The 144,179-nt window shown below is 41.7% G+C and overlaps 3 protein-coding genes across 6 annotated transcripts in view; 1 reads left to right on the top strand and 2 right to left on the bottom strand.

The window, feature by feature from the left end:
- Window positions 1-39,476: 39,476 nt before the first annotated feature.
- On the bottom strand, window positions 39,477-130,637 carry LOC122912848 (intraflagellar transport associated protein). 4 transcript variants are annotated; one of them, XR_006385679.1, is made up of 8 exons: window positions 130,487-130,637; window positions 112,680-112,835; window positions 89,234-89,391; window positions 87,304-87,375; window positions 85,856-85,922; window positions 73,823-73,962; window positions 64,757-64,981; window positions 39,477-39,544 (listed from the first exon to the last, which is right to left on the bottom strand). XR_006385679.1 is itself a non-coding variant. In XM_044259101.1 (8 exons), the coding sequence occupies exons 3-8, from the start codon at window positions 112,810-112,812 to the stop codon at window positions 64,838-64,840; spliced, it is 714 nt and encodes a 237-aa protein (XP_044115036.1). In that variant the 5' UTR covers window positions 112,813-112,835; window positions 126,779-126,855; window positions 130,487-130,637; the 3' UTR covers window positions 64,747-64,837. The 4 variants fall into 4 exon arrangements, 3 of the variants coding, with proteins under 3 accessions (XP_044115036.1, XP_044115035.1, XP_044115037.1); XM_044259101.1 differs by lacking the exon at window positions 39,477-39,544 and adding an exon at window positions 126,779-126,855 and having other exon boundaries at window positions 64,747-64,981; XM_044259100.1 differs by lacking the exon at window positions 39,477-39,544 and having other exon boundaries at window positions 64,747-64,981.
- Window positions 130,638-130,954: 317 nt separating this feature from the next.
- On the top strand, window positions 130,955-132,538 carry RAG2 (recombination activating 2). Its single transcript, XM_044260942.1, has one exon. It carries the CDS (start codon window positions 130,955-130,957, stop codon window positions 132,536-132,538), a length of 1,584 nt encoding a protein of 527 aa, XP_044116877.1.
- A 10,879-nt stretch (window positions 132,539-143,417) lies between these two features.
- RAG1 (recombination activating 1) overlaps window positions 143,418-144,179 on the bottom strand; it is a 3,132-nt gene continuing 2,370 nt past the window's right edge. Inside the window, exon 1 of the mRNA XM_044260941.1 lies at window positions 143,418-144,179. This exon is cut by the window's right edge and continues 2,370 nt beyond it. Coding sequence (XP_044116876.1) covers window positions 143,418-144,179 — 762 coding nt within the window.

The following is a 144,179-nucleotide window of genomic DNA, read 5'->3' as shown; positions in this document are numbered from 1 at the left end:
CCCAATTTCATTCATTATATTCATGATCTCTGATTTTATAGCTCCAATCCCAGCCTTCATTCCACTACTTCACATTCTCCCCAAACACACACACACACACACACACACACACGTGCTTCATCAAGGAGAAGGACAAAATGGGTGTACGCATGCACAGCTAGTGGTCACATGATGTCACGGGAAATCATCCATGATACAGAGGAGTCGGCAGGCCCAACTTGTAGACTCAGCTCTTCCACTGACTCACTGTGTGGCTTTTAGATATGTTCTCCTCTGAAAAATGGGAATAATAAAATTCATATCATCGTAACTTTGCAGCTTATCTCACATAGTTCTTTCCAGACTCTGATATGATAATATGTTACACATCCAGACTTCCCACTGCCCTGCTGACACTCAGGTTCTAAGAGGGAGTAAGTCACCTCCTGCCTCCTCACTGAGCCAGAGGGTCCAGGGGCACGTCAATGGTCACCATACAGGTGGACACATAGCATTCCCCCAGAGACAGCCCACTGAGGATGTGCTTGTCTTATGGCATCAGAGGGAAAGGAATGGGCCAGACAAAGAACACTTTAACATCCCTCTCCATCTATAAAGAGGTAGGTCCACGATTAAACCACAGAAAAGTAAAAGAGGAACATGGTTCCTGTACAGTGAGTCACAGGAAGTAGATTCACGACCCCATGGTTCCACTTTCTTGTGAAACCAGCTCTCGAGCTGAGCCCCCCAACAGCACAATACATGCCCCAACCTCCATGTGAGGATGCAGCCCTGTTGCAGAGAGGAGGGGTGAGGAAGGTGAGGAAGCTGGCCTGGGACCAGGGCTTCCTGACACTCACTCCAGGTCCACACAAGCGGACCTGCCATTTGACTTTGCTCCTCTGTCTTATCTTTCCCTTCTTAGGCTTAATAAGAAACTGTTTCTCTGTTAAGCCAGAAGGCAAATAGAATAATATAAAAATACAGTGGCCACTAGCCACGAGTGGCTATTTAAATTAATTTAAATTGAATAAAATTAGATATTTTCTCAGCTGTACAGCTCAGTAGCCATATGTGGTTAATCATTGGACAGCATTGGTCTAGACCCCCTAGAAGTGGTGAATGTACCACATATATATTTCAATTGCTTTACAATGAGCTACGTTTTTATTAGAAAAATCTGTGGAAAACAAGGAAGACACTCCCCGGGCACAACAAGAAATATTGTTTAAAGGGAAGTGCAATTTCAGGAGACAATATCTACAAAACAGATTAGGAGAAAATTGTTAATATGCTTCATAAATTAACCTAAGTGCTGGAAAAAGCTTAATGATAGATCATTCAAGGTAAAGAAATTAAAATGACAACAGAATATAGGAGATGATCATCAGCATATCAATAATTTTAAAAATGAAAATAAAAGCAATGAGGTAAATTACATGAAACCAGCAGGTTACGGAAGTGGTTTTACCAGGTGAAGACACTTTTACAAAGTAGTATCTATTGATATCATGCACATAAAATGTAAGACAGATTTAGAAATTGACATTTTTTCCAAAAACAAAGGTTTAAAGTGTTCTACAAATTTTGTTATGCTTTCAAAGGATGACCTTGCTTTATTTTCCTTTATCATCAGTATTATTTCTGTATTAAACCTCTTCCCCACAGCCAACAAAATCAAAAGGAACAAGTCTGCTAAGCTTCTCAAAGAGCTTCTTAAAGCTACTTAAAAAGAATGTGTGATAGTTAATACGTACGAATGTTCTGCTGGGCTTTAATTTTTTTTCTTTGGATTTTCACATCCCATCCAAGTTGCTCATATCCACTTGTCTATGAGAACACAGTTGAACTTGATTGGGAAAAAGTACATTTTTTGATTCATAGAATTGATGAGTCTAAAAATGGGTCTCACTTCAGGTTCAGTTGGATATAGAGGCTCAAAGTATGTCATCGAGGTTCCTTCTTTCCAGTCCTAAATTGGTTTCCTGCTGGGCAATGTTGGTATCCTTTTCTCTAACAATGACCTTCCTATATACAGTCAGGAGGACGATCACCAAAGCCCCGTTTCCCAGCATCCCTGTTTAGCAATCCCAGTGGAAAGGAAGATTTTTCTCTCCTACCTTCCACAGATTAATTCTAGGTATAAAGTCTGATTGGCGCTATGATCTCAGGCCTCCACACTAGGACACTTTAATTTCCAGGGCAAGGTTGTCCTCTCACACAACACCAGGGGGCACCGATCACATTCAAGTCTAGGTCAGCGGTGGCAGTTGGAGCTGCTACGGTTGTGCTACAAGAGAACCCTGTTCCCAAGGACAGGCCGTTATGAACCTACATCATATAGGACTCCTGTGTCCAGGAGGGCAGGCTATGTCTCCAGAAGAAAGCAAACGATGGGAAAATGTTCTAGAGAGCCAAAATAAACCCATAATCCACCTCAACATATCACCCCAGAGTGAGAAGAAATGAAAAGAAAATTCTACACCGACCCTGCCCCCCATGGCTTCTTTGTGTATGTGAGCAGGGAGGGGCAGACACCGCACTCTTTCCACCCCCAGAAGGAATCGTATGTGTCTGCAAGATACTGCAGTGAGGAGCTGCCTTTCCTTTAAGGAAACAAGAACACACACACACACACACACACACACACACACACGAAAAACCTTCCACTGATTTGTGATACAAATGACAAAATGCAGTCCATCTCTTGAAATACGGCTAGTGTCTGCTTCAGAAGCCACTTTCAGACCTGAGAACATTTTTAAAGAGCTAAGACTCCAGAAATAAGGCACAAAGACTGGCTCATGTTCACAACATCTCACCTTTTCCAATTCACAACTCTGATGGACTCCTGGGTTTCGGGATGTGCCCTCACGAACCTGTGAATTAACCCACACAAACCCACTCCAGGGGCTGCCCTGGCAGGCCACCGGGGAGGCAGCTGGGCGAGTATAGGCCGAGTCCTTGCAGGCTGCTCCTCCACCCCAACAGTCAGCCCCTCCCACACCACCCCCAGCTCCCCCACAGAGCTGCTGGGAGAGGTCAGCAGGCAGGGTGGGGGCAGGCACCCTCCTGTGCTTCCTGTCTCTCCACAGTTAAATGGTATCTTGTCTTTGCTCCTCGGCATGTTGTGCAAAGACACACCTCAAGTACCTGTTTAAAAATACAGATTCCTAGGGCTTCGCTCAGGCTTTCTCATACAAATACCTAGGGGCAGAGGCCCAGGAACCTATACTCGCGCCCAGTCGTCTAAGTCGGTCTTGACACAAGGCACTGTGACCACACCTTCCTTCGGCCCTTGTTTGAGACTCGGCATTATGGACAGAAAATAAAATCTCAGAGCCACTCTATGCCAGGTGTCCCTCTGGGACCTCTTGCTGACTCACATCACGATTTTCTGCTGGGGACCGTTTCCACTCAGAGCCTACTGCTAGCAACGTCCCTGAGTCACTGAGAAACAGCTTTTGTTCATGTGGGCTGTATGTACTGATGTGTAACATATTAGCAATGGAGACGCTTCAAAATATTCAATAAACTCTTTACATGTTTACATTAATAATATATTTTCTAAAAAAAACTATACTTTTCAGAATGTAAAAAAAATGGTGAGAGTGTGGCACTGTTTGACATCTTTAGAAATCTCTTTAAGGTGTGGTTTAATAGTAGACAGCCTTCTTATATTTGCTTTTACATTTAGTCTGTTGCTACAGCACGCATCATGTTGCCTCTGGAAAACTACACTGGACACTCATGAGAGAATGAGATCAAGAAAAGCAAATGATGGTTTAGTATTATTAGAAAAGTAAGTTTGACCTTATGATGGCTTTTGAAAGGCCTTCAGGCCCCCTGGTTGTCTCCTAATCACACTGTGTGGACTCCTGTTCTGGCCCATCCCTCACACGACGTCCCCTCCGCCTTCACACACATGCTCGTTTTTCTAATTTCAGTATTTGTGTATTTTGATGCCTTTTTAATTTTTACCAATGTTTGACTTGTTTCCCTAATCATGTGTGTGTGTGAGTATGAAATCATTAGCTTTTAGAAACAGAAAGCCACTCAAGCTAGGTCAAACCAAGGGAGTTTTATGGTGAAGATACAAGGAAATTTCCCAAAACTCCACATGGGAGGTGCCACCAGGTCCCCTGTGTTTCTTCTTGTGGCTCTGTGGGTGGCCCCACTTCCATATTGGTATCCTCTGCCAGGCTCTTACTTTCTCAAAGGCAGACTTTGGGTTACCATAAGGCTATCTCTAATGAACCCGAGTTCCACGTCCAACAACTTACTAGCGAGTCTTGATTTTAAAATCCTAGATTAGAAAATCTGATTGGCTCACTGTGCAGAAGTCCCCAGGAGGAGTGGTAACAAATCTGATGTTTTTATTTGTATCCATCGAGGACCACACAAGTAACCAAATGGTTCTCAATTCAAAGGTGGTCTAATTAGAGATCATAAACCAGGGTTCTTGGCACACTGGGCTGTCCTGCTCAGGTTGTGTGGGTCACAAAGAAGAGAAGATGTGTGGCAAAGAGGTAATGGACATCCTTAGCAAGACAGCCAGCACTGTTCAGTGGAAATATCATGTGAGCCATGTATGTAATTTAGAGATATTTTCATAGTCACATTTAAAAAAGTAAAAATAAACTGGCGAAATTAATTTTAACATATCTTAACCCAACATATCCAAATCTTATTTCAACATATAATCAGTATTTTTAAAAAGCAATAGTGAGAAATTTCCCATCTTTTTCTACAATAGTCTTCAAAATCAAGTGTGCATAAGATATACCCTCAGTGGTACACTAAAATTTTCACCAGAATTACCTGATCTGTATTTAGAGCTCACAAAATTTACAACTGAAAAAGCAAACCCATGTACCTAAGTTGTTCCAGACACACTTAGAACTTCCCTTGTAGCTGCATCAAATATCAGTTTTAAATGTTTAATTAATTGTAACATAATTCAATTAAATTAAAAATTCAGTTTTTCAGCTGTATTAGCCACATTGTAAGTGCTTAATAGCCACATGTGAGTAGGGGCTACATTTCAGACATAGCACATGAAGGCTGAGAGCCAGACTGTTCTCATCCATTCTTTTGTGCCCCCAAAGCCAGCAGAGACCTGCCTGGCAGGTATACCCAACAAGCACGGGGGGGGGGGGGGGGGGGGGGTGGTGGAAACTGTCCAAGTTAGAACCACTCAAGTCTAATTGCGGAAGAACCCTTAAAAGCTGCATGTCAATGGTTTGCTTTAACAAATCACATTATTTCAAATTCATTAAGGAACCTTGTTAGTTAAAGGACTCCTATTGTGATTTAACTCATTTATCAAATAAATCACCTTTCAGTCATTTGTGTAAAAAAAAAAAACTTCTTATATCAAGTTTAAGCAACGCACAGACATACAGAAAAACCAATTGAAGGCTCTTTGACAAGTGAGTAACCTAAGAAGCCATAAGCCACATCCTACACCTTCATGAAGTTGAAGTGAGTTTTGGCAAAAGTCCTCGACAACCTGAAACAAAAAGGTGTGATTTCTGGTTCTGGTTAGCTGGTGCTGGCTCTGCAGCTTATGCAAGTCCCCCCACCCCCACCCCGCCCAACCCCGCCTGCTGTTTGTGGGGATGGAAATCATGAACAAAGATTGGTTGGTGAGCTAACAGCCTTAAGCTCTTTCCAACAGATGGCACTGTAATCAAAAGGACAGCTCCACGATGCCACAAATCAGATTTCCGCAAGGATTTCTGAAATCTGATGCCTTTACATCTGCCCATTATATTCCGAAGCTGGCCTATAGGTACATAGCCCATTTTGACTGAAGTGAATTATTTAAAGCCTCCCTTTGCTCAATCAAATAAGCATTTGAATGTTTAGTGATACCGGAACAACCTGCTCCTTTGTTCCTTCCTTCATTCATTTATTCATCAAACCCTCTTTGAGTGCTGTCAATGGCAGACGCGAAGCCAGGGGGCTAGAGACACGAGAAAAATAAGAAAAGATCCTGACTGTAGGAGCTCACAACCAGTTAGGAAAATCAGATGTACACATAAATGACTGAAAAACAATGAGATTTAGTACTGTGAATGAGACAGTTCTGTCAGGAAGATGGAGAAGAGAATAGAGGAAGGTTTGTGCATAGAAATAATCTTCAGATGGACGTAGAAATGTGGAGAGCTGTCTCATGACAGAAGGGAAGAGGGGAGTGGAGGGTGAACATCCCTTCAGTGGTTACAAGAGACAAAGTCTCCTGCATGGTCTCCCGGCTTCCACTCTAGCCCCACCAGGGTCTGGTCACCAGTCACACAGCTGAAGGCATGATCCTTGTGAAAAGTCCATCAGATTCCATCACTCCCTGATCTCAAAGTTTCAACAGCTTCCTTACACACCTGGAATAAAATTCCAAGTCCTTGCCACAGACCAAGGACCTTACATGATGGGTCCTTGCTATATTAGAGACCTCCCCCCTTCCTTCCATGCCTCCTGGGCTCACCATTTAGGCCACAGTGGCCTCCTTTATGATTTTCAAACATGCCAGGCAAGCTCTCATCTCAGAACATTCGCTAACGGCCTTCTTTGGCAATCCTACATAGAACAGAACTCTCCCATCATTCAGGCCCCTTGCCCTGCTTTATTTCTCCACACAGCACTCAGGACTATGACATTAGATCACAAATTTGGCTATTTTCCTGTGTACTATCTGCCTTCCCTCTCAGAATGTAAGCACCCATGAGCATAGGAGCTTGATCTCTTTTGTTCACAAGTTCTATCACCAGCTCCTGGAAGGTCCCTAGCACAAGGCAGGCTCCCCAGAAGAATTTGTAGAATGAATAAATAATTGAATGAGCTGAGGGAAAATATGCACATTTCAAGAGGTTGCAAGTACCCACCATGACCAGTATACAGGTGGGGAAAGTGGCAGGCAGGAGCAGCTAGAAAGGGCTAGGTGATCAGTGACCAGGTCAAGAAGGTTCCTGAACTCCTGACTAAGGGTTAGCGCTGTATTCTGAGGACAAAAGAGAGCTTGTGAAGTAAAGCTTGTGAAGGAAGAGAATGACACAATCACAGCTGCAGAGTTAGAACACAAGTCAAGCTGCCATGTGGCGGGGAGGGACTGCAGGCAAAGAGGCATCAAGTTTGCTCATCTGTAAAATGGACATAACAACATCATCCCGGTCAGCGGCTACAGTGGATAGCATTAACTGAGTATTAACTACAGCAGCTACATGAGCTGAGGACGTTAGTGCGTGCAAAAGACCGAACACAGTACCCAGCAAGAGGAAGCTATCAATAAATGGTATCCATCGCCACGCATGTTGAGGAAGCTTGGAGAATGATGTCCACACTTCTGCTCAGGTGGCTGACTGCTCAGAGCATGGTGCCTCTGATCCCGATAGGATCTACAGAAGGAAAAACTCATTCCTGGGAACAGAGAATAAATCCTGTTTGGGAAAAGTGCCGTTTGAAACAGCTGTTGGATATCCAGGTGAGACCCAGTAAGCAGTCTAATGTAAAGGTCTCCAGCTCAAAGAGGAAGTTTAAACCAAAAAGCCCCAACCAGAAATCATCTTACTGAGTTTTGAAAAGCAAACTACCGTTGCAACAATTGACTCCAATTCTGAGCCTCTCAGTAACTCCCGCAAATGTTCACATTGTCCTCCTTTGCATTTCGTCCAGACACAGAGGAAAGAGTTCCATGCCCTCAGGCTCCTCTACATCCTTTTCCAAGCCCTCTCCACTTCCCTATTTTCCAATGTGCCTCTGTAAGAAAGAGCCAAATAAGCTGCAGGAGTCTACACATTACAGCTAAGAGACTTCTTAGCTTTGAAGGCATTTTTTTTTTCTCTAAGCGGAGTGAATTTTAAAACTCACCATGTTCCACTCCTCCTCCTGCTTCAAGAATCTGAGCATGCGTGCATGAAGTAGGGTCTAAGGTGCTGGGGGATACGAGTCTGTGTCAAGTGCCCTGAGGCTACAGGTGTGCGGAGACCAGGAAGGGTAGAGATGTGGGCGGCTCTGGAGGTGATGCAGAAGAAAGAGGCGTGGCTCTGGGCCACCGAAAGAGCAGTGGAACCAGGGCCACACAAGCATGTATGCATTCACGCAGTCGTTCAACAAACAGCTATTTAGTACGTAAATTGTGCTTCCTGCAGAGGAAGTAACAGTAAACCAGACAGACCGTAGTCCCTCGTGAAGCTTTGTGTCTCTTCCCATTTCCCAGCCCTACAGAATTACTTAAAACACAGATCCTTCCTGTATGTTCTTCATTTTCATTTGTTCATTCAGCCAAGATTCACTGAGGGTGTGGTGCTGGTTTACAATGCTGCCTGGGACTGGGCAGTGAGAATTCAGCTTGACCGTCACAGTGAGGAAAATACACTATGCCAGGAAGGGTTGTAGAAAGGGCCCCGTGATAGAAGTAGTTTGTCCACACATTTCTTGAGATTGCAATCCCCGCTGGTGAAAGAAAATGTCTATGTTCCCTCCCCTTGAGTCTGGCCTGGTTCTGGGATTGTGCTGACCAGGAGAATGTGGCAGAAGGGAAGCTTCCTCTAGGCTTTAAAAAATGGTGGTATGCTCTCCTGTGATGCTTGCTCTAGGGGAAGGCAGCTGCCATGTGATGGGCCTGACGGCCTCGGACTGCTGTGCTGTGAGGAAGCCCAAACTAGCTATGTGAAGGGGCTGAGGGGAGAGAGAGGCCCAGCGAGCTCTGGTTCTTCCACCATTCCAGCCAGGTGACAACACTTAAGTGAAGAAGCCATCTTGGATATTTCACGTTGAATGGCAATTTGGCCTGAATGTTTATCTCACCTAAAATCCATAACTTAAAATCCTAATGCCCAATGTGATGGTATTAGGAGGTGGATGTTTGGAAGGTGCTTAGGTTATAAGAGTGGAGCCCTCATGCATGAAATTAGCATTCTTATAAAAAACACCTCACAAAGCTCCCTAGCCCTTTCCACCAAGTCAGAACCCAGCAAGAAGGAATCAGCCATGAACCAGGCAGAAGAGCTTCTCTGGACCTTGCTGGCACCCTGATCTTAGACTTCCAGCCTCGGGAGCAGTGAGAAAGGAATTTGTTTATAAGTTGATCAGTCTGTGGCATTTTGTTACAGCATCCCAAATGGCCTGAAACAGATGGAAAGGGCCTCTCTGAGGATGTGGCATTTCGTCTGAGATCTGCGGCATGAGAAAGATTCTGACATACAAGAACCGAGAGAAAGAGCACTCCAGGCAGTGGAAAGAGATATTTGAGATCCGGAGCTGGGGCAGTTCTTGAGGTGTTCCGGCAGCTGATATCCAACCTGTGGGGCAGAATATAGGAAGGAAAGTCAAGAGCTGAAGATTAGATTAGCGAGAGGACAGGGACAGACCGGGAAGGCCTCCTCAGCCCCGGCAAGGTGTCTGAGCTGTGTTCTAAGCAGAAAGGGAACGCCTTAAACCATTCTAAACACAAAGGCAACACAATCTACGTTACATTTTTCAGAGGGCCCCTGCTGCTGTTAGGCTGGCTCTGTGGGTACCGGCTCCGAGCCTCTGATCACTGCTCCGGCGCAGTCCCGAGAATAGTGCCTATAGAAGGTGTTCAAAAAACAAACGTGAAGTGAGTGCCTTAATAAGAATAGACTGGAGAGGATAAGAGTAGATAAAGGGAGACAGTAGGGGGGGCGCCTGGGTGGCTCAGTGGGTTAAGCCTCTGCCTTCAGCTCAGGTCATGATCTCAGGGTCCTGGGATCGAGTCCCACATCGGGCTCTCTGCTCAGCAGGGGGCCTGCTTCCCTTCCTCTCTCTCTGCCTGCCTCTCTGTCTACTGTGATCTCTCTCTGTCAAATAAATAAATAAAATCTTTTAAAAAAAAAAAAAAAGGGAGACAGTAGGGAAGCCATGCAATAATCCAGGTAAAAGACAGCGGCCACGGCTGGAGATGAAAAGAGGAGGGGAGAGTTGAGAAATAGAGGTAGAAGAGCTAAGACGCATCTTCAGGCTCTGAGATGTATCCGTTATATCACCTTGAGCAAATCAAACTCCCTGCACTTCTAATTCTTCACCTGTAAAACCTTCTCAGTATAAAAATCTCTAATTCACACTAGTGTAAGAAGCTCATGAAAAAATACAAAGAAAGCACTCAGTCAAACTCTGTGTTGCAAACTCACATGAAGAGGCAGGACTATTATTATTATTCCATTCTTCCCCTAAGAGCCTGGTGGATTCATCAGAAACACAGTCACTGGTTTTCATCAAATCTCCTAGTGTTGTAGGGTAGCAACTACAAGAGTCCAGTCCCTCTGGTCCCTGAAGCTGGCACCATGATTTCATGAGCCTCCTGAAGCTCCACGGTCACGAGAAGCCCCTTTCCATTTAGAGCAGCAGTTCTCAAATCTGAACATGCATCAGAAGCTTCTGGAAGACTTGTTAAAATGCAGACTGTTGAGCCTCACCTCTAGAGTCTGATGCAGTCCACCCAGGAAAAGAACCAAGAACTGGCATTTCTTTTTTTTTTTTTTTTAAGATTTTATTTATTTATTTGACAGACAAAGATCACAAATAGGAGAGATGCAGGCAGAGAGAGAAAGCAGTCTCCCTGCCAAAGCAGAGAGCCCGATGTGGGACCCGATCCCAGGACCCCGGGATCATGACCTGAGCTGAAAGCAGAGGCTTTAACCCACTGAGCCACCCAGGCGCCCCCAAGAACTGGCATTTCTAACTAGTGCCATGTGAGGCTAAAGCTACTAACGTGGAGTCACCTTTGAGAACCGAGTGAGCATACACTCAATTGCCTTTTCTGCTTGGAGGGTGTCCTATTCTCAGAGACTCCTGAGACTGCCAGGAAAATTCAAGAACCGAAAGAAAAATTTCATCCACGTTTCCTCCATATTTCTTTTTTTTTTTTTAAGATTTTATTTATTTATTTGAAAGAGAAAAAGAGATAGGGAGAGAGAGCATTAGTGGCGGAGGGCAGGGGTTGAGGAGAGAAGCAGACCCCCTGCTTAGCAGGGAACCCAACATGGGACTTGATCCCAGGGTCCTGGAATCATGATTTGTGCCAAAGGCAGATGCCAAACCAGATGAGTCACCCAGGCGTGCCTCCTCCATATTTCTTAATGAGATCTAGTGGTTCTTGTTTTAAACAACTGTTTTTAAGATTTTATTTATTTGACAGAGAGAGAGATCACAAGTAGGCAGAAAGGCAGGTAGAGAGAGGGGAAGCAGGCTCCCCGCTGAGCAGAGAGCCGGATGTGGGGATCATGACCTGAGCCGAAGGCAGAGGCTTAACCCACTGAGCCACCCAGGTGCTCCCAAACAAATGGTATGTTTAAAAAGCCTGAAGCCGAGGGTAGGGAGAGGGTGGCTGAGTTATGGACATCGGGGAGGGTATGTGCTATGGTGAGTGCTGTGAAGTGTATATGCCTGACAATTCACAGACCATACCCCTGGGGCAAATAAGACATTATATGTTAATTTTTTAAAAAAAAAATCTTTTTTTAAATAAATAAAAGCATGAAGCCAAATTGCCTAGCTTCAAAACTGTGTTGCATGACCTTGGCCTTGTACCTACCTCCTAGAATCAACACAAGGATTAGAAGTTAATACATGCAAAGCACTGAGAGCCGTAGCTGGCACCCAGTAAGCACTTGATAAATGCTTGCTGTTAGCATTATTATTCCAAAGTGTGACTCATGTAATTGGTTGTTTTATGGTTTTCACATAAAAACCAATAGGAAGTTCAGCTTCACCTCTGAAAAATGCATAGGACTGCACAGCAAGCATTTCAGGAACAAACCTCTCTCCCAGCTTCATCTCACTTGTTAACCTGTCTTTGACTTAGAGGACTCTGTTCCCTTGTGTCACTCTGTCTTACTCAATCGTTATATGACTCTCTGCTCCACGTTCTTAAACAAGGTGAGTCCTATGCATAAAAAATAGTTCTCCAGTCATTTATGCAGCTTCTTGACGAATAATCAAGGTGTTTCAGGTTCAGGATCCCTACACTTCAACTTCTTTGGGAATCTGGTCATTATTGCTTTACGTTCTCAAGCACCTTAAGCCCTCAGAAATAAACCAGACGTGAGAAGCACACATAAGAATCCAGATGTGTTAAAAAAAAAAAAAAAAAGTACAGGTGTGTACACTTATTCTCCCAACCATCCTCCTGTCCTTTTGATTCTTGGAATGATGGAGAGTCTGCCATCCAGTTTTCACTGCCTTTCTCTTATGAAGACATGATTGACCTTCCATGGACAGAACAGTCTTTCCGTTGTTTTTGCAGCATTCCCTCATTCAGGAAGAAGCTGAGTGTCTAGCACCTGTCACATGCTGTGCAGGGCACTGGGCAGGTGATAGCGCTTAAGACACTCTGTCCTCAAGGAATTTGGAATGTGACAAGCAGACCCATAAACAGGTAGCTATTACCATACTGCAAGACACACACTCTGAATAAAGGTCAGCGACACTTGCTGAACACTTGGCTACGTGCCAGGCATGGTGGTATGCATTTTACCTGAATGATCTCTTCTATCCTCCCGCTGACCCCACAAAGCAAGCACTGCCATTTCCCTCACTTTGTAGCTGAGGACATGCAAGCACAGAGACTACCAGGTCAGACTGTAAGAGGCAGAGGCAGACTTCAAAGTCAGGCAGTCTAACCTCAGGGTCTGCACCCAGAATCTCTCTATTATGCTGCTTTTCCGCAATGTAACAGGAACAACAATTGGGCAAATAAAGGTTTGAGAGATCTTTGGACCCAGTAATGCAAAGAAGTAGCAGTGGACAGAGAAATCTAATTAGTGAGGAGAGAGAGGGCAGGATCCCTGGCGAAGCAGGTTAGGTGGCAGAATTGGGGAGCATTCCCTGGCATGGAAGCGTGCGCTGAGGAAAGGCTGAGTAAGCGGCCTGTGGTAATGACCCGTAGAGCCTTTGGAGGCTGGCCAGTGGCGAACTGCAGTACCAGCTCCCGGGAGGCCAGTGGGCCCCACACAGGTAGCCGTTTAATGTAACGTTCAAAATCAGCACTTTCCACGGAGTTCATCAACAGAGCAAGGACTGCTAAGACCTAAGGCCTAAAGAGGAGCTCACCTCCAGCCCTCACAGGTGAAAAAAGACGATGGATTTCGCAGACAGGGACTGTCTGAGATTTTGGAGTCTACCGTGTTCTGTGCTTTAGTGTTGGATTTGTGACCTGTATTAATGACCTTCCAAGTCCAGTTTCGGGTCCTATTCCAGATGCCTATTGCTATAAAACCTACCACCCCAAAGCTAAGTAGTAAACAAAGCCACCATTTTACGAAGCTCAGAGTTTCGCAAGTTAGGACTTTGTGCACCCCAGCGCTGGAATGGCTTTGGGGTAGCTTGAATAACCGGAGACGGCCAGGACGATTCGCGTGGGGCCGCATGTCTGAGGCCAGAATTATGGACTCCAGATGAATTCCTAGGTTCTCTCCTACATCATATAAGCTGAGATTAAAACACCGAAGACAGCTTCTTCGCTCAGATATTGGCACTTGGCGGAAAGGCTGAGTAGTCGGAGCTCACTGGACAGCTCTCCCCAGAGTCTCTCAGGGCCTGGGCTTCCTCACAGCGTGGCAGTCTCCGAGCACTCAGACCTGACATGGCAGCTGGCTCCCCTCAGAGCAAACATTCCAGAAGAGACGCTGCTACTTCTTTAGAGCCTGACTGAGGCATCACGTCTGCCATATTACACGGTCAATGCATTCTCGGAACCGAGCCAGGTGTAAGGGGAGGGGACAGAAATGTTTCCTCTTAATGGAGAAGAGAGTCAGAGAATTTGTGGACACACTAACTCCATCACAAGGCCCTTCGTCCAGACTCCACGGGTACATGCACTTGCCAAACCATGACCTGTAAACTGAATTGTAACTGCCAATCTTAGCATTATAACCCCAGAGGTCAGCACAACACCCTCAAAAAAGTTCTGCTGAATGAATGGGTGGGTGACAATTAATAGGGCCTGCCTTATATTTAAATATCCCAAGGAATCTGAGGAACAAAAAACAAACTACCCAGAAATATTACTTGAATGAAATTACGAACGTTTTACTCAGGAAGGTGCCAAAGAAATGTATATTTACACTTATACTTGTATAATAGACACATTTTTCTACAGATAAATATAGTGGTTTTGTAGCTACATGAGAAAACAAAAATAACTATCCTGTAATTGTATAACTCATTATTCATACCGTGCTTGCCGTGTGCCCAACTACGCTAAGCTCTTCATAAGAATCACCTCAGCACAGGAGGCTGATCTCTGTTATGGACTGTACTGCACTCCCTGCCCCCAAATTCATATGTTGAAGTCCTACACCCCACTCCCCCAGAATGTGACCCTATGGCTTCTAAGATGGGTTCTTAGAGAAGCAACCGAGTTAAGCTGAGGTCATTACGTGAGCACCCCTCTGATATGACTGGTGAAAAGGCAAGTGTGGCACAGACACAGAGAGAAGACATGTGAAGACGCCCGTCTACAAGCCACAGGAGAGACCTTGGAAGAAACCAACGCTGCCAACACCTTGAGCTCAGGCTTCTACCTGCCAGACCTGTGAGGAAATGAACGTCCAGCGGAAAGACCACCCAGTCTGTGGCATTTCGTGATGGCAGCCCCCACCAAACTCCTCCAAGGTCGCCGAGGCAAAGGGCAGTAATACTTACATCAAGCAGGAGAAGACCTCCCTGCTTTCTCTGCCAAATGCCTAGGGAATGAAGGGAGGGTTGTGGTTCTTCCCTAAAATCAGAAGAGAAGACCGTAGCCTATAGAAGGAGATACTGGACATTAAAAAGAACCTCAGTGAGCCATCTAAGCTGTCAGAGCAGAGGGAGAAAAGAAACCACTTCCAAAGTGTCAGAGGGCACCAACGCCTATGAGCTGAGGATTGAAGGACGTGAGGACACTGGCAAAATATGGAACAAAAGGTTTTTTCCCCCCATATAGTGGGGAATCCTGCCAATAAAACTTGCTTCTACAAAAGAAATAACTTCATGGTTCCACCGTGGAGTGTAAAGTTCCAGAAAGCCAACATGGCCTTGATATGGGTTCAGGGACGCTTGAGCTCCCCTAGGCACCACCGGCCCCATGACTGACCGCAACAGACAGTGGTTCCACACCAAAGCGGGGGTGAAGAGGAAGCTGACAGTGGAAAAGGAATACTGAATCAGGTTCCTGTGGCTGCTGTAACAAATTACAACAAATCTGGTGGCTGAAATACAGAAATGTATTCTCTCACTGGGCTGGCGGCCCAAAGTCCATAGATCACTGGGATGAAATCAACGTGTAGGACCTCTGGAGCCTTTAGAGAATCTGTCCCTTGACTCTTCGGCTAGTGGTGGCTTCTGGCATTCTTTGATTTATGGCTGCATCACTCCAATCTCTGCCTCTCGGTCACACTGCCTCCTCCCCTTCTGTCTCTAGGACAAATCTCTCCCTGCCTCTCCCTTACCAGGACACTTATGATGGCATCTAGGACCCAACCAGTAATCCAAGATAATCTTCCCATCTCAAAGTTCTTAACTTTATACATTCTTAAGTTTCTCACTTTATACATCAGCAAAAACCCTCTTTCCATCTTTAATGTATTTTACTGATATAAAAAATGTGTAACCATAAGACAACATTTACAGGTTCCTGGTAGGAACCTGATATCTTTGGGAGCCATTACTCAGCCTCCTCATCCTTCACCTCTGCCTAGCAAACAGCATTCCACCAGCTCTGGAAAAGCCATTTTTGAGGCTGTTTGGGATGCTTTTCTTGACACATTCCTGTGTCTGCGTAGACATTTGGTGCAACACCAAAATGCTAATTTTCCTAATGATAGGATTCTAAACACCTTTCACTCACGTTACATCTTCCACCTTTTAATTATTTATCTCTAGCAGGCAGGATCTAGGATGCAGTTCACTGTGTATACAAAACATGCGCGGCTGCGCAACTTCTAATAAAGGTTTGCGAAGAGCTGCAGCTTCTCATGTTCAAACCCTCTTCAGGCTACTTGTGAAACACACAGAAAGTCGAGAAGAGTGAAGGTCAGTCTGGCACTCCGAGGCCTGAAGCAGCAGGATGGAGAGGATAACGTAGGTGTGACTTTTAGGACATCAAGATGTGTCAGAGGGCGCCACGTCCATTTTACCAAAGCTAGCAACTATATCCTCACATAACTTCCTCTCCTTATGGATCTGGCTGAGAGCTGTTCAAAAGAGGAACTTGCCGGAGAAAAGAAGAAGTCATTCTCAGAACACAGTGGACAGACTTGGTGATAGACAGACGCAGGCAGAGGTAACTGGCAACCTCCCAGCTTCCGGCCCCTCTTCTCGCACTGCCCCCCCCCAAACAAGGGTAGCCTCTAGCCAACATCTGGAGGCAGCAGCTGCCCCAGATTTCTCTCCTGGCCTCCTTTGCGGGTTCACTTCTGCATCCAGAACTCACAGGCTCTGTGATGTCCTGCAAGCTGTGTGTGACCTGCTCACCTGTCTCCATCAGGTTCCGTGACTGCTCCTCTGGTTCTCCGACGGCCCCCTACCCTTCCACACTTTCACTTCCTCAGCTCCTCCCATGCTGTGCACCTCCAACTACTGTGGTCAACCCCTTGTTCCCACAATACTTCTAGTGGCCCAACTGACACACAAGAGATGGCTTTTCCCAAGCACAACTCAGCTTCAGTTAATGAACCAATAGTATTTCTCTAACTTTAGTCCAAGACCCTCCTACAACCAGAAATACCTGGAGAGCTATTTTTTTTTTAAGATTTTATTCATCCACTTGACAGACAGAAAAAGAGAGAGAGAGAGCACAAGCAGGGGGAGTGGCATGCAGGCCGAGAGGGAGAAGCAGGCTCCCTACTGAGCTGGGAGCCCAACGCAGGGCTCAATCCCAAGACCTCCTGGTCATGATCCAAGCAGAAGGCAGACGCTTAACCAACTGAACCACCCAAGCCCCCCAAGAGCTATTTTTTTAACTTATTTACTTCTTTTAGAGAAAATGGTAGAAAGAAAGAGAGCACAGGGGAGAGGGGCAGAGGGAGATGAAGAGAGAAACTCAAGCAGACTCCATGCCGAGCGTGGAACTGACACAGGGCTGGATGTTACAACTCTTGACATCACAACCTGAGCCAAAACCAAAAGTCAGATGCTTAACCAACTGCACCACACAGGTGCCCCTACCTGAAGAGCTTTTTAAAAATAAAAATTCCTGTTGCACCTGGGTGGCAAAGTCGGGTAAGCATCTATCTGACTCTTGATTATGGCTCAGGCAGTGATCTCAGGGTTGTGAGACTGAATCCCAAGTCAGGCTCCACACTGAGTGTGGAGTCTGAGATTCTCTCTCCCTCTACCCCTCCCCCTGCTTACACTTCCCGCCCCCACCTCAGTCAAATAAATAAATAAATCTTAAAAAAAAAAATATTCAAATTCCTGGGCTCCCCTTTAGACCTAAGACTCAAAATCTCAGTAACAGGGCCCAGGATTCGGCACTGCAAGAGGGACACCAGGTGGCTATTGGGCACCTGCAAGTGAGAACAATAATATTACCACTCAGATTAAAATGTTTGAGATCACGGAGAACAGTAGTGCGGTGTACCCCTACCAGCAGCATCTGTGAAGAAATACTACATTGTACTACAATTTTAGGGTGCACTTTCACGGCTTGTATTTTATAAGCATATTATTGCCATTGATGGGAGGCCTCCGCATGTCCACATTTTCATAGAGAGCTAAGGGACAGGTGCGGGCAGGGGTCCAGATACGTTCAAAAGTCTATTTCCTTATTCACAGAACCTTCACTGGCCTCTTGTCATGTGCTACAGACTGTATGAAGACATGGAGATAATTAAGAGCCTCCCTTGTCCTCGTGGAGTGTGTGTTCCAGTATGGGAAATGTAAATGTGATAAAGCTCACATTTATTGGATGTTTACCGTGTGGCCATTTACAAGCACTGTTTCATTAACACTTTAGGAAGACAGACTCTTATTGAAGTCATTCTCCAGGCAAGAAAGTTGAGCTCAAGCTTAATAAGCTTAAGCCCCAATGTCAATAACCCAGGACTCCTGAACTCTGAGCCTTCCAGCATCCTACAGAATAATGTAAGCTGGTCACGATTTACAGGCATCTTGGGTGTGAGGGCTGAAGAGTAAATCAGACTGGCAGAAACCATGAAGTGAGGAGGAACAATTTAAAACCCTAACGTGATTTGGGAACAATCTTGAAATCACCCATATCTCTTCCACCACTTGGGCTTTGGTAGTTTAAACACAGAATTATTTCAATGCCCTACAAATCTGCAGATAAATGCTTGATTCCTTCTGTTAGGAGAGATCTGTTAAGACACCCTGACAATCCTCCTCTAAAAGCAGAAGAGAAGACCTCCATGTTCCCCTACAATATGTAAAAGACAATTTAGATATTCAGAAACCTGATGCGGGCCTTGACTATGGAAGGCCTGAGGCAGTAGGAATCTAGAAGAACTATTTGCCTTGGTTATCTAAGTTTCCATATCAAAACTCTTCCCTCCTATTAGGGAAAAAATATTTCTCCGGTGGAGAGATACTTCTGTGATTGCTACAAACCTGGGTCCAAAGCTTGAGACATTAGACTGCCCTCTCCCCGGGAGGCTCTTGACATTCTGATAATAAAAATTGCCAGTTATGAAATGGCTTTTTCTTTGTATTTGAGGTTACTCTGGAAACCGCAGTTGGCCATGGCTGTGAGAAGGCTCTTGGGGCTATGAGAATAATCATGAGGTTAAGTAAACTAAGGTTTCCAGTCCTGGGACCCGGGATCCAGTCATAGCTGCCACGCTCCTTCGGAGCTGCTGGAGGCTCCCACACTGCCAAGTTCCCAGGAATGTCCTCAGAACCTGTGACACACAGCACTCCCTGGGCCCTTCCCAGCTGAGCCTCTCCTATTTCCTATTATCTGACCAAGTCCCTTTGGAACAAAATACTTGGTACAAAAGACCCAGATTCCGTTTCCCTGCCAAATACCTTAGTATACAGTTGGTTATGCAGTCCTGATCTCCACCTGGTTCCACCCTCTGACAACTGGATCTTACCCTTCCTTGTAGGCCTCCAGGGCTGGTCTTGTTCATTTGTTCCCTTTTCTATGTGATGGCATCCTGGAATATTATTGATCTAGACGGGTCCTCTCAGGATCAAACACTGAAACATGTCAAAGATGGCTATAGCCGTCACATCCTCACATCCTGAGCCTTATCCTCTCTCAGGCAGACAGTCGCATGAGACTCCGGCGTTTCAGCGGGCACATATGGCCAGAATCTCCTCTTTCCCCACCAGGTTCACTCAGCTTCATCTTTCTCTCCCATTTCATTCTCTATGCCTTTGTTGGAAATACATTAGTCCCTATTCAGCCGATGTTTGACATTCTAACTAATAGAATTCAAAGTAGAGTCTTTGGTATGAACAGAATTGTGTCCACACCCAAACAGAGTGCATATGCTCAACTCCAATGTGACTCTGTTTGGAGATAAGGCTTTCAGGAGGTTTAAGGTTAAAATTCCTAAGGCTTACGGTTTAAATTCCTAAGGTTAAATAAGGTCATATGGTGGGATCCTAATCCAATAAGATTGGTGGCCTTATTAGAGGAAGTCGTGTCTCTCTCTCCCTGTCTCTCCAGGCACAGGCCCCAAGGAAAGGCCATGTAAGTGCACAGAGAAGGCAGCTAACGGCAAGCCAGAAAGACAGCTCTCACCAGAACTCAACCACATTGGCAACCTGATCTCAGGCCTCCAGCCCGCAAAACTGTGCAAAATAAATTTCTGTGGTTTAAGCCACCCAGTCATGATATTTTGTTATGGTAGCCCAAGCTAAGACAGTCTAGGTCTTAAACTATAATAAATTATGCTAACAAAATATACCATGATGGGTGCTATCATACAAATCAATACTATGCAATGTTGGACTAATCCAGCCTTGAGGGTAGGAAATCTCTCTAGAAGAAATGATATCTAAAAGCTGAATCCTAAAGGATGAGAGGGATGGAAAGTATCTTCAAAGCAGAAGTGGCCCTGCCTGTGCAAAACACAGAGGACGAGAGTGACCATGGTTTCACTAGGCACTTCAAGTACCTCAATATGGCCGAAGAGGAGAGTAGAAAGATTTGGAATGGCCAAAAGTGGGACTGAAGATATTAGCAGGGATAGGTTGAGAAAGCCTTCCTGAACATGTAAAGAAATCTGAAATTTATTTTGAAAGTACAGAGAAGCCACCTGAGGATTTTTAAACAAAGGACTAACAAAACAGGAAGTATATTTTAAGAAAGGTCATGGGAATAAGCAGCATGTCCATGTCAGGGATGCCTTCAGCAACAGCAACAGTAGTAATTCAACTAATATTTATTAAGAACTTATTATAGACCAGGAACTTTTCTAGGTACCAGGGATATAGAAGTGAACAAAACAGTCCAAAACAAAGCAAAAGAAACAAACAAACAAAAACCCCACCCTGCTCTCACAGCAACTTATTCTAGTATGGAGATATAATGCATAAACAAAGAAAAATAAAATGTGTCAGATAGTAACTGGAGTACCAGATGAGTATGTGTGAGCAGGTTATAGAGAGAATTTGCTAGTAAAATGACATTTGAACAGAGACCTAAAAGAACTGAGGAATAGACTGGTAGAATCTGGGGTCAGATCACCTCGGGAAAAAGAACAGCAAAGGCAATGGTCCTGAGGTAGGAGCAGCCTGTCCCAGAAACAGGAGACGGTGAGAGAGGGGGGAGAAGGTGCAGAGCTGTCGACAAAGAGGCCAACCCATGTGGCTTCTTGGGATATACTCAAAACCCTCAATTCTTGGGCTGTCAGAGCATTGCTACAACCCATGAAAAAGCGCACAGGATATAAATTCTGTCCCACTTCTGTTCCACGCCTTGGACCCCAAAGCAGCTCTTCTTGGATCCAAAGTTTCGCTTGGACAGTTCTGCCATCTATTGACCACAGTCCCTCCACCAGATTCTCACACCAACAAGTCAGTTTTCATTCGTACTCCACTAACCAGAGAAATTTAAACCCAAGGAATTTAAATTCTAAGGAATCCAAAGGAAACTGGTACTAAACCATCACTTCATTTTTCATGCCACCTTTTGTTCCTGCCCCCAACCAAAATTCCCCCTTTCTTTCCCACAGCCACACCCATGAGTCTGCAAATGTTGGAGAATACCAATATTTAGAAGAAAAGATGGACTTATCTACACCAATGGTTCTCACACGCCTCCCATGAACCTGCCAAGAGCTGAATTTTCACTAAATACTTAGTGAAATTAAAGCAGCTGCCTTCAGCTCAGGTCATGATCCCAGCGTCCTGGGATCGAGTCCCACATCGGGCTCCTTGCTCCGCGGGGAACCTGCTCCTCCCTCTGACTCTGCCTGCCATTCTGTCTGCCTGTGCTTGCTCTCTCCCCCTCTTTCTCTCTGATAAATAAATAAAATCTTTAAAAAAAAAAAAGTAGAATGGGTTTTCGTGAAATTAAATTTCTTCCACTTAAATTTAGTTTGGGGATCTGTTTTGATTAGCTATTGTAACCACCACCAAATATCTTAGCTGTGTAAAACAATAAAAGTATATGTCTTACTGGGCAGACGATTAAGCTATTGTCTTTCTTTTCAAAACCCACCTTTTCATACTCAGCTATAGGGTGCTATGGCTGGAACTCAGCAAACCACATTCTCCTTTTTCTGGCTGTTTCCTGGAGGTTTTGCCAGGAGGGAGTGCGGCAAGGAGACTGAAAGACTGGAGGAGGGATAAGGGACAGGTGCTCTCTTGGGCTGTTTTTGTTTCTTCATCTGTGTTTCTGCGGGTTGCTCTGTTTTGCTACAGCTACTGATGCTACCTGAGCACCAGTTTCTTACCTGGAGGATGCAGCTGATTCTGGAAGTAGCTGGCTCCAGTTTCCAGGTTTTTTTCCCCCGCTTTCCCAGAATGAGCCTCATCAGGCTCCCAGAGATGGGGACGCCGCTTCACCGGCCAGTGTCCCCCGTCCTTACAGTCTGAGTTTCAGCTCTGCGCTGGCTCACTTGGAGTCCAACAGAGTGAAGATGTTCTGGGTCGGCAGTGGCCATTCGGGCACACAGGTTCCTGCCTCCCCCGAAACAGCCCGGACTAGAGCTTCGGGACCTCAGCCGGGCGCTGAGCATCTGCTGAACACGTGCAAAGGAAGGTGGATTTCCGGACTAGGAGAGCAAGCGCAGACCCTCACTTCCGCCTCGCCCAGCGGTCACCGGCAAGGCAGCTGGGAAATGTAGTCCAGCTTTTGTGGCCTGCGCAGCAGCCCTGCTGCAAGCCCCTTCCTTTACCTCGTGTGAAACCCTCTTTCATGCGTTAGGGTGCTTAGTAGAGGATAGGTTTTCATGCCGGCAAAATAAGAGGTTACTCGTCCCCCAAGCCCCAGCGCTCAATAAGTCAGTGAAACCCAAAAGTTCGAGAACAACCCTCCCGGGATAACACCTGCTTTCCGTTGCCTTCTTTATGCTCCCAGAGAGGATCTGTTTAGGTTTATTTCCAAGTTTGACTTTCTTTCCTCCTGAACGCAGTGATGCATAAAACTTCTCTCCCACTATCGTATGGAAAATCTATAGTCGTACCTCATCCTTGATTTCTAACATCAGGGTTGTAATTGTTCTTTAGCAAACAAGTATATTAGAGATTCCAGATGAGTGTTGAAACTGAGATAGCGTTGGCCAAATTCGCTGAGCTCTCTAGAAGAAATTTTCTATTTAAAAAAGAAGAATACCGAGTTTAGTTTAGAACAAGCTCAAAGTTAGTTTTGTACTCATTTCTACCTTTTGTTAAACTTGCTTTCCAACTGGTTAAGTTAACGTACTTACACTTGGCTCTTTCATTAATCTTTGCAAATTATGGAATGTTTTGCATAAACCTCTGCCTACCCATAAATTGCTGTTGAATCCATATTGGGTAAGATCACTGTAAAGATAAAGGTCATCTGACCTTTAGAAGGTGACACTGATTATGAGGCCCTGAGGATATCATCCTTTTGCCTGCAAAATGAAAACAAATTTCGTCTTCAGTGCCATTTCTGTTTTTTTTTTTTTTTAAATAATTGAACCAGAAGTTTTCAGGGTGAGCAGACAGAACCCTTAATTAATGCAGGAAGAATGTTTTACACCCAAGCCAGGACTGTGGGAGGTAAAGAGGCAATTAATAGTCTGTCTCTCTCTCTGTCTCACTCTCGCTCTCTCCCTCTCTCTCTCTTTATATTCATAACAAAACATTTAAAAGGAAAAGCATTATGCCAGCAGGGTTTTTTAAAGACAACTACTATTTCTTTTTCTTTTTCTGTAACTCTTGCACGTCCAGAATGAGCTAGACTGTGACTGACTATTGCTGGAAAATCTTAAGTTCTAACCACCCAGTGAACATCGAAACCGATGCATTAAAGACCTCCAGAAGCCTACTCCTCTTCCGTTTTCCCTCTCCTCTTCAAGAACACATCAACATTCACCAAGTCACTGGAGCTAAAAAAAAAAAAAAAAAAAAAAAAAACTTAGAATCGTTCTTGGCAGGTTCTTGTGTACAATTTCAGTGCACGTGGCATTGCATTGTGTGTATTTATTATTACTCGCTTCTCCTTCCAGCTACTGAAACACAGGAACCCTTACTTGTTTTTGGATCTCTAGTGCTTACGTGATGCTCACACAGAGTCCACACCACGTAAATGAATTTTAGTTCTTCCTCTTCCCTAGCTCTTTATTTTTGGTCACCAAAAATGTCTCCTGATTCTGTCCTCTCCCCCAGTATCTACACCCCTGTCACTCTCACTTGAACTATCCAGAATCTTCACTTGATTATTCTCTCCAAGTCCAGGCTCACCACCTCTTCTACCTGCCCTCCCACAGAGATGCCAAGTTACGGTTCGCCAACACAAGTCTAATCTAATTATCCTTTTGTCTAATACTTTCAGTAGTTCCCTAGCAACTGGTATAAAGTCCAAATTTCTAAGCATAATTTTCAACACAGCTTCCCTGCCCCAGTTCATTTCCAGAGACTTGCCTACCATGTATCCTAAGCTCGAGCCATTCCAAACAACTCATTATTTAATCAAGAAATACTCCTTTAGGGCTCTGAGTTTGTTCTTTCTCCTTTTCCATTCAAAATGCCTTTTCTACTCTCCTCAGAAAGCTCCTACTCACCCATCAACACCTAGAGATCCTGTTCCTCCACTAAAGTTTGTGCCTGTCAAAGGTAGGGACCGGGTCTAATTTATTATTGGGCTTCTGGTGCCTAATACGGTATCTGACACCATCGGCATCAACAAATCTTTGTGAAGAGTAATTGCCAACAAGTATCTGGGAGTCTTTAGTATTCTGAATTCCTAATTGATATCTTCACTTCTATAAAGGCTGCATTCCTGCTTTTCAGGATGGCTCCCCAAACGTATTATTTTACTACATACTGGAAACCCTTCAGGACCTCTGCTCAAAATCACAGACATGATAACGTTCCTTTTTAAGTAGCTGAAGAAAGTGGATTTACCGATTTGACAAAAAACAGCTGGTGTGATAAACCTGAGATAGCACATAGCTAGTCTTTTTTGCTAAAGATGATTATGATAATCTCATCTCACTAAATCATTTTCAAATCACTTCTATGTACATTATCTTACTTGATAACATATTGACATGGCCGGCTAATGGTCAAATTCATTAGCAAGTCATCATTTGGACTTTGACAACAAAACGACAAAATCTAGCCCCAGCTCCTCCTCCTACTAACATACTTGGCCTTGGAAACATTACTCAACCTCCTTAAGCCTCCTCAAACCTGTGTTTCTTTGCCAGCAAAAATAAAGATACTGACAGTAAAAGTAATCACTGTTTTTTCAAGGAAGTTTCTTTTGTTGTTTTTTGTTTTTTTTTTACAAAATTGCATATATTTAAGGTATACAACTTGATGTTTGGATACACATGTTCTTTGTGAAATAATCACCATAATCAAGCTAATTACCATGTCCATTACTTCACATAGTTACCGTGTGTGTGTGTGTGTGTGTGTGTGTGGTAAGAACCCTTAACATCTAACCACTTAGCAAAGTTCAAGTATATGACACAGTGTTATCACAGTCAACATGCTGCACATCAGATCTCCAGAACTTAATCATCTCACATAACTGAAACTTTGTACCCTTTGGCTGACATGTCCCCATTTCTCCCTATCCCCAACCCCTAACAATCATCATTCTACTCTCTGCTTCTAGGAGTTTAACTTTTTTGGTCAAAGGATTGTTACAGTAGTTTCAGGTTTTTGTGACTTTTAGATTAGACGTGTAAGTGAGCTCAGGCAATGTTTGTCTGTGCCTGACTTATTTCACTTTGCATGATGTCCCCCAGCTTCATCCATGTTGTCCCAAAAGTTGGCTTTCCTTCTTTTTGAAGGCTGAATAATATTCCATTGAATATATACCACATTTTCTTTGTCCATTTATCCATCAATGGACACTTAGATTGTTCCCACATCTTTGTCACTGTGAATAATGCTGCAGTGAACATGGGGGTGAAGTATCTTTTCAAGACCCTGATATTCTTTCCTTGGGATGAATACTTCCTCTGGACATGGGATTGTTGGATCATATGGTAATTCTGTTTTAAATCTTTTGAGGAGCTTCCATTCTGTTTTCCATAATGGCTGAACCAATCTACATTCCCAGCAACAGTGTTTAAGGGTTCCTTTTCTCCACACCCTCACCAACACTTCCCTTTTAATAGCAGGCATTCTAAGAAGCATGAGGTGATATCTCATTATGTTTCCTATAGGCAAACACTATTCTAAATGATTTCCACACAATTCATTTAATTGCATAAGAAGTGAAATAAATACCATGAACTGCCTTTAATTAGGGAACTGAGGCACAGCTAGTAAATGGTAAGGCCAGGATGGAGACCTGTATTCTTACCTACCATGGAAACTACCTCAGAGATTTTACCCTAAGTACTAAAAGAGATCAAGTATATGCAGCCCTCAGTAAAATACTGGCACACAGTAAATGTTTAATAAACATTGGCTGTTCCTATTCTTATTAGCTGGAGGACAATAACAATCCTTCAACGAAACTCTAATGTAATCTAATCACCTGCCTACACCAAGCACCAAAATAGAATTATCCACTTCTCTTACAGCCTCAGTAGGAAAACAAAGAGGGGAGTAGAAGTAGCAACAAAATAAGAGTATATGGATGAAGGCAACTTACAAGTCAAAGGTACTATAGAAATGAATGGAGGTGCTGTGTCAGAGGCCGGAATTTTTGGAAGGGTGCCACAACATTGGCATTTAATTGTCCTGTTGCCAGTATGGGGACTGCTCATTTTCCTCCTTGACAACCAGCCCAATCCCATGAAAAAGTGAATAGGGTCCTACACTGTATTTTCCTGTGGAAACAATTCACATGATAATCTTGTCTGTGTCTACATAGGAACCAGCATGATACAGGGAATCCCTCCCAAATCCAGCCTTCCTCACTCCATCCCCATAGAACCCCTAAAATGGGCTCCCTCTTCAAATTCAGCTATCTTCTGTGTTTTACTATTTGACCAATTTTCTCCCCTCGAGACCACATGGATTCACTTCCCTTCCTCATGGTTTTACTGAAAGCCAATTAACAACAATTATCCCTTACAATAGCAGATTAATTAGAAGGAACCTTGTTGCTATAAGCATATCATATATGTCAAGTGAAGATCTCCCTTTCTGGAAAGTTCTATGGCATGCTGTTCAATAGAACTTTCAGCAAGGTCATTATCTTCACTGTCTAATGACAGCCACTAGCCACATGTACATACTGGGCTTTTGAAATATGCTTACTGCAACTAAAGAAAGAGATTTTTTAATTTAATTTACTTTTAAAAAATTTAAATAGGCAATTTAGGGAGTACTACCATATTGGACAGAACAACTGCACACTATTATCTACTTCTAGTAATCAGTGTGGTATGGGCTGCTCAAAATTAAGGATCTGACCTCATAAGACCAAAAAAAGTCAACTTGGAGGAGGCCGGTCCTCTGAAGACATGATAACATATAGAGCTATAGCCCAAAACCAAGTATTTCTAATATTTGCTTTCAGAAGAACTAGAAGGCTTGACTCTCAAACTGGCACTGTGCCACTTTATCGTTATTCAGTACAAGCACATAAAACAATTATTCTATCAGTTTTACAGATAGATGAATAGTTCAGTGGCAGGAAAAGTCCAGAATGGACTGCTGGCAATCACAGCAAGTCCTGAAAGAAGAAATTAAAAATCAAGTATCAGCCAAAGAAAAGCCAACTAATTTGTCTCTATTCTTTTCTCCCTCACAGAAACGTATCCCCAGCCACGCGAAGCCTGGGAACTGCAGTGACTTGCCTTCCTATGAAGATCAATTTGCTAAGGAAGAGAGGAAAGGGACAAACTACACAAGGCAGGAAACGAGCAAATGCCAAGGCTTTGTGAGAAGCCAAGTGTGTGCAACGGAATATGGGGCGTGGATATTGAGAACAACAGGAAGCTGTTGGACTGCGGGGAGCAGGGAAGAGACAAGATCCACCCTGGGTTCTGTAAAGATGGCGGCAGGTGGCTGATGATAAGAGAATTTGGAGTGGGGCAGCACAGTGCGAGAGACCAGTTAGGAGGTCTTTGCCATTGTTATGGCAAAAGAGATGGAAATTAAATGAAGTAATAAACAAACAAATAAGTGATAGAGCTGAGGACAGTGGGTGGCAGAGCCTAAGAAAAAGGGGCATGGTCAACAGGGAGTTAGGAGCAAAAGTACCAGGGCTTCATGATGACTGCCATGGGGTAGAAAGGAAGCAGGTAATGAGCAAGAGGTTCTTCTCATTCACAGCTGAATGGAGGGAGAGGCTCTTCCCCAAGGCAGATGTTGGAAAGGACTGGATTTGAGGGAGGACATAAGTTTCATTTCAGACACTTGTCTTTGCAGTATCTTTAACACAATTAGGATGGCAAGTAGACAGTTGGACCTGGGACCTTAGACACCAAAGGAACAATTTAGTCCATACCTCTATTCTGTGTTTTTTTTTTTTTTTTTTTTTTTTAAAGATAAGCTTGTAGTTTGATGAGATGTCTCACTTTTCAGCTCATAAAAGATGATGCCCAGGAGCGCCTGGGTGGCTCAGTGGATTAAAGCCTTTGCCTTCGGCTCAGGTCATGATCCCAGGGTCCTGGGATCGAGCCCCACATCAGCCTCTCTGCTAGCAGGGAGCCTGCTTCTTCCTCTCTCTCTGACTACTTGTGATCTCTGTCTGTCAAATAAATAAATAAAACCTTTAAAAAAAAAAAAAAGATGATGCCCAGAAGTCACATAAGTGCTTAAATAGACCAAGGAGGACTCCACAGCTCCATCCCTGTAGAACTTCCAAATGCCAACCCCTTCAGAAAAGACTGCACTCAAATTCATTTTGGAAATGCTGCAAACACGGTCCAGTCCTCACACACTCTGTCAAATGGCCATCTTGTATGGTCCTGCATGACATACTCCAGAGTCCACAGGGGTCAGGCGAGAACTGGACCACTACCCAACTCCATCCCGCTGTTACACAGGAATAATTAGTATTGCTAAAATTGAAAGTTTTTAAGAGAAGCTGAAAATGTGAGGGTTTTATTTTTTTTTTTTTTAAGATTTTATTTCTTTGAGAGAAAACACATAAGCCGGTGGAGTGTCAGAGGGTGAGGGAGAAGCAGACTCCCCGCTAACCAGGGAGCCCAATGAGGGGCTGGGATCATGACCTGAACCGAAGGCAGACCCTTAACTGACTGAGCCACCCAGGCATCCCTTAATTTAAATCTCTAAATGTTTTGTTCATATTTCTTTTCTTTTTAGAAGACCACCTGGGTTAAACAAAATCTCTCACAGTCCACACTTACCCCATGGGCCACTAGTTGGTGACTTTATCTCAGGGGCGGCACCTGCAGAGAACTCATGTATCCCTGTGTTAATCCTCCCTAACTGATAGCCTTTCCCACTGAGTCTGAATGCACCCTCAGAATCCATCCCAACACAACGCTCCAAGGGAGATGATGTTTCAAAGTATTCGGAGCTATGGAAGTTGAAATTTATCTGCCCTGTATTTTCTGGCGGTAACCAATGTTGCTCCACAAAAACGTGAAGACAACACAAAATGCCCTCAATTCTTCCCCACCCTTCAGGAGAAATTGCCCTGGGGCATGCACACACAAATGCCAAAACTCTTTGGTGCCTGTTTCTATTAGTGCAAATCATGTTTCCTGAGCCTACAAACGATGTGTTCCCATTTCTTCTGCAGCCTGTCTCTATGCATGGCCTTTTAAATGCCACTGCAGCTCAGCTAAGTCAACATCTTTTTCTTTTTCTATTCACTCCGGGCCTTCACCTCTCCTCGAAACTCTTTTTTTTTTTTTTTTTTTTTTAAATCTCTACAGCATTTCCCTAAACACCTCATTTTGCTTGATTAAAAACAAGACCTGGACAGTTTTCTCTGATTCTCTAATGTGATGATAACTGATGGAAAAGCCTTTTCATACACTGACCTCAGAACTCAAGCGCAGTGAGAAGATTCTGCAAGGCCTTTTACTTCCTGCAAAGCCACTCGCTTTGTTTTCACCTGCGTTTCAATAAATGGAAGAAAGAGTTCCCATTCGTTCCAATTAGTTAAAAAAATAATCATTTTCTCATGCAAAATTAAAGCTTAGCAGGCACCTCTCTTTGGGAAGACATGAAGCTGAACACTTTTAATTTAAGCCAAACAAGCGCATTAAGAAAATGTATTTCTCTAGAGCTGTAGTCCTTCAGGGTCCTTGAATGCCAGTTATTGGCTTACTTTTTAGCCTGAGTAAAAGATCTTTTTGCTGCTGTCTTTAAGGATCACCATTAAGAAAAGCAGCAGCAGTTACCGCATTATTGAGTTTTCTTTGTCAGGGGAAGAGGGAGCAGGAATTAGAGTCTCAGACGTTGAATTGCACTGGCATTAGTTCACTGGGGCCACCATAACAAAGCATCCCAGAAGACTTCCACAACAGAAGTTTATTTTCTCACCTTTCTAGAGGCTGGAGGTTCAAGATCAAACTATCAGGAGATTCAGTTTCTCCTAAGGGTCTTTCTCTTTGGCTTGTAGATGGCTGCCTTCTCCCTGCGTCTTCACGCCGTCTCCCCTCTGTGTATGTCTGTCCTAATCCCTTCTACTCACAAGGACACCCAATGTAGTGGAGTGCAGCCCACCCAAACGATTTCATTTCAACCGAATTATGTCTTTAAAGACCCTGTTTCCAAATACTGTCACATTGTGATGTGCTGAGAATCAGAACTTCCACGTGTGAACTTGGCAGCCAGGGGCGGGGGGCGGGGGGGGGGGACACACAATTTAACCCATAATGGTGACCCTGAGGATAATGTTCATTAGAGCAGAGCGTGTGTTTAGTGACGAGCAATAGAAACTAATTCCTGCTGGTAAGTGCGAAGCAGCAGCAACAGCAACAGAAAGAAAGAAAAAACTCTAAGGCAGGAATGTAATCATGACCCATGAAGGGATAGGAACCAAAAACCAAAAAACTCTCAGAACTTCTCCCCCTCCACTCCTTCTGCTAATAGGTTTCTTCCCTGTCCACCTACCTCCTTTTCCTTCTCCCCATTTCACAGGATAGAATATGGTCTGTAGGCTTACAAGCCTACACAGGACAAATTTTACTATTTATCCCGATGAACCAGCTAGAAAACCCAGCCCTGATTTCCAGGGAAGAGACTCTGACTGTCCCAGCTTGGGTCAGGTGTTCACCATGGTCCCATTATAACGGGGCGCTGTGGTCATCTGTTTCCAATGTGGCTGCTCTGGGCTTCCCCATGATCTCTATAGGAAAGGAGGGAGACAGGAGAGGTAGAGATACATGATCATGGGCCTGAAAATAGGGCAGATGCTCTAACACTTGTCGCTCTATGGGTAAGAATGTTTGCATGTCCCACTCTTTTTTCAGACCCCAGGATATTGCTCCCCTGCTCACGAGCCTACTTAGATATTTCTCCTCTTGACGTGTAGACAAGAGGTAACTATAGCAACTGGATGTACAGGTAATTGCTATAAAACATTGCCCAGGGGTTGGAAAGTCATGGAGAAACTGATCCCTACATTCGACCAGGGCACTAGTTCACAGCTAAGGTGAGTTTCTTGTCTCCAGAACAATCAGTGTTTTACCTTTTAAAAATGAAGAAAAGTGTGTGTGCCACAATTCTGTCTGAAAGCTCGGGCATTGAAGTAGACCCAGGAGATGCAATTTCAAACAAGACTCACCTTTTCATCTTCCAGGTCTGTGACTTGGCTAGGTCTCCGTTGCCTCTAATCTTTTTTGTTATCTTGGCTTCAGCTGCCCACCATTTCCAGAAGCGGGCTGACGGGCAATGACCCAGGTTTAATGACACCACCCTTGGATCTAAAAAGACATCGTTCCTTCAGATGTGGCCAGTTCATCCCCTAAAGGACCATTCAGCCTGCTAGGCATCCCAGAACCTGGGATGATCTCCCTCTTCCTTAATTGCCTCTCTCCTGGAACTCACAGACACAAGAACAATACCCTTCCCTCTCTTTCTCTCTTCTAAACTAAATATAAAATTGGAATGACTCACTTTTGGAATTGTTGAGATAAAGAAGCAGACGTAATGTGGGGTTTTAGGGGCTCAGCTCTTCCTCTTACCAACAGTTTGGGAGACAGCTCCGTGAGGAGCCCTTGGAACCCGGGGCAAGGCTGCCGAGGTTCAAAGCCACGCTCCACCACTTACTAGCTCTACCTTAGATAAGTTATTAACCTCTCGGAGCTTCGCTTTCCTCACAGAGGTGTTGGGATTATTAAACAAGCTACTGTACCTGAAGTGTTTAGAGTTATGCAATTTATTGTTGTTACTACTGTTATAATACCAAATCTGGCCTGATGGGCCAAGGAGGGTTGGTCTCTGACAAGACACAGTGGCACTCCCCCTCCATTCCCCATTCAGGGCACTCTGCTCTCCTGCCTCCTTTTTTTTTTTTTTTCATCCTCTCTAGCACCTGAGCATCAGGGAGCCTCCTGCAACCTTCCCCATCAATACCCACCCGGAACTCACTCCCAAGGTAGCAGCCCTCTCCGAGAGCACTGTCTAAGAGGCAGTTCCATTTTCTCTGAGAAAAATACCTTCACTATCTTGTTTCCTTTTTTTGGATTTTTTTTCTACTTTTTCTCCCATAACGTGCATGCATCTATAGCCAACGAAGTTATGCCAGTTGTACAAAGGAGTAGTAAGATGCTGATGTCCTCAAGCTATCTCTGCCCCCACCACTCACTGCAGCTGAGTTTGGAGCCCCTCCTCTCTCACTGGACCATGACATCAGCCTTCCTACTTGGTCACACTATCAATACTTTAGCCAATCCACTGCCCATAGCATTAGGAGTAAGCTGGACAGTTAGGCAGTCAGGGCCAGGGTCTCCAACAAGAAAATATGGGGTCAGGACAGTTAAGATAAAACACCACTGACATCCTGTTTTGCAGCTTAGACAGGACCACACTAGCATTCTGCTTTGTAGCCTTTGCAGAAATGACTTCTGCAAAACATCCTAAAATAAGACCATTAACCACAAAGCATTTGTCACCATCACGGGCAAGGGGCAGTTAAGATATAAGTCTCCAGATGTCAGCAAAAAAGACCATCAGCACATAGACATTAACTTAATAGGTACACAGATGTGTGACCCAAAGCCCTGATGGGTACAACTCAGCACACCCTGGTTGCTTAAGATAGTTCTGCAAAAGAGCTCCTAAAACCACTAAACTTAGAAACTCCAATGGCAACCCTCTTGGGTCCCCTCCCTCTCTGAGAACTTTACACTCTTGCTCCATAAAGTTTGCTTTGCTGCCCACCACTCTTCGTCTGGTCTACCTCTTCATTCTTCCAAGTGGCATAACCAAGAAATCCTGCAACGATAGTCCTAGCATAGGCTCTTCCTAAACATTTAATCACAAAGTAAGTATTTCCAGATTTAAAAACGTTTAAATGTTTCAAAAATGTTCCAAAAATTCTTGGCATGGCCCAGAAGCCTGCTTCTAGCCCCAACATACATTCTCAGTCTCGTCTCCTACCATCCCACTTTCCCATCACCCTACACTCTAGCCAGTGAAAATCAGAAGCCATTTTGTGTAAATCGTATGTTTCTTCCAGCAGGAATATTCCAGCCTTCGACTCCTCCACCTAGCTAACTCTTACTTATTTTTCAAGCTGCCACTCAGCAAACATCTCCTCTAAAAACCGTCTATGTATCTCCCCAGAAATAATCAATAATGCCTTCCTCTCTATTCACTTTGTCATATATAAAGTGCCCTAATATTAGTTTTCTAGATTCTCTCCCACATTTAAAAAAAAGAAAAAAAAACCTACTCTATTGACATATGACTGACATACAAAAAGTATAAAGAATTCTTACAACTCAGTAGCAAAAAACAAAGAGCCCCACTAAAAGATGGGCAAAGGACCTGAATAGACATTTCTTCAAAGAAGACATGAGATTTGAAAAGATGCTCAACATCACTAACCATCAGGAAAATGCAGCTCAAAACCAAAATGAGCTATCACCCCACACCTATTAGGATGCCTATCATTAAAAACGACAAAAAAGGGGCGCCTGGGTGGCTCAGTGGGTTAAAGCCTCTGCCTTCGGCTCGGGTCATGATCCCAGGGTCCTGGGATCGAGTCCCACATCTGACTCTCTGCCTAGCAGGGAGCCTGCTTCCTCCTCTCTCTCTGCCTACCTCTCTGCCTACTTGTGATCTCTCTGTCTGTCAGATAAATAAATAAAATCTTAAAAAAAAAGAAAGAAAGAAAGAAAGAAAGAAAGAAAAGATAACAAGTGTTGGCGAGGATATGGAGAAAAAGGAATCCAGGTACTGTGTTGGTGGAAATGTAAGTTGGTACAGCCATTACGGAAACAGTATCAAGCTTCCTCCCCACTTTACCGTAAGTTCTTTGAAGACAGGAATCATGTTCAATCAATCTTGGTACCTCCCTCAGCACCAAGGCCCGAGGAGAGTAGGAGTGTTAGAAAGATGTGATGAATGAATGAACGAGGGAGGAGGAAGGTGCTATTCTTTACGTACAAAGATGACATCACCACAACCCTACCAACAGACTTCACTGTTGTCCCCGTTTCCCAACATTGGCATGGATCATATGGATAGGTCCCTATCCCTCATCCTTGGTAACTGTAGGCCCAATGATGACAGAATGGCTGCGTGAGAGCCTTCAACTAGGCACAAAGGACTAGGGACAAAACTAGGCTCTACCCTTGAAGAAAATTCTAATCTCGGTCTCTATCAGTGTCACCCACTCGCCGGCTGAACCCGGGCCCTTGCTCAAAGTTAGCTCACAGCATAGTCTGACAGTGGGGTTGAGAAATGGAAGGACAGATCTTCTCCAACCTGCAATAAAACTGAAAGAGCATGTGTGCTCCATCTCAGTGGATGGAAGACCTTCTTCCTCCCCGCCTGCCTACCTTTCTGCTTCCTTCTTTTCATAAAAAATAGCAAAGATGCTGGTATAAACATGAACATAACAACTCTGGTGGTTGATTAAACTCTTCATCTTCACTCCCTTGCTAATCAACTACAAAAGCCTTCGATACACACACCAACCTCAGAAAGATTTTATCACTTAATTACTATGAAACAACCCCACAGGTTAACGCATGCTTGATCTCAAAGGAGTGGCAGTAACCATTATGTTATTAATATCAGTTTCACAGCTAGAAACAAGTAGAGAGAATTCAGGCCCAGAAATATGGCACAAAGTCTGAGTTAATGGGATGTGCTCCCTGCCCCCACCCCAATACTATTCCCCAAAACTCAACTTACCATTTTGCTATGGTCTGAAATTCTGGAACCAGAAATGTATTCCTCTGGGGTTTTTGTTTGTTTGTTTTTTCTGTTAAAATGCAAAGACCATATAGGTAGATCACATATCAAACCACGGTCAATCATTTATGCCTAAGAGAAATCTAAATAAATTTAGCCACTTTTCTAGGGCATTGGTGGTTACAGAGGCTAGAGAGGGAATATGGGGAAGCAGTGACTTGAGTAACTGAGGCAGGCCTATCATCCTGTATTGAAAACAAGCATAAAGAGGACTGAGGGTCTGAGAGCAATCCTTACTCGGTTCACACGTGTACTTCCTGCTTGGCATTGATAAAAGTGTATGTAGACAATTGTATGGCAGTAAGAGGTTGAGGGGTCTGACTGCAGCTCAAATCCTATTCTGTAGGACTGAGTTACTGAGATCTGCTGCCTCTAATTTTGCATCATCACTGGCATCCAAAGAATGAGGCAGCGTGAATCCAGCTTGTGTTTCACTGTTTATGGTGTATTTGTTCCTGACAGGCTCTGGGTCAATAACTTTTCATAAGTCAAATCACAATATAGGTACTCCAGGAGAGAATTTGTGAGATCATCTTGAACAGTGAATAAATATGTCTTGACTATTTTGTATAAGTGCATGCTTTTTTACATCAGCCTTGCTTGCTAAGAGGTACACTCACAGTGTATGCTGCCTTTCCCTCTGGAAGGCAGAATATTTAGAACTCTATGGCAACTTCTGATTTAATTTACAAAATGCCTGCTCAGGTGGGCAAGGTTCTGCAGAAGAGTCCTGGTGATCTCCATATGCCTGTGTGAAATGCACAGAATAAATATGATCATCTCCAAACCGCTAAGAGATTTGCTCGCCCGACAAGTTGGTAGAGAAACAAGCAGACAGACTCTTCTCTTGGGAAACCCAGAGGATGCCAGGAACTAGGTAAGAGACTCCTTATAGCTACAGGCTCTTATCATAAGAACAACTGATAAAAAGGTATTTGAACAAAAGCCTCAGTTTCATTGAAATAGTTAATGGAAACTCAAGAATCATGATGTCTACCATTGTGTTACATAACGTTAGACACTCAAGATTCGTCCAACACAGGTCAACAAGGTAAAGATTGTTGTGAATAGAAAAGCACACCTTATATCTCAACAACATAACTTGGTTTGCACATGATGATCCTTAAGAATATTTTCACTAACAAAAATAATTGGCTTAAAGCAGTACCAGGAGTGAACAAAGAACTTGGAAACAAGGGCGCCCACTAACAGACAAACCAAAGAAAGGGATCACTGAATAGGAGAAAGGAAAAAGTCTACGAGGCCTTTCCAGAAACACAATCAATGATGTTGGCACATTGGGACCTCAGTTGGACCCCGAGCAAATACTCCTCAAAAGGAATCTGCCTCCTTTTGCTTTGAATCTGCACTCAGCCATCTACTGATTAATAATATTGCTCAACACCCAGAACAGGGGCCACCCAAGCACATGCAGGAGTTTTCTCTTGTAAACAATTATGTTGGCATCCGAGTTTATCTGCGAATCTCATGTGAATTGACAGGTGAGTATTCACTGCTTTAAATCCGAGCAATTCTAAGTATACCGATAAAGCCCAGTCCTTGCAGTTCGTGGACAGTGAAAGCGGCTGCTGCATTTTACCACGGAGAATTTCTGTGTCTCTATCCTTTCCTTTCCCACTGATCTTTTTCCATTTTCCCACTGTTGTTTGAAAGGCTAATTTCCTTCAATGGTAGGACGCATATACAGTATCTATCCCATACCGAAAGAGCTAGTTGATCCTTTTTAATAGTGCGATTAAAAACCTATTCGAAATGGTTATGTAGCAGTGCAGAGATGCAAGACCAGACTTCATGATTTTTAGAAACACCAAATCTTAAGCTTTCCTAGTGCCACTTTAAGCATCTGAGAAAAAGCTATGGGCCCTCTCTCCACTGAAATGCACAATCACAAGATTTGGAGTTTGTGGGTGGCCCACCAATTCCATCTATAGACTGCTACTTAAGAAGTCTGATCTCAAGCAAACCCTTCATTTTGCAGATGGGGAAACTGAGGCTCAGTGAAAGGAAATGACTAACTCAAGGATTACATGACTTGTTACAGGCAGACACAGAATGAGGTCTTTAATGTCTTCCCATCAACATGCGTAGGACCGAGTATTTTTTCACTTTATAATGAGGCTTGTTGACATCCAGTAGACACAGTCGTCCGCAGAAAAAGGTCAGTCCATTCTGCTCATGCACCAGCCTATCCTGGGCCCTGGAAAGATCTCCTCACCCAGCCAACCCCCATGGAGTCGTCCAATTCCTGAGTCTTCATTCATATATTTTAAAAGGGCCGCTGAAGGAGGGAAGTAGAGCTGGCCAAACCAAACTGGAGAGGGACCCAGGAATTACCAGAGCTTCCTCGAGCAGCAACCTGAGCTACACATGACGCAAACTTTTGGTGTGCACAGAGATTTCGGTCAAACAGATGTGAGATTATGGAAAGAAAATAGACAATTTTCCTGAACTAACCAGGCTGGCCATGAGAACAGACCATGTAAGAGACCCAGGGAGGCTTCCCCTCAAGCCATTCCTCTGTAAAACATGAACTAATGTGTCTTTGAGATTTTATATTTCATGAAGTGCTTTCGGGTACAGAAATCAACTGAAGAAGGAAAAATAAAAGGGAGGGAAGGAGCAGCAAATCCTTAACAGTAAATGTTTTACTTCTAAAATCAGACTCAGAGTAGTTAAGTAATGTACAAAGCCATAGAGTAATTATCAGGATTCAAATCCTGATATCTGAGTAAAACCCTATTTTACAGATGACAGATTTAGATTCTAGAAGGTGAATTTGCTGCCCTCGTTCATGCAGCTCCTGAATTTTGGAGCCTGAAAACTCGCGTGTTCATGTCCTACAGCAAGCTGCTAATTCCATGGGGTCCATGTGTCTCAACACAGAAAGCAAGGCACGAAAATGAGAATCACGCGGTTGCCCATTCTTTGAGAAACACGGGTCGTGAGTAGGGACTCTCAGAGACCAACCGCATTCCCCACACCCGGGAGTTTGTTAGAACGGCAGCTCCTGGGCCCACCCCTGACCTAGGAATCAGAAACTCCACGGTGGGGGCACCCAACGCTGTTTGACGAAATTGTCCAGGTGGTTAAGACCCACTTAGCCAGTGGCATACTCTCCTTTCTCACGCCCTGCATAAAAGAAACTCATTTACACTTGAACCCTTTCTAGAACAATTCTAACACCTGAAACCTCAGCTTAGGAATCGTGGCAAGGGATTCAGTATGTCCTCCAAGTCCCTCAGACCTGGCAGGAATCCAAACCCCACAGCAGTTGATTATGCCTCATAATTCATTTGGTCCCTTTCCCCCAGGCACAGTCAGAACTCACAGGGCTCAAGAATGGTTCAAAGAACTCAACCCCGAAATTGTCCTCAGAGATCGCTTCCTACTCAAGAGGGAAACGATGCCCAACAATATCGTTTGCTTAGAAACATTTCACAACTCCAAATTTTTTTTTTATTTTTATTTTTTTTATGGAGGAGCTTATATTAGAAAATAGAGTTTCCTCCAAGAAACCCAGCAGGGTAGGTTGTAAGACTCTGCTTCGGAGCTGAGCTTGGCAACATGATGTTGGTATGTGGGCCTTTCACAGTTTCCGTATTTCTTGGTGGGTGGTTTGTTTTATGACACTAAATGTTCTTCTCAAACAGGTGTTGGCTGGATGGAATAAAACTAATTAGTTCGATCTTGGGGAAAACTGAGCCTATATGCTGGAATTCAGACTCTTGTCTGCATTTGTTATTTGCTTGAATTACAAGAGTATTCTAACAAGGGGTGAAAATGTATTACTTTTCTTGGAGTATGCTATATTTTATCATGGAAAACACAATCAGTGGTACCAAATACAAGTATAATGTTCGCTGGTTAAACCAACACGGTCCTGTGTCTCCCAATTTATTGCTTAGCAATTGAATTTACCTGGAGCCCAGCTGCGGGTGAAGATTTTGCAAGGAACGATGCAACATTGCCACCATGTGGTCCCTGTCTAAAAATGGCAGCGGCAGAAAGAAGATCCACCCCCATTGCCATCGACGCCCTGCTTCCCAGCCCTCCCTACGTGCTTAATCCTTGTGTTTGCAGCTCAGCAATCAGCTGGATGAGGAGAGACGAGACTTATTTTCAGATGGACACAAGGCATTAATCAGACAGTGCAATAGTACCGGGTAATCAGCTTACCCTTAGGAACTCCCATTTTCACCTCTTGTTCAATATATTCTGTTCTTTCCCTCCCCTGTTCGTTTCTCCTTAGTAGCTATAATAGGACTCCTGCTGAATTGGACTCATTACCATTCCTGAATCTCAGCTGCTGTTATTTAGTGCCCTCTCCCCTATAGAACCCCCTCCCACACACACACCCAGCTCAAATCATGGGCCCCACAACCATTCTGATCCTCCAGGCTGCACAAAGTCTATGCCCAATGTTTAAGAACTAAATCTCACCCTGGTCTGTAGGAGGGAAAGGAGGAGGAGGAGGAGGAGGAGAAAGTGGAAAACTCAGAAAACTTTAACAGTGATCCCTCCAGCAGGTAACCTGCTTGTTCTTTGACATTTCTTACCTTTTTATGAATCATGTGGGAGTTTTCAGTTAGTATAAATATCAAAGAATCTCACGAGCCACCTATAACTTTAGGAGAAAAAGAATTATTTTTCCAGATGAACCAAAGACCTATATGGGTAAGCTTATTTATCTGCAAAGAAGAATTCCCAAGACTTGATTAGGGTTCCAATATCACATGATGACTTACAATCAGCCAGTGAAAACCTTGAGCATGTACCATGTGTACATGGTACCATGTGCCACGTATGTTTTACAGGTAATAACCAAAACAGACACGGTGCCAGCTCTCACGTTGTTCCCCGTTCAGAAGGGAAGACACGTATTTAATTTAATCTTTTTTAAGATTTTGTTTATTTTACAGAGAAGGGGAGAAAGGGAAGGCAAGCACAAGCAGGAGGAGTGGCAGGCAGAGGGAGAAGCGGACACCCCACTGAGCTGGGAGCCCGATGCGGACTCGATTCCAGGACCCTGGGATCATGACCTGAGCTGAAGGCAGACGCTTAACCAACTGAACCACCCAGATGCCCCTAATTTAAAAGATGGTAGAGGAGATCCCTTCGACAAAGGAGAAGTACAAAATACAATGGTTAGCTCCCCCTAGGGGATTTTCTCATCTCTCCCAAGAGGAGGCAGTACAGGATCACCAGAAGAGCATGGCTTTTAAATCAGATCTAGATTTGAGTTCAAACCTTCCCACCCATCAAGCTGGGGACCTGGGCAGGTCGCCTCAATTCTTGAAGGCCCAGTTTTCCTAGCAATAGAATCAGTTCATAAATCTCTACTTCGTGGGGGGATAGTAAGAGGATTAATGGTGATATTTCTTGAAAGCATGCACAAGTTCTTGGCACAGGAAGATGTATGGTAGCCCCCTCCCCCACTTCAACCAGCACACTTCTAATAACAAGGGTCCCTTCATAGCATCCTCTCATGCAATTTGACCTTGCAGCTGGTGTGGATGTAAAGACTGAAGGCTAACTAAATATCCAAGAAAAATCTGGTCATCCCATATTTCTACAGTTACCCCCATATTATTAGTAACCCTATTGTCTGTCAGGACCTGGCTAGGTCCTCCTTGTCCATGCTATTTCTCATTCTCAAAATTGGCTATTTCTAATTCTCAAAATACTTGCTTTCAAAGCTAAATACACACACAGACACACACTCCTAGTGTCTGAGAAAGTGCACTATTTGCAATGGGAGTTGGAGAATCTCTTTCACTCCCATACTGTGGCTGACAGCTTTAGAGTTTCTTATTTTTTTTTTTCTAAAGTTAAATTCAAAGTGGCTTTTACCCTCCTGCCTGGAGATGAGTTGGCATTGAATGTAAATTGAGACATTTGGGCTGACCAGGAGAAGGCAGTGTAGGGGACTGTTCTATGGGAATAAGCATGTTTTGTTTGTTTGCTAACAGCTCTAGCCAAACCTCCTGCCAGTTGTTTCAGGCTCCCAGACGCTCTGAAGCAGCTGGGAAGCTTTTCTCCCACATTCCCTCCACCTTGGGAGGCACTGCCTCCTGCGGACACTTTTGTAAACAGAGGTCTGAGCTGGGAGCTTACAGAGAAAGCTGGGAGATACTCATTCCTACAGAATTCTAAGAAACACAAAACACACACTGTAGCACGATCAATATTCACTTATGCTATACTCACATGTGCAAAAACAAATAGCCTTTTTATTCCTCTGTAATTGATCTGGCTTCCTTCACAGGCCCGCACCCAGTTGACAGCAGGAAGGGGGAAAAAAAAAAAAAAAGAAATGTTTGTCCAGCCTAGCAATCTCGTTTTTGTGGGTAGCACCTCTCTGCTTGGATGACTTGGATGACACGCTCAGTGTTTCAGAGGCTGATCCCCTCTTCCTCCTAGGATGGCTCCTTTGAGGATGGGAAGATCCACGGGACTTCTGTGACCTCCAGGTACAGAGGGCAGGTGGCTGGGGTCCTTAAGATGTGGGTTGACCTCTGCTGCCGCAGGCTCAGGCTGGGCTGACCCCGGAATGGAGACCACTGAGGCCTGACCCCATTCCCTGGACATTCTGCTGATGCCTCTGAAGTCTATGGCTGGCCTGACCATCTACATTCAGATCTTGCTGGCGCGGCACACATACCCCTGAGGCCTGGCCGGAGAGCCTTGACCTGCTGTCTTCAGCAACACCGGCTGCCCTGCCCACTGAAGCAACCCCTTTCTACCAAGCTCCTGAGTCAGGCTCTGTAATCCAGGGCCAACTGAGTGGCTCGCTTTGGGGACATGAGGAATTCTTAGGTCCCTTCAGGCCACTTGAAAATTACAGCTGGTTTAGAAGATCCAGGCCCTCCTCGACCTAACCGGGATGTGCTGACCGGTGCCCTCTAGTGACCATACCCACAGGATCCTGCAAACCCAGAAGAGCCCAGATAGACCCAGAATCCCAAACCCACTGCAAGTGTTATACTCTCTCTCTCTCTCTTTCCCCAGGTCTCCAGGTCTCAGGTCCAGAAAAGAGAAATTCAAAACCATGTGTTTCTACCCCATGCCTGAGGGGTAGACTGTGGATTTTCCACTTTCCCTGCAAATTATTATCTTCCTGGACATCAAGTCTGCCCTACCTGTCGAAGGCGGAGGGAAGAGCCTCTGGGTGTGGAAATCTCTGTGCTTTAATCCACTGAGGCCTCCTCTTGATGGGGGGCGGAGGGGCTCAGGAAACCTTCTCCTCGCTCGACAGAGGCCTTATCTAGCTGCAGAATCAAAAAATACTACTTTAAATACCAAATCCAGAATATTAACTTTTTCCCTTTGCAGGCCTCTGGTAACCCCTCTAAGAAGTTAAGAGGATGCGGGACGCCTGGGTGGCTCAGTTGGTAGAGCAGCTGCCTTCGGCTCGGGTCATGATCCCAGCGTCCTGGGATCGAGTCCCACATCGGGCTCCTTGCTCGGCAGGGAGCCTGCTTCTGCCTCTGCCTCTGCCTCTGCCTCTGCCTCTGCCTGCCTGTGCTCGCTCTCTCTCGCTCTCTCTCCCTCTCTCTCTCTGACAAATAAATAAAAATCAAAAAAAAAAAAAAAAAGAAGTTAAGAGGATGCTTCAGTCATCTAGGGAGAAGATGATGCATAGAGAAATGCAAAATTAAGTTAAAACAAATTTCAAAACATCATCCTGTCCTGTAATATTCCCCCAGCTCTTCGGTTAAATTCTCCAGATCTTTCCCCAGTACCTGCTACCATCCTCAAGATTAGAAGAAGTGCTACAGGAAGTACAGGAGAAACAGAAGGCACGGTGCCAACCTCAAGGAAACTTCAATCTAATAGTAAGAAACCCTCTTGAATAGTTATAAAAGGTAAGAGCTGACTTGCCTGAACGAGGGGTAAAGTCAATAAAAGCTCTAACTGGCAGTTCAAAAGGCACTCTCCCGACCCCCAATTTCCCTTCCATTTCTGCTATTGTGAAGTTCTTTATGTTTTTAATCTCTCCGCTGCTTGAAAGCAAAGCACTGAAGCAAAGAGAAAGCCAGCCACGGCTTGTGCATGTCTGCAGACAACCCTATTGCCAGGAAGAGCAATTCCCCAGAGTAGAAGCCTAGTGGCTAAGGACACCTACCCCCGCCCCGTAACACGGCTGCATATGCCATTTGTGCCTATAATTATTGTGATGACTTCACGGGTCACATAAGGCTTTACCAAGCAAACAGACACGAATTAAATATTATGCAAAATGTCTCCTTCCCGTGCAGTCTTCTATATGCGACATAGAGTCCACGGAAAGAAAAGTCTTACATCGAGGATTTTGACCTGTCTGCTTTAATTTCAGCAAGACCCCTTCAGAGAATGGTAGAGGTTGATTTTTTTTTTTAAGTCAACTTTGGTAGACCGAAGACTTAAAAGGACAGAACCAAATGTTTCCAGGAGTTACCTTGGCTCGTGTGTGTGTGTGTGTGTTTTCCTTCGTGCCTTGTTTAGGATTAGCCGCAACACGTAATACGCCAAAGAGAGCATGGAAAGTCACATTCGGAAGCCAAAATATCTTTACTGAATTTTGCACAGTGGTTTTGAGGATCACTTAGATTTCCACCAAAAGGAAAACACCACCACCAGGAGAAGAACAGGAGACATGCTGACAGGGTCCCAAGGACAGATGACAGATAGGAAGAAGGGAAGGTCACTGATCAGGGACTTCCAAAGAAGCTTTTCTATCCCCAAATTCCGGTCTTCACAGGCTCCCCTGGTTTTCTTTATCCTTTTGCTCAATGACCTCCTCCAGCAAACAGATCCTGCAATGGTCTCAATGTCCGGGTCCCTACCCCACAGTGTCATGCTATTAGGAAGTGGGACATTTGGGAGGTGATTAGAATTGGAGGAGGGCGGGGTCCTCCTGAGGGGAGTCGGTGCCGTTGGAGGAGGTCATCCTCTACACACTGTTCTAGCGACTCTGCACTCATGGGATAGCCTTTGATCACCTCCTTCTGTTTCCTTTGAAAAATCAAAGACTGATTTATCCATGGAGCTCCCATCTGCAGTAAGGGGACCTTTTCTTCCAAAGAATTTTGACTTTGTCAAGCTCCTCCTGTCCCGGTGTCTCCTCCATCACGTGGTTAGGATCCCTATAAACCCATCCACCATCTTTTCCCATCACCAGGCATCTCTCCCAACGCTGCTCATACTTGCTTTTCCATTCCAAGTTCTCCCTTTGCAAGACTTTCCCCAGAGCATCTAGGGTCTCTGGTTATTCAGAAGCACCTCCTTGCATGAGGGTCACCGGGCAGAGCTGGACCCTGGCCTCAGGGCACCCAGGGAATGGTCCGCCACATGAGCAATTTCGACTCCTATGAAATCAAGCTCCATCAGCTTCATTTCCAGTGGGAGGCTGATTTGCAACTTGATTTAGTCTCAGGGGCCACAGGAGCCCATTTATTAGGGCTGTCTTTCAGGAATGGGTCAACTTTGCGGCATAAAAACTATTTGCTCAGGAAAAACAAACAAAAATATTTGCTCAGGGCAGACTCTTTAAATGAGAAAGTTCTAAACTGCTCCAAATAGTCCTCCTGCATCCTGTGCCTAGAATATCAACAAAGTATCTGAAGGTCTTCTCTTTGAGGTCCACAGAGGCGCTGGCCCTTGCTGAGAAGGAGGGACACCGGCTCACTGCCCAGACTGCCCCCCGGAATTCAGGAGCCAAAAAAATTCACTTCCCACCTCCCTGGCTGCTCGTCTAGCCTCCGCTGCTATTTTGGCTTTAAATATATCCTCAGGAGATTCCAGTTTGCATCCGAAATTGCAAAGACCGATGAAGAATAGATTTGGTCCCCAGGAGAGAAGCAGGTGAATTGAAGAGGGGGTGTATAAAAGAACATACATAGTCCTCTCATTTCTCTTGAGCTCAGCTTTTACGGCTTCATTTAAGAATTTTGTGATTTGCCAGAAAATCAGGCAACTCTTCATATATTAAATTAGAGAATGCATGCTACAGACAAAAGAACATAAATGTTGGTTGTTGGTGTTTTTTCATAATGTTTTTGCTTTTGTTCCCCCTCTACTTTGCAAGTTGTTAATATTTGACTCTCTTGGTTCAAGTTCATCTAACATCTTTGTGTCAGATGTCTTAATTTCTTGCCAAGTAATGGAGGGTAACGTGCTAGCAGAACAGGTGACTGTCTAATGCAAAGTGCAGCTGAATTTTACTTGAAATATATTTTACTCGAATTATAATCCAAGTAAGATAAAATCCTTCACCATCCCCACGTCCTTTTCACATGACCTGCTGTCCACAGTTCTCTGCGAAGATCCTCAGGCTTCAAGGAACCTCAGGAGGTCATGAAAACAGATTGCTGGGTCCATCCCCAGAGTTGCTGGCTCGGGAGGTCTGGGTTGGGATCTGAGAATTTGCATCTCCAACTCGAGTTCCTAAGTGATGCTGATGTTCTTGTTGTAACAGTAAATATGAATTTGAAATTTTTTTTTAAAAATTAATTCTCGGGGTACCTGGGTGGTTCAGTCAGTTGAGCGTCTGCCTTTGGCTCAGGTCATGATCCCAGGGTGCTGGGATCGAGCCCCGCATTGGGTTCCCTGCTGGGTCGGAAGCCTGCCTCTCTCTCTCTCCCTCTGCGACTTGTGGTCACTTGCTCTCTGTCTCTCTCTTTCTCTGTTGAATGAACAAATATAATCTTTAAAAAAAATTAATTTGGGGTGCCCCGGTGGCTCAGTCAGTTAAGCGTCTGCCTTTGGCTCAGGTCATGATTTCAGGGTCCTGGGATCGAGCCCCGCATCAGGCTCCCTGCTCGGCGGGAAGCCTGCTTCTCCCTCTCCCACTCCCCCTACTTGTGTTCCCTCTCTCACTGTGTCTCTTTCTGTCAAATAAATAAATACAATCTTTAAAAAAAAATTAATTCTCCTTGAGGTGAGGAAAATGCAAAAAGACCTTCCCCCACTCCCTTGTTCTTCCCTTGTTCTGTCCCTGGTTCTTGCCAATTTTACAACCCAGAAATGTTTCCTCAAGGACCAAGGAGTCATTTCTTTGAAACGTAATCATCAAGAAAGATAGGGCCCCATCTCACGTTCCTGGAAGGGTAAGAGCCTAACTTCATGGATCCATATTACAAATCCACCTTCTGTCATAAAGATATTAGAAATTTACTTTTCCTTTGAATAAAGGCACCTAGCAAACACAAATCGTCATTCCAATTATCAGGTGGATTTGGGATGAACTATGTGTGGCAAAAAGTGCTGTCACATCCTCTTACTTGAGGACTAGTTATCATTTATCTTGAGAACATGTATGTAATGGGTTATATCTGCTTGGCTATATTAAAAGGGTGAGTTCTCAGGGCACCTGGGTGGCTCAGTCAGTTAAGCGGCTGCCTTCCACTCAAGTCATGATCCCGGCGTCCTGAGATCGAGTCCCACGATGCTGCTTCTCCCTCTCTCCTTGCCCCTCCCCCCACTTGTGTTTCTCTCGCACACTGCTCTCTCTCTCTCGCAAATAAAATAAAAAATTTAAAAGTGTGAGTTTTCTTTCTGTCTTTGTAATTTCTTAGCAGATTGCCTGTGATGCACATCACATTCTAGTTTAATACTTAATTTAAAAAAAAAAACTGTTTTCTCTTTTATCTTTGTGGAGATGTTACTGGATTGCCAGGAGGCTTTGTTTTTCTTTCTTTTTTTTTTTTTTAAATGTTCCAAACTCTCTGTTTTGAATACTTACCATGTTTTTGCTTTTTAAAATATTTTAATATTATACCATGGAATCAATGTAAAAATTAAACACAACTGAATGCTATTTAGTTGTTCTGGATTAGACAAATAGGGATTAAGTCAGGAAGGATGGTAATTCTGGAATATTCTGATCATCTTCAACACAACTGATTATTATAGACCTTGGTTTCTCCATCAGAACAAGGAGGATTATGCAACGTATGTTAATCAATTACAGGATTCAGAAGATGTTTAAACATCTTCTCAGTATGTTCCAAAGTACAGTAAACATCTGGCTTAATCACACACCAACTATAGATAGGACTTCCTATCTTTAAAGCTTTTTTTCTTTCAAAAATAAAATAAAATATAATAATAATATAATATAATAATAAAATATAATATAATAAATAATATATATAATATAATAATAAAATAAATAAAAAGACCATAGATTTGGAAGCAAAGAGATTTGGTTTTAAAACCGGGATAAGCCATTAACAGTGGGAGTTTGGTCAGGTTATTTAACCTCACTGCAGAGGTTCCTCAGGTGAAAGTGAGTTAAAATCAGAGAAGCTACTACTGTCAGGGAGGAGTAGCGTCTCGTACTGTTACATAATTTCCCCATCCAGCTCTGTCATTCAAAGGGATCAGAGTTCTTAGCTGCGCAGTCGCCAGTGTCTCTGTTCATGACCTTCGTAATTTGTCCTCTTCAAGCAACAAAACAGAAGTTGCCAAAGTGCCCTCACAAATGATCATACAACCAAAAAGCCAATAAAACTCATCCTGGCTTCCAGATAAGAAACAGACCTTTTGGTTTGTCCCTTTAAGAAATGAGAATTCTGGGGCGCCTGGGTGGCTCAGTGGGTTAAGCTGATGCCTTCTGCTTTGGTCATGATTCTGGGATCCTTGGATTGAGCCCCGTATGGGTCAGGGCTCCTTCTGCCTCTCGTTCTTCCACTCCTCCCTGCTTACGTTTTTTCCCTGTCTCTCTCTCAAATAAACAAATTAATCTTTAAAAAAGAAGAAGAAGAAGAAGAAAAGAGAAATCAGGATTCTGGATCCACCACACAGCCAAAAATAAAATAAAAACTCAACAGCAGCTCACTCCTATCAGAGAGGCTTACTGCTTTCACCCAATTCATCATTCTCTGGGACAAATCAGCATCATGATAGCACGTTTCAAATTAATTAAAAGACATTTCTTTCCATCCAAGGTATAATCAAGGCAATTTACTTCCAAACATAATCAAGAAATTACATAAAGGAAGATTAACCATATGAGGAATTTTTTCATGTATGAAGTTAATTGATTTTCATATTTTTTTTAATGTTTCCAATAAGGATTCTGAAAGACTGGGTTTTCTAAAATGTCTCAACTCAGCGGAGTTTTGAAATACTTCTCCAAAGGAGATCACACTTTTTGCCAAAAAGAGCTCCCAGGCTGTGGAGGACACTGGGGCACTTAATGCATTTGTCGTGGACCTGCTGCTACATTCAGGGTTCCTGGAACTCTTGGTCAGTATTCCTTCTGAACATGCTGAAAGGGGCAGGAAGAACAATGAAAACATATCCTCTCAGGAAAGCTTGGAGCAACGCATCTGAACCATCCAGGTGGAGGCGAGACCCTTAGCATCTCTTAGAATGGGAGAAGAACCAGGGATGAAAGATGCTAGCCGTGTTTGCTCATCTCTGATTTTCGGGGGCAGAAAAACAAAACTGTTCACCTGCAATTATCAGGAGGATTGGTACCCTCTGCCAAGAGCCAAATAAGAGCTTTATTTAGACAGCAGACACAACTGTCATGACAATGGGGATTTGAAAAGGTTTCCCTGGTCCCAAATCTCTAGCTAGCATTTCCATAACCCCTCAAATTTACTTCTGAGTCACTCTAGGGAAGCCCTCTCTGACCCAAATATTGTGGGAGGGCAACATTACAGGACCATGAACAGTCATCATGCATGTTTGCCCGGTATCTTGACAATTAAGGATCCCTTTTATTATAGCTTCTACACACGTCTGTGGAGTCCATGTACCGAAGGAGCTTGCCAATCAAACTAATAGCATTTATTAACAATCCTCTGTTCCCTATGTTTTTTAACTAATACAGGACAAAGAAAATGGCAGTGTAAGCTATGGTCAGCACAGAGCTACCAACATCACTACAGTGATTTGATGTAATCCCAACCAAAATCCAGGAAGAGCGGTTCAGAGACAAAATTCCTAAGCCAGAGCACCTGGACTAGAATCCCAGTTCTGTCACTTGCCAACTGTGTGACTTTGGGAAAGTTACACAACCTCCCTGTGCCTCAATTTTCTCATCTGTAAGCTGCTAGTAATAACAGTACCAACCAATAGGGTTGTTAGACTAAATGTGTTAATATGAAGAACTTATAGCACTGAAACATAGTAAATGCTAATTTATGTTAGCTCTAAGTTTTTTTTTTAAACAAGTTTATTTCTCAAAATATCTCCAGGAAATGCTCCTAGAAACTTGTGTTCCTGGATATTTGGACCTCGTGAACGACTTTACATAGAGGCCTTTTAAAAATTCACCTTGGGGTACCTGGATGGCACAGTCGGTTAGGTGTCAGACTCTTGATGTCAGCTCAGGGTTGTGACCTCCGTGTCCTGAGATTAAGGTTGTGAGATCAAGGCTGTGAGATTAAATTCTGTGACAGGCTCAGCACTTAGCATGGACTCTGCTTGAGTTTCTCTCTCCCTCTTCCTCGGCGCCCCCTGCTCGAGCATGTGGACTTGCTCTCTCTCTCTCAAATAAACAAATCTTTTAAACACTTTAAAATAATAAGTAATTCATCTTGTTTTCACATGACTCTCACCAATGTAATTAATCATATCATTAACACCATCTCTCTGCCCCAGGTGAGATGAAAACAAATACAAGTTATCTGCAGTAGACTGTCTCAGGAACACTGATCTAGATCTTTTAAAATGACTATTTCTTCATTCAATAAGTGTTACTAGGATGTACCCATTATTTCTGTCCCCCCCGTTTTATTTGGAAACTCAAGATATGACCTTTTGTCTAATAGGAGACATGCACTTGGAAGAGAGAGCAGTAATAGAAGGGCAGGAAAAGTCCATTGGTTCCATCAGATTTCTGGGGGAAATAGGTCAAAATGTCCTAACTGCTAAACTATGTTACTATGCCCAGAGAAAATGAAGTATCCAGTAATCCTGGCATAAAGAAAGATCTCTGAAAATGACAGTGGCCTGATCTTTCTAAGTGCTGATATGGATAAGTATCCAGAGGATAAGACAGCTGGGCTGTGCAATCCCCACGCCAGCCAACCTTAGGGCCACAAGCACTTGGGAACAGCCTCTGTAGACAGACACCCCCTGCTTCCGTCAGTTTCCAATACTGGCTCTGTGACCTTTTTTTTTTTTTCCCCCTGGCTCTTTATTCTTAAGAAGACACTCTGTGGCATGATTTCCTCATTTTTAAATTAGAGATAATACCTGCACCTACTTTATAGGATTTTATAAGGATTAAATGACTTAATGTATGTAAAGCTCCTAGAACAGTGCCTGACACAGACTGTGTTACCTAAGTCTAAACTATTATATTTATTTAAAAAAAAAATACAAATTCCTAGGTTTCACCCCAGTTCTAGTGAATCTGAATCTGCCATTCTCCCCTGAGTGATTCTGATGTGGAACAGCTTTGGGAACTACCGATTGGTAGTTACCGATTATTATTATTTTAAATGAAAATATCATTTGGTTATTTCACTTAAAATATCTCCAAATGGGGGATGCCTGGGTTGCTAAGTCCATTAAGTGGTTGCCTTTGGCTCACGCCATGATCTCGGGGTCCTGGAAGTGAGCCCCACATCAGGCTCCCTGCAGGGAGCCTGCTTCTTCCTCTCCCATTCCCCCTGCTTGTGCTCACTTTCTCTCTTTCTCTTTCTCTCTGTCAAATAAATAGATTTTAAAAATCTTTTAAAAAATAAAATATCTCTAAACAGGTCAAAAGTTACAAACTTCCAGTTGTTAAGATAAGTAAGTCATGGGAATGTAACGTACAGCATAGTGACTATAGCAAATAATACTGTGTTGCCTATTTGAAATTTGCTGAGACAGTAGATCTTAAAAGTTCTTGTCTCAAGAAAAACATTGTAACTCTGTATGGTGAGGGATATTAACTAGACTTACCGAGGTGGTCATTTCACAACATATACAAATATCAAATCATCCCTTTATATACCTGAAACTAATGATATATGCCCATTTTACCTCAATTAAAAAATTTTAAAGAAACAAGCCATTTAACAGGAAGAAGGAAAAAAAAAATATCTCCCAATGGCCCAGAAACAGAAATATGAGACAGTTTGATGGATCTAGACCTGCAGTTCTAAACTGAGATCAACTTTGCCCACCCCACCTCGCCCAGCCAGGGCACTCTTGTCAGTTTTCAGAGAATGGTGCCTGTTGTAATTGGAAGGGGAGCGCTCCTGGCACCTAGTGGATAAAAGCCAGAGATGCTGCTAAACATCTGACATACAATGCATCAGACAGCCCCAAAATGTCAATAGAGCTAAGATTTGGAGAAACCCTGATTTGAACCAATGCTTCTCAAACGTTTCTGTACATACAAATTACCTGGAGATCTCATTAAAGTATATATTTTGACTCCAGAGATTTAGGGCGAGGCCTGAGAGTCCGCTTTCCTAACAAGCACCACTGGAGAGCCTGTTAGGGTAATCTCAAGTCCCACCCCAGATCTGTTAGCTCAGCATCCATATTGTCACAGTTTCTCTAGAGGACTTGCATGCACAAGAGAGTTGGAGAAACATTGCTCAAAAAAATCTAATCAGATTCATACTCATCCACCAAAGAGAAAGCTATTTTTCAGACATTGACAAAGAGTAAGATTGAACCTTATTCTCGGCGATTTTTCTTTCACTTAAAAATGATGTAGAACTGTGGGCATCTCATGAGATGAGTCCCTGTGTTGGGTTATTCAGACATTCAGAGTAGGGCTTAGTCAAAGCTCCCCTCCACCCCGGATTGTAGGGGTGTCCTGGGAAACTGAAGGAGAGAGGGACAAGGAAGGAAAGAAGGGGAAAAAGGAAAGAAGGGAGGAAGGAGAAAATAAAAGAAAGAAGGAGAGGGAAGTAGGAAAAGAAAAAGAGAAAAAATTGAAAGGTAGGGATAGAGGGAGGAAGAAAGAAAGGAGGAAGGAAAAGAAAATGAGACCTCAGGGTTTGGGAGATGCCCCACACAAGATTAAACAAAAAAAAAGTTTTCTTTACTGCAGGACTTCTCAGAGCCTTTAGTGTTCTAATGTGTGATATGACATTCCAATGAATGTGTTTTAAACATTTGACCACAGAAGCTTTTCACTGTAGAGTATGTCAAGTACTTGAGGAACTCACCTTTGGACATGCTGGTCTAAGTAAACCATTCTACTTACCTGAGCATGGAAAGGACTGCCATGTCCTCTCCCTGGACCACTCAACTCCTAGGTACTTTGTACCCCTTAGAAATCAGAAGAGAGGGCGCCTGGGTGGCTCAGTGGGTTAAGCCACTGTCTTCAGCTCAGGTCATGATCTCAGGGTCCTGGGATCGAGTCCCGCATCGGGCTCTCTGCTCAGCAGGGAGCCTGCTTCCTCTTCTCTCTCTCTGCCTGCCTCTCTGCCTACTTGTGATCTCTCTCTGTCAAATAAGTAAATAAAATCTTTAAAAAAAAAAAATAGAAATCAGAAGAGACACTAATAATAAAAATAACAGCTACCATTTTTATCGAGCACCTACAAGACACCGTGATAGAGACTGATTTTTCTCGTCATCACAGCAACCCTGCACGGCAGGAATTAATCAGTTTACACCAGAGGAAAAATAAGGCATGGAGACACTGAGAAAACTGCTCAGATCCATGCATGTTAGTGAAGCGAATCCAGCTCCATTTGATGGAACATTCTGTTCCGTGGCACAGAGGTAAAAACCAAGAGCCCCGTATCAGACTCAAATCCCAGCTATAGACATCGGCTCTCCTTGAAGCCCCAAATTCTCCTCTGCTAACAAATGGCCTTGGCCTCTGTCCGGATTTTTAACCCACATCTCCCTCAACCTTTTAAAGCCTCGCCCATCTCCCTCCTTCCCACAAATGAGCCCCTGGGTACTGAGTGAGGTGAGGGGACACCCCAGATGGGAGCTGTTCATCTGCTAATACCTTCTCCTGCTGGGTGGGCATCCTCTCAGGCCGGATGTGCTCTCAGATTTCCTAGGAGGATTATGCCTCCATCTGTTGTCACAGTGGAGAAACAGGCGGTCCTCACACTGGACTTGACTGGGCAGCTTATCTTGTCACCTGGTCCTCTGCGTTCATTACCCCTCCCCCCATCAGAAGCAACATCTGTACAACATCCCACTACTGAGTAATTATTCTGTACCAGGCGCCCTGCTAAGTGCTTACAAGTATCTCTTAGAAGCCTAACAGCACCATGAAGTAGTATTACCCCCATTCGAAGAACAGTTAAGTAAGCGCAAAAAGGGTACATTATTCACACAATCCCCTAATACGTGCCGAAGTCAAACTCTGCTCCTCCTGATCCCACAACTCCTCCTCTTGCCCCACTAAGTCCTGAAGACCCTTGATCAAACAGTGAAATGCTCGGAGAACGCTACTGGAAGTGGATTAAAGAGGGGGCAAGGAAAAATCAGGCGTGTTGCTTGCTTTCCTCGTCAAAGGCACCTCATGAAGTTTTCTTGGCAAATATTTCCAACGACAGATGTGCAAACCAAGGAAGGCTGCTGTAACACACAATTGTATTTTTCCAGCCAAATTTACCACTAAGTGGGACTTTGGTTTATGTCAAAACAAGAGGCTAAAAGTGGGTGCACAAACTCCAATTTCACAGAGATGTGGATTTGTAAAGAAAGCTCATCAAATCACAACACTGGAAAATGGGGACTGTGGAAAGCCACGCACAGAGCCTCAGCCCAGTTTGGGGTGAAAAAGATCATCGAGGGTCCTTTATCCTGGGCTTTGAGACCCTACAGGCCTTTTTCTTCTCAAAAGATGTCCTTAGGATATCAGTTACTTCATCTGTAAAATGAGAGAATGGAACTAAACAGTCTCCAAATGCCTTCCAATTCCAACTTTTATGTCTCTCTGAAATGGCAAAAACAGTTTTAAATGGCCCACGGGGAGCAGCTTATAGAACATTTCTTGGAAGGAGATGTAGATAAAATCGGTCCTCTCTACCCATGGGTTTTCCATGATCTGTTCAAGCTCAGCTTCCCGCTTCCCTGTAGTGTGGACTCCTGGAATTCCCAGTCTTTTCTTGCTTCTGCTTTTTTTGGGACCCACAAGTGTTCCACACAAGACATGAGCCCTGGACTCCCCATAACCCGCTTGTGATGGGGGACAAGCCGAAAGGCGAAAGAGCAAGAACCAGCTTGATTTCCCTGCAACGCCTCCCACCTGTCACGTCATGTCATGTTGCTCCCTGTACTTCCGCACCTGGAAGCACAGACATTGTCTATTGGCCTTGACTAGTGCTTCTTAAACTATCTGGGGGGGAGGGGGACAGTTTTGTTTGTCTGTTTGATTTCCCATCCATCTCAGATAGAGAGTTTATAAAATAGAATAACAGCGAATTACTGGCGGGGGTAGGGGGGGGAATGAAGCGCTGCCTGGGTGTCACGGCAATTTCAAATTGCAATCAAAGTTTCTAAATGTTGACTCTTCATTTCCCAATTTGTCTTGCCGCAGACCTCCAGCAAACTGCTCAGAACAAACAGTTCACAGAACCACACAGGACGGCAGCCCACACAGAGCAGTACTGCCCTAAATCCCTTTTCAATTCAATTCCAGACATTTATTAGGCCATTCCGATGTCTGTGCTAGGTGCTGTGGGCACCAATGATATTTAGATGACTGGCTTAAAACCTCTTTCAGATGCTGAGATGAATCCAAATGAGGCTGGGCCCCTTCAAAGTGAGAGTGTTATTAAATAATCCATAGGTTTTTAACTCGAAAAGAAGGAAGATTGCATGTGGCTTGAGAAATATCACATCCAAGTCAGATGATGATGTTTAGGAGAGAACAAAACCTCCTATAATATCGTGCAATGCTGTGTTTGGAAGTTCTAGAAAAATCCCAAACTGCTATCAACATGTTTCTCTTTATCCTGGCTTTAACCCTGGGCGGTTAAAGAGAAACCTGTACAGTAAAAATTTAAGATTTGGCCTCAGGCCCTCTCATCCACTCACCCTGCCTATAGCTAAGCCCTCATGGAGTCCCGATCCACTCTGCCTCCAGAGCAGGTCCTGAATCCTGCCACCTGCCACCATCACCTCCCACCCGGGTTACTGCAATGCCAGCCACTCGGCTGGTTTCCGTGCTTCTTCTCCCAAACCCAGGACAACCCCATCAGGCAGAATGGATCTCTTAAGCTAGAAATCACCTCAAAGGTTTAACAAGTAACCCAGTGGCTTCCCATAGCACTGAGATGGAAATCCAAGCCTCCACCATTACCCACAGTCTCTGGATCCCCCCGACCTGTCCGATCTCACCTCCAACAACCTCTGCGTCCCCTCTTTCCACCCCAGCCACATGGGCTTTCCTCCTGCTCCGTTGACCACGGAGTCTGTTCCCCCTTGAGGGTTTTAGCCTGAAGCCTGGGTCAACCAGGAAGACACTTTCTCCAGATCCCTGCAAACTGGCTCCATCCTACTGTTCCACTCCCAGCTCCCCTGAAACCTCCTTCGTAAGGCATGCCCTTCCCACCCAAATGCTCTCCGCCACTTCACCCGAACGGATACTCCTCCTAGCATTTGTCAGTAATAGGCATTATGTCTTTTTCCCTGCTTTCGCTGCAGAATGCCAGTGCCTTGCCCATAATAAGCACTCAATAAATATTTATTATCTGAGTTGTTAGTTAGTATGAAGAACAATGAATTCACTTTTTAAAAAAGAGTGCAGTAAAAGAAACTGAGGAATTTGTTTGCTGACTTCCTTGAGATTTAATTACACGGAGGATTTTGATGAAAAAAAGGAAAAATATTGTAGTACATTATGGCACTAACGTGTGGGAGTTTCCAGTGTTTACCCCTGTCTCCATCCTGGGGCTTTATTAATGAACCACTCTCTTGTATGTGATAATGTATTACAATGAGTTCCATTTGGTTGTGGGTCAAGATAAAATAGCAGAGTGTAATTTAAACGAAACGATGTTTGCTTGGCGAATGGCAGACTCATTTAACATTTGCTTCCTTCTTTCTGCACATCAGCCGAGCACTCCCCAAGTTGAACAGACCCAGCCTCCCTCCCATCTACTTATGGGAGGAGATAGACAAGCCAGCTGCTCAGCCATCTAATCTGACCCCCGAAAAATGCAAAAATCAAGGTGGGCCCCCAAACGGCCACTCGTCAAAGACTCACCACCTTGTCTGCCAGCCTTTGAACGATCATGGGTCTCCTGACAGCCACCTGTGCTTTTCTGAAAAGTCGGGCAGGTATTCACCACCTGGTGACTTCTCAGAAGCAGCTCCATGTGCCAAAGCAGGGCACTGGTCCCAAAGGGGTGGCATTCCCCTCAACAGACAACCTTCAAAAGATGGGCAGCACCTAACGCCCACCTGTGTTAACTGCCAGCTGCCCACAAGAGAGGGTGCAGCGGTGGGAATGCCCCTGTTATCTTGGGCTTTCATCACTGTGGCATAAAGAAGCTGTTCTTGTGGGCTGAGAGGGACGGATTTCAAGGGTTTCTTTGCCTTTGAGGTCAACCCTTCAGTACCACATGATGAACATGTGCCATCTGTGATCTAGCAAAGTGTCCACTGGGGACAAAGTATCCAACAGGGAACCAGGACAGGCAAAGAAAATATAACCATAACAATAACACAGGCAGAAGGCAGAAGAAAAATGTTATTTGTCATTGATGATACATAATTGAGATGAGCCATCTTTCCCCAAAAGAACATCAAGCTCAACTTGTAGAAAGTTATAAAGCAAGTTGCTTCACTTCTGCTCTTTGCTGCAAAAAAAACAAACAAACCAGGATTCGAAGCAGTGGGTCTAGCGAGCATAGCACTTGGTCACCCCTGGATTTCCTGGGATACTGCATTGACTTCTCTTTCCTGTCAAAATGGGCCACTCTGTAATGTCATAAAGTATATATTTGTTTTTTGGGTTTTTTTCCTTCTCCAACATCTCACCTGAGATAATGCTGGACATGCAGTAGACACTCAAGTGATACTTTGTATTTTCTTCATACTTTCTATTTTGGTCAATCATTGTTTAAAATGCAGTAACTGTCATATTTTGGGGACATGAACATGGGAGCACACTTTCTGCAAAAGGTATTTCATTTCTCAGTCTGAACTATTGTGACGGCATTAGACTGGGTATTTATCTGTTATGTAGCATATTAGAGTTTAATTTCAGGATGATGAGAAGGGACCCCCTCAGCTGCCATCTGGGTAAAACCCTCTGTGATCCTTGCAAATTCAAGACAAGGACTAAATAGGATACAATAGACTTGTTTGGGGTGACAAATACGGAAGCCATTATGGAAGCGAAGACACATTCCAGAAGTGCTATGACCAGCACTTTACGCAGGCCCTGACATGTAGGCAGTTCACATGTCCTTAGTGTTTCTGCACACAGCAGCATCTCAAGGCCAGCACCCCAGACCTCCTCTGCAACTTGCATACATTCTTCTGTTTTCTTAAACTGCACCCCCTTCTCCAGAGCTCTGTGCACCTGCACAAGAGCAGCCAGGTGTTCAGTCGTTTAAACACAACACAACACAACAAGCAACATGTGCCTCTCTACGTTACACTTACACTCGGTGGACTGGGGTAAGCAGACACAGATGCTACAGGCAAAGCCACAGCCCAGAACAATAGAAAGGAAGAGAGTCGAGTAAAAACAAATGCCCCATGGTTTTTTTTTTTTTTTCCTGAAAAAGGTTAACAAACTCCATTTCAGCCACACAGACCAATCTGTGAAATTTGTTGACATGTGAATGTAAGTCAGATTCACTGCAAAAGAACATATACACACAGACATAGAAAATATATGCAGATCTGCATCAATTACAGGATGACACTTTATCCAACTGATTTCAAGAGAGGCATAAATAAGCCTCTTCAGGAATCAGCTGACCTTTATTTTCCAAGACACTGACCTTCTTAAACCCAAGGATTTAGGAAATCATTTTTGCAAAGGCATCTGAGACCAGAGTTTCAAATAAAAAATGCCCCAGTCTGTGTAGGATTCAAATCCTTCCCAGGTTTTGCCCATCCTCATGGGGGCAGGAATGGAGGGGGAAGAAGAGAATAATTAGTGATTTTTTTCTGCCTGGTTGTTAAACACCCTAATTACTTCAAGCATCATTACCGCCACTTGCGCATAAGCCGTCCTCTGAAAAGACTTTTCAATCTAAACTAAAATTGATGCTAATTTCTTCTGAGAATATAGCCAATATTAACACAATTTGGAGAGTTACTGGATTTACTTTTTTTAATCTTAACAGGGATGTCAATATTCTAAGTGCACAAAACGAACATGATCCACTGGCCTCTGAAGTAGAACCAACAACAACAAAACTCAGGAAAGACTGGCCATTTTTATAGACATGAAAAGTATTACAATTATGTATCATGTGCCATAGCCATTAGTACTGTCTTGCCATTATTTTGATACTAAACTGTCCTCTTAGACTTGTTCAGGAAAAATTTACTAACATTAGAATTATATCGTTGTGGGTTCCCCCCCCCCAACTTTCGTACTGGATGGAATTACTTTTTCTAATTGTTCTCTTAATAACTCAACATGCTGGCCTTGCTTGTACAGATATTTTGCATTCATTTCTTTACCCTCAATTCAAAGGACTACTAAATCATGATGTTAGCTATTTGTTTCTATAGCAAATGGCAAAAAAGGAGGCAAATGCTAGAAAGATATTAGTTGAATGAATAAATCTTCACTGATCCGTGTTTAGGGCACTCAACCTGGATTTTGTTAAGTTAGTGACACCCGTGGTGAGAACCAAGATGTTCAAGAAACAGTGCTTCCAAAAGCTGCAAGAACAGTGGGATCTGGTGCTTACCGTCGGGAATGGGAAGGATACGTGTACACAACTAATTCAAGGCAGAATGAGGCAAGTGCTCACGGTGTGACAGATGATATCAGGGTGATTTTCATCAGAGATGAAATTTTATCTGGGTGCAAGATTGAAGTCTTCATGAAGGAGGTGAACTCTGGGGTCCATCTTCAAGGCCGAGCAGAAACGCAGTCGGCAGAAATGAAGGGTGACCATCCAGAAAGAGAGAACAGTAAGAAGGAAAGCGTGAAGGTGGAAGGAAGCTTCGGCAGCTGCCGGTGGTCTGTTTCACCTGCTTCATGGGCACACACAGACACAGGGCTGGAATGCTAATTTGGGGAGTTTTTAAATAAATAGACAATGAGCTGCTACCGGTAGTTTTGAAACAAGATAAATGCCATGAAGATGGATATGAAAGCAATATGTAAAACAAGCCGGAGTGGCGAGAACAGGGACAAGTAGAGTCTAACTGGGAAGGAAGGAGGCTTCCAGGAGAAGGGAAGTAAAAAACGAAGGTCTGAATAACAGCAGGATACAGGGAAGGAAATGGAGTGAAAAGGTAGTGCAAGGCCAAAGCAACAAACTTTGGCGACCAACGTGGTGCCATAAACAGGAACAAGAACATCAGAAAGGGGAAAAGAAGCCGCTTTAGGGGGTAACACACAAGTGCCTTGTACATGTTTAAGGCCAGCAGCCGGAGATCCACCACCCTGGGCTGTCTTCTCTCCCCTCCCTCATCAAGGATCCTAGAACAGGGATCCGAGCCACCACATGTTCACGCCTGGCGCTTTCTACACACGACAGGAATATCCATGACCCTCTTGACATCTCACCCCACTTCCTGTGGCTCGTTCATTCAACATGGTAAGCACAAGTGCGTCCCCTCAAGAAGCACCTTCTCAACACAACCGAGGGTAACACACAGCGCCTTCACCTTCGCGGTCCTGATGGTCTTGGCCCGATGCCGACTCCTGGCAGAACAGGATGTGTTTTCTTGGTGTTTGTCTTTTGTTTTGCTGTTCATGGAAATGGTTTTACTGTTTTATGGACTGAAAAATAGTCTAAAATGCAAAAAGAAGATACTATACCCACTGCAATAAAAGATGTGGATGATAAAGTTGAAACGATCTCAGAAAAGAGAACAAAAAGAGGAAAACAGGAGAGAAGGGACTAGAAGATAGGAAAAGAGAGAGTGCGTTACAGGAGCAATCTAAGAAGTTCAACATCTGAAATGTGGACATTCTAGGAAGAAAGAAAAGAGGAAGAGAACTAAAGGAAGAGAATAATCAAAAAATTTACTCAAGACAATTTCTCAGAACTATGGATGTAGTTTTCTTTTCTTTTCTTTTTTTTAAAGATTTTCTTTATTTATTTGACAGACAGAGATCACAAGTAGGCAGAGAGGCAGGTGGGGAGATGGGGGGCAGGCTCCCTGCTGAGCAGACAGCCGGATGTGGGGCTCGATCCCAGGACCCTGGGATCATGCCCTGAGCTGAGGGCAGAGGCTTTACCCTACTTGAGCCACCCAGGCGTCTCCTGGATGTAGTTTTCTAAACTAAAAGCCTACTGAGTGCCTAGTATCAAAGGATGAAAATAGACCTGTGCCAATAAACAGCCTATATTTTCAGAAAACTGGGGATAACAAGATTACATACACTTCCAGAGAGAAAACCATGAACAGGCCCTTCCCAGCCCAGCCCTGCATCCCCCTCCCTCCATGCCTACCCCTCCCCAGGATAATACAGCCCACCCCGCCCTTTCCACCCACCTCCCCTCAAACCTAAGTCAGACCATGTCCCTCCTCTGCTTAAACCCTTCTGTGGATTGCACTGCACTTGGAATAAATGAAAATATAAAGAAAATGGGGGAATTGGACTTTAAGACACGTTTAAAGTTTGATGATTCTTAGGAGTATCAACATGTTTGAATGAGGGGCTGAAGGATTCTGCTTGATAGACAGCTACCAAAATGGAAATTTTCCTCTTCCTACCTCTCTCTTCCAGGCTTGTTTTCCTTTCCCTTCCCAGTTTGGCTGTAGTCAATAGTCCATACTCCTTCCCACAGATGGTTGGCCGAATCAGTTCCCACATGAATTACTCCTGAATGGGATCTTTCATGGAAGAAATCGTAACAAAATTTCCAAAGAGCGGCTGAGAAGTGGGTGAAGTTCCTATGTGAACCAGGATTCTCTCAACTCTGCACAAAGTTATGGTGAGGAAAAAAAGAAGGCACAGGGAACACGGAACAGTTCTGTTCAGTCAAGTGAGGCGTCCCAAATTGGCCTTGGCCATCACATTACCATGAGTCTAGGAAGTAAGGGCTTGTATATTCCCATATATAAACTGAAAAGGTGTCTACAAAAATTGCTCAACGTATGTCTAACCAAACTGATTTGATGAAATGGACCTCCAGGTTATTCAAACTAATAAACTTATCCTTTCAGGCTTGATTCATTCAATAAATGTTTATTGGACACCCACTTTACTCCAGGCCCTTTCCATCAATAAAAAGAGTAAGTCTATACCCGCTTGCAGCTTGTGTCCTCGTGGGAGCATCTGGTAATAAACAAGGCAAGGTGAGGGGATGCACAGCAACAGGGTGGAGGTTGTGAGACAGGAATTACTTTAGATAGGGTGGTCAGGGATGGGCTCTGGGAAGACACAGTCCACCTGAGACCTGAAGAATGAGAGGATCCAGGGGCGCCTGGGTGGTTCAGTGGATTAAGCCTCTGCTTTCGGCTCAGGTCATGATCTCAGGGTCCTGGGATCGAGTCCCACATGGGGCTCTCTGCTCGGCAGGGAGCCTGCTTCCTCCTCTCTCTCTGCCTGCCTCTCTGCCTATTTGTGATCTCTCCCTGTCAAATAAATAAATAAAACATTTAAAAAAAAAAAAAAAAAGAGAGGATCCAGCCATACAAAGACCAGTAGGTACCAGGCAGAAAGAAGAACAAGAGTAAAAAGGCTGGTGGTGGAAACAAGGTGGTGTGTTTGAAAAATTAAAAAGAATAGCAACTGGTCATAGCATCACAAAAAATGAAGAAGATAGTTCAAGACGGGATGGGAGAAGGAAGCAAGGCCCATACTATATAAGGGCTGGGAAGACCATGGTGAAGAATATGGATTTCCATTCATCTATGGAGAAATGGTTTTCTAGAAAATTCTTGGTAAGACTTAATAATAAGACCTAATAGGGGCACCTAGGTGGCTCAGTGGGTTAAAGTCTCTGCCTTCGGCTCGGGTCGTGATCCCAGGGTCCTGGGATCAAGCCCCACATCAGGCTCCCTACTCAGTGGAGAGCCTGCTTCCCCCTCTCCCCCTCCCCCTGCTTGTGTTCCTTCTCTCACTGTCTTTCTCTCTATCAAGTAAATAAATATTTTTTTTTAAAAATGGTGAAGTCTTTTCTTTATTCACGACACCAAAATGCTGCATATATGCTGAGACAAGGGAGTCCGGTCTTGTGAACAATTAGATCACGATGTGTTGTCTTCAAGGCAGTGTGTACATAGATCGTGTGTTAAAATCTTGTCTTAACCTCGCAGACGCTCTCTCATGTCCACATCGTATCAATCAATAATCCTTGCTTGTTTTACTTCCAAACCTCTAATCACATCCATGCCCTCCACCTCTACCTCCAGCGCCTTAATTCGAGCTCTTATCATCTCCTACGCAAACTATTCCAACAGCATCCAACCAAAAACTTCTCCTGATTGCTCCCGAGCAAACTCAGATGTCACCCCTGGATGAAGATTCCCCAGCTCTCTGTTCTTGATTAAATAACTCCACTCACTTTGCCCCAGTAGCTTTCAGCGCACACCACTTTTCCAACACAGGCTGCCCCCTACAGCAGGGCTGGCAAATAGAAATATGCACCATGTGTGTGGAATGTTAAATGTTCTAGAAGCCTCACTAAAAAGGGAAAGAGAGATCAGTGAATTAAATATTTTATTTAACCAGAGAGATCCATAGCATTGACCCATATCATTTTAACATGTCATCTACACACAAAAAAATAAGAACAGAGTCTACAATTTTTCATGTTAATTCTTCAAAAATCCAACATGCATTTCACATTTATAGCATATTTTAAATTAGGTACTAAAGTTGTCATCAAAAATAACTGATCTGTATTTACCTGTCATAAAATTTAAAGATGAAAAAAATAGATTCCCATACCTACATTGTTTCAAATGTATACCTGAAAGTTTTATAATAACTCTATCAAATATCGACTTAAAAAAAAAAAAAAAAAGACCGGGGCCCTGTCTTTCTTTGTGATTAGCATACAGTATATTAGTTTCAGGTGTATAAAATGGGGATTTGACATTCGTACACACTGCAGAACGGTTACCACAATAAGTCTAATCACCTACCACTTGTCACCTTACAAAGTTAATAGAATGTTTCTGACTATATGCCCCATGCTAAACATTACATTACCTTTTTATTTCACATCAAAGGGAAATTAACATTTAAAAAATCCGTCCCACGGTCATCCTAGCTACACTTCCCGTGCTCAGCAGCCTCGCGCAGCCTCACGCAGCGTCAATAGCTCGTGGCTATTCCATCGGACAGCGCAGCTCTGCTGGAATTAGTGTACGCATCTATCTTCCAAACTAAATCAGACCACGTCTAATTTACCGCCTCTTCCCCATTGCCTGGTTTAAGGTCTGGCATGAAAATAGTGTTTTATGAAAGTTTGTTGACTAGATAAAGAAAAATAGATGTAGAAATCACTTGACTCTATCACATTAAAACAAGAATGTCCTTTGTAAGGAATATCAGTGGCACCCACAAGCACAGGCCTGCATGAAAACTCATTAAGCCCACACACACTGGACTTGTTACCGATTCCTTTAATAATGAAAATGACTTCATACATACGATTCCCCCTTTTCCTGCGCCTTCCCTGTTCTTTCCTCCTTCCGTGAACACATTTATGGGTATCCTTCCCAATGAGCACTTCATAATATGCTTCCACATCCTCCAGTTACTTTCTCTACCTAAGTCTTGCCTTCTTAAATTATTCTAAGCTTCTGGATAGAGACACCATTCCTTGTACTTTGTAACTATCATCACACAAGGCTTAATGGCAATGCCAAAGTACAAGAATTTAATATATGACATATAATCAATGCTCAGATGCCTCCTTTTCAGTGCAGCCTTTCCTGATCGATCCTAGGAGCCCAACCTCTCAGCACGCACATTCACACCCCAGTCTCTGGAGAGCTGGGACCAGTGACCGCCCCCCCCCCCACTGTGTCAGTTTGTCTCTATGTGCTACAGTGTTTCACCCCCAAGGATGTGGGATGATGTTTCCCATCTTTGTTGCAACAGCCCACATGACCTAGCTGCTGTGCTATCCTCAGAACAGAGCCTTCTGTTCCGTGCACCGTGGGTAACCTGGCAGGACGGGTGACGCTGAAGCGGGCACAGGCCAGGGAGTCCCAGGGTGCTCTGTGCAAGGGGTGCCCTGGCAGGGGGGCTGGAGCTGAGGCAGCGTGTAGGAAAGCAAGTCCCTGGGCTCTCCAAGCAGAGGAGGTCCCGGCGGCACAGCTGAAACTAAAGTGGGGTGCCAGAGAGGAGGAGGCTTAGGAGACAGGCAGAAACAGGTGAAGGAGAGTGGGAGATACAGGCTTCCAGTCAGGGGAATAAAAGGCACCACCTAGGGAATATAGTCAACGATAGCGTAATAGCATCGTATGGTGACAGATGGCTGGTACACTTGTGGAGAGCGTGGCATGAGGTATCAACTTGTCGAATCACTATGCTGTACACCTGAAATTAATGTAACATTCTGTGCCAACTACACGCAAATAAAAAAAATTAATTTAAAAAAATGGACCCTTCTGTGGGTACTGCTTCCTGTCCCTATTGGCCACCTCCATCTCCCCTCGCCTGCCATGGGGTTTAGCAACACATGACAGAGGAGAATCCTGTAAGTGTACAGATCTCCTTGGTCTTGTTAGTCGTAGCTCCCTCTTGACAAAAACTCTGATCAACTCATGCCCAAGAAAATTTCAACAAAGGAAATCATAGTAGGTTTACCTTTTATTCGAATGTTGCTTGTATAACAACAAAATAAACACGAACACAAAGATGTCTCCATGAATCAGCCATGGGGTTCCTCTAAGTCTGTGTCGGTGATCTCTCTTGCTTGGACAGCTGTGTGATCGCATCTATCTCTGCAGGAGTGAACTTGGGGGTTAGCATCACAGCGTCATAATCAAATTCTTCGTCAAGTGAGAAGGGCTGGACTTCATCTCCGAGTGTCTGTAAAAGGTAGAAGGAGAAAAATCCTACGATCACTGTAAATGAGGAAAAAGTTGAAAACATAAACTCCCTATTAATATTTAATTCAACTTTTTTTTAGAACTTCAGCACTCTCCACTGATTAAGCTGTTTTTAAGTAAAGGAATAAATTCAATTATTTAATTTGACCTAATTTAAGTCTCTTAATATGCCCCATTTGTACCATCCTGCGTCGGAATGAATATCATTAACTACTTCCACCCACGGCAAGAATCAGAGAGTTTAGTTTCTCTTGCACACATTCATTACATTTTTACCACTTGCAGTGTTAGGGCTCGAGGCATATGGAAAAACTAAGAGTTACATTAAAATGTGAGAAAATATACCTTGAGATTTGGATCAACCTTCAACACACCTTCACCATTTACTAAAAAAGACTTGTATCTATACGACAATTTTCAAAGATAAAAATACACTTACCGTACTTACTTCTTCAGATAATACTTGTAACTGCAGCCAATAACAGTGGGAATTAAAACACACAGCATCTCCTCAAAAATTCTAGGATCTCTTTCTTCTCTCAAGAATTTTAAAAAATATTACAGAATTTATCTACAAGTCAGAGTAGCTGCAAAATGGCACAATAATTCTGCACCTATTTATTCATAATCTGTGAGTTTAAAGACTTCCTAGAGGAAGGCAGATATTTTCCAATAAACAAAAAGAGAATACACATTAAATCACACTGTATTCACCTCTTAAAGAGCTGCTCTGAAAGCAAATGCTTTGTAATACAATGAAATTATCTGGCAGTTCTATGTAACTCTATGATATGTATGGCGATGCTAAAATAATTAAAAACTATGGTTTATGGAGGAATGAAAAAAAATGCCCTGAAGCTATAATCAGCTTTAAATATTCTTGCATTCAAGATTATCTCATTGAGTGGATTTTGCAATGTTCTCAAAAACAGACCATGTAGCTGAGAAACCATGTGCTGTTATTAAAGGTGAGGGGGAGGGGGACATGAAAAGTCGGTATCTCCTATCTGTTTGGCAAGTTGCATCTTGTAGTTAGGTGTTCGGTGCTAATAGCAAAGATGTAGCCATCTACCATCCTTTCTAAGTAAAACCAGCAAGAGGACAGACTTCAGAGACTTGTTCATTTCCTCTGTATTTGAAACTGTCTGCAGGCTTTCCTGACAAAGGCAATGATGGGAGCTGCCACTGAGTGAGTTCCCACCTCGTGTCCACCCCAGTACAAGGATCGGGGTGGGAATCAGCAGTAATCTTCAAACAACCCCTCTTCTGAAGCTCTGAAAGGTTAAGTGACCGGCCTGAGGCTGTATCGTTAGTAAGGGAAAGAAGCAAGACTGGAACCCAGGGCAATCGGTTTCAGATGAAGCTTACCCTCTCAACAAAAACACCAGCAAAAATCAACCTTGAACTTCTCACTAAGCCAAGTCATAGAGGGCTCTTGCGGAGAAAAGACCTTTTCCAAATAAGCTAAGTAATTCCCACGGTTTATCATAAAATCCATATCCAAGGCTCCATGGAACACCATGACTGTCTTGAAAAGAGATGCATGCACAGGAAGCTAATCGGTCTGCAGAGTGACCAATGTGTCCATTTTGGTCACTCTCTAAGATTACAATTATCTCCACAGTGGAACTGACAGAGTGGCAATACGGCTAAGAACAGCTCAAAGGAGGAAACATAAACAGTGACACAATATGTTCATTTCCTGAACGTAAGCATCCTTGTCGTCTCCATCTCTACTCAGCAGGGAGCACTGTGGCTGGCAGGCCTGGCCACACCCCACCCTGAGCCGATTCCAACAGATCCTGGGAGAGGACCAGAAAGAGTCCCCTCTCTACCAGTGTATCCAGCCTCATGGGATTCTTGCTGCCCTTTTATGGCTGGTTCGAGGCCTGGCATCCACTTATCAGCCAAGTTTCAGGCTACAAGTACCCACGTGGGTCCATCGCGCTAGGAATTTGAACCATTGCCCCACCCCCAGCCTCTAAAACCTTACCTACCCCATACCAGCCACTCTCTAGATGTAGCCACTTTGCTTTCACCCACCTCCCTCTGAGGCTGGAATACATTTAATAGGAGACAAATCTCTTTGCTGTGCTAAAATCCCGGTGATACCCCGGTGATACATCCCGGTGATGTGTCTCTCTATACGACACAAACAACCCTCACATTCCCACCTCCCTCCCCTTTACTTGTTCACTCCATAAACATGTATTGAGTGTTTAATATGTGTTAGATACAGGGAACACAGGATGAAAATAGCAAAATCTGTGTCCACCAGGTATCTGCCCTTCAGGGAGAAGACAGAGTAAATGAACAATTTCTACATCGTGTGCCATGCTCTCCAACAGAGAAATGCAAAGAGGGGCTGCAAAAACATAGAGGGGAAGTGCTGAGGCTTACCTTACCCTCTGCTGGGCATTGCTACTCTCCAGAAAATCCCACTCGCCTCCTCATTCAACACCCAACTCATGACCCACCTCGTATTAGCAACCCAGAGAGAGAACAGATTGTGTGCCGTACTTCTAGACTCTCTGCTAAGGGCTCACTTCCATGGCCAACTTAGCTCTATAAATGGCCCAATCCATCACACCCTTATTCCTCTGCCTTGTCTGAGGTCCCAACATAACTTGCAGCTGTAATATCCAACACGGTGGTACTAGAGATGTAGAAGTTTATCCTTAAGTAGAAAAATTTTGTTTTCCTGTAAGTTTTTTTTTTTAATACACTTAAATTTTTTCTGTTAAGGAGTATGATTCCCTTCATTGGCCATTCAGTATTAACCAAAACAATAGCAAGGAATAAAGTTTTTAGCTGGTCAATAAATCTGATGGCAACACGAGAGTTACTCATTTATAATACATTTAGAGTTACAAAAATACACCTAAAAATATAAATTTCTTCACTTGGAAATGGAGTTATAATGGCAGCTATTGTTAAATTAACTCCCTAGGCAATGAATTCAGTGCTGAACTACAAAAGTAAGAAACCAAGAAGAGCATTAATTTCATATTTGCAATGCCAAATGTAATGATACTCATGACATTTCAAACCATTTGGGGGTAGCCCTGTAATGTGGCCAGTACGTCCCTGATTCACAGTGTCAGAGGGGCGCCCTCCTGCAGCCATTCAGTGACTTTCCATTCTTTCCACGAACTCTATGCTCCTATGAAATTCTAGACACAGCGATAGGCACTGAGGATACAAAGATGAAGTCTTGTCTGACATCGGAGAGAAAGGAGACAGACATTTAACAAGTCAGTAGAGTAAAACGGAGTAAGTACAAACAGTATGTTGGGGGTGATGGGAACAGAGAAGAGACACCTAACCCCACTCGGACTGTAAGGTACTGGGAAGGAATCAGAGACGGCTTGGCTCTGGGAGAGCTGATATCCAAGCAGAATCTTAAGGATATTAGTTAACAAGGTTGAGGGAAGAACTTTGCAGATAAAGGCAGTTCTAGTGAGCAGGACAAGGAAATAAGATGCCAAGTTTCACATGTAAGGATCTGCAAGTAGTTAAGTGTTAAGGGAGAGAGAAGCAGGAGAGAAATCGGTGCCAGATCACGACAGTCTTAGATGCTATTTATCCTAGAGATGATCAAGTCATTGAAGGATTTCTTGAAAGGAAGGTAGATACTTGGTCATCCATGCATTTCAGGTAAATTCCTTCATTCCTTCAAATTTTAACCAAGCATCTATAATGAGGCAAGCGCTGGACAGACTGCTTTGTGAAAACCAGAAAGACGCCCTACCCTCATGGACATTACATCCAGATGGGTTACTTTGAAGAGTAAAAAGAGGGTCGATTTGGAGTCAGGGAGACTAGTTAGGAGCCTGATAGAGCAGTCCAGACAAGAGAGAACGAGAACAGGAAGCTGACAGCAGAGATATGAAAATATAAGAAAGCAAAACTGGCACCACTTGAGGACTGATTTGGATTTGGAAAGGCAAGAATGCATGAAGCAAAGCAGGCAAAGAAAGACAAGCTTGGCTTTGGACATGTTGATTTGAAGGCACCCAAAGGAATCTAGATAGAGATAACAACAGGCCACTGAAAACCAGAACCTGAAGCTCCGAGAAAGGTCTGAAGCTAGAGATGCGGATTTGAGGAAGAAGCAGGAAAGGTAAAACCTAGAGATGAAAATGGATCCAAGTATGTTAAATGGGAAGAGGTTTAGCACGGAACCCTGAGCAGTACCAATTCAGGGATGGATGGAAGGAAGCCCCCAAAGGAGGCAGGGAAAGAACAAAGAGAGAAATGTACGAAGAATCTGGGGAGAGCAGTAAAGTGAGAACCAGAGGACCATGAGGGTCAGGCACAGCAGAGCGATCCATTAAAATAAAGGCTGGATGGGCACCTGGGCAGCTCAGTCGACTAAGCAACTGTCTTGATTTCAGCTCAGGTCATGATCTTAGGAGTGTAAGATCGAGCCCCATATAGGGCTCCGTGCTGAGCATGGAGCCCTATTTTTTTCCCTCTCCCTCTGCCCCCCACTTCACTTTCTCTCTTTATTTAAAAAAAAAAAAAAAAAAAAAAGGACTGGAAAGTGTCCACTGAGATCTGGCAGTTACAGAGTAAGTGGTACCTTTATTCTGAATACATCTGGGCAGGTGACTAGAGCCAAGGACCTTCTGCAGGACACTGAATGAGGAATGAGGGGGAAAGAAGCAGAGTCAACGAGTAGGGTCAAGTCTCATAGTTACTGAAGTCTAGACGAGAACAGAGGGAGAAGAATGGACAGTAGTCCAAAAGGGCCTGAGGTAGAGAGAAGGCTTTTTCCCTTTCCTTTTGTTTTGCTTCATTTCATGAAGGATGGGAGAGACTGGAACACGTTTACATGGTGAGGAGAATGAAGCAACAGAGAAGGAGACAGAGAATGGCCCTGACCGTGTTGTTGTATCAGAAAAACACTCTCGGTGGGTAATGAGGTTTTTCTTTTATTTATTTGTTCATTCAGTATTTATTGCATGTCTACCATATGCAGATAGCACTGAACTCGGCACTACGTCCTACTTTTTCTGCTTTTTAATTAAGCTTATGAAGACACACATCAGTGAATTCAGAGTCCTCCAAGACAAGGGCCACATATGTAATCCAAAGCAGAGGTACACTGCGATTCAGAAGACATCACTGCGATCTTCGAAATGGCAGCATTTAAAATGCAGTCAGGTTGCAATTCTACTTATGTATTTCGGCTCTTGGCTACTGCGGCCCACGCTCGGAATTCTCTTCCTTTGGGTTAGGTTCGTTTCAGGGTTCTAAGCTGTACGACTCCAAGGCTTTGGGATTACAAACTGAAATTCTCATTTATTTCAAAGAGGAGAATGGATGCAATGGAAAACCAAATCCCCTGCTACTGAAAAGAAAACAACTGTGAATTAAGTTATTAACTTGTTATTTTTGCCCAAGGAGCTGAGAGAAATATGTGGATTTGAGGGGTCTCATTTCAAATCTAATTGAAATCTTTTCGTAGCCTCTCAGGGAATAGAATTTGCACAGTGTTAGAAAACGGCTAGTTTCCTTAAAATTGCTCATGTGACTCATTCAAAGAGAGACCCTGTTACCAGAGAAATCATTTTCATTCATAGTACCACACAGGCAAATTAGAGAAAACAGAACTAATGCTCAAATCAATAAGAGCAGCATTTAGCTGTAGGCTATCTCACAAAGTAATATAGCAAATAAACCATCTTTATAGGTGAAAAAATTTAGAGTCCCATTACGAACCGGAAAAAAAGGAGATCTCCTATTGAAATACCACAAAAGTTTCTTCTATGATTTGGGGTTGGGGGAAAAGGGTGGAGGAGGAACACACAATTTTTCATCTTCCCAATGTTACTATAAAGCCGTTACTAAATTCACTGAGACAGAATTACTAAGGCAACAAGTTATTCACAAACGGAAAGATGGAACGTCCTTGGCAAATGTCTGACTCTAAGGGGGAGATGCACATATATAAAACTCCAGTGACAAAATTAGGGAAAAAATTAAATTGGTCTAATCTGTATCAGGAAGTCAGAGCCTCTACTTAGAGGACGTCAAGACATCCAGGATTCATTTTCATCTTTGAGACTGATATCACAGAAAGAAGTTACCATATTTAGCCCCAAATTGCCCCTTGGTTGGTCCTTACAGGATATATTTACTAGAAATTGATTATTATGATGTTTTACTGGCAGCGAGTGCTTTAAAATAAGGTTAACCAAGGCATAGTTGGTAAAGTATTAGGATTCTAGACAGTTCTGAAAAGTTTCTCTAACAAATCGTGGTCAGAAATAAAAATCCCAGCCAAGATAGTCTAGGTATTTGAAAAACAGCAAAAGCTCTCCATCTATGTTTTCTAAGTTTGCCAACACAAAATTTGTTCATATCATTTTGATTCCAACATTTAAAAAATGTTCACATTTTCTGGGAAGAAATTGATATTCCTTTTCAAGATACAATCATATCCAAGGTTTTAACCTGCATTTTTTTACTGGCTACTTGATGGATTCTAGGAATCATTCAGTTTTTTTTTTTTTAACCCACCAATGGAAACGATTTTATAACAATTTCTATAACGGCACTAGGTGCCATGGCCACTGGCTGGCCCAGCAATTTGTGTGGTCACAACTGAAGTCAAGAGCATGTACAAGTCTTTAAAAAGAAAACTGATTCCTGCTAGAAATAACACTGCAATTTTCGTTTCTTACTACTTGGAGAAAGCAATCTGTAATTCAAAAAGCACATTGAAAAGTGACTGCCCCCCCACCGGTTTATCTAGTAACCAATTCAGGGGTTTAATACAAGCCTGCAAGCCTCCCAGACACACTTCTGTGATGTCTGTAAACAAAAATTCTATGACAAAGAGGCAATTTAAAATGCGAACATGTGGATTACCTTTGACTGAACCACTGCTTCCGTAACAGAATGTCTTTTTTTTCTTTTAAAGATTTTATTTATTTATGACAGAGAGAGACAGGGAGAGGGGGAACACAAGCACAGGAGCACTGGGGAGCTGGAGAGGGAAAAGCAGGCTCCCCGCTGAGTAGGGAGCCCGATATGGGGCTCCACCCCAGGACACTAGGATCAGGACAGGAGCCGAAGGCAGCCGCTTAATGACCACGGCACCCCTCCACCCGCCTCCCCGGGTAACAGAATATCTTTAAGTGATAAGATCTGTAGTACCTGAATGATCAAATAGGCAATCCCTAGGAGTTTTATGAGGAAGCAATAATAAAGAGCCCTTCACATTCTTCTGTTGGGAGTAAACATGGTGATCAAGGTCACACCCAACACCACCAGCAGCCTTAGGTAGTGCGTGTCTCTAGTGTCTCTAACGTATGTGCAGAAGAGCTGCAAACAATGACAAATGATGACTTTCTAGGTGTGCCAGTGGGACAGGAAAGGCATGGCAGAGATTCCGTGCCCCCTGACTATGAAGCGCTTGGCTAGGTGACACTTCCCAGTGCCCCCAGTGGCTGGACAGGAACATATGGTGAAGTGGTTGCCAATGGAATGTGAGCAGAAATGAAGTCCTGAGTCCTAAGCCCTGGGGAAATGTGCAGCTCCCACTCTTCCCTGCTGCCCCTATAGTAGGACGGTGACCTGAGCTGGAACATTCATAGGAGGACAATGTCCTGAGGCACAGCAGAGATCCAGAGAGAAGGAATCTGGGCCCCTGGTGACCCCAGGAACAGAGAAAACACTCACTTTAAAGGCTTTCCATAGGGTGTGTGGATGGCTCAGTCAGTTAAGAATCTGATTTAGGCTCAAGTCATGATCTCAGGGTCCCAGGATTGAGCCCCATGTTGGGCTCCCACTCAGTGGGGATTCTGCTTCTCCCCTCCTGCTGCCCCTCCCCCACTCCCTGTTTATGTGTGCTCTCTCTCTCTCTCAAATAAATAAATAAAATCTTAAAAAAAAAAAAAAGAAGAAGAAGAAGAAGAAGAAGGAGTTTTCCATAGACTGTTATATGAGGGAAATAAAGTTCTATCTCCTTTTGGCCACTGACTTACTGTTGGGATTCTCTACAGCAACAGCTTGGCCTTACCTTAACCAATACAAGATGTTTATAGGACCTTGGATACAAGAGTAAAAAGCAAACGGCCCGGACGCCTGGGTGGCTCAGTTGGTTAAGCAGCTGCCTTCGGCTCAGGTCATGATCCCAGCGTCCTGGGATCGAGTCCCGCATCGGGCTCCTTGCTCTGCAGGGAGCCTGCTTCTCCCTCTGCCTCTGCCTGCCACTCTGTCTGCCTGTGCTTGCTCTCTCGCCCTCTCTCTCTGATACATAAATAAATAAAATCTAAAAAAAAAAAAAAGCAAACGGCCAGTCCAGACAAAAAGAGAGAATCTATTGCATAGTCCCCAGATAAGACTGTCCTGCAGCATGGCCTACATCATGAAACAAAAATGGTTTCCACATAAAGAAGACATAACTGCTCTCCGTGTTTAAAAGAAATCTGCAGCGGTGCCTGGGTGGCTCAGTGGGTTAAGCCTCTGCCTTCGGCTCAGGTCATGATCTCAGCGTCCTGGGAGCGAGCCCCGCATTGGGCTCTCTGCTCAGCAGGGATCCTGCTTCCCCCTCTCTCTCTGCCTGCCTCTTGGCCAACTTGTAATCTCTCTCTCTCGGTCAAATAAAATCTTAAAGAAAAGAAAAGAAAAGAAATCTGCACATTAGAGATAGATGGCAGTCAGAGGGACTAGATTAAGCAACATGAATTCTAAATTTTTCCAAATCTAAGAAAAATAAAAAAGCACAAAGATATGGCAGCATTTCACTGAAAGGACAAGTTACAAAATCAAGGCAATTTCAAAACTGATTGAACTCCCTATGGAGTACCTCTTCTGTTTGCTTGTCAGCTCCTCTCCCAGCAGGCCCTGGCTTGACCCCAGGAGCGAAGGGCTGGGCCGCAGAAGGAATGTAAGAAGGGACACTTGGGTAGATGTCCTCCTCCACTTCTCCTGGAAGCAGCAGCAAATCTGTTGGATACAAAATATTTCACGTGATGCTTTCATCAAGTTCACAATTGACCTAAATCACCTAAAAGACTACAATAGTCAAAAGAATGAAGTAAAAATGCTCAAATAAAGTAGGTTCCTTGGAGACAATGCCTGCCCTCATTTGGGGATTTACCCAGGAGATTCCCTTTTCCATAAAATAGAAGTCATTTGTGCATTTATTTTTATCTTACTGTCTCAAGGTCACATTCGATCCAAGGTTTGGGAGGATTGTTTAGGGACTGACTTGATCACCCTCTCACCCCAAACCCAATTTCTACCTCTATAGGAAAATAAGGCAAGATGCTACCTTTGCCTCATTTTCCCACATTTTCCTGAGGGATGGAAAGAAAGGAAATGAAGTGCTGAATTCATCCTGTAACACTATGGCTATATTTATATATATATATATATATATAAAACAGTGATGCCAGCAGGAAAGGACTTTTAAGTTTCAGCAGAAAAATGAAGTGCTCTGTCATATGCTGAATTCACGGTCTGATGTTCGATCCCACAAACAACTTGTTTCCAGCTTGTTTAGCACCATGACAAGAATTCAATAACCAATCTGGGTTTTCTGATCTGTCTGTTGTAAGTGGATCTGTTGCCTTATTTTTGCATGTGTGACAGAACATGGGGCATCACCATTAGATCTTCCACAGCTTTCTTTAAGGGGGACAAAAAAGAAAAACAAATAGAAGCACAATAGGCCTCCTCGTCGATCCGAGCTTTCATAGGACCAGAAGGGCTGCTGGAGCTGGCCAGGAACTTGCAGCTGTCTCAGGATCATGCTGCCTGCTACTCAATGATGATCCTAATGAAGACACTAATTAAGTTCTCAGTGGAAGTGATTAATGAACAACAGGCGTGCCTTGGCGGTTGCCAATGGCAGCATATATAGGGAGATAATTAAGCAAGTATTGATATTCAAAAACTGAAACTTACTTGAAATACATCTCTCACAACTGCAGATAACACCAGCACAAAAACATGTTAATTACAAAATTCTTAGGACTCCAGCAACAGAACATGGTCAGCCTAGAAACTGAACCTGTGAGTGGGTAGGGAGATCGTGAAGAAGATACTTCTACTATGATTCATTATTGGATCCTTAAAATATGACCGAATTAGAAGAAATAAAAACAACAGTCAACACGTACAGGAGCTGACATTTCACAGGCATCAGTTGAGCTCATCCTCCCAAGGATGCTATTACTTCCCATTTCATAGGCAAGGAGCTCTGAGCAAGGAGAGTAACCTTGTTCAAGGGGCCACAGCTAGAAAGTGTCAGAGCCGGGAAGTCTGCCAGCAGAGCCCATACTCTGCCCACATGTCACATGATGAACTTCTTTTATTTATTTATTTATTTATTTTTAGGATTTTATTTTTATTTATTATTTGAGAGAGAGAGAGAAAGAGACAGAGTACATGAGAGGGGAGAGGTCAGAGGGAGAAGCAGATGCCCCACTGAGCAGGGAGCCCGATGCGGGACTGGATCCTGGAACTCCAGGATCAAGACCTGAGGCGAAAGCAGTTGCTTAGCCAACTGAGCCACCCAGGTGTCCCCGTGAACTTCTTTTTATTTTTACTTATTTATTTATTTGTTTAAAAAATTTTATTTATTTATTTGACAGACAGAGATCACAAGTAGGCAGAGAGGCAGGCAGAGAGAGAGGAGGAAGCAGGCTCCCTGCTGAGCAGAGAGCCCGATGTGGGGCTCGATCCCAGGACCCTGGGATTTTGACCTGAGCCGAAGACAGAGACTTTAACCCACTGAGCCACCCAGGCGCACCCCCAGGAACTTCTTTTAAACAAGCAATTTCATTACATAAATTATTTAAATTTATCAGATTATACAACCAAACTCAGAGACAAGGCATGTCACTACTACAGCACATTAGCACGCTTAGTCAGTATTAAATACACATAAACATTTTATACCCAGAGAAGCCATGTTTTTAAACTCAGTAAGGCTGATGGAGAGGTTGGCTTTCTAAGATACTATTCATGACCCCCAACGCACCTCCCTCACTGAGCTCCCTGCTGTAATGGCCTAGGACCCACACAAGCGTGGTCAGGGGCCTGCCAACAACAAAGGCAAGAAGAGAAAACCTCTTCATGGGAAAACCAGTACCTCTGAGACGACCGGCTGAGAGCGCAAAACATCAGTTCAGACGTGAATCAAAATCAGTTCTACTTCCAGAGCTATTTAAAATCTGACTGACAATATTATGCAGCAAGGAGGACAACTCTCTAATTCCTATGCTGAAAGTCTTTGCCTCCCCGATATGTTTGCAGAGAAGGGAGGATTTTCAACAAAAATGGTTTCTTTCATAAAGATTTTACTGCCATGGAAACAATTCCCTCAAAACAACAAGATTCAGTTTCCCCTACACTTCAAATTCTTGCCGTTTGTTTCTTCGGTGTAAAAGCAAAATGCACAAATGCGTATTCACCAACGCCTGACGCAACACCTGACCCACAGCAAATTCGCAACAGATACTTGAGACGGGAAATGAATTCCCGCATCTCCCCTTCTAAACTGAACAGTAAGTACCAAGAGTTACCTACCAGGAAGACATTGTAGATGTCTATATAGAGTCCTCACCCTCAAACACTAAATTCTATTACAGGGGTAAGATTTTCACACATACAATCAATCCAAGAGTAATCAAGAGTAAAATTGAACAGCATTAGCCCTACAGAGGATGGATTTATAAAAGAGGGACACTAATATGTACAGGGATAGTCTGGTAAGATGTACTTTATGAAGAAGGCTACCTTATCTTTCAGCCATTTTAAAATCACGCATAGGTTTATTTATACACTCACAGTGTCTCAGAGAGAAAAATTGTTCTATTCATTGGTGGGGGAAGGGGAAATGGAATGTCTGAAGTCCTTTGTAAAATTCTCCAAAACTGAAATGCTTTATTAAACTTAACCTGTCCTTATTTTTTTAATTTTTAAAAAAAGATTTGATTTAGTTATTTGACAGATAGAGATCACAAGTAGGCAGAGAGGGAGGAGGAAGCAGGCTCTCCGCTGAGCAGAGAACCTGACGCAGAGCTTGATCCCCCTGGGATCATGATCTGAGCCAAAAGCAGAGGCTTTAACCCACTGAGCCACCCAGGCGCCCCTTAACCTGATCTTATTAACTGCTGTTTCTGAAACAACCAAAGGCCTTGTTTTCATCTCAACTAAATACCATTATTTTGGTTGATGTGCGTTGCACAGTCAAGCCCTCTCTCAGAAGCGAATGTTCATGTTCCATGGCAAGCCTGGTTGAAAACACTGCCATCTCTTCTTTCTCACTCCATGATAAGAATTTCAACATTTACAAACTATGTGTTTATGCCATTTGTATTCCTGTATGAAGTCAATAATCAACAGTCAAAAGCTATAATCAGGCAATCTACCTGATATCTCATAATTTGGATAACAATATTTAATCTGCGTGGCATATTTATAAAAATTAACCAATCTGTTCCTTTGTTGCTATGTAGAAATGGCCAAAATTTTCTGATATTTTGGGCCCTCCCCAAAACTAAAAAGAATATAGATAAGAACTGTATTAGTAAATAAGGCCTCTTCAGCACACGGTTTTTTGTTATGATAGTCCATCTCACTGGTTCTTTTTCTTCAAAATTTTTGAGGACCCCAAAGAGCTTTTGTTTATGTGGGTTTTATAACTCAATATTCATCATATTAGAAATTAAAACTGACAAATTTGCAAATATTTATTTATTGAATCACTGACAATAATATCATTATATGTTAAAATACATATTTTTATGAAAAATCTCTTTCTCAAAAACAAAGAAAATAGTAAGGAAGAAACGCTGTTTTACATTTTAAAAATTTTGTAAATGCCTTAGGAGAAAAAAAAATCTAGGTTTTATATTTGCTTCTGCATTCAATTTTGGAATATGCTGTTTCAGTTGAAGTAAATGAAGAAAATCTAGTCTTCACAGAAATGTAGTTGAAAAAGAAAGGAGTACTTTGATAGTCTTTTTATATAATTGGGGATATTTTTCTTTGATGCTATACCAGATCTTGACAAACGATAAAGTTTTAAAAAATAGTTTCAGTGTGCAATCTGAAACTATTTCAGTGAATTTTTCATACTGTTACATTAAAATTCATTGGTCTATCTTACACACTGAATAGATCTTTCTCCTATGCATAATTTTGTAACATCATAAATTGGCCATTTGGAAAATACTGGTTCACTGTTTTATGTAGGTCTTCCAAATGTTGACACATTTCATTATACAGTAAAAGGATCACATTAGTTAACATCACCAATTTTATCAGAATAGTCATCAAATATTGGGAAGCTGTCAAGCTCACAGTACTGGATACAAGTTTTCCAAAAATGAATTTTCACTTGATCCATTGCCAATTTTATCATTGGCAACGAACATTACCAGTGTTTCTCTTGAAGAGACAGGCTTGCTTCATTCATTCTGAGAACTATAGTTTGTCTGTCAGTCATTCTTTTAAATAAAAATGTTATTCCATGAAAGTAAGGGGCAAAAAAGAACTCGTTCAGCATACCATGCAATCACACAAGTGTTTTTCCAGGAGACAACCAAGTATGTCAGAATGCCCCAGAAGTGCTTTGTGCATACCTATGGTTTCAGAACAGAAAACAGTAAAAAAGATGTATCCAAGAATCGAGATTTAATAAAATTAATAATTTTTACCAATTCATCAAGAACATTTTCAATGGAAAATAGCACTCATTTTATTTAATTTTTTTAAGATTCTATTTATTTGTTTGAGAGAGAGAGAGAGCACCAGTGAGGGGTAGAGCAGAGGGAGAGGGAGAAACATACTCCCTGCTAAGCACAAAGCTTTCCCTAGGAGTTTCCCTAGGAGTTCCTAGACCACATCCCCAGGGGTCTGCTGGTCTACCTAATACCATCTAACCCTCTGATCAATAAAAATAATAAAGCTAGATAAGTTACCAAAAAATCAACTATTTAAAGGCATTGGTGAGGGGTGCCTGGGTGGTTCACTGGGTTACGGGCTCTGCCTCCAACTCAGGTCATGATCCCAGGGTTCTGGGATCGAGCCCAGCATCAGGCTGTCTGCTCAGTGGGGGTCTGCTTCCTCCTCCCTCTCTGCCTGCTTCTCTGACTACTGGTGATTTCTGTCTGTCAAATAAATAAATAAATAAATAAATAAAGGCATTGGTAAGCTACCAGGGCAGCCTAGGACTTGAGTGGCCAAGATCCCAGAGAGATGGAAAGTACCAAGAAGTGAGTCCAAGAGTCTAAGATGCTTTTCAACTTGTGGCATTTACTGATTTTCAAGGAGAAACTGAGAAGCCAAAATAAAGATGAGAGAAGCTAAGAAGCTCGGAAGCTTAGCAGAATTGCCAACAGAAATCACAGTGTTATGAAGACAAAAATTAGAGTTCAGGGTCTCTAAGAAGGCGATGCTATGATTTACCTTGAAGGGCCACACCCTAGAAGTAAGCAAGAACTAGAAGTAGAGCAGCCCCCAGAAGGCCTTGAACCCAGTCCTAAATCAGCCCAATCCCAGACTGGATGAAGGTGACCTTTTACTACTCTAATTGCTAGCAAAATGTTGAACAAAAGCTATGCTAGAAAAAGATAACATCATCCAGTCCCTATATATTTTATATGCTATGTTCAGCATTTAAACAAAAATTACCATGTATACAAAGACATGAAATCAAAAGGAAAATGAATAATATAAATAGACCCACAGGAGATCCCAGGTATTAGCATTATAAGACATGAACTTTAGGGACACCTGGGTGGCTCCAACATTTAAGCATCTGCCTTTGGTTCAGGTCATGATCCCAGGGTCCTGGGATCAAGTCCTGCATTGGGCTCCCTGATCAGTGGGGAGCCTGCTTCTCCCTCTGCCTGGTGTTCCTCCTGCTTGTTCTCTCTCTAGCTCTCTCTCAGGCAAAGAAATAAATAAAATCTTTAGAAAAAAAAAAAAGACATGAATTTTAAAATAACTAATATGTTCCCCCCAAAATACATTACAAATGGAGAATTTCCCCACAGAACTGAAATCTCTCAAAACAGATATTCTAGATCTCTTTTAAAAGCTAAAATAACTGAGGGGCATCGGGGTGGCTCAGTTGGTTAGACACTGGACTCCTGATTTTGGCTCAGGTCACAATCTCAGGATCAAGAGATCAAGCCCCACACTGGGCTCTGCACTCAGTAGGGAGTCTGCATAGGATTTTCTCCCTCTCCCCTCTATCTGCCCCTCCCTGCCCCTAGTCTGTCTCTTAAAAAAAAAAAAAAAAGCTAAAATAACTGAAATATTCATGGCTTTTAACAGAAGACAGACACAATTGAAAAAATAATTAGTAAACTAGAATACAGATGGTAGAAATACTTTTTTTTTTTTTAAGATTTTATTTATTTACTTGAGAGAGAGAGTCCATACAAGTTGGGGGGAGGGACAGAGGGAGTGAGAGAGAAGCAGACTCCCAACTGACCAGGCAGCCTGCTGTAGGGCTTCTATCTCAGGACCCTGAGATCATGACTTGAGCCAAAGGTAAGAAGGTCAACTGACTGAGCCACCCAGGCATCCCGATGGTAGAAAATATTTTAACTGAAGCAAGAAAAGAAACTAAAAAGGATAGAAAATGCAGAAAAGAACATAAAAGATAGATGTATGGAATATGGTGAAAAGATCAAGGCACAAGTAATATATGAAAAGACAAGTGCTGAGAATTTCCCAATATGTATAAGAATCTCTAAAAACACAAAATAAATTCAAATTAAATAACACCAAGGCACAGTGAAAGTACTGGAAAAACAAAAGAGAAACTTATAAAAGCAGAGAAATGAGAGGAAAAATATGTTATCATCAAAGGAACAACCACCAGATTGACATCTGGTTTGCAACAATTAACACCAAAAAAAACAGATTATCATCTGTAAAATACTGAAAGAAAACAATTACAAACCTAGAATTCCCAACTGAGCAAAAATAGTGGGCAATGAAATAATACAATAATAGCTGATTAATCTAAAATAAGCAAGAAATGAGGGGAGAAGGAGGCATAAAACTGGCAGGACAAATAGAAAACAAAATTATAAGATACTAGGTATAAAGTCAAAGGTATCAGCAACTACATTAAGTGTAAATGAACTAAATAAAAGACAAAATTTTAGAATGTGTGTGTATAGATGCATACATATAAACCATACATTGCTTTCAAGGGACACATTAACACCTATTTTGAGAAAAAAATGCACAATAAATAAAAATGGAAGTGAAAAGGAGGAGAAGATAGGGATGATGAAGGAAGACTTACTTCACTGGGTGGGGCTGGCATTGGGCAGTGACAATAAATCATACCTCTCTATCTTCAAATATAGAAACAAAAGAGGAATAAACACAGAAGTCAGAAAGATGAGGATTAAAACATGAGCTTTACAACTAATAGAGCTGAATTTGAAAACAGAGCTTGTCCAGCAGTCACATTTGGGCTTGTTATGTATCAACCTTTCCTACAAGTCTAGACCTTGGGATTCCATTTAACAGGAAGTCCACACAGCTGACACGGATCCATCCAGGTATAAGAATAGCTTCACTAGAGCTCTTCAAGTCAGGCTTCAGAGAGTAATGCCTCCAGATGTCTGCCTAGAGATGGTTCCCAGCCTCCGCTGGATAGGAGAATGACCTGAGAAGCTTTAAATATCAGACTACTGAAAAAGAATCGCAAAGGCAGGGCTTAGGTATCTAATTTTTTTTTTAAAGTGATTCTACTGTGTCTCTAAGGTTGAAAACCACTGAATAAGGTAGGCATTGGGCCCATCTGAGGTGTGTCTACTATAAGAAAGATGGCACAGACACAGAGGAGAAGACATACATCTTCCAAAGAGCATGAACCTAAAAGAAGAAACAAAGGGGCTGATCCATAAATACATAGTTTCTTTTCCCAATTCCTCTACATAAATAAAGTCTTACATGTCCCTTGGGGAGAAACAGGCAGAGGATTTGGAAAGGGCAAAATTATCTTCCCAGTTCTGTGCTCTTCTCAGGAATGGAGCTAAAAAGTTTCCTTGTATAATTGTGAGGCTCAGGCAACAGGTTTGCCCTTGTAGTTGATGTGACTTTCAAGCTGGGCCTTCATAGAGAAATTTGCACATAAAAAAATTGGAGGAACAGGAAAAAAAAAATGGAGGAAGAGTGGATAAAGGAGAATTTGGAAGGAAGGATTTTTTTTCTCTCTCAAGATGTTTTCAGTGATCTTCTGGGCAATGAAAGAATGATTTTTTTTTTTTTTTAAGTAGACTCCACACCCAACATGGATCCCAACATGGGGCTTAAACTCAAAACCCTGAGATCAAGACCTGAGCTGAAATCAAGAGTCGGATTCTTAACAGACTAAGCCACCCAGGCATCTCTGAAAGAATGATTTTTAAAGTACTAAGTATAAAATAAACAAAATACCTAAATTACAAGTTGGCTGAAATATGTCTTTCTGAGCTCAGGACCTTCAGCGACTCATTCTTTATATCACAGGCTCTCAGCATTCTCCGATCCTACAGACAAATTTAAGTTCCCCTGCCATAGGTTCTAGTGACACCCAGAACAATGTAGAATCCTGTATTAGTGATTATCTGGTTAATGTCTGGTTAATGAATTCAATGAGGACAGAAGCCGGATCTGTGTATTCTTCATGAGATTCCAGGCTCTGGCCATCGTTGTTCCAGGTCTGTCGAATAACAGTCCCAGGCCATTCACTGGCAGCAAAAGCCGCTCGAAGTTGCAAATAAGGAAAGAATTTTTTTTTTAAAAAGAGGTGGTTGGTGACTTCATTAGAATTGGGAGTATCAGACAGCTTGAAAATGAAAATCAAATAAGGTTGCCAGTCTTTGCACAGGGCTGAGTTGCCTGTTCTCACCCAACACAATCCGCCACAGTGTAAGCACGCCCGCCACCAGTCAAGTGACCTGTATAAGGGGTGCCTGGGTGGCTCAAGCGGGTTAGGCCTCTACCTTCAGCTCAGGTCATGATCTCAGGGTCCCGGGATCAAGCCCCGCATCGGGCTCTCTGCTAAGCGGGAGCCTGTTTCCCCCTCTCTCTGTCTACCTCTCTGCCTACTTGTGATCTATATCTCTTAAGTAAATAAATAAAGTCTTGGGAAACAAAAAAAGAGAGAGACCTATATAAGACAAGATGATTCTTATTCTAGAATAAGACCATCTCCAAGCAGTCAATTGCACTCAGCCAGGGCACCTGCTCGGCCGAATAAGGGGAAAAATAAATAAAGATGCCCAGAAGATTCTTCCTGCTCTAATGCCTCAGCATAATAACCAACATCTATTCCAATAATCATTTTTCTGGATAACAGTCTGGGGCATGACAGTAACCATGAGGTTAACTACCCGACCTTGAATTCAAAGGAGGAAAATGTGGTTAACTCGATGTCAAATAAACACAGGGCACCAAACTCCCTGGTAAATGCTACCCTCAAACAACTGCTCAATTCAGTTGCACTGCCTTGGCTCTTCTGAAAAACCATCTCTGCCTGGGCCGCCCAAATGATAAGCCAAATCCTGGGGAAGAATCATGCTCCTGAATCTTAGGGAATATTTATGAAAGCAAATACAGGGAACAAATAAATTCAGTGATGGAAAAACAATACCCAGCTCTCTTCCATGTTGCCCTGGGCAAATCTGTTGCTTAAACAATAACAACAGGATCTAATCAGTAAACCTCTCGGCTGCCAAAATTATACAAGCAACTTGCCTATTTAAAATGTCACATTTCCCCATCTGATATAAATATCTGCCGTCTGCTCACATTCCTAAAGTGTAATACAAATTAGGCCCAAACTAAAATCTACCTTGGCACAAACTAATTTTTTTTTCCCTTTCAAATGACCTAGATCTTGCATTATAAAAATTGTGAAGCCCTGGTGGTCTTTTCAGTAATTGGAATAGGTCAATGAAGCCTGGGTTGCTTCTCAGCCCGGCCTGTCCACATTATTTTACACATGGGATGGGCTTGACTAGCTCATTCTCTCTACAGAGACCTGGTTCAGCCTTAGCAACCTCTTACACAACACCACTGCAACACTGCCTGTTATCTGATTGCTGGGAAAATCGTAGTAGTGAGCGGTTTTTACGCTACTGAGTAGAGCTGGTAATAAAACAAAACAAAACCAAAAAACACACAACTTGAAAAATATTTTTTAAAAAAATGTGGAAATAATGGATAAGGTAAAAAGGCTAATCTGAAAGACTAATATAACCATAATCAGATTTGTTGCCTATGTAGGTTTATGCCAGTATACAGATTTTTCTCAGTAATGCCAGGAAGCAAGAAATGTAAGCCATGAAAAAATACCCAACTTGTACACTTTGGTGCCTTCCTATAAAATTAAATTTATATTGCAAATGTACTACATGCAGACCAGAACCATTTGTCTCCAAGTGTCTTCCTTGGACACAGCTATATCAAGATCCCCTGGGGTAGTGGTAAAAAATGCTGTCACCAAACACCTTCTGAATTAGACTCTCTCGTAGGAACAGGACCCAGGAATCTGCATTTTCAACATCTCCTGTTCCCCTCAAATAGTGTGCTTGCTCTGCAAACCCAGCTTCCTGATAAGTCCTTAGCTATCCCTTCTGATCCAATCGGACCCCCTAAGCTGCTTACATAGAGAAATTCAGAGCTGCCTGGCGTTTTACAGTTAAGAGAACCTCTCCCTGGAGCTTGTGATTCCTTTAGATCCCTGATCTCACTTGAACCAACTTAAGTAAGGAAAAATTCCACGCAAAGTCTAGTGGTTAACAGAGGGCAGAAGAAACAATACCTTCAGTGGAGTAATGTGATGTTTGGAAGCTGAATAAAAATGTTAACTGCTTCCAATCTCAAAAGCCTCTCAAATTTGGGCAACCAGAGATGCCAGAGCCATCCCCAAACCACCACCACCCAGCACTGTCACTTCTGTGTGATTATAAACAAATCACCTTCCCCAATCATCAACACCAGCACCCATGTTTGTGATTACCTAAAGCCTATAACCAACAATTCAACACCAGCAACCAAACCCCCAAGGAAAATAGCTCCTTCCCTAATACTCACTATCAACTTTGAGATATTCTTGCATATTAAATTAGGAATGAGAATTTTCAAAACAAACAACTCTAATTTTGAACATATTTCAAAGGTCTTTTGAGCAAAAAAGGATACCTATGTTTACACAGTAATGTCAAGCAGGAAAGGAAAAAGGCCTCATATGCATAAACATCATTGGACTGGCATTAAGCCTCTCCCAGTCCAGCTCAACTGGAAAAAACGCCCCAAAGAAACATTTACAATATGTCTTTACTCTTTAGTGTTTGGCTTATCTGTTTAATAAATACTTATGAAAGTCAAGATTTTGATTTTATTTTTTATTTTATGATGAATTCTGCTATTTTTATGATCAATTGCTATATGATGTTATCTCTCAATTTACATGGCGCTTCTAAGATATAAAGAGTATGACTCAAATGGCACTCCTTGAGAAAATTATCCAAAATTCAACCATGTGGAGGCATGTCGGGGGAGGGGGGCACCTTTATTTCATTTTCTTTTTTTTTTTTCTTTATTTTTATTTTTTTTTTCTTTTTTTTTTTTTTTTTTCTTTATTTCATTTTAGACCAAAGACTTCACAAGCTTCATCATGCTTTGACCTTTCGGCTGAAATCTTTGTTACTGAAAAAGAAATCGCAGGACTGTAGTTTTCCCTAAGTCAGGGAAGGCACAAGTAGGGCTTGCCAAAAAGAAAAAAAAGAAGAAAAAGCTATCTAAAAGTCTTACTTGTAGTTTCTGGAAAGAGGTCAAGCAGTATATATAGAGGAAACAGAAAGCATACCCTTACTCATTTGGGGCTGGGTCTCTTCATCCACATCCAAATCTTCTACATCTAGGAAATTGTCTACCTAGAAAAGGAGTAACATCATTGTTATGTATATTAGACCTAATGAAAAAGTGCAATTAAGAATCAATGAATCCACTTCCACAGCATTCAAAGTGTGCAACTGAATCCACTTTTCTCATTAACTTTTGAGTCCCAGCTAAAGGTCTTTGTGTTCACTGTGTTTTCCCAGAGACATCTGAAAGAAGCAGTAAATTTGGAAGTTGGCCTGGATTTCGTAGGCACCATAGTAAGATCTCTATACTGAAAGGGAAAGAACAGTCTGAGGAGTTTTTGAAAAGGGACTTTGTTCCCAGATTCTCTCCCAGGATATATACCACCGCCGAGACAGTCCAAAATAGTCTCTACTTTTTGTTTTCATTTTATTGCTTTTGCTTCTCAAGCAAATGATGGTGGTGGGTCTGGCTATTACCATAATGGGCTTTTCACTCTACAGAGTCAGAGAGAAGAAACTAAAGAAAGCAAAAGAGAAAGGTTCATTCGAAACAAAAATCATCCTGCCCCAGGTAAATCACAAAAGAGGTGAGCGGGGCCAAAAATCAAGTGTTCTCTCTTTCCAGCAAATAAAACTGAAAATTACTTCAAAGGTAAAAAGCAGAGCAAATGACCTTTACAGCCACAATAGCAGCATTTCAATGAAAGACTATTCCACGTGGAATACTGCTTTCCACAGCAAGCTGACAATGAGACATTTCATATTAACAAAATGGTAACATTTCAGACACGAACTAATTCATCTCACGTGAATATCAAAGAGTGTAAATAAGAAAATGATTTCACCACCGGCACAAAGGAGACCTAGCAGAGTAAAGGCGTAATGTCGAAATGCCTTTTATGCTCATGACCTAAAACGTGTTCATAACAAAATACCATAAAATTACAAATTTAGATCTCCTAAGTGGAATTCAAAACATAGCCTAGGTCTTTCTTCCCCTAGCTCTACACCCCAGACCATGGCTCTTACATACGAATTACAAATGGTAGCTTCCATTGCTTGCCCGTACATAACTGCGGTTCTTTCCTGGCATCCAAGTGACAGCAAAAATTTATCTTCCCCACGATGGTTTTAGTGCCAAAACTGCTAAATTGTCATTTCTCTTGATGGTGTATGTTCAGGGTGACTGGAGTCATGTTTCTGTACTAAAGAACCCATTCCATTTGCTAAGCTTTGAGGAAGAAAGATCTGGAACCCAGCCAACTGAACATAGTTTAAGATATTTAAACACCAATTAAAAATCATATATATATATGAGAGAGAGAAAGACAAAATCTGCTAAATTCTCCAATTTTGTATGAGAGACAGCAAATGGGTCCTTTGGGATTTTTTGTTTTGTTTTCAATTTTTTGTATTCTTTGCCATGGAAGAAAACTGAATCATCCCTTACCTTCACCTTTCCAGCCCGATTCAGATCACCTTGAAAGGAACTGCCAACTTTTTGGCCTTCATCTATCACTATCTGAAAAAAAAAAAAAAAAAAAAAAACCAGTGAGGACATCTTGATGAGAAAATGAAACAACCAAAAATAAAGGAGCTGATCTTGTAGCCCTTCAGGCAATAAAACTCCCCTTCCGGTTTTTGTTAATTAGCTATGCATGATGGACCAGATCCACTAAACCATAGTAGTGGTCAGGGAATAGTTTCAGGAGGTCTGACTTCTACTTGTGCCTGTAGACTAATCCACAGAATAACCTAGAGTAAATTACTTAACCTCAGTTTTCTCATGTGTAAAATAGGAACACTCCCCACCTCATTACCCCACCTCCCATTCCACCCCAATGAACCTCTCAAGGACAAACCAGAGAATGCTAATACAACATTTTCAAGTTATTAGGAAACAATATCATTGAACAATTCATTGCCTCTCCACATGCTGGTTAAAGACTCAACAGAAAATGCCATTCCAATTGCCAGCGATAGCCAGTATAAAGTGAATCCTCTAGGGGAAAAAAAAAAGTTCTGACAACACCTGGGTGGCTCAGTTGGTTAAACATCTGCCTTCGGCTCAGGTCATGGTCCCGGGGTCCTGGGATGGAGCCCTGCACCAGGCTCCCTACTCAGCTAAGAGTCTGCTCTCCCTCTCTCTCTCTACTGCTCCCCCTACTTGTGCTCTCTCTCTGTGTCAAATAAATAAATAAAATCTTTTAAAAAAAGAAAAAGTTCTGGTCCCATAATCATCTCATTGGATGTTAAGTTCTGGAATTAAAAAACTGTAGGCCTCTGCCATACAGAAACACTTTTCTAACACAGAAACTTTTGTTCCCTCATATGAAACCACATCTCAAATACAATTTTGTCCATGATAACACAGGAAGACATGATGAGCTAGAAAATAGAAACTGGGGCACCTGGGTGGCTCAGTCCTCAAGCATCTGCCTTCAGCTCAGGTCATGATCTCGGGGTCCTGGGATGGAGCCCCGCATCGGGCTCTCTGCTCAGCAGGAAGCCTGCTTCCCCCTCTCCCACTCTCCCTGCTTGTGTTCCCCTCTCGCTGTGTCTTCTATCAAATATAAATAAAATCTTAAAAAAAAAAAAAAGAAAGTAGAAACTCAAATGTTGTAAAAAATACAACAGCTTCCACTAGAGTTCCTTGAGAGTCAAAAAAAAACCATAGCTAAAGAGAATATAAATATTGTCTATTAAGTCTTAAAGATTAGGAAGAGAGCATCCAATATTTAATAACAAAATCTTGGAAAAAATAAGATAACAGATTTTACTTTAAGAGATGAATCCAGAGCAGATAATAGAAACTCCCATTTAACACAGAGAATTATAAAAAGCAATTCTTTCGTCCCAAATAGAGGACAAGCTAAAATATGTAAATAATTACAAGAATTTTTAGATGACAGTTCCTTAAAGGAACTTAAAAACTTGGGGCTAACCAAGTTACCCCCATAAACACTGGCTGCTGAAATCATAAAATGTAATGATGATTTTGGGGGGTGCCTGGGTGGCTTAGCCAGTTAAGTGTCCAACTCTTGGTTTAAGTTCAGGTCATGATCTCATGAGTCCTGGGACTGGGCTCCACGCTGGGCTCTGCACTTTGTAGGGAGCCTGCGTGAGATTCTCTCCCCCTGCCCCTCCCCCAACTCTCACTCTCTCAAATAAATAAATAAATAAATCTTTTTAAAAAAGGAAAAAGAAATATAATAATGACTCTTAATAAAGTTTCCCAATGGCACTCCTTCCAGAATTAAGAATCTGAGTTACTGATCCAATAACTGTCCAATGTTTCTTATGTTTTTACAGTTTCTTTCTCTTTTTAATTCATAAAGAATGCTCTTTTTCCTGTTTCCATAAATGTGCCATGACATTACCTGTTCGTCTTCTGAACATTGTGATGAAGTATGAAGAAAGACGGCTTTGTTTCTAAGATGATGATCGTTTGGTTCATTTTCATGAGCAAATTTTACTGAAGGAAATACGTTTTCTGAAGAATCAGTTCCAAATGCTCCTCGTTTGGTCACATTATCCTCTGAAATGATAAATTACACATTAGAAAATATACAAACACCCAGTCTTGCTTATTTTGCATTTCCTGAGTCTTTCTTCCCAACAATAACAACAACAAATGCTCTTCAAAGTCTATAAGCAGAATGCTTGAGATACTGAGCACTCTGAACTTTATAAAATTTTTTCTAAAAATGCATAGAACGATAACACTATTTCATTCACTTTTCAACAAATACTAAGTGCTTACTATTATACCCAGCACTGTTCTCGGCCATTGTTAAAAGGTCAATGAAGTACGGTATTTGAAAAACTCTTAGGCATTAATTATCTCATTTTTTCTCTAAATTTGAAGGGAGGTTTTCCTTATATGGAAGCAATGTATGCGTGATTTTAGAAAGTTTTTAAGAGAAAAAATTAAAATTAGAAATAATTCTACAAAACAGAAAAGCTATAACAATTTTTTTCAATGGCTATTTTTCTCGTATTTTATCTGTGGATCCATATACTTCTAAAAAGCAATGTTTGACTATCCTTGACTATTTAAAACTATAAACAATTAATACTTTTGTACTAAATCTATGCATATTCATGATTATGTTCTTAGGATAAAGAAAGTCCAAGATTAATCCTAAATTAAGAGATTGAGAAAATTATGATAACATGATGCCATTAACAGAAATGTGGGGGATAAATTCAGATGAGAGATAATGAATTAAGCTTTGATCATGTTCATTTGAAGTGCCAGTAGAAATTGTGAGGGAAATGTCCCAGAGGCAGCTGCAAATGCAGGCTAAAATGTGGGAGAGATATCACAGCAATAGGTAAATATCTGCTAAAAATCACACTGAGATAATGGTTTAAGCCATAAAACTGCTTCCTAAATTAGAATAAATCATTAGGGTTAACATTTATTGTGTGTCAGATACTCTTTTATGAGCACTCATAAATCTCATTTAAAGCCTGCAACAACCCTATAGGTAGTTACCATTAGTACCCCCATTTTACAGATGAGGAAACCAAGGCCTACAGAGAGGTCGAGTAACTTACTCAAAGTTACATGGCTAGTGGGGCACCTGGGTGGCTCAGTGGGTTAAAGCCTCTGCCTTCGGCTCAGGTCGTGATCCCACAGTCCTGGGATCCAGCCCCGCATTGGGCTCTCTGCTCAGCGGGGAGCCTGCTTCTCTTCCTCTCTCTCTGCCTGCCTCTCTGCCTGCCTGTGATCTCTGTCAAATAAATAAATAAAATCTTTTTTTTTTTTTTTAAGATTTTATTTATTTATTTGAGAGAGAGACAGTGAGAGAGAGCATGAGCGAGGAGAAGGTCAGGGGGAGAAGCAGACTCCCCATGGAGCTGGGAGCCCGATGCGGGACTCGATTCCGGGACTCTGGGATCATGACCTGAGCCGAAGGCAGTCGTCCAACCAACTGAGCCACCCAGGCATCCCAAATAAAATCTTTTAAAAAAAAAAAGTTACATGGCTAGCAAATAGTACAGTGGGGATTTGAAGTCAGGCCTTTAGACTCAGAATCCACACTCCCAACCACAGTTATGCCAAATAGAGTAATATAGCATATAAAGGCAGAGTCCTAAGAAAACAGAAGAATGAAGCAGAAAAAAGACAAAGAAAAAATCCTGGTAAAGAGACAAGAGAAGTGTACAATAGCACCAGAAGAACCAAGAGTGCATAGTACATTCCCAAACCAGAAGTAGCTTACTGCAAATGACCAGAGCAAATGCAGGAATCTATGTAGTGATCAACAGAAGAATGATAAAGAGATTCAAAAGAGGTCAAGTGGCAGAAATCAAGGAAGAAGCAGATTGGAGAACCCTGTTCGATCTCCTTATGGTACTCCACCATGAAAAAGCTCCAGGGTCACAAGGACTGTCTGATCTGTGAGCTTTGTAGGCAGGTATCTGCTAAAGGCGTTAGAAGACAGCCTAACCCAGCCCAGTAGCCAGGCTTGTTTCTCTTGAGCTGTTAATTGCACGGCTTCAGAGTCCGTGAGATTCTTGTTCACAGCCTGGTGCAACTCCAGAGTCCTTTGTTTGCTTCCTTCTACCCCATCACCGGCAGAGTTAAGACATGTGGGGGTACCTATAGGACATGAACACAGAGATACTGCTGGAGCACAGAGGTAACGTAACCTAGTCTATAAGCCAGTGAGGGAAAATGCAAATACTAACTGCACCACTTTCTCTTTAAAAAGAATTAAGAAATAACACAAGTTCAGGCCAGCTCTCTCTACTGACTCTGGCACCAACATCTGTGACTCCTAATGCTTTCCACAGGCACAGGAGAAACTCTAATGTGAAGCACTAGTCTTGGCAGGGGGCAGTGAGGGAACAGAGGGGTAGGAAGGGGAAATTGCCGAGAATACTGCTAGAGTAATCGACAACAAAAAATTCTCTTCAAAACCACAGGCTGAATGCTTGAGGTACTATAAAAGACCAGAGAAGTGAGGTAGAGAAGGTCATGGGACTTCTCCTCCTGGACTTTTTTTTACAGCCACAGAGGGGTCCTACATCAGTCCTAGGGCCAAGGTAAGCGATGGTAGCAGGGTGGAGGGAGATAAGCGTAGAAACAGGAGGAATTCCTCAAACTCCATCAAAGTTAGAGGCCAGAAGACTACCCGTGACTACCTGTCATTCTTCCTCAGCGCACTGTTCTCATAGGAGGTGGAAGTTTCCCTTCTCCCTGCTTATCCTTTATGTTTGGCACAACCTCAAACTAGTATTGACTAAGAAAACACTATGTCCCAGCACACTGTCGTAATAGTCTATTGACTTAAGAACCTGAAAAGCACAGCGATGTCTGGGAAGAACAGATGCTCTGTAAGGACAAGCTCTATTTATTCTCATAATCACTCAATGTACACCTCTGCCATTTCCAATAAAACACGCAGGTTATTTGACAGATAACCCGATGAAACTCCTTCAAAATAAAAAGCAATGTATCACAAAGTCCCAGGTTCTGATGCCGACGTTGGACTATTGTTGGGGTCTCAGATCTAACAAAATATTCGGCTCATCCTTTTAAAACTTTGTTTTGTAAACATAAAGCTTTCATTTAAAAAATACCAGAAGATTCAGAAAAGAATGTGTTCTCTCTCTGACAGAACCTATAGTTGAGGCCTCCTTCCTGAACCTTGAAAATCGTTTCACAAGAATATATACTCGATCACTCCAAAGACCCAGAAGTGCTTCTCATAAAGGCTTTTATCATTTTTTTTGAAAAAGCAGCAAAATATAAATCTCTTGGCAAAATAAAATAGGAAAAAAAGTTCTTTTTTTTTTCAATATGATAATGTCAAAATGGCAGATGTTGGCACAGCCCAGAATCCAAAGTGGCCTAAAGCCTGATCAGAGAGCCAGCTGCTGCCTCCTAGAGTTATCCTGGTGGCATTCCAAACGTGCCACCCAAGTGTCCGTCTCCTCTCCTTCTGTTTCTGTGTTCCACTGAGCCCTTTCCCCCCTTTCATCTTATCCCTAATGTTCCTTGCTTTGAAATAAGTGTCAGACATAATACACTTTAGAAATCTAGCAGCAATATTTCAGAGCACAAGTAGGTTACTGAGACCTGAAAGAGAGTTTCTTTGGGTATTTCTGAGTCAAAACTTCAATACAGATAAAACAAAGGCTTTTTGTTGTTTTGTTTTGTTTTTTCCTCTCCTAAAGGTTGCATTATTCTGAAGCAATGGAATTTCAATTTTCTTTTGATACCAAACAGACACGCTTCCAACAGATCTCCCTTTCAAGGCCACCAACTAGACCCACCGTGTCTAATTTCAGGCCAAGGAAAAAGATTTCACTCCTTGAAAAGGTCGAAACCACAGATGCCTCGATAAATTAAACACTGATCGCATATTGATTGTATAGCTTCTGGATGAATGTGACTGCTTTCAGAGAACTCCATTTTGGAAAAAAAAAAAAAAAAAAGTTTTAAAAATTCAAATCCATCCATACAAAAGTCAGATTAGACTAGACCCCAGGTGTGGAGAAACATCACTGCACTGGCAGGAGAGTTTTCACAAATCAACACAACCAGCATCAGAATTCATGACCAAATCCCGACAACAACCTCCAGTGTCTTTGCTTCTGCACCAGGGTCAGTGGCAATGTAAATCAAGAGCATGTTCTCAATCATGAAGAGATATTGACCATGTGGCTAGAAGGAAAGAAAACTTCTTGGGGGAAAATTCTGTGCAACACTGGATATTTGCAAAAAGCCTTCTGCAAAGAGAATAGGGGCTAAGCAATCATGCTGATAACAAGCTTGGGTACTTTGAAAGTCAGGGGGTGATTTTCACATTATATTCCTAGCCTGGAGCAATGTTTCTCTGGACAATAATATTTGCTCTTTATTTGTCCAGCCAAACTACTTCACTCCACTGCTTCTTGATCACATGCTCCTTGGTATCCGGCCTCCCCTGGAGCGATAGTCGTTAGGATTAAATAAGCAATTTAAAAACCAATCAATCATAAATCAGAATAAATCCAAAGAAGCTAAATTCAGCAGACAAATGTTTTGTCTAAATTCCCTTCGCAGTGTTCTGAATTCCAACTGTTTTATGTTCTTCATTTGAAAGGGCACAGGGAAGAGAGGATTACCTCAGCCTGGCCAGTCAGGAATAATTGTGCTTTCCCCGAGGCTGGATGATAATTGACTCATTATTCACGGTCATAGCTCTCAAGCTGCCAAGACACAAATGCACAACCCTGGCCCAGAAAAAAAATGTGTGTCAAAGCCCAAGATGAGGGGCACAACAGCAGTAAGTTAACATTGTTGAAACATCCAGTTTTAGGTACTCATAGAGAGAAAAATGTGAAGAGAGTGTAAAGTGGTTGAAAGTTGATTTATGGGAAGAAAATCCGAGTGGCCGTTGAGTCATACAATCCGTTCAATCTGGAAAATTATACTCCAGGCATCAACTATATGCAAGGTGACGAAGATGGGGAGCCCCAGTCCCCGCCCTTACAGAGTTTACACACCAAGAAGTTAACCCAAGTATGCCAACCACGAGAAGAGAATACAACCATGGAAGACAATGGAAGGGAGTCCAAGGTAAGAGAATGGCGAAATCACAACAGGTTTGGGAGAATCACAAGAGGCTTCACATAGGCATGGAGCATCTGAGTTGGGCTTTGAGAGACCACAACAAATTTCAACAGGCACGCACTGCTGAGGTTATCCCACAGAGGGAAAATGGCATGAACAAAGCCCCCAAAATGGGAAATCAAAGCCCCTGAGGAAGAGACACAAAGTATTCCAGGAAGAGGGGAGCACACGTGCTGTGACACATGGAAGGGCTGATATTTGGAGGGCCTGACAAAAACTCTGCAGTTTATCTAGGCCTTGGAGAGTCACAATTAGAGCTATGCTCACAGGAGAGGAAATGGGTAGAATGGAGCATTGTAGACCAGACACTGGAGTGAGCAATAGGAAGTCGAGGGAGTAATTCAGGTAAGAATTAAAGGGACCCTGAGCAAAGGATTTAAGAAAGAACTCCCTTTGTGAGTTCTTTTTTCATCTCTGAGACAGAAATGAAGACATTATCTCCAAGTGGTTATATTTCCTCCCTGTAGATAACTCAGAATATTCACCTTATCTTCCCACTGGAATCTGTACTATTCTTCTAATTTGGCACACCCTAAGTAACTTTTTTTTTTTTTTTTTAACAATCTCTGTGAAGATGGAAGTAGATAATACAGCACTCTTGCAACCTGTGAAAAGGATTACACTCTGGTGCAAAAGAGGCTACACATGTCACCCCACAAGATAAGCTCACCTTCCCAGTGGATTCAGCCATGGAAGTGAGGTGGCCCGTGGTAGCAGCAGATAGGGCATATTTGAACAGAGCTTTCTTTAGCTCCCAGAATCCTTAACAGGGTGACCGCTGCTGCTGACATTGTCTACACAAGGTAGGATCTTGTTACATCCAAGAAGTTCCTTTCTTTTTCTATCACAATCCTTACCTACTTAAAACTTCCAAATCTATGCACATACACTTCATTTTCTTAGTCGGAAATATGAGGACAGACAAACAGGTCTCTCCTCATTCTTGAGCCAAATCCAGAGTCACAAGGCCATAGACTCACCTAGTGAAAAACTTACAATAAACATCTAAGTATCCATGAAGAGTAGCTCTACTTCTCCATTAATGACGTATAATTTATGAAATTCACTTATTTTAAATGTACAATTCAATGATTTTTAGTCAACACAGAGTTGTGCAACCATCACCACAATTAAATCTTTAGTTCACTTCCTTCACCCCAAAAAGGTCTCCGGGGCGCATCTATAGTCACTCCCTGTTCCCACATCTAACTGCAGGCGAACCATACCACTAATCTACTTTTTATAGCTATAGATCTGCCTTTTCTAGACCTTCCATATAAATGTAATCATACAATATGTGGTCTTTGAGCCTGACTTTTTCACCTAGCACACATCTTTGAGCTTCACCCATGGTAGCATATATCAGTACTTCGCTCTTTTTTATCTACTGTGTGGAGAGATGCCATTCTGTTTTTTCCCTTCACCAGTGAATGGACAACTGGGGGCTTTCCACCTCTTGTACCCCCTTGATTCTGAGGCTGAGTTTGATCAAGGACCACTACTGCTAACCCAGTTCTGTGCTGTGCCACTACAGGATGAAGCCAAAACAAAAGACGAGGACAGAGTTCCAGCCTCCCTCCACACCCAGACAATGGGAAGAAGGCACATACTCAGTGAAGCTGAAACTCTCTCATCATCTCTCTTCACATGGTCACAGCCTTACAATGAGGCCATTCTATTATGTAGTCCTGTTTTCTTCAAATTTATCTGAAGTCACCTGAAACCACCTTTCTTATTGTTCATTGTCTATCTCTTCCCAGTAACGTAAGCCTAAGGAAAGCAGGGACCTCTTGGTCAGGAAATTACTCACAGTTCCTGAAAAGGAAAATATTCATTCTCCACTCCAAAGGGCATGTAACATTTAAGACCGAACATAGAGTGATGCTCAACCTTTCCACCAGGGAGTTCACTGTGTGAACTGAGCTGGAAGATTCAAGGAAGAGTTAAGAAAGCTCTAAGATGGTCAGCTCCACTCAGGTCATGATCTCAGAGCCCTGCACTGGGCTCTCTGCTCAGCAGGGAGCATTGCTTCCCCTTCTTTCTGCCTGCTGCTCTGCCTACTTGTGATCTCTCTCTCTGTTAAATAAATAAATAAAATCTTTTTAAAAAATAAATAAAATCTTTAAAAAAAAAAAAGGAAAGAAAGTTATAAGACATGGCCTTTGTCTATGAGACACATATAATTTATTCTCTTAAAACTTGTACTCACTCAAAGGCACAACATTTTGCATATCTTTCAGCCAGCATTTCCATGTCTAAGAATTTATCCAAAAGAAATAATTAAGTATGTGGGCAAAGATTTCACTACAAAGCCAAAAATGTCTAATATTTTCCCTTGAAATTTTTTACTTAATCAAGGCCTCAAATTTTTGCATATCTTTGAATTTCCATGTGTAAAAATGTATCCAAAGGCCATAAATAAGAAGGGTACAAAGAAAAAAAAAGCGTACAAAGATGTAGCTACTGAAAAAATAAATAAATAAGGCCAAAAGCATTACTAGGAACCTACAAGGCTAGCCATGTCCACGCCTCAGCTGCCCTCCATACCCTCTGACCTCAGCTCCCCCTCTCACCCTTGTTCCTGCCACTCAGGCCACAATGACCTCTTCCCTGCTCCTCAACCAGGCCCAGCGCTGCTGTCACCAGGCCTCCACACTGGTTGTTCCCTTGGCCTCAAATGCCTTTCCTTCAAGAATCCGCGGGCTTTCCTTCATCAGCTCCTTCCAATCTTCACTCACATTTTACCTTCCCAAGGAGGCCTAACAGCATCATTCTACATAAAAATGCAACCCTATACCTCCCCACCAGCACTCATGACCCTCAGATCCTGCTCAGTATATTTTTTTTGTCTTTACCAGAACAGTTACTATCTTCTAACATACATATTTTTCTTACTTATTATGTTTACTGTTCGTTGCTCTCTCCCCCTGCTAGGATTCAAATTCCCTGAAGGGTAATGACCTTTGTCTCTTTTGGTCACTTATGTGAGCATTACTTGGCACACAGTAGGTGTTCAATAAACATTTACTAAATGAATGAGGATAGACAATGCAACATCATCTGTAATAGCCAAAAATTGGAAATAACTAAATGTCCAACAAAAAAGAGAAGGGCGAAATAAATTAAAGCATATCCACACAATTGAATACTTTGCAGTCTTTAACAATTCTATTAAATTATCATATTTATTAATTGGGAAGTTCATAATACATTATGTGAAAAAGCAAGGAACAAAAAGTATGCATAGTATGATATCACTTTTATACAATAATTATAATAAATTTACTGAATATATAAATGAATGAAAATATTAGATTGAGACTTACTATAATTTAGGTACTGTTAATATAAATAAATATAAAAATATATGTGTGGTTTTTGTATATATGATTATTTAATCCTAATAACACATCTGTGTGGGGCGCCTGGGTGGCTCAGTGGGTTAAAGCCTCTGCCTTTGGCTCAGGTCGTGATCCCAGGGTCCTGGGATCAAGCCCCACGTCGGGCTCTCTGCTCAGCGGGGAGCCTGCTTCCTCCTCTCTCTCTGCCTGCCTCTCTGCCTACTTGTGATCTCTGCCTGTCAAATAAATAAATAAATCTAAAAAAAAAACAAAAAACACATCTGTGAAGTAGAGGTTATTATACCCATTTTACAGATGATAACACTGAAACTCAGAGATTCTAAAAACTTTCCCAAGACCACCTCATTAGGAAACAGCAGAGCTCAGATTCAAATTTTGGTTGTCTCTAAGTCCCATGTTCATAGCTAATAAGTGCATCTATACACAAACTAATAGAATAATTCAGCAAGGAAGTATACACTCATGGTTTATCTCTAAGATACAGGATCACAGTTTTATTAATTAGTTAACTGGATACCGCTTTAGTTGTATGAAATAGACACCTCAAGTAAGCATGGCTTAAATGAAATAGAAGTTTATTTCTCTCTCGTGCATTAATACAGAGATGCAGAGAATCCATAGTAACATGGTTATTCTGCTTCCAGAATTATTCTAGAACCCAGGCTACTTCTTCCTTTCTGCCATCCCTAGGGCACCACCCTTCTCCAACATGGTACACAATGGTGCACGACCCACTCTTGCTCTATGCAAGAGGATAAAGAGGAGAAAGTGTGTACCTCTGTTCCCTTCTGTCATTAGCAAAGGCATAGTTTAAGCTCTTTTATCAAGGAGGCACCAAAACAGAGCAGCTCAAACAGGAATTTCATTTCTCTCTCAGGTAATAGTTTAGGGCAAGTGGGCAGGCTGTGTTCCATGAGATGGTCCAAGCACACAGGCTGGCGGGATGCTGTGCCATCCTTGGCACATGGCTTCCATCTCTGTGTCTTAGGATCACTCCCACAGTTGCCTATTTCCGGCTGGGAGAAAAGGATTAAAGGAGCCTAGGCCATGTTTCTTGAAGAGATCACCCCAGAAGTTACACCTATCAGTTCCCCTCCCTTCTTATTGGCACGAACTTGGGCAAACAGTTATACGCAGCTGCAAGGAGACTCGGGAATGTCATCTTTATTCTGAGGGGCCATGCGGCAGCTAAAAATGTTACTGCTATAGAAAAAGTGTATTTTTTGTTTGTGTGTGAGGGTGTGTGTGTTCATGCCTTTTTATTTTCTTACTTTCCTACCATGAACAAAAAAATAAACTTATCTGTAGAGGTGAAAAGCACTTTATCTAACCAAGTCTCTTCCAATCTTTAATCTAGGGAGAATACCTACAAGCATCTCCTTCCTTCTTAAAAAGTTGTTCCTAGAAATACTAAGAAAAGAATACACATGCATACATAATATCTCACATTTACATTTCTTTATATTGTAGACACAAGATTCTTTTAACATTCAACTTTGATGTCCCTCTTTTAAATCCTAGTTATCTAATCATAAAATTTTACATCTCAATAAGTTTTAAAAGTACCTTTTATAAAATTTATAAAATACACAGCAAAAAAGGTACCAAAAGCACCGAAATTACTGGAGTTACACTTCCTAGAAGTACAGGCGACAACATACCTTCATGCCTATGTGGTCTCCCAACACTGTTGCCTGTGCACTTGCCAATGGCAAAATGCTCATAAAGAACATAGTTCTTCCAGCAATAACACAAGTAGCCAGATTTTCGCTGTGATGGAATAACTCTGGCCCGTTCACACATGCTCTACAATCCTTCAGACTTGGGACAGAATATACGCTAATCCAAAGCTCACCTTAAAATTCTGTAAGCAAGTATACCCTGTTCTCCCTATCAGAGATCGGAAAGATCACAGTAAAATTATTCCTATAACCCATCATTCTTTGTCTACTGTCGAAGTTCCTTTGTAAATAATATAAAATGGTGACATTAAACAAAAAAAAATTATGGTGAAAGTAAAATAATAGTTCTTACTCCCTGGGCAGGGCATGTAAGCTCTGATTTCTTCATGAAAGCTGTGGACCTTATTCCTAGGAAAATGCAGCACATACAAAAGCAGAGAATTTTATGGAACACAAACATTTCCCCCTTCCTCTCCTTGATCTCATTCAGAACATATTTCTGAAAGTTGGTCTAGAAGTCAAGGCTCCTGGTCCATCCATACACTAGCACTGCTGAACTAAAATTTGGGGACCGATTCCCCAAGAATCCACATTTTAATAAGTTTATTAAATGATACTTGAGGTAAGACTCCCAAGGAAAGGTTCCTTGGAGTAGAATGCAAAAATTGAGAATTAAAAAGAGAGGGGGGTACAGGCTTCTCATTATAGAATGAGGAAGTTCACAGGAATGAAAGGGACAGCGCGGGGAGTAGAGCCAATGGAATTTTAATATTGTTGTATGGTGACGTAGCTACACACGTGGTGAGCACATTACAAAGCACAGAGTTGCTGAATCACTATGTTGTACAACTGAAACTATGTAACACTGTGTGTCAATTATACTTCAATTAAAAAAAAAAGATGTAGTATCTGATATCTTTGTCAAAGTATATATATAAATACCTTTGCTTCAAGGTTCTGTGTAGACATACTATTTAGTCTATCCACCAGAGGCCAGTGTAGGATTATTCCCTGAACTGTGCAGTCTTACACTGTACGAGAGACTCTATACATAGATACTACACCATATATACCGCACAGAGTTTGTTTTGACTCGACCAAGGGTGTGGCCAGCGAACACTGTAAACAATACTTTTACCTTCTTTATATTGTAGGTTCAACATTTTTTTTTTTTTTTTTTACTATTTAACCTTGATGTTTCCCTTTTAAATCATAAATAGCCTCCACAAATAAAAACCACACCGGAGTACATCTTTTTAAAACCTACCAAGTACCTTCATGTATATTTCATCGGCTTCACCTCACAACCATATGAGACATACTGAGCAGGCAGAATTATCCCTGATTTACAGATTCAGAGAGAATAAGCGGCAGGCCTGCAGTGTCAAAGAATTAATAAGTGCCTGGACCAGGTCTTCTGAATCCTAAGCTCAAAGAGAACCCTTTCCATAACACTGGCCCTGCTCGCAACAAAATGAGAAATAAAAGGGCAGTACACTAAACTGTTCATAAAACCAAATCCCATCAACCTAAAAAATCTTCCTTCACCCTGAGATCATACCCTCCTTCTGCCTCCCTACACAGTGATACATCAACTTAAGACAACCTTTTTTATGCACACAGGTTGGAGAAAGTCAGGGAATGAATGCGAGGTTTTTCTACCCTTTTACAAATAAATGCTTTTTAGGAGTTTTCAAACTGCCCAAATTTGCAATAATCCAGGACCCATTCATTGGTATAAAGCATTGGGGCAATGCAAGAACACACTTAAATTGTACATGTCTCTCACATTCCCTCATTTTTTTTTTTCTTTCAGTGCTCTTCAGGGTGTCCCTCATTTAAAAAAAAAAAAAAAGCTTGAAGTCAAAAAAGGAGAAAAAACAGTCTGAAAAATCTACTGTTCTAATCATTCTGATTTCTCGTTTTTAAACTCATACAGAGGGTTTATTCTAATCTAAAACTGAGTCCCTCAGACCAAAGGCAATATTCTGCATATTGTTTTATCAGCACTATGTAAAGAGTGGTTAGTATTAGCTTACCAACTGACCTCTAACTATAGTGTGCTTGACTGCTAGTGTGCCTTCACACATCTAGAGCATTTGAAACGCAGAGCACACAGAAATAAGTAAGAATGACGTATCAGACCAGGGACTCTGTCTCGTTCATCTTCTATTCCCAGATTTTAGCTCAATGCCTAAAATACAGCAGGAACACAGTCAATACGGAAATGATTTCAACATGTGCAAGAAGAACTGCAGTGACACTTTAATTGGGGACTAAGCCTAATACCCAGAAATTAGATGACTGTCTACAAGTCACACAAAGCATAATTGACGGAGGAGAGGAGGAAAATGTGGCACTTGATCCACAATCCCTTTTTTCTAATCAGCAATCCATACACTATAAAACCTAAGGCAAAGTCAGGCTAAGCTCAAAAAACACATGAAAATGGTATGATTCTTCTCTGTGTTAAAGAAGCAGTGGGCTTCAAGGAGAACGAGTTAACTGGTGCCACTTAAATCTATCTCATCTGGAGGGAATCCAAGTAGGAGGGGGAAGAAAAAAGACACTAACAATCTCAAACTACACAGACTGTGGTTTGATTGTCATACAAAGAAGATGTGAGTTTGGCTGCAATAAAGTTTCCTGTTTGTATCCCTTTGGGTTTAGCTGACCATTTCAAAGAAAATATTATTGGTCTACGGCTGAGAGATTCCAGATTTGAAAGCCACACACATTTGAATACAGACCCATTCAACTGAATCAAAGGATACAGTCTTAAAACCACCTCAGTTCCAAGCTACACAATTTACTCTTTCTTTTCAAGCGTAACAGTACATTTAACAATGAATAATAAAAATAAAGTCTCAAGTTAAAGACCAATGCATACAAAACAATGGTGCACTCACTCAATATTGTTTTCATCAGCCTCTTAAAGGCTGACTGTGACCATCTTTAAAGTTTCTTTGGCCACTAGCAGTTTTCTGCTTGTCTTTTGTAGAAGTTCAAGATTCCATTTGCCTGGGACACCTGGGTGGCTCAGTCGGTTAAGCAGCTGCCTTCAGTTCAGGTCATGATCCCAGGGTCCTGGGATCGAGACCTGCATCAGGCTCCTTGCTCCACGGAGACACCGCTTCTCTGCCTCTGCCTGCCTCTCTGTCTGCCTGTGCTCTCTCTCTCACTCTAACAAATAAATAAATAAAATCTTTTTTAAAAGATTCCATTTGCCTAAGAAAATTTACCTCTCTCATTTACATCCACACACAAAATATATATAATATATACATGTTGAAAACATATACAGAGAATCAAAGAAAATTATTCTTTATTTGTAGGCCAACCAAATTAAAAAGCTCATAATATTTTATTTCACTGAGAAACAAATTTATTGCAACAAAATACTATGCGTTAAAAACGCTGCCAAAAATAAATTTAAAGCTTATAATTCAAAATGTTGTAAATACTTAAACATATTTTCTCTCCTTTATGCAATTACACCTGAACTATAGCAGGCACAGAAAACAAACGATTATCTATGGGCCAAATATTCATGGATAGAATATGAATCGTAACAACCACAGCTGAACATTTACGCTAATATCTCTGAAACAAAATAGCTTAATCAGCTCAAAATGCATCGTAATTTGAGGGGAGAAATTTCCTTCTATCACGAACCAGTGGTTTTCTGTGTTACCTAATTTGTCAATTTGTTCCCTAAATGTACTGATTTAGTGATGACAAAAGGAATAGAGAAAAAAATGAAAATTGCTTAATTACAGTTTACAGCTGTTCCCCCACAGAGACAGAGTAGGGTAGTGCTGCTGGGGCTGTTTCTCCCACCAGGCTTGGCTCTGCTAGTAATGATTTCACTTCATGCAACATTTTTTCCTCCTTCAGCCTTCTAGGTGGTTTTTGGTACTGTATTTTGATGAAGAAGTCACATACATATGGCTACGGATATAAAACCAATATAAACTGTCTTTCTGTTCAGGGTCCTTGCAGGGCTCCCTAACTCCAGTGTTTCTCCCCTCCTTTGCAAAATCACTTGCAATGTCTGCTTCTCTGTGTGGGGGACTGCATTGCCAGAACTGTAGTTTCAAAACTAGTGGAGCCAAATTACTAGGTAAGAGCCTTATGAATGTAAAAATTCCTGGACCCCTCACTATAGAGCCTCTCATTTAATAAGCCCAGGATAGTTGTCTAGAAATCTTTAGTCTTTCTTTTTTTTTTTTTTTTTTTTTTGGAAAGCTTTAGTCTTATATAAGTTTGATTTATATCAATATAAAACCATGTTCGGGGCGCCTGGGTGGCTCAGTGGGTTAAAGCCTCTGCCTTCAGCTCAGGTCATGATCTCAGGGTCCTGGGATCCAGCCCTGCATTGGGCTCTCTGCTCTGCCTGCCTCTCTGCCTACTTGTGATCTCTATCTGTCAAATAAAATAAATAAAATATTTAAAAAAAAAAAAAAAAATATATATATATATATATATATAAAACCATGTTCTTTTTTTTTTTTCCCACTCTTTTTAGCAATACACACACCAAAAAAAGAGTCAATGAAAAGCTTCGACGGGGCTTCCTTATTCTCTCCCTTGAGATGCCAAGATGCCAGACTAATTAGTGGAGTTTTTTAATCACCTGGTTGCTTTCATTAGCAAGTCCTCCTAGGATGCCTCCTACAACTTTCCCTTGAGGTTAACATCCCAGTGGCCTACGTCTTCAGTCGAAGGAAGGTGGCTGCTATTTGCTGGGCTGTTTCCACCGTGGGCTTCACTGTTAAACTCACATTTCCAAATGTGCCTCCCAAGCAGCCTTTTTTTTCCCCCCTCGGTGTGACTAACGTAAATTTTTTTTAAAAAAGGAAAAACAGAAAGACACTGCGAATGGCCTGTGAACTGAAAACACCACTCAATATTCAGTAGGGAATTAAAGTGCCTGATAACAACCGCCCAGAAACTGGGGCGTGCGTGCCACCTGGAAGCAGAAAGCTGGCCGTTCGCTCCAGCTTCCTCTAGCCGGCGATCTGCCAGTTGCAAGGGCATCAAAACAATGTTAAGCCCGCTGGTCTCTGTCTAATACCGACTGAAAACAACCGCAAAAGGCTACACAGCAAGGATTATTTTTTGTTGTGGTGTGTTCTTTTACGAGTGAGAGAAAGCTGTTTTTTACGCTCCACTGAAATTTCTTTTCTGCTCTGAGATTGGTAAGAGGGCCAGCTGCTTTTGCTATTGTTTTCTCTGTGGTATTTTTCAACAGCCTACCTTAAATGCATCCTTCAGACGGGGAAAGGACTCTCTGTACCCCTATGGAACTTTAAAGATGTGTTTTTCTAACGTTCCCATTCAAAACAGCTTTGGGGACCAAAATGATATGTCAGCTTCGGAAGTGTGTTGTTTTATGCGCCGTCACCACTTTCATTTTTAATTACATTTTCTAGAGGTTGTCAAGCACGCGGAGCGATATTCCTTTGCCTGAACTGACAACTCAAAACTTATCAGTCCAGAGGAGTGAAGCAAATCCCAGCTCAGGATTCTAAGCTCTTGACAGAAGTGACGCCCAATAAAAAAAGAAACAAAAGCCTCCTGGAAACGAGAACCGTGGACCTTTGAACAGGTCCCTTTGCCTCTGTGGGCTTGGCCTCTCCCAGGCAGGACACCTGTGACTGCTCTTTGACTCTTTCTTCTCCCTTGTCCAAGTGCCCTCAGGGTCTCATTAGCCTTCCCTGCTTTCCTTGTCCCCCTCTTCTGGTCCATATCCCTAAAGATGTATTTCTGTTCAGGGTCCTTGCAGGGCTCCCTAACTCCAGTGTTTCTCCCCTCCTTTGCAAAATCACTTGCAATGTCTGCTTCTCTGTGTGGGGGACTGCATTGCCAGTACTGTAGTCTCTCAAAACTAGTGGAGCCAAATTACTAGTTAAGAGCCTTATGAATGGAAAAATTCCTAGACCCCTCACTATAGAGCCTCTCATTTAATAAGCCCAGGATAGTGTCTAGAAATCTTTAGTCTTACTTTTTAGTTCTTCTTCTTCTTTTTTTTTTTTTTTAAATCTTTAGGCTTATACAAGTTTGACATTGTAAAAGTCTTTTTGATACTCAGCCAACTTTAAGAACCACTGGTCTCTAGCAGATCTGCCCAGTAGCAATAGAACATAAGCCACAGGTGTGGTTTTAAATTTTCAAGCAACCACATTTTCAAAAGTTTTGAAAGTGAAGTTAATATTCATAATGTATTTTATTTAAGCCAATTTTCCAAAATATTGTCATTTCAAATGTAGTTAAAATAAAAATGTTATTGAGGTATTTTACATTCTGTTCTCATACTAAGACTTCACACCCCTGTGTATATTTTGCATTTATAGCATATCTCAATTCAGATGTGAATTTCTCATCAGAAATACTTGATCTGTATTTGTAGTAGGCAATCCCTCTTTCTTGAGGAATTTGTTCCAAGACCTTCAGTGGAAGCCTGAAACTACATATAGTACCAAACCCTATCTATACTGGTTTTTTCAAGTACATATATACCTATGATAAAGTCTGATTTATAAATTAGATACAGTAAGAGATTAACAACAATAAAGTAGAAATAATTACAACAACATACTATAATAGAAGTTTTGTGAATGTGGTCTCTCTAAAATATCTTATTATACCATATTTACCCTTTTCCTTCTTGTGATGATGTGAGATGATAAAACGCCTATTGGAAGAGATGGAGTGATATGAACGAGGCAGCAATTGTGATGTAGTGTTGGGCTACTAGGACCTTCTGATGATAATTCAGAAGGAGGACTATATGCTTCCAAAGCCTGATTAACCACAGGTAAGTAAACCATACAAAGTGAAACCACAGATGGGGGGGTGGGGAGGAACTACCATGTATTTGACAAACTTTACATTTGAAAAAATTGATTCACACATCTAAGTTGTCCCAAACACATTTAAAAAGTTTTCCAGTAACTGAACTGAGTAGCAATATTTTTATTTAAGCTTAAACTAATTAAAATTAAGTGAAATTTAAAACTCAGTGAGCAGCACTAGCCACACTTCAAGTACTCAACTGCCTGCCACATGGGCTAGTGGTCCGTACTAGACAATGGGACCTAGTGATCACATCATATGGTAACTGTACCTTCCTGAAATTTGCAATGGTGACAGAGCATTGGCATAGCGCCTTATAGAACTAAATGTGAATAAGTTAAAAAAAAAAATGGATTATACTCTCTTATGATTACGTAAGATTACTAAAATCTAAGATAAATTGAAACCTATTTAGAGGTTTTGAAACCCTAAGTGTTTGGAACAATCAAAGGCCGGACCACCACCAGTTTATAAATCCACAGGCATTGGCCATTTGTCCTGAATGTCCTACCCTCAGGAGGAATTTAACAAGTATGAAGGAAGAGGGAGATAGAGTCAATGGGCTTTTTTTTTCAAAGACGCATTGAAAGAATAATAAAACACTAAAATCACAAAGTATTGCAAGTGAAACGAGAAGAGCATCAAGAGAACTAGAAATGAAATCACACATCAAAATCAGAAACAAAATCTTTGATCTAGATACAGGAAAACAGGTTAGAGTAGATAAATACAGCAGTGCAAAGAGAGCTGTTATGTGGTAATAGAGAAACTGGCAGAATCACTGAGGAAGGGTCCTACGTGTTCTAAGATTAAAAGGAGAGAATGAAAAACAAAGAATTAGTTAACAGTTAGTCATAAAAATCACAGTAGATTCATTTCAATTTCCAAACTATTTTAAAACAGTTGGCAAAGTGGGTAACTTTAATGAAAATTAATCATGCAGCCTGAAGAACAAAATCAGAACAATGACAGTGTGTGTGTCTGAGAGACAGACACAGAGAGAGAGATACCTTAAGATCTGGGTATAACTACTATAACCCTCTCCCAAAGGTTTCTACTATATGTAACAAATGGACTTGAAACAATTGAATGTCCATTTCTAAGTCACTGGCTTCTTAACTATATAATTTCTGTGTGACCACAAGATGAGTAGTAACTAACACTCTAAAAACTGGGAGCAGATGGCTCCCAAATCCGATGGTGCGGTAATCTTGGGTGTGAAAAAAGTTAGAAATAACTCTCACCCTTACTAAAACAAGGCTCCATCTCCCACCTCCACCATATACTATTTAAAGAATATATATTGGTACTAAAACAAATGGAAACATGATCTAAAGGACAATCAACAATGGAAGCATTTTTAACATCTTTCAATTTGGCTCTTATCTGCCAAAACTTCCTGCATTCTATTTTAATTATGTCTTAGGACCCAAGGCAATTTTTGGTTCAGCAGTTACTGCAGACTCACTATGGGCATCCTCTTCAATGGGTAGATTATACTGTCTTCCCCGCCCAAGTCAGGGCTGTATGTCCCTCTTATGAGCTCTCACAGAATTCTGTATTTTCCACCATTCTGGTACTTATCATACACTCATGTAACTTTTTGTCTACTTATTCATCTTCCCTCCTAGATTATGAGCTTGAAAACACAACCTATATCTTATTTTTGGATCCTCATCACCTAAAACAATACATAGACCATTAGGAGACACAGATTAATGAATAAGTGAATAAAGGCATTAACAGAAAATCAAATACGTTTTCACATCTGTGTTTTTATAACTTAGGCAAATGACAGAAATATGTCAGACAAAGGAGGGGAAAGAGTGTTTTTCCTTTAGATGGATAGTTTAAATCATTTTTTTAAAAGATTTTATTTATTTATTTGACAGACAGAGATCACAAGTAGGCAGAGAGGCAAGCAGAGAGAGAGGGGGAAGCAGGCTCCCCGCTGAGCAGAGAGCCCGATGTGGAGCTCGATGTGGAGCTCGATCCCAGGACCCTGAGATCATGACCTGAGCCAAAGGCAGAGGCTTTAACCCACTGAGCCACCCAGGTGCCCCCAGATGTATAGTTTAGAAAGACCTGCAAATTAGGGATGTCTGGGTGGCTCAGTTGGTTAAGCCTCTGCCTTCATTCAGCTCAGGTCATGATCCCAGAGTCTTGGGATTAAGCCCCTCATAGGGCTCCTTGCTCAGTGAGGAGCCTGCTTCTCCCTCTGCCTTTGTCCCTTCTCCCCGCTTGTGCTCTCTCTCTCTTTCTGACAAATAAATAAATTTAAAAAAAAAAATTTTAACCTATAAATTAATCACATTCACAAAGAAACTGAGATGCCAAAGATTGAAACTTAGCCTCTTAGCTTTACCCACAATAATATCAACAACATAATAACATCTTCACCGATAATGAATAAAACCAAATTCTGCACACTGACTTTTTCTTTTATTTTTTTTTTAAAGATTTTATTTATTTATTTGACAGAGAGAAATCACAAGTAGACGGAGAGGCAGGCAGAGAGAGAGAGAGGGAAGCAGGCTCCCTGCTGAGCAGAGAGCCCGATGTGGGACTCGATCCCAGGACCCTGAGATCATGACCTGAGCCGAAGGCAGCGGCTTAACCCACTGAGCCACCCAGGCGCCCTCTGCACACTGACTTTCTAATACAAATCTTTTTTTTTTTTTTTAATTTTTTTTTTATTTATTTGAGAGAGAGACAGTGAGAGAGAGCACGAGCGAGGAGAAGGTCAGAGAGCAAAGCAGACTCCCCATGGAGCCGGGAGCCCGATGCAGGACTCGATCCCGGGACTCCGGGATCATGACCCGAGCCGAAGGCAGTCGTCCAACCAACTGAGCCACCCAGGCGTCCCTTGCAACTTGGTCTTACTCTCTTGAATTGATGACACTACTGAGAATTCAATTATAACTGTTTGTTTAAAATAAATAATTAATATGTCTCTTTAAACATTTTGATAGAAGATTATATTTATTATCAAGTATGTACCATGATCTAAAAAAACAGAATTGCTTTGGAAAAAAAAAAAAAAAACAACTCTGCCAAACGTGATCAACATCAACATACTAGAGCAAAGATTTTGCTACAATATTTACAGTTTCCAGTGATTTTCCAACAGTCTGAAGCAATGATGTGAGTTTCTTACAACCAGGCTATAGTTAAATTTTTTCCAGGGAAATATTTTTAATAGGATTACTGACCCTTTTAACACTCTTGGAAAGAAAATGAATTCTATAAGCATTCTGGCATATAACTATTATAAAAATAAATAGAACAGTCAGTCAGGGGAAATCGTAATAGACTTGAGAAACCAAACTCTAGAAAGAAATGTACATGATAGTGTATTGATAACCACTTTCACAGGGAGAAGATTCTACACATTAGCAAAACTGAGCACACGAAGACAGACGAAGGGCTGGAAAGAAGGGGCAAAGTCTGAAGAAACAGCTTTCCTGTCTTCCTTAAAACAGAATCACAATCACTTCGATCAGTTCTGCGGGCTGTCATTTGATGCTCTGGCTGTCCCTAAGGGCTGTTTGGTTTTTCAGAAGGTACTTAAATGTTTCAGGGGGGACAAGGACGCTTACTGATTGAAGACACATTTTTGCTCTCACAATTCTTTGTGCTTTAAGAAGAATTTTTTCAGGTCATTAGTTTATAATGTGAACTGGCGCCTAGGGATATTTTGAAAGGAGAAAAAAAAAAAGTGCGCTTGGAGATGCAGTTTATGTGACTTGCGTCATCATTTATTTCAGCTCAGTTTGGAGCCCAAAACTGAACTTGCAATGAAGTCACCCCATCTCTAACAGTTTCTTTCTCAGCATGCAATGACCTAACAGAAATCTGAGAACAGAATATATACCCCTTGGCCTCAAAACAAAAACATTATAACCTCTTTAAAATATCCACATGCTTGCAAGAAGTTCTTACTTTTTCAGAGTATGAAAATAAAGTCAGCTTTACAACTAATTTCCAAAAATAATTTGGATTATCAAAATGCCACTGGCATTCAGAAAGTATTAATCCTGCTAGTGTTACTTGTTTCCAGGACCCTACCCCAACCATTCACGCTGCTCTGTTAGATACAGAGAGCAAGGAACAAAATCATTAGGCTCAGAGAAGGCAAACATCTTCCCAAACCCAAGGTCACAGACCAAAAGATGATTTGGCCATTAATCAAGAGTAGTTGGATCCGCATATCCTGTCAAAGGAGATCATTCACAACCCCAAAGTAAACTAGATATTACCTAATTTTTCCATTAAGTGCAAACAAAAACACAGTCCGCAGTTTAAAATTGTAAACAAAACAAATATCGATATTCCAGTGGATGAGGGGGAACAGAAGGCTGGCAGAGGGCAAAGCAAAAGCTGACACCCTACTCCTCCCCCAACTCCTGGGTGGGACAAGTGTGACATTCTTTAGCAGTCTCCCAACTATGTTAATGTTAATACCTAGTTAAGAAGGGGAAAAGGACCTTGACAATGACAAGGCCTCATGGCCTCCAGTATTCTGTAGGTCCTCTTTAGCATATGAAAAGTTCTTTTGAAATCTCCCTTTTTCCTTACTCACCCCCCAATCCCATCAAATATAACCTGTCACGCCTCACAACCCCGGGGCAGCAGCTCTTTCTGCCTGTGGGTCCTGTCCCCGTGCTTTAATAAACCATCATTTTGCACCAAAGATGTCTGAAGAATTCTTTGTTGGTCATCGGCTCCACACTTCACCCCACTGCACCTCACCTACATTCTAAAACTTCATCACAACTATCTTGCAAAAGAAGCAAGGTAGAGGGACGCCTGGGTGGCTCAGTTAGTTGAGCGTCTGCCTTTGGCTCGGGTGATGACTCCAGGGTCCTGGGATAGAGTCCTGCATCAGGCTCCTTGCTCCGTGGGGAGCCTGCTTCTCCCTCTGCCTCGGCCAGCCACTCCCCCTGCTTGTGCTGTCTCTCTGACCAATAAATAAATAAAATCTTTTTTAAAAAAAATAAATAAATAAAGCAAGGTACAATCACTTTTCCTTTTCTTCACTGTAAATACCTTTTTTACACATTTGTTAAGGACACTTGAGTCATGGTTTAAAATCATGAAGTCAAGTATCCTGACAAATGTCACCACCTCAGGAGATTCTGAAACTCCCTGTTCTCAGTCAGGTACACATTAGAATCCCCAGGGGGAATTTTTACAAAGTGCGGGTTTCTGGGCCCCCGTTAAGACTCTGAGGGGGCCCCAGAATCACCGTGCTCTACAATGCCCTCCGCTGAGTCCACAGTGCAGCAAGGGGGGAACCTACTGCCTCACAGATGTGGATCAATGACCCACAAAGGACCAGACTGAGAGCAGGTCAGCAGCAGGCGGGCTGAAGCAAAACCCAGAATGAAGAGGACAAACTCAAATGCCTACAGGCGCCACTTGGGTGAATGAAGCAGGCGAGGCACACGCACGCATTTTTACCATGTGTGAGAACCAGAGGGTGTGACAAATGGGGAGCTCATACAGCAACGGCTCCCAAACTCTAGCTGCTATTGCCATCAGGGAAATAAGAGGTAACAGGTCTCCTCTCTTAATTGGAAATACACAAAGCAAGTCAATATTTTTATGTAAAATTTCCCATCCTTTAAATGTTAGCTCAATAAAAAAAACACAAGACATAATGAAACAGGCAACATGGGCATGGCCTTTAGGCTTTAATTTATCACTTCCGATCTAAAGGATTGTTTCCATTCTCTAGAAATCCTAGCATCATCATCATAACGATGACAAGAACACAATACCTAGCATTCATTAAGTATCTACGTGCTTGCCACTAGGCTCAGAGTTTGACTTGAAATTACCTCAATTAACCTTCATCCTTTAAGGTACTGTTTTTACCCCAACCCTAACTCAAACCCCTCCGCCAAGGTCATGTGCCCAGAAAGTGGCAACACCAGAATCCAAAGGGATACAGTGTAACTCCATAGCCTATACTATGCTGTATGTCTTAAAAGTTTTAAACACTTTATAAAAACCTCCACTCTTTGCAGTTACATTTCTTCAAAAATTAAGGAATTATACAAAATTATTTCTCAGATCCCTTTTGATTTTCAAATGCAATGGCTCTGACTCCATAATACAACTCTTGGTTGTATAAAAATGTTGGTATTTATATCCATCTGTCTCAAACACCTGATTAAAAGAAAGGAATGGATGCTTACTGCACAGTCTTTTTGAAAAGGCAGCAAAGACATAAGATTATAATAAAATCTATCTCTACTGCTGTAAAAAGTTTACTTCTCCATTTTACCTTTTGAAAGATGAGTAAAAGTGCTCAGGAATTCTTCATATGTTTGTTCATGGCAATTTACAAACTTATCCAAGACTTCTTCAATTATTTGATCTTCATCCATGATCTCCAAATCTGATATTTGGGCAGGCATTCCTTCTCACAAGGCCACTTTACCTAGGAGACAAAGAAAAACATGAACTAGAGAGTTGTGCAGGACCAGCCTCCTTGAAAATGATGTAGAAACCTGCAGAAATTCAGTCTTTCAAGGTGAGATGGATTTCAACGTATGTCAACCACGCATCCAATGACAACAATAATAGCTTATATTCATAAGCCACTTATTTAGCACTTACTATGTATGAAGGGCTGTTCTGAGCATGATAATGTTAACTTTGTAACAATCTGAGCTCAGGTCACAGAGCCAGTAGGTAGAAGTAATGGGTTCTAGAGCCGGATCCTTAGAACGCATGCCCTTACACACTTTATGATGTTTTTCATTCTGTTACGTGACACTCTGCCCCCACCATGTACTATTGTACTGTTGCAGCCGAACAACTGACTTGTCTGTGCTTTAACACACCCAGCGACTCGGAACTCTGAACATTCCAAAGAAACCTTTGGACAGCTCTATTAAAGACCTCTTTTAAACTCTCTCCCTGTACATTTCCCCAACTGGTCCCTGAGCCCCTGAGATCATACTGAATAATTTCAATCCTTCTTCTACAGGACAGCTTTCCAAATATTTGAACAAGCCTATGCTGTCCCTCCTCAATTTTATTTCACTCACTTAAATTTCTTTTTCAAAACCCAGCTCAGAATTTGGTTTCTCTCTGAAGGCTTTAGCCTTCCATCTCCCATCACCCCAGAGAGCTGATCATAATTTCTCTGGGCTGCTTCTGGACTCCGACTTACATTGTATTAGAAATAGCTGTGTACATTTCTGTGTCCAATTAGACAAAAATCCCATGAAAGGCAGGGCCCCCGTCTTTTCATTTTTGTACTCCAAATGTTAACAGCTTAGGAGGGGGCATACAGCTGGCAGTCAATCAATATGAAGCTAAAATTACTCATTTAAGCAGGTACAGTAGTCAAATACTGCTAGAAGCTGGCAAAACTTTCAACTAAAGTCGCCCAATTATTTCACCTATGCCTAACATGACATAACTTCAAGTGTTTCCACCCTCCTGCTCAATCTACCTGGAAAAGATTTCCTACTGTCTGCATCTCCCTTCAAAATATACCATTCTTGGGGCACCTGGCTGACTCAGTTGGTTAAGCAACTGCCTTTGGCTCAGGTCATGATCCCAGAGTCCCAGGATCCACATGGCACTTCCAGCTCCACAGGGAATCTGCCTCTCCCTCTGACCTTCTCCCCTTCTCATGCTCTCTCTCACTCTCTCAAATAAATAAATAAAATCTTAAAAAAAAATGCCATCCAAAAATGAAGCCAAGATCCCAGACATGGTCTGGATCCCGTGAAACTAGACTAACTCTCTCTTTTTTTTTTTTTTAAGATTTTATTTATTTATTTGACAGAGAGAGATCACAAGTAGGCAGAGAGGCAGGCAGAGAGAGAGAGAGAGAGGAGGAAGCAGGCTCCCTGCTGAGCAGAGAGCCTGATGCGGGACTCAATCCCAGGACCCTGAGATCATGACCTGAGCCGAAGGCAGCGGCTTAACCCACTGAGCCACCCAGGCGCCCCACTAGACTAACTCTCACATTGCAAACACTGCACTGTGTCGCCGACGCGCACCCACGTTGCTGGTAGCCTGCCCGCACTGTCAGGTCGTTTAACACACGGCTAAATGCCCGTCAGCGGAGACACAATGCTTCCATCCTTGCAGTTCGAACTTAGTTTTTCCTTGTGATATTTCACCTTGTTAAATTCCATTCATTCTGTATGAAATATCGTTCTTGCATAGCTTTGAGAAAGTTGCTATCTACAGAAAGCAGAAGAGTCTTTACTGCCTACACAGTCAGTATAATTCGCGGGGGATAATAAAAAGGAGGGGGTTCTGCAACAGTGTACAGCAGGACGAGAAAGGGCAGAGCTTCTTCTGTTTCTCTAAAACAAGAGCAAAACTTTGTTATTTGTTACTCATTTTATTTGGTATTTACCAAAAGTTCAGAAAGACACAAAAGTGTTCTCATAAGATGACATCCAACCTCATCTGGGGGCAAGACCTGATTCGAATTAACATGAAAGTATTTACGGCTTTTATTTCTTCTACTCAGGGTGACTACTCATACATTTCCCTGAAGAACTATTTTTTTTTTATATTTTTATTTATTTATTTGAGAGAGTGAGTGAGAGAGAGAGAGCATGAGAGGGAGAAGGTCAGAGGGACAAGCAGACTCCCCATGGAGCTGGGAGCCCGACGCGGGACCCGATCCCGAGACTCCGGGATCATGACCTGAGCCGAAAGCAGTCACTCAACCAACTGAGCTACCCAGGCGCCCCTCCCTGAAGAAATATTAACGGTCTTGTTTTTGAGGTGCTTTCCCAGACCCCACTGTAGATTTTGTGTCGTATGTGGTATTATCCCTGATTACCTTTCTAAACTCCAAAAAATTCCGAATTCTGAAACACATCTGACCATAAGCGTTTTTAATAAGCAACTGTGACTCCACACAACCCTCACAGGATTGCTCTGAGGATCAAATGGGCACACACGGCACTTCAGAACTGCCGGCCACCATGATCATGATGGTAACACATCAGACTTAGTATTATACTCTGTCCTTGACCTGCTTTGACTGTGACCCCTCTGCCTCTGAGGGCACCGATGTCACCTAAAGATAAATAAGATAAGCACTCATGGTTTACACCTCTAGATAAAAATATGGTGTTGCAGAACCCCCAAAAATAAGATGGAAATAATAGGGGCACCTGGGTGGCTCAGTGGGTTAAAGCCTCTGCCTTCTGCTCAGGTCATGACCCCAGATTCCTGGGATCGAGCCCCGCACTGGGCTCTCTGTTCAGCGGAGAGTCTGCTTCCCCCTCTCTCTCTGCCTGCCTCTCTGCCTACTTGTGATCTCTGTCTGTCAAGTACATAAATCTCTAAAAAATAATAATAATTAAATAAATAAAATAAAATAAAAATTTTCTACAGAGCTGTAGATGAACTCAAAACCAAAGAAACGATCTCAAACTATTTGTACCTGAAAATTAAATACAGGAAAAAGCATCACTTAGGGTTTATGCAAATTTACCTGTAACACAGCCAGGCTTTGGCAAGCCAAAGTTTAATAAATTATGCTGCAGTTGCTAGATAAAAAATAATAAATAAATTTGAAGGTGACTGTTACTTCCCTGTCAGTAGGATATGTACTTAATTACAGGAATGTTCATGTCAATCTGCTTTTCCAGAACTGGACCCCAGCAAAATTCCAAGTCTGAATGACATCAATCTCTCCCTCAAACCATCTTGGGTAATCTCCTTCAGCGAGCAAATACCAAACAGAAGCAGCCAGGTTGTGTTTTATATTGCTGTAAATGTCTCCTTGTGGATGCTTTAAAAGTGATAATAGAAATTCTTTCAAACTTCCTTTCCAATTCTCAAAGTGGTATACTTTGAGGTTTTTAGCCTTAAAGCATCTCAGTTTTACCAAAGGGAAACAATTAACAAGCTATGCACAGTGCGCATTCAAACTCCTTCAAGACCTTTAATTTTATTCATGTGGTTATCACAATACAGAAATGTTTTTATTGACTTTTTAAAGACTTTTGGAAAATCCAGTTTCCTAAACGGTCATTATTTGAAGAGTTTAACAAATACCCACCTGCAAATTCCTAACTTTCCTTATCTATAAAAATACATATAACCCAATGTTGAAAGTCCCCAAGGACTGACAGAGCAGATAATCATTTACCAGACAGCCAAGTGGTTTATGCAAATCCCAGTGGTTTTGTAGAAGGAAGCAATGCTTTTTCAGTTGCCATTCATGTATGTTTGTGTTATTGTGAAGTATTATTTCTAAAAGAAAAAAAAAAAAGGGAGAGACACTTGCCCATAGTAGGGTTCTTTGTTTTGGTTTGATTTTTTATGTTTTAAGGCTTAGAGCTCTTCATGAAAGGCCCAGAACATATTGTGAAGATAAGTAAATGTGTAGAAATAATGACCAGTAAATCACACATAACACTTTTACAATCACAGCCATTCGGAGGAGACACAGGGAGGATGTTTTGCTCTACTTGGACTAGTATATTTCACAGGAAGACCACAGGTTTGGTTCTCTTCCTCTCCAGTCACTGAGAAATGGAGAGAAAAATCACATTAATCTTCCTGGAGTCCTGTTCCTACCACTGAAGAAAGAAACTAACAACCTCCCAAATTAGTTTGTGTTCCGTGCTCTCCGAAAGGACATCATTATGAAAATATGGCATGTGGAATTCTCACCATTGATTTAACGCATCTTTGATGTTTATCTTCAGATCTCTGTTTAATGCAACCCACCTAAAGAAAATGCAACTTTCAGAAGCAAGAGTGGTTAAATCTTTGGAAACAAGTCGCCACAAACTAGTCTCCTCTCAAAGTGTGTAACCTGTTTTTTAACAGCACAAAGAGCTGTGTGTTGGTAAAAATAGGGTTGTCTTTTTTAAGCTGCAAGGTTTACTGCTGATATTCTAAAATAATAAATAACACATTTTTAAAGAGTTGTACAGAGGCTGTCAAAATCCACTTTCTCAAATTTTCATAGTTCTGCTCAATAAGAATCTCCTGGTGTGCTGAATGGTAAGATGGAATATTATCAAAAGAATTCACCTTGCCTACGGAAATGAAACCAACAACCTTGGTACTTCACAGGATGGGTCTCCTTTTATATTTCGGAAAATGGGCAAATCTCAAAAAGACCAAATTACATAGCAAGTGTACAGATTTATTTATGGGATAGAAGAGACCCAGTATGAACTGATTTCCTCTTCCTTGACTGAACGACACCGATTTTACATCCTTTAATATTTTTCATGTCTTTTAGATCGTATTAAAAAGAGAGAAAAAAATCCAATGACTGAAATTGTCCCAGATTCTCAGGGCTGAGAGAAACCTGAAGGCCATCTAATCCAGTGATAGAGAATAAATCTGAGAAAGACACTTTGGGTAGGGTTTTTGTCAAGAAATGACTATTGATGAGAAACAGTAATGTGATTCTCATATCAAAAGTAGTAATAGCATGCTTCTGATGATGAATTTCAAGGCATACAAAAAGTCGGCAGGAAATTAAGGAAAAGGCAGCAATCTCACTCAGATGGGTATACCCAGGCCTCCAACAACACTCTGTACCCAGTAACATGCAAAACACCTTAAGGAAAAGAAAAGGAAAGAATATGTGCGCACGCGTGTATGTGTGTGTGCATGCACGGGCACAGTAACTCTTCTACTGTGTTTTATCAGCATGAGATAAAAACATGCCATTCTAGCATCAAAGAATATGCTGTACTTTAAGTTATAAACTTTTCCCAATGACCCTCTCCTAACACTTAAAGGCACAGAATTCTTCATTATCACCAAAATGTTGATGCCTTAAGCATCTAGACCTCTATATAGATTTTATTTTATTTTTTTTTTTTTAATTTGACAGAGACAGACAGATAGCACCAGGAAGAGAAGTGATAGGCAGAGGGAGGAGGAGAAGCAGGCTCCCCGCTGAGCAGAGAGCCCAATGTGGGACTCATCCCAGGACCCTGCAATCATGACCTGAGCCAAAGGCAGACACTCAACCAACTGAGCCACCCAGGCGCCCCTTGACCTCTATAAAAAGACTTCCCCAGGACACCTGGGTGGCTCAGTCCATTAAGTGTCCGACTCTTGATTTTGGCTCAGGTCATGATCCCAAGGTTGTAAGATTGAGCCCTGCTTAAGATTCTCCCTCTCCTCCCTCTGTCCCTAGCCACTTCCTCTCTCTCTCTCCTCTCTCTCTCCTTCCCTCCCTCTCTGAAAAAAAAAAAAAAAAACAACAAAAAAACGCTTGCTCTAAGTACACTTCTGCAGTAAATTTTAAAGGAAACACTTGGAGTTGGGAAAAGCTTGGAGATTACTATTGACTACAGAGCTTATGAAGGCAGAAGCAGTACTGCCATCCAAGCAAAGGTCTTAGTAGTAGGCATTTTCAGGTACATTTTTTTCCTTGACAAATCTCACCATGAGGAAAAGAGAAAAAGCAGACACCTATTCTAAAAACTTCATCCAATTTAAAAAAAAAAATGTGGACTAAATACATGCTTACCATGAACACAGATCCCACAAAAGCTGCCTTGATAGAAACAGATCTTGTTCCTTATCCTAAAGAGGATTATAACCTATGCATCCTATACAGGACTCCATTTTTGGAACAGGAATGACTCTGATGACCCATGTCGTGATTAGTTTTACATTAGAGCAATATGGAATTGAGTGAAAGTATTTTTAAATGAAGGCTATAATAGGAGTAAGAATAATAAAAACGTCTCAAGGTAAAATAGTGGATTTTATAAAAGAAGCACAAAAAAATATAGACAATCTTTAGGACATAGGACTAGGCAAAGAGTTCTTAGACTTGACACTCAAAGCATGCTCTATAAGAAAAAAAAGTGATAGATTATACCCAATCAAAATTCAAAACTTTGTTCTACGAAAGATCTTGTTAAGAAGATCTCTTTAAGATCTTTTTGAGATCTTGTGAAGAAGAGGATAAGAAAAATCACAGACTAGAAGAAAATGTTTATAAATTACAAATACAATACAGGACTAGCACATAAAATATTTAAAGAACTCTCAAAACCCAATATTCAAGAAAAATCCAAATTAAAAAAACTAGAGACATTAACATTTTACCAAAGAAGATATATAAATGACAAATAATCTAATGAAAAGATAGTATCATTAGCCATTAAAGAAATACAAGTTAAAACCACAATGAGCTATCACTACACACTCCTCAAAATGGATGAGAAAAATCATCAGAAAAATTGTGGGGATTCAGCCACTCTGGACAATAATTTGGCAGTTCCTTTCAAAACTAAAGATGGACATACCCTACAAGCTAACAATTTCACTCCTCAGTATTTATCCCAGAGAAATAAAGACTTATTCCAGTGCAAGAACTTGTATATGAATTTTCATAGCAGCTTTACTCATAAGGCAAACCCAGAAAACTACCCAAAAGTTCTTTAATGGGTGAACAGTCAAGCAAACATGGTGCATCCGTACCACAGAATACTACTCACCAACAAAAAAAGGAACAAACTATTACTTGCGCAACAACTTGGATGAACATCAAAGAAATTGTGCTTAGTGAAAAAAGCCAGTCTTGAAAGGCTACATACACATACTGTATGATTCCATTCATGTGACATTCATGAAACAACATAATTATCAAGACGGAGAGAGACTAATGGTTGCTGGATTAGGGATGGGGGAGGGGATGGATACAGATATAAATAGGGTAACATGAGTGGGGCAGTGGTGATACAGCTGAGTATCTTGACTGTGGTGGTGGTTATACAAGGCTACACATATGATATAGTTTAACCACACACACACACACACACATTAGTGTATATATAACTGGTGAAGTCTGAATATGTTTGTGTTTTGTACCAATATCAGTTTAATGATTTTTATACTATACTACAGATATACAAGATGTTAACACTGCAGAAGGCTGAAACAAGGGTGCATAAAACGTCCCTACGCATTTTTTTTTTTTTGCAACTTTACGTGAGTCTATCCTGTGATCTGTAATTATTTTGAAGTTAAAAGTTTACAGGTGGGGGGGAAAGAGGAGCAGAAGAAGAAGGCTAAGTCAATGAAGGCAAAAAAGACTTAAGAAAATCATCACTAAAAGTTTACCAAGAATGTTGGAACTCATGCATGTTGATTGTCTTCCCCCCTGCAGAAAGTTCTGGGGGGATGGGAGTTAACACTAATCTATAAAATAACATGTTTAAGCAGGAACTTTTCTCTTGAAAAATTTGCTTGCCTTTCCAGCTCATCCATCCAAGCTACCGTAATGAGATTTCTTGAGGCTATCATTCATTAAGCCTTGCTGTTCATCAGCAGATTGTATAAAATCAATTTTATTTCCCCAAAATATACTCTTCCTTCAAGCTGTTTAAGCCAATCCACCAATGTCTGCATTGACTCACCGAGGCAGGTCAACTGAGTATTAGACTGTTTTCAATTACACAGTTATTAATTCCATTAAACAAAAAAAAATGCAAATCGTTAAGCATTCAAACTTCCTCTTCCCACTCAATCCCTATTGTTTTATAAAAAGCAGATTGCCAGTGGATATGGTATCTGAAGGATATACCCATAAGACAAATTTCAGAAAATCTACTATTTTGGAAATCAGACTTCTTTTTCACTATCACTTTTGTTTATTCCATTTGTTGAAAAAGTTCAAGTTATGGATGATCACAAGTAAATACCCTGTCTTCACCCCCTAATAAACCTCCTACAAGTACATTAATTCTAGACTAGTACATTTATCAAGAAAAATGTTCGATACACGTCTTTCAACACATTCAAAACTGATCTCCTGGGGCGCCTGGGTGGCTCAGTGGGTTAATCCTCTGCCTTCAGCTCGGGTCATGATCTCAGGGTCCTGAGATCGAGCCCCGCATCGGGCTCTCTGCTCAGCGGGGAGCCTGCTTCCCCCCTCTCTCTGCCTGCTTCTCTGTCTACTTGTGATCCTCTCTCTGTGTCAAATAAATAAATAAAATATTTAAAAAAAAACAAAAAACTGATCTCCTATCTTCAGAAATGTAATCAACTACATCAGTGAGTTATGAATGATAACAGTTAAGTCTTGCACTGAACATTTTTTCCCCAAGGATCCTAGCAAAGCTGTGAATCCAGTAGACGCAGTAGAGTTTCTGGGTCAACTTCAGAGCTCTATAATCACTCATTAGTATTTCAATCGTAAGAGATTTTTTAGCTCAGTTGTAATCCCATCTTCACATGGGATGCCCCATTAATGTGGGGCATTAATATCCCATTAATGCTTATGTCTTCTCTACTGCAGAACAACTTTAACATAAAGGCAAACACTCTTAATTAAAGTTATCCCCTTCTAGCCAGCTTCCTGAGTCTGTCAACCACCTGCATACTGCACAACACTTCTAAAACACCAGAAAGCTTGCTTTAAAGCAAAATCCACACAGCTAGTCAGGAGCAGGTGTAGACAAACCCAACTAAATCAAGTCTGCTTGCAGAAATTAATTTCTAAGTGTTTCAAAATGCCAGATCTTGCTAATAAAATCGACCTTTTCATTTGACATTCTCTTAAAAGAAACAGGATTTTAAAGATGCGTTTCCCAACTATTTTTTATTCTAAATTCCTGTGGCTGGAATAATAAATGAGCTTTCAGAGGTAGTACAGTGCTTTCCCAGATTCCAATTAATCTCACCATTTTATTTGTAATTTTACCTCAATATATACAACATAACATACATACACCAACATGGCTTCTATACCCAAAGAGAGTAACTAAGAAACATAAAATCCCTCCTTCTCTAAAAATAAAAATTTTTGAAGTGAATTTTTTTCCTAGTACAACGTTGTAAATCACCTCTGAAATTTTTCTCCATTTTATTTTATGGCAAAGAGTGCACCTTAAATCACAGAACAATGAAACATAGGAAAATACCAGTCATTCTCATCAGGTGGCCATATTTAATTAATTGCCCTAAGTAAAAAGTGACAAGTCACTTGTCATGTTCTTCTCTTGACAATCCATCACACTAACTGTAGATTGCTTCCTTCTGTATATTTCCTCTTCCTTCCTCTTTTCTCCTCTTTGCCAGTTTCAGTTGTAGCTCCCATTAGGGGAGCTACAAGTATCTCTTTTCCTATGCTACTTATATTATTTCCTTAAAAACCAGCCACTTATTTAAAAAGTAAAAATTATCTATTCCCATCGGAATGCTATGTAAGTTGTCACTAACACTTAACTAATTCATCAAGCAACCATGAAATTTGTTTCCCCATTTATAAAACGGGGATGGAAATGCTTGAGAGGCATTCTGCACAAACACAGTCACGAGTTCACACAAGAGTGCTTCTCCCCTGCATCCCCTCAACCCACCCTGTGTAACACCCCTGCAGCTGTGTTATTCTTGTCCCATGGTTTAACTTCTCTGGCCTTAAGCTGTTTGAATGCAAAACTAGAGGGACTGGACTTGAAGCTGTCTTCCATCACTGGCATTCTGTTTTTCTCCAACAATGCTTCCTAACTGTTCGCTTACTGTGTCAGTACAGCCTGTTACTTTCATCTCCCTGCTGCTAAATAAACAATATTTTATTCTGTAATTGCACTGACTTGCATTCTTTCATTATCCACTGGTTTTGGATGTAAGGTAGGCAAACCAACATACTTCAGTTTAAATTTGATTCTGCCTCAAGGTTTAAGAATGAGCCGAGCAACCTATAATTATGATTTCTTGGTGAACTTTTAAGAATTTTCAGGGTGAGTGTAAGAAGGATGTAAAGCTGCTTCATCCTACTACCATGTATGTTCCTTAAAGGCAAGCCCTGTGTCTGTGATCATTTTTCTCATTCTCCAATGCCTCTGTACATAGTGGATGATCAGTAAATACTGATTATTTCCCATTTAGTCTCTATGCTGAGCACTTTAAGCAAACTAGGATCTTGACTAAGATCACTGCAAGTTCAATGTCCTCCTAATGGTGTGGCAAAGGCTGAGGGCTTTAAAACCCATTTCCAAATGTGTTGCTAATTTCCAGATGCTTCAGGAAACAAATAACCCATTCAGCAACAAACTGCCTGTTGTTGTTGTTTTTTTATGCTAGTAGTAAAATACAAAGGCAAAAATACTTGAATAAACATACCCATGGTTTCTGTGTTACATTTCTTATTTTGCATTTATTATGGAGATATCCAATATGTCAATTTTATGAGACCTGTCATTGATGCTGGAATTTCAAGTACTACAATCATTATATAACACAATAAACAGGTTAGGGAAATAATCCAATACTCTTTTGCAGACAAAGAAAAAAATCATCATGGAAGTAACTAGGAGAAATGACGAGGCTTTTTTAAAGGACGGACCAACACTTCAAATGATGAAAACCAGCCAAACAACTGAGCTACTCATCAGTTTTTAAAAAGTCAACCCTGACACTATATCCTAAAATTTTGCAAAGAATTAAAATAGTCACTTGTTCAAATGTATTTATAGTATCATCATCAGACAAGATTTACTAAGTACACTCTCCAAACACTTTATATCCATTAATCCTTACAATAAGGCAGGTATCATCTCTGTTTTAGAAATAAGGAAACTGAAGCTCAAAAAGATGATTTAGCTAGTAAGTGGCAGAACTGAGACTCAAAGTCAGACCTGTCTTCCTTTGATCACGCATTCTATCATCTAAGCTACATGGAAACTGATTAAATGACCAACGATTCCATTTACTTAATGGAATTCTAGGAAGTTATTAAAAATTATAAAGGTGAAAATAAAATATACATTTTATAGTGTATATGAAATGCTATATTAAAAAGATAAAATAAAATTTAAATGTACTCTCATTATAACCAGGTAAAATGTATATATTTTTAGATAAACATCATAGTAGAGAACAAATCAATAAAAAATTTTATGATTAGTTGATGGGCTAATGAGTGGTATAGATTTTTCCTGAAGTCACTGTTTTTAATGAATCGTTTTAAAATTAAATCAGCTATAGTAATCAAAATAGTGTGGTATTAGTGAAGAATTGACAAACTGATCAATAGAACAGAAGAGAGAACACTGAAACAGACCCACAAAAATACAATCAACTGATCTTTAAAAAAAAAAAAAAGAGCAAAGGCAACACAGTACAACATAGATAGTCTTTTCAACAAAGATTCTGGAACAACTGTATCTCCATAGGTAAGAAATGAATCTAGCCACAGACCTACACCCTTCACAAGAATTAGCTGAAATGGACCACAGACATAAACAAAAAAATTCAAAACCATAAAGTTCATAGCTCACAGGAATGGCAACAACTTTTTAGATACAACACCAAAGGTATAATTCATAAAAGAAGTAATTGGTAAGATGGCCTTACTAAAATTAAAAAACTTCTGCTCTGCCAAAGAAAGACACTGACAAGAGAATAAAAAGAAAAGCCATAGACTGGGAGAAAATATTTGTCAGAAATATTTGCCAGAAACCCAGCTGATTATCTAAAATATGCAAAGAACTCTTAAAATTCAAAAATAAGAAAACAATCTGATTTTAAAATGAGCTGAAGGGGTGCCTGGTTGGCTCAGTGGGTTAAAGCCTCTGCCTTTGGCTCAGGTCATGATCTCAGGGTCCTGAGATGGAGCGAGCCCCGCAACAGGCTCTCTGCTCAGCAGGGAGCCTGTTTTCCCACCCCCCCCACCCCCCCTACCCCGCCCCGGCCTCTCTGTCTACTGATGATCTGTCTTTCCCCCTCTGTCAAATAAATAAATAAAAATCTTAAAAAACAAAACAAAACAAAAATGAACTGAAATTTAACAGACAACTGACCAAAGAAGATATACAGATGACAAAAAAGGGACATGAAGAGATGCTCCACATCATACGTCATCAGGGAAATACAAACTAAAACAATGAGATACCACTACACAGCTGTTCGGATGACCAGAATCCAGAACACTGGCAACACCAAATGCTGACAAGGATGTACGTCAACAGAAACTCCCATTCATTGCTACTGGGTACTGAGCACTTTAAAGACATTAGCTGACTTAATCTTTTTGTAACAATCTTTTGAGGTGACCACTTCTATTATCCCCATTTCAGAGACAGAGAAACAGAGGCTTTGAGATTAAGATGACTCCACAGGCAAACGGCAAGCTAGCAAAGAAAACCACATCACTTTGATTCCAAAGCCCATTCTCGTAATCATTCTGCTGTACAATATTACACCGCAGCTCCTGTATAAAATTGTACAAAGGAGGCCTCCAATAATTGGAATGACCTCTGAGCTTTGCATTAAACAAAATGAGACTGGGGCACCTCGGTGGCTCAGTGGGTTAAAGCCTCTGCTTTGAGCTCGGGTCATGATCTCAGGGTCCTGGGATCGAGCCCTGCACAGGGCTCTCTGCTCAGCAGGGAGCCTGCTTTCCTTCTTCTCTCTCTGCCTGCCTCTGCCTACTTGTGATCTCTGTCAAATAAATTTAAAAAAATAAAAAATAAAAAAAAGGAGACTACTGAAGAGCAGTTCAAAATCAAAATGACTGGCATTGGTATTGGTGGTCTCTACTTTAGGAAAAATAATTTACCACTGTAAATACAGTGGAACACCACTGTATTCCTAATAGTATTAAAGTCACAGCAATTATATTTATTCTTTTCTATATTTTTCTAAAATGTTTTTAATAAAAATATAAATCAGGTTGCAGGCAGATTTTTTTTTTTTTTTTTGGTCTTTACAAATAGTGGATTGTGTTTCTATTGTTGCTCAGTAAGGAAATAGTTAAATCTTGAGCGTATGTATACCCTGGTGGATATCTCCCTCAACCATCTGAAGACAAGAAAAAAAAAGGTCACAGTCAGTTACTCCCGTTAGATCAGTGTTCACTGGAACATCTGTAGGCGCATTTACACACTCTCTTGACTGTGAGCCTCCTGCTTGCCACAGTCAGAGTGGTCAGTCAGTGAATCTTCCCCAAGTGCTGACATTTAATACCTGGTCTAGCGGCAAAGATTCAGAGAGGGGTGAGCAGCCCTTCTGGCCTTCAGGTAGGTCCAAAACCTTCATTTCTACCAAAGCTAAAAGATGGGCACCCACGTTTGTCAACTTTCAGGGAAAGGTGATGCTTCCCTGTACAGTCTGTTAGTCACAGATGGACTGGGTGTCCAGACGGGGAGGGGATGCTGTAAAATTCGGAACTATGGGGCTTTCTGGTGTCAAGCTACTGCAAGGATTTAATTCCTGTGGCATCAGAGCCCATGTGCTAATCTTAGTACATAAATGTTTCTCTGGCATAAGTGTCAGAAAAAAGACCTAACCCTGGTTTCAGTGCCAGGAAAAAAAAAAAATCAAATAATATAAGCCTGGAACCTGATTAGCTGTGCAAGATAGTGTTAATTCATGGATGGAATGACTACAGTTACATGAGGTTACCTGCTATTTTGGAGTGATCAGGAAAACATGGGCAACACCGATCAGTAAGATTTAATGCCTCCGAGTACAGTACCTTTCTTTGGAAGGAAAAAAGAGTTAGTTCAGACACAGGAAACTACAAACCCAGACCTCACACCATTAGTTCTCTTTTGATTCTCAACTATGCCCTAGCTTCACAGTGAATAAATGAAAACCTCCCTGCTGAGGAATGTTAGCATGGGGTTGGGAAAATTGTATAAATTTATTGGTCCTCTATTTCTGTCTTTTAAAAAGAATCTTTCATGTGTCAACTTTGAAACTTCCTTCAGTTGAAGAACAGTATCTTCTTTTTCAAAATCTACCTTTTTTATCTAGCCTATTTAAAGAAAGTAGATTATTTTAGCTCTAGTATAACCTTTCAAAAACTCTTAAAAACCAAGATGTGATTAATATAGTCATATTAAGACCATGGGAAATATACAATAGTCTACTCCAGTGAAAATATATTTAAGTTAATAAAGCAAATTTGAAAAACTAAATAAATATGGCAAAATAATATGAAAACACTTTCAGTGTTTCAATATTCCTGTTTACTCTTTCAATACCTAAGTCATCTGGTCATGGTTTAAAATGGATATTCTAAAAATTAAATGCACAAATACTTAAAGTGTGTCACCAGAGGAAATAATTCATCCTACTAGTAATAAGCCTCACCACTGTTTTTAGGACCCTAAAATCATGAGGTATACCAAGAGCGGGGCATCAAAAGAAGGACAGGTCAGAAATCTTTAGGGACCCAAACTAAGCTACAAAAAATGGGTAGTATTTTTTATGCCTTGCCTAAAAAAATGTGTCTGTTAATCTACACTAATCATGTTTTCACTTATAAGAAGCCAAATTCCCTATGACAACCTTAAAATTAAAAAAAAAAAAAAAAAAAACCTCGCTGTTTAAAAGCAAGTGCTCTTGGTGTATGTTCATCCCTTGGGATCTAGAATGCATTACCCCTGCATGGCTTGCTCTACATCCCAGTAACAGTCTTCAGAGGTGTCTAAGATAAACAGGCTTTGGCTTCAATGCTCACTCCACCAAAAAATAAACAACTCTCTGACAATCATCACATAACATGCTAAGTGTAATCACTTCCGGTTTTCATTTACTGAATTGAGGGTTAACAGTGTTTCCTTTTAATTCCTATGGAGAGCATTTTCTTAGTTCCCAGAAGTCTTCTCTTATGTATATTTGGATAGGCCCCAAATAAAGAAAACACCCATGTTATTTTGTAAGTAGGCCAAGTTGCTGAACCTATAAACCATCATGGTCTAAAGAAGAGACAGGCTTGCTTTTGCGACTTTAGTAATAATGCTTCTCACTCACTATGTCCTCATTTGGTTTAATAACCCACAAGATGGGGAAAAAAAAAACCCACAAGATGATTATTAAAATATCACATCTTGAGGAATCTCCTAAGTAAACTAAATAGAAGAGAACATTTAGCAATTAATTACATCTGATCTACAGAAGTGCTTCAAGGCAAAAGCACCCCTCTCCAAGATGTCATGAAGACTGACCATAGATTCTAAATGGTCCAAGGAATCTTTGCAGGGAGAATAAAAATACAGTGTCAACTAACATTTATTAAATGCTCATTATATACCGGGCCCTCTGCTTTGTGACTTACATGTGTTATCCCGTTTATCCTTCAAAACAATCCAATAAATACGTACTAATACGATTCCCATTTTACAGGAAAGAAAGAACAGAGGAAAAATAACTTGCCCAAGATGGTTACACAGCAACTAAGTTTCAGAGCCCAGATTTGGACTCCGACTTCATAGTCTGCCTATTTAATGAGTGGTTAGAGAAAGGGTAACAAAAATAAATGAATTATTTCCTGTTATTTAAATTGAACTCACCACTAGCTGCTTCACTGATATGTTTATCCAATTCTCATTAGTCAAAAAAATTAATCAGTCTAAACCCACGGACCAGATCCCAGATCCTAACTCCCTTCTAAGCATCTCCAACGTTATATCATCTGCTGTGACTGCAGGTAATTGTGTACTAACAACCTTCCTTTTGGTAAGTTAAAGCATAATTATAAAAACTATCACAGTGTGCAAAGCCCTGTTCTAAGTGCTTTACATGTATTAATTTACTAACCATAAATTACCCCGACCAAGGATGTAGGTAATTACCTCATGTTACTGATGAAGAAATTGAGATAGTGAGATGTAAAATTACAAGTTCATAGCATTAGTCGTGAGAGACAGAATTTGAATACCGTCCACCAGCTTGCAGAGTCCAGACTCTGAAGTACTGAGAGCCATATTCAGAGACACTGTTTCAAACTGTTTTTGAAGCATATTAACAATTTACTTTTAACAGTCAGGAATCTGTACTATTTTGTTTCCTCTAACCTTTGGTGTCTAGGACTTCACTTTTACAAACAGGGAGCTTACTTTTAAAGCTCCTGGAATCTCTGAAGGTAAGTAACAGTAATAGAAACTTAATCAGGTTTCCTTCATCTAATAAATACCTTTTTTAAAAGTACTATAATACTAGGGGCGCCTGGGTGGCTCAGTGGGTTAAGCCGCTGCCTTCAGCTCAGGTCATGATCTCAGGGTCCTGGGATTGAGTCCCCCATTGGGCTCTCTGCTCAGAGGGGAGCCTGCTTCCTCCTCTCTCTCTCTGCCTGCCTCTCTACCTACTTGTGATCTCTCTCTGTCAAATAAATAAATAAAATCTTTAAAAAAAAAAAAAAAAGTACTATAATACTGGGGCACATGGATGGCTCAGTAGGTTAATCCTCTGCCTTTGGCTCAGGTCATGATCTCAGGGTCCTGGGATCGAGCCCCGCAGTGGACTCTCTGCTCAGAGGGGAGCCTGCTTCCCCCTCTCTCTCTGCCTGCCTCTCTGCCTACTTGTGACCTCTATGTGTGTCAAATAAACAAAATCTTTTTTTTAAAAAGTACTATAATACTAGTATTAATCCTAAATAATTCTGGCACCTCTTTGCTTGGCGCCTGCTTACTACAGAATTACTTAAGAATTATTTCAAACGTCTTGGGCTGGAGAGAGAAATCTGAAATAACAGCCACTATTTTTTTTTTTTTTTTTCCCCGAGAGAGAGAGAGTGGGAGAAGTAAGAAGAGAAGAATGGAGCAGGGAGGGAGGTGTTAAGGAATCTTCTCTGCTTCGCTAAAAGAATCCTAAACACCGGAGCAAGAGCGACTGAGGAAAACAAGGAGCCTTAGCAAGGCGTGACGCTTGCTAAAATCGAATTACAGTGTTTCCATTACTAAACCATTATCTGGTCATTTCTACCCTGCACTCCAGGTAATCAGAGGCTGATCCTTGGCCTCCGTAAAATAGTCACAACTTTTGTGACCTCCGTGTCCCCCTCGTCCCACGCCCTCCCCCACCCCTCCCACCCCCCCCACCCCCGTCCCAGCAACCTAGGGACACTCAGAGCTGCGGCTGAGTCCAGTCCCCCAAAGCGTCCCGGCGGGAGGAGTCTGCTAAGACGCCTTGGCCGGGGCGTCCCTTCAGGTTGCGGTTTCCAGGCAACCCCACAGGAGCCAGAAGCTGCTGTGCCTCCTACTGGGTCACCCGTTTAAGAGTCCCCGGGGAGGAACCGGCAACACCCGGCAGCGGGCTGCCTGACGCCCCTCCTGGGGTTGCGGCCTTCCGGGAACCCGGATGTGGGTGTGCGTCGGCCACTCTCACCTCCCATTCCCTAGTTTTCCGCTTTAGCTCCCATCTAGTCACTTCGCACTTTGAGCGTCTTTATTCAGAGAGGCATCCTACGAGTCTCCTCTCCTGTAGCAACAAAAACAATCGTAGCTCCGTAGCCCGAGAAGAACGGATTCCTGGGAAATGTAGTTCCTTCTGCCAACAAGCGGTGAATCTGTGAGGAAAAAAAGGACTACAATTCCCAGAAATCTAAGGGAGACTAGTCCATGTCTAAAACATGTCCCAGTTGCTTGGATCCTATTAGGAAGAGAGGTTCTGTGGCTCTGTGCTTCTAGCTGCCCGGGTTTTGCTAGTCCCACTACAAGCTTGTTGAAGAATTTTTTTTTTTTTTTTTTAACAAGCTTAACATGTGAGGTGATCCAAACAGTGATTTGTTTGAAGAGATATATGTCATTTCTTTAAAATTCTTTCAGGTAAAAGATCTCCACAGGATCAGAAAATATGTCACTACAGATGGTAACAGTCAGTAATAACGTGGCCTTAATTCAACCAGGCTTCTCACTAATGAATTTTGATGGGCAAGTTTTCTTCTTTGGCCAAAAAGGCTGGCCAAAGAGGTCCTGCCCCACTGGAGTTTTCCACTTTGATGTAAAGCATAACCATCTCAAACTGAAGCCTGTCGTTTTCTCTAAGGAGTCCTGCTACCTTCCTCCTCTTCGTTACCCGGCCACTTGCATATTCAGAAACAGCGTAGAGTCTGAAAAGCAACAGTACATCATCCATGGAGGGAAAACACCAAACAATGAGCTTTCAGATAAGATTTATGTCATGTCCGTTGTTGGCAAGAACAACAAAAAGGTTACTTTTCGCTGCACAGAGAAAGACTTGGTGGGAGATGTTCCTGAAGCCAGATACGGTCATTCCATTGATGTGGTGTATAGTCGAGGGAAAAGTATGGGTGTTCTCTTTGGAGGACGGTCATACATTCCGTCTGCCCAAAGAACCACAGAAAAATGGAATAGTGTAGCTGACTGTCTGCCCCATGTTTTCTTGGTGGATTTTGAATTTGGGTGCTCTACATCATACCTACTTCCAGAACTTCAGGATGGGCTGTCTTTTCATGTTTCCATTGCCAGAAATGATACCATTTATATTTTAGGAGGACATTCACTTGCCAGTAACATCCGCCCTGCCAACCTATACAGAATAAAGGTTGATCTCCCACTGGGTAGCCCAGCTGTGAACTGCACAGTCTTGCCAGGAGGAATCTCTGTCTCCAGTGCGATCCTGACTCAAACAAACAGTGATGAATTTGTTATTGTTGGTGGCTATCAGCTTGAAAATCAAAAGAGAATGGTATGCAACATCATCTCTTTGGAGGACAATAAGATAGACATTCGCGAGATGGAGACCCCAGATTGGACCCCAGATATTAAGCACAGCAAGATCTGGTTTGGGAGCAATATGGGAAATGGAACTGTATTCCTCGGCATACCAGGAGACAATAAACAGGCTACTTCAGAAGCTTTCTATTTCTATATGTTGAAATGTGCTGAAGACGATGTGAATGAAGATCAGAAAACACTCACAAATAGTCAGACATCCACAGAAGACCCAGGGGACTCCACTCCCTTTGAAGACTCAGAAGAATTTTGTTTCAGTGCAGAAGCGTGTAGTTTTGATGGTGACGATGAGTTTGACACCTACAATGAAGACGATGAGGAAGATGAGTCTGAGACAGGCTACTGGATTACATGCTGCCCTACTTGCGATGTGGATATCAACACTTGGGTACCATTTTATTCAACTGAGCTCAACAAACCTGCCATGATCTACTGCTCTCATGGAGATGGGCACTGGGTCCATGCCCAGTGCATGGATCTGGCAGAACGCACGCTCATTCAACTGTCAGAAGGAAGCAACAAATATTACTGCAATGAGCACGTGAAGATAGCAAGAGCACTGCAAACCCCCAAAAGAGCCCTACCCTTAAAAAAGCCTCCACTGAAATCTCTCCACAAAAAAGGTTCTGGGAAAATTATTACTCCTGCCAAGAAATCTTTTCTTAGAAGGCTGTTTGATTAGTTTCACAAAAGCCTTTCAAATTCACATGCATCGAAATTTTAAACCCATTTTAAAGAATCATAACAATGATGAAAATTATATTTCTATTTTTTAAATTGAAAATGTCTGGGGTTTTTTTTTTTTAGTTTTATGAATTAAGTGCCAAGGAAAAGTGCTCATAATACAATGCTAAATACTTGAAAATCATTTACTCAAAGATATCTTAAATGAGAATTTCTAACCTGAATTTTTTCATCCAGGGAATCTTAAATCAGAAGCAGTAATAATAATCAAGAATACTTATATCCCACACAGGATTTTTGGTTACAAGTAAGCTGTAGGGTACTTAAGATGAAGTTAAACTGTTCAAGAAACTAACACCCAAAGGAATTAACAGAATTATTTTGCACAATATAACAATTTGGTTGTTGGCCAAAAATTAAAACCAAAATCATTATATCCCATGATAGTGCTCTTTGTACACGTCTAACTGTAAACTGGCGTCTTAGTTATGCCTGTGAACAGAAGAAGGTCCCTATAGCTTATGTAAACTATAAGACAGACAGTCTCCATGGACATGAAGGAAGAGAAAGGCATCTACAGCAAGTTTGTTACATTTTATCAAGTTACCTGCATGAACTTTCTTCAGAGGATCCCCCCCCACCATCTGGTGCATGGAAGATGAACCAAGGCCAGTCACTTGAACAAATTCTTTTTGAGAGATTTAATGAAAACTGAAGTCCACTGTTACTTAGAATTCTGGGAAAAGAGAATAAAAGTGAGAGCACACTAAGAAAGGACCACTGATTAAATCTCATAAAGAAGAACAGTATTATTTCCCCCAAATAAAAAAAGTTTGAAGGATTTTCTAAAGTTAATAGGTAGACGATTTTAAATGGGGAAAAACAAATTTGTGTGTGTATGCGTCTAGTTGATATGTGGAGTTTGCTACCAATGAAAATTATAAAATCAACGTGCTTACAATGGCTCATTTAGATACTTTCTTGAAAGGAAATTAAAAAGACTTCATTTTGAGGGTCCAAGACATCAACTGATAATCAGATGATCTTAGAGAAATGGCGTTCCTTTTGGAGTATTTTTCTGGCAGAGCCTCTCACCCTATCCTAAGAGCTGAAGCCGTGGCTTCTTATTCATCAGTCTTCACTGAAAGTCCACAGTGTATGTGTGAATTACTATGGCCAGATTTAGGGGAAACGTGACCATATAGGAGATAAACCCCCGGAACACAAGTTCATCTACACCAGTTCCGTGTGTTAGATACTGAAAGTAATTTGGATAAATTAAATCACGTTCAGTTCATTTTAGTAATGTTGCTTAATGAATATTCCTTTTGAACCATTTATTATACCACTGTTTCATTTTTTGTTGTTTTTGTCACCTATGTAAAACTAATAGAACATTAAAATGTCTTCCATTGGTATTGAATTCCTCCAGTTATTAATTCTCCCAATTAGAGACAAAATTTTAATATTTCATTTTCTCAGGATCACTCTATTTGATTTCTTTTTTTCTGCTAATAGGAAGTGGTAGACGTTAAAACTGAAATAACCTTCATAGAGTTCAAAAGAGTTACTTCCTCAAGAGGTAGATACATTCTGTTATCTTGACTTGTCTATAGTGACTAAGCGCCTAAAGAATTATTACCACATTTGTTTTGTAGTCAGTGAGATGAAGATATGATAACCAAGTGATTTAATTCTGAGCTCACTGGGTTCTGTAGTTAAACTCAGATCCCACCAGCATAGCTTCTTCTGTGGTGTGTGTGTGTGTGTGTGTGTGTGTGTTACAAAAGCAAGTACTTTGGTTTTGCTTACCATCTATTTGAGTAAAAATAGGTCTTTTTAAGTCACCTCACCAGTGAGTCCATCAAATGTGACATTAAAGATAATGAGACTTTGTTCTAATAATCATATGCAAACATTCAACTGAATCACATTAGAAGAGTACTCACTTCAGTGATGTACTGATTTTGCTTAAAACATTTCTCTATTTTTTTGGATTTTATTTATTTCTTTGAGAGAGAGAGCATGTGAGAGTGAGTGGGAGGAGTAGAAGAGGAGAGAGAACGAATCTGAAGCAGATTCACACGGAGCACAGAGCCCAATGTGGGATTCAGTCCCACGACTGCCATGAGATCATGACCTACGCTGAAACCAAGAGTTCAACCAAGGTCAAGCAAGTTGAGCTTAACCAACTAAGCCATCCAGGCGCCCCATAGTTAAAACATTTCTAGGACTCACATTTCAGTCACCTTCAGGGCTATGGTTTATTTCTCTCTCTCTTTTTTTTTTAAGGTTTTATTTTTTTATTTGACAGAGAGGTAGAGAGAGAGCACAAGTAGGCAGAGCGGCAGTCAGAGGGAGACGGAGAAGCAGGCTCTCCACTAAGCAGGGAGCTCAATGTGAGGCTCAATCCCAGGACCCTGGGATCATGACCTGAGCGGAAGGCAGACACTTAGCCGACTGAACCACCCAGGTGCCTGCCCCCTCATGGTTCATTTCTTTGAAGAAATTTAACAACTGCCCCTCTCCCACCATTAGAGATGGAATTGGTTTCTGGAAACAGACAAACATCATCCAAAGCCTAGGAGGGTCTAATGCTCACTATTATATTACCACTTTAGGTAAAAAAAAGAAATTTTGAGTACAAGCTACAAGATGGGCTTTCTGATAGGGCACGTAAATAAGTTCTGAAGATAAGTCTGGAAATGGTTGAAGCAGAATAGTATCAATAAATAAGTATAGGGCTTTCCAAGGTGATCATTTTAGTCTACAAGTACAAGTGAATTTAATGTGTCAGGAGGAAGGGAAGTGTAAGGAAAAGAAATAGGCTAAAGGCCCTGGGGTGAGGTGAAGGTCATCACCTTTGAGGAACTGAAAGGTCAGTCTGGCTAAAACAGAGTAAACAAGGGGAGTATGGAATGTCCTGAACCTAAAGAGAGAAGCAAGGGCCAGCCCCCTGTGGTTTTCCTTAGTAAAACGAAGTCACATACAACTTCATTCACGGTATTTGCCCTGTCCCCTAGTACCTCCTGTTTCACTACTTCTTTCACTGCTTTCTTTCTCTTATTGTGCTCAATCTCTAGAAATGCTAAACTGATAACATTTCTAGTGAGAACCCCTAGTTGTCTCGGTACTCAGGGTTTTTGACAAACCCATCCTCTCTGCTGGGCATACCTTTCCTCTTGTGCTTTATTACTCCGGCTAATATTTAGTCCAGCTGGCCCATTCCTGCCCACTCCACATCTCAGTTCAGATGCCTGCTCCCCGGGAAGACTGCTCTGAGCCCCATCACCTCCTTGAGGGCTCTAGAAAATCTCTGCTTATATACTCAGAAGTACAAGAAACAAAATTGTATTTTTCTGTAACTTATATTGTATTATGCATCCTTTTTATTGTGGGTTGGAAATTACATTTCGATAAATTTAGGGTCCTCTCTCTTCACCCAGCCTTTTTTCTGAGTTCCAGGGAGAAACATAATGCCTGGTTGCCAGGAGTAGGAGTGTGTGGGGGTGAAGCGTCTGATTCTTAAGGTCATCATCCTTCTCACTAGCTTCCACTACAACATCCACGCTCCCACGGGGCCTGAGGATATCAGCTTAATGATGACTCCTGAGTTGTGTATCAGCCTTAACCACAAGAAATCATTAGCTCTAGTTCTCTCTTAGCTGCTTTTGGGTCCCCAGTGGGTCAGATAATAAGGAGATCATTCTGCCCCTTCCTTTCCTAGCGTGGCCACAGTTCTCTCTGTGAGGCCACCTAGGACTCAGCTGTTTTTGTACCACTCTGGAGCATTTCATGATAAATTTAGATTGAATAAGCAGCCATTCTAATCTACAGGGACAAGAATTCCACATTATGTATATGCCACCAAATTCCACTCTAGTATAGAATATTGCCTTTTGACTTGGAATGTACCATAAATGATATCACATTTCCCCAAACCTAGTTCTGTCAGGAAACATTTAATAAAGCACATTTATTACTAAGAGAGCTAACAGCTTATTCTGTCTCTAGATATCAACCCAGTAAACGTGTATTGGTTTACATTATAATTTTTAGAATAAAAAGGAAAATGCAGGCTCTGTGGATCCCCTGTTTCCTCCAGGATCATGACCTGAGCCCAAGGCAGACACTTAACCAACTGAGCCACTCAGGTCTCCCTCATCAGCCTTTTAAAAGGGTTATGGAGTCCTCCAGATTTGTAGCTGACTGGCAGAAGTATGGGTAGACTGGGCATCTCATTTATGGCTGGTATCAAGGTGGGGGGCAGGCTTATGGGACTGAGCCTGGGAGTCTAGGCTAACTTTGGATAGTTAATGACATAATTGAATGGACTTATGGGACATCCAGTAGGTATTAGAGAATTGGAGAATTGATTGGGTAAAAACATGTCAATGAACTTCTCGAAGACAAAAATGGAAAGATATGTGACAAACCTCAAGGTATTTATTTAGACCTTGATCAGACCTTAGGATAAAAATACACATACTTGGCCTGCAAGTAACTCAGTGTGTATTTTGTAAGGGCAGAGATACATTGTCACTATCAGAAGGGGGAAAAGGATTGTATAGAAGCCAAGGAGAAAAGGAACTTCCCACAAAGAAGAAGGAAAACTGTCATGGGAAGAAATGCTAAATTCATGAAAAGATGATGGTACAGCCAAACCTCCCTTCGTGCTCTCCTGCCTAGGGCTGGCCACCGTCATCTGAGGGAGTGAGATATGTGAATTAGCAGGCCATGTATAATTGACATTAAAAAAAAAAAGTTTGAAATTACTACTTTGTCATTTAAATATATATGCATGACCCTTCTCAATCTCGGATAAATCCCCTCACAGTTAGACCTTCCGAAAGCATTTCACTCATGTCCCATCCCTGACTTGGCATGGATGACAACCATTGTCTGCTTAAAACTCTTCAAAGATTTCCATTTGCACTGGGTAGGGTTCAAAGTCTTCTCCCAGCCCACGCATCCTGCATAACGAGGCCTCTGCCTGATTCTCCAGACACGCACTCCTTTCCTGACTTCACTCCTTCTGCCCCTGCCAGATGGAACTTTCTTCTGTTCCTAGACCCCACTGATTGCTCTTTAGCTCAGAGCCTTCCCACAGGCTAAGTCGGCTCCAGGTCCATCCCTCCTCATCTGCCCCCACTTCACTCCCTCTACCCATCTCTCCTTCAAGGTTCCTTCTTCCTAGACACTTTCTCTGATCTCCCAGTTTAAATTCCATTGTCCTACTGTACTCAGATTGTACTCAGTACTTTTTCTTCCTAACACCTACTAGAGTGTGTTGTGATGCATTTGTTAGGCTTACTGTGGTTTTAATTTCTACTTCCCCCTAGTTCTTTGTGAGCAGAAACTGTGTTGTTCACCAATGTATGTCCAGTGCCAAGCACACACTGCCTGGTGCAGAAGACATCCTCTACATATTTCTTTAAAATATGGACTGAGGGGCTCCAGGGTGCCTGGGTGGCTCTGTTGGTTCAGTGTCTGACTCTTGATTTGAGCTCAGATCATGATCTAAGGGTCGTGAGACAGAGCTCCGTGTCGGCTCTGCACTGGGCCTGGAGCCTGCTTGAGATTCTCTCTCCCCCTCTGCCCTACCCCCCACTCATGCACACACACTCTCTCTCTAAAAAAAATAAAAATAAAATAAAGGCTGAAGTAGTTAGAAAGGGTACCAGGAACAATATAGAACTTAGCTGGACCTTAAAGGGCAAAGAGATGCCTCCTTCTCAAATGCGGTGGTAACATTCAAATACTTGGTGAAAGGACAGAAACTTTCAATGATAAGATGAGAAAGTTCTGAGTATCTAAAGGACAGCATCCTGACTACAGCTGACAGTACTGTATTATGCACTTGACATTCAATAGAGTAGATCTTAAACACCCTCGCCACACCCAAATAAAAGGTAATGATGTGAGAGGATGTATCAGTTAGATTATGGTAAATATTTTACAATGCATATCAAATCATTATGTCGTACATGCGATATACAATTCTGTTTGTCAATTACGTCTCAATGAAAATGGAAAAAATAAAATAAAACAAGGCAAGGATAACAGGTAAAAAAGAAACCAAGTAACCGAGCCAAGAAAACAGTGCGGGAGCAGTCCTGAAGGCTCCCTGAGGTGCTAGGATTAACCTGTTACTTGCTGGATCTTGAGTTCCTAGAGGATGGGGCAGGCTACCAGAATGGGAAGGGTCCTGGGGCCTTTGGCACACAAGCTATTTGCCTACAAGTACAAACATATTTCTGTATTTTAAAAACTGGCACGGTGGCACAGAAGCACCAGGTTGAATCACTGTTCTGAGCAGGAGAGAGCTCAGAGCTCTCCAGCAAAGGTGGTGCTGAGAGGCTTGAAAACTCATGGTTGACAAGGAGACCACCCAGTCATGTGACGGTAAGACAGGCAGGACTGGATGGGGAAACTGGAGCAGTGGCTTTGCCCCCACGCAGGCTGAGCGGAGCTTCAGTGACCACGCACACAACAGGGAGGATCCGTGAGAAAACCAATGGCAACTCCTTTGACCCTGTTCGCGAAGGGGCAGATGTTGTTTTAGTAATAGTAGTATCACCGGCATCATTGCCATCAGGAACACCACTGGACAAAAGAACCTGGGATCCAGCTCTGTACTGCCACTTTCTCTGTGACCATGGACAAGTCAACCACTCTGATCAAAATTTTGAGTATATGAAAAATGTGAATTTTTTTCTGGGGAACAGGCCCATATTTTTATCAGATTCTCAAAAAGAGTCAGAAACTACTGATTTTCAGGGTGTCTGGATGGCTTATTAGGTTAAGCATCTGTCTTCAGTCATGATCCTAGGTTGTTTTTTTCTTTTTTTAAAGATGTTATTTATTTATTTGTCAGAGAGAGAGAGAGAGAGCACAAGCAGGAGGAGTGGCAGGCAGAGAGAGATGTAGGCTCCCCGCTGAGTAAGGAGCCCCCTGTGGGTCTTAGCCAAAGGCAGACACTTAACCATCTGAGCCACCCAGGTGCCCCAATAAATAAAATCTTTAAAAAAAAAAAAAACTATTGATTTTCAAATTCTACATTTTCTTTTCTTTTTTTTTCTTTTTTAAGATTTTATTTATTTGACAGAGAGAGACACAGTGAGAGGGGGAACACAAACAGTGGAAGTGGAGAGGGAGAAGCAGGTTTCCTTGCAAGCAGGGAGCCTAATGTGGGGGCTCCCAGGACCCTGGGATCATGACCTGAGCCAAAAGCAGATGCTTAACGACTGAGCCACTCAGGAGCCCCTAAATTCTACATTCTCGAAAAGCTTACTATTCACTTCAAATATCCAGAAACAAATGGTCTCAGCTGATATTAGGGTAAATGATATCTATTAATCACTATTTTGTTGCCCTTTATTCTAAAGGCCACCAAATTTATTTTGTATTTCCCTCAGGAAATATGCGTTACTTCATTTTTTCAAACATTGCACTCAAGAGTATTATTTGAATATAAATCACAAGACACACTTATTTCCAAATTTTAAACCTTTATTTCAAATACTTAAGCGTAAAATTGTTAACAATAACCATAATATTAATAAGAAGAAAAAATATTAAAATATGAAAGTAAGTATGAAACACATACTTTATTTAATTTCAAAACATTTGACATGGAAACACAGGTCACCAACATCGAATAAATGCCATTGCATCCTGGTAGCTGAACGTTCCCTAAAACACAAAAAAGAAGGCTCTCAGGAGCCATTAAGCAAACTTTATGATTATTTGTTAAGAAAACAAACCATAGGGCGGTTCTGCACAAAAAATCTTACGAAAAATGATTTCCAAGGTGTATTTATGTAGATTACTATAGTTAAAGAAAAATAAAATAAAAGAGAACAAAATATCCACCCTTACTTAAAATATCTTAACAGTACAAGAATGGAGCATCGCTCACACAAAAACTGAAGAGACATACATTATCCGCACTCAGAAATCCCTCCCATCACTTGGTGATTTGCTCCTCCCAAACACCACTGGTGCCGTCTCCTGGTTGTGCAGAATTTGAATTCTATTTGATATAATGCGAGACCTGCATACTCAACCAACAAAATCTTTATCTTCATCTATTGTGTGAAAACAAATTGAGGCAAAACTACATTCCAGCTCACCTGGAAGAAGGTATCTTTTCTCCTGCTCTGGCATCTCAGTGCTTGTTTATGAATCCCAGAGCACTTTCTGACCTCCCCTGGACCATTCCTCAGTTTTCATCAGCCATTATACTGGTCCCTGCAGTGTGCCTCCGTGGGTTGGCAGGAAAACTTGTAGAATCAGGTTTCACGGGAGGAAAATACATTGCCCTTCTGAAGCCCCAGCCTATACTCCAAAAAAAAAAAAGCTCTATCCTGTGTGGTTAATTTCCCTGGAGTATGTGACCACATTTACAATGGGCATTGTCAAAAATAAAACCCGAGAATAAAACCAGACCTTGGGTATTGCAATCTCAACAAGGAGGGCTAACACAACCATAGGCAGCATTTCAACATCCTGAAATGTTTGCGGCCAGATGTTCCTGGGGCTTATCAAAACGGCATTTGATTAAGAGATTATTGCGAAGGTTGTTTTATAAATCATACAGTGTGCCATATGCATTCAAAATAGTTCCTACAATGCTAGAAAAGGAGAATTTAATACCGGAAAGTATTTACAGTGCTACCAATCAGGCAACAGAGTGGAAACGGGGCACGAGGGCGGGGGGGGGGGTGGTCTACAAATAACCAGCACCAGCATGCTTCGGGAAATGAGTGATTACATGAATTTAGCTGTTTATTAGTGCAGAGACATGCTGTAAGGATTAAATGAGAGGAAAGGAAGGGGTGGCCCAGAAGCCCATTAGTTTGCCAAATACAAAACTTGACATTTTCGAGAAAAATACAATTAAAATGTGTATATATTTTTGACAACTAAATTACAAATGTCTTTGTAATTTCTATATATGTTGTATATAAAAAGCAAGGGAAACTGCTGTATTTTTTAATGGAAAATGGGGGGTTCAATCCCTGCAAAAGCACCAAATGCATATCATTTAGGATAATGCCTCTGACACACGTTTGACAACTAAATTACACAGCTCTTTGATATACTGTGTATGAATAGTGGCAATTATGGCCAATAAAATCAAAGAAAGAAAAAAAACTAATTAACACTAACATATCATTATGACTCACTAGCATATAAAATCCTATGCCTGCTCTAAATTGCCAGCAATTGGCAATTCCCAAATTTCTAAGGATGAACACAATAGTCTCCAAATAACTGGAGACACCCCGGATTTTGGGGGGCTCTCAGGAGCTTTCCCATCACTTTCTCCTATCAAAAGGCCCAAAGCACAGTAATGACTTATCCAACCCACCATCCCCACTCCCAAGAATTGTAAACTGCAGTGATTAGTTTGGGATCCTAAGTGAATTATGACACTGCCTTATTTAAAAAAAAAAAAAAAAAAAAAGATGGTGGTTAATTTTTTTTAGTAGAAAGAGTATGGAATTTGGAGACAAAAGGCCGGAGCTCAAATTCCAGATTAGACATTTATTATCACTGTAACTCTGGACAGATTATTTAACTCTCCCTCAAGTGAAAATAGTAACAATGTCTACCCTCACAGAGTTGTTGTGAGGAGAAACTAAGCAAAATGAATGTGAAAATATTTAAAAATGAGGGAAAAAACACTCTACAAATGTTAACTCTTCCTCTGTGCTATGAACAGGCTTCATCTAAATTTAGCAGGTGAGAAAAGTAACAAAAGTATCCTGCTCCAAAAATCTGAATGCACTGAAAGTAAACTGATCTTAATAGAAAGAGTAACACACTTCAAAGGGAAAGACTCCATGAAATCTGGATTTAGTAAAACTGACCCAGGTTTCACATGGAGAAAAATCTGGCAGAAATTTTCGGTAAGACATTAAACTTGTTTTTACACAGTGAGTCAACCCAGATCTTAAAAGCCTCTGTGGCTTTAAGATTCTATACGAGCATCAGAGATGCTAAATTAATTGAAATTAAAAAGCAAAAATAAAAATCATACTTGGCTACCGACAGCTAAGTAAAAATGAATTATCAGAAGATTTAATAAATAACTGTAGATAACAGTTTTATTCTTCCAACTTTATTACTGAAAAAAGTCATAGTCACAGATGACCTCCTAAACTCTTAAGGTCACTCCATGGTGACATCATTGAAACCCAGTAGAGGGCTGACTTTCCAAAAATTTCCTGGATGTAGGGTATTTCTGCATAAATGTACCAAGTGAGAAAATGCACTGAGGCACTCTGCGAAGGCTATCATGTCATACAAGTGTGTAAGATGTTCTTATTAGAGAAATCTGAAAAGCTTTTAAAGATTTTTTAATCTTGTGGCATAAGCCCAGATCTGCAAAATTTACAAAATAAAGAATTTTCCAGAAATGGTATAAAAACAAACAAACAAACATGTATATCTCAATACAAAGTATAATAAATTGAAGGGGTAGAGAATGGAAACCACAAAACAAATTCCTTTCCTGGCTTCCTGGGCTGTTCTTTGACAACCTTGGCTATGATTTTCCATGTCACTTAGTCACACACAATGCACATCTTTGTTCATCTCTGGTCCCCTGCAGTTACTCCTGTTCTGAGTTACTGAGCTTTCAAATAACTGATTTCTCCTGTTGCTTTTCTGAACTCCCTAAACGGCTCCCGCAATCAGCTCATCAGTTATCCATTCCTGACATGCATGTAGCACCGCGGGCCTCTCCCGTCTACCACTGCCTGGGTGGCGAAACCCTACACACAGGTCTGAAGCGTGTGAGGAGGGAGTCTCAGTGCAACCCAGAAGAAAACTGATTTGCAAAACCAACTCAAAAGCAGCTGCCCTCCTTAAAATTCCATCGAATCTTGAGTTTCCGGAGAGTCCTCTAAGCCTAAGGGGTCCCCTACGCCTGCCTGCGAGCTTAAGGTAAACCCAGAGTTTTTATATGCATTATGAGCATTCATAAACTTCTGCAAGTATTTGGAGGTATACAGCCAGTGGTGTTTCAAGACGTCTTCCATCTCATAGCACTTGGACTGTCTGGCGTTCATTTTTCGGAAGCGCCTGAACAGTTTGTTGCCAGACTCATTTCCCTCGCTCGCCCATGCCCCAATGGAGCCATCTCTCTCAATAATTTCAGGGACATGTGCCAGGGTTTTGTGAAAATAATTGGTGATTTTGCCCTCATATCTATACTTGAACTTGGTAGAGAGGAGCTCAGCAAAACGCTGTGAATTGAAGCTATACTGGCAGAGAGATTCGGGGCACTCTTTGGCAGGACAAGATGATCGCCACACAGGCTTCATCTTCAGGTAAAGGTCCATCAGCTCCCTCAGAGCTTCGTGTCTCTCCTCAGAGGGAATTAACTCACAGACTGCTTCAACGGTCTCTTTGGTCATGAGCTTCCTGGCAAAGTTGCCGTTCATCCTCATGATCGGTTTCAGGTTCATCTTCTTCCGGAGATGCTTGTCCAACGTAGCTTGCCATCTCTTCCTTTCCTCTTTGGAGGCGTTGGGATTCTTGTACACCTCCCCTATCTCTAGCTGGAAAATCTTGTAGAACTCGGCTGCATTGCCAATGTCACAGTGGAGCGCATCGATGGAAGGGAC

Source organism: Neovison vison, chromosome 7, assembly GCF_020171115.1.
Source record: "Neovison vison isolate M4711 chromosome 7, ASM_NN_V1, whole genome shotgun sequence".
Taxonomy (NCBI): Eukaryota; Metazoa; Chordata; class Mammalia; order Carnivora; family Mustelidae; genus Neogale; species Neogale vison.
Note: the sequence above shows the minus strand (reverse complement) of the source record. Positions and strands in the feature narration are given on the sequence as shown.

Coding starts and splice junctions, on each gene's coding strand:
- LOC122912848 (XM_044259101.1), bottom strand. CDS start 112,812: ATGCCTGCCCAAATATCAGATTTGGAGATCATGGATGAAGATCAAATA. Junction 89,392..112,679: donor TTTTACTCATCTTTCAAAAG/GTAAAATGGAGA, acceptor TTATCATTTCAG/AGGATAATGTGACCAAACGA. Junction 87,376..89,233: donor AATGTTCAGAAGACGAACAG/GTAATGTCATGG, acceptor TTTTTTTTTCAG/ATAGTGATAGATGAAGGCCA.
- RAG2 (XM_044260942.1), top strand. CDS start 130,955: ATGTCACTACAGATGGTAACAGTCAGTAATAACGTGGCCTTAATTCAA.